At 47.2% G+C, this 143,151-nt stretch overlaps 2 protein-coding genes and 1 non-coding gene across 5 annotated transcripts; 1 reads left to right on the forward strand and 2 right to left on the reverse strand.

Annotated features, from left to right (window-relative positions):
• Window positions 1–63,436: 63,436 nt before the first annotated feature.
• TMEM218 (transmembrane protein 218) lies at window positions 63,437–81,305 on the forward strand. Of its 2 annotated transcripts, XM_040976764.1 has the most exons (6): window positions 63,437–63,477; window positions 63,851–63,968; window positions 75,190–75,354; window positions 75,925–76,123; window positions 76,969–77,071; window positions 80,349–81,305. In XM_040976764.1, exons 4-6 carry the CDS (start codon window positions 76,014–76,016, stop codon window positions 80,475–80,477), a joined length of 342 nt encoding a protein of 113 aa, XP_040832698.1. In that variant the 5' UTR covers window positions 63,437–63,477; window positions 63,851–63,968; window positions 75,190–75,354; window positions 75,925–76,013; the 3' UTR covers window positions 80,478–81,305. The 2 variants fall into 2 exon arrangements, with proteins under 2 accessions (XP_040832698.1, XP_040832696.1); XM_040976762.1 differs by having other exon boundaries at window positions 75,190–76,123.
• Window positions 69,334–69,459, reverse strand: LOC121154359. The gene has a single exon (XR_005883501.1). It is a non-coding gene; the product is annotated as a U6atac minor spliceosomal RNA (small nuclear RNA).
• A 10,131-nt stretch (window positions 81,306–91,436) lies between the features above and the next one.
• SLC37A2 (solute carrier family 37 member 2) lies at window positions 91,437–116,292 on the reverse strand. Of its 2 annotated transcripts, none has more exons than XM_040976766.1 (18): window positions 115,734–116,292; window positions 103,609–103,690; window positions 103,083–103,173; window positions 102,885–102,963; window positions 101,416–101,551; window positions 100,970–101,046; window positions 99,184–99,350; window positions 98,618–98,655; window positions 98,269–98,421; window positions 97,877–97,967; window positions 96,654–96,716; window positions 95,921–96,006; window positions 95,403–95,451; window positions 95,200–95,273; window positions 94,916–94,994; window positions 94,705–94,802; window positions 94,351–94,415; window positions 91,437–92,279 (listed from the first exon to the last, which is right to left on the reverse strand). In XM_040976766.1, the coding sequence occupies exons 1-18, from the start codon at window positions 115,790–115,792 to the stop codon at window positions 92,264–92,266; spliced, it is 1,503 nt and encodes a 500-aa protein (XP_040832700.1). In that variant the 5' UTR covers window positions 115,793–116,292; the 3' UTR covers window positions 91,437–92,263. The 2 variants fall into 2 exon arrangements, with proteins under 2 accessions (XP_040832700.1, XP_040832699.1); XM_040976765.1 differs by having other exon boundaries at window positions 98,612–98,655.
• Window positions 116,293–143,151: the final 26,859 nt, after the last annotated feature.

Raw genomic sequence — 143,151 nt, forward strand, 5'->3', positions numbered from 1 at the left:
GCCCACTGAGACATCCAGGAGGCCACACCCTTCTCTGCTCTCACAGTTGCCTGCATTCCTGCTCCACAGCTCTTATCATGAACTCAGTACTAATCACCCATGCAACTTGAATGTCTTCTTCCCCCACAGGCTGTGAGCTAGGCCAGCAGTCAGCCCGTTTCTCTAGTTCATAGTCATATCCCCAGGACCCCCATAGGCTCTGACACACACAAGTTGCTCAGTAAGAATACGCTGAATGGCTGTTACAGACAGAGGAAGAAGCCAAGGCCCAGTGAGCAGAGGGCAACCTGCCCCTCACCCACTGCTCAAGCAGGCTCCAAAAAGGCCCTGTGCAGGGCTAGACAGGAAAGTGTGAAAGTGAACAACCACCATTGGCACACATGGTAGCACACAGTAGGCTGACTCTGAGCTGTCATCTGCAAAACCACAGAGCCGTCAGGGGTCCCAGACGGAACTGTCCGTGCCCAGCCATGGGGCAGTTGTGGAAATCATCCTGCCTGCTTCTAATCGTTTAAACATGGTTGTCATCACACTGCGAGTGAGGACAAGCTAGACTGTGTGTGTGTGTGTGTGTGGGTGGGTGTGTGTGTGCGCGCCCGCGCGCGCACTCATTCTAAATTAATAAGAAACATAACAGTCTATGCCAACTGATTTTTCTCCCCCACGTATGACATGGGAGGCACAGTGTAGGCACTTTCATTGATGTTTACATGTGTATAACACCATCCACATGTGACCTACTTCACCCCTACCTTAACAGCTGATTGGCAGAAAGATGAGAGCAACTTTTAAGCTCACAGGGAGAGGGCCCGGCATGGTAGCCTAGTGACTGGAGTCCTTGCTTAGCATGCGCTGGGATCCCATATGCTGGTTTGTGTCCCAGATGCTCCACTTCCCATCCAGCTCCATGTCTGTGGCCTGGGAAAGCAGTCGAGGACAGCCCAAAGCCTTGGAACCCTGCACCTGTGTGAGAGATAAGGAAGAAGCTCCTGGCTCCTGGCTTCTGGCTTCGGGTCGGCTCAGCTTCAGTCATTGTGGCCACTTGGGACGTGAACTAGTGGACAGTGGCTCTTTCTTTGTTTCTCCTTCTCTCTGTATATATGTCATTCCAATAAAAATAAATAAATCTTTTTTTAAAATCACAGGGAGAGCACAGGCCTGAATCAAAGCTCAAACCCAGGCCTTGGGCTTCTTCCCCACTTTCCTGCCTCGGTCGTCCTTGTCACCTTCTCCTTAACCCAGAACCCACTCAATCCAGGGTCCTGTACCGTACACTGAACAATATACAAAGAACTGGAAGAGCATGTCATCTCAGAAGGGCAAGACAAGAAACCCAGCAACTTCTCCCAAACCATGGCACTCTCTAGAGCAGCAAATGGGACTGGAAAGACCACTGGAGCCAGAACCACACATAACCTTGACCTTCAGGAAATCCTCCTACCTTCTGTGAGCCTCACTCTCCTTCCTGAGTCTCCAGTGAGGATTCAATAAAATATTGATGCGAGTTACCAGCAAAGGACCCAGTACAGAGCTGGCACCCAAGGATGGGGCCTCCACTTATCTGTGAACATTGTGGAAGGTCACCCAGAAATCACAGAGCTCAGGAAGTAACCTTCTCCTGTCTTTATCCACGTGCTAGCCACAGCAGCCCAGCCTCTGTCTCCCCAGAATGCAATCCCTCCGGAGTTGGGCCAGCGATGCCTACACCAGGACTCTGGGCAGCAAGAATGTTCGGGAAGTTCCCCTGCTTCCTGCCAGCTGGAGAACCACCTGGGAACAGCATTCTTTTCTCATCCTTCTCTTCAAATTGAATAGAAACAATTTTTTAAAGATTTATTTTTTATTATTAAAAAGGAAGATATACAGAGAGGAGAAAAGACAGAGAGGAAGGTCTTCCATTCATTGATTCTTTCCCCAAGTGGCCGCAACAGCTGGAACTGCATTGATCCAAAGCCAGGAGCTTCTTCTGGGTCTCCCATGCAGGTACAGAGTCCCAAGGTTTTGGGTTGTTCTTGACTGCTTTCCCAGGCAATTAGCAGGGAGCTAGATGGAAAGCGGGCCAGTGCAAGACACAAAATCCTCTGGTTACAGGCGTCAAGTGAAGGCGGGAAGGATCCCACTGCACTCTTGGACTTATGTGCAGGATCTGTCTCGCAAGTCAGGAGTGTCCAGGGTAACCTCTGCCCTAGTAAGACAAACTGTCTTCTTCCAGGGCTGGAAGTGGCAGAATAGGGGAGGCCAGGAGGTCCCTATCACACAGGACACAGGACAGCTGCTCTCCTGCCTGATTTTTGTCCTAGGTTCCTCCTGCAAACCGTGAGGGTTCTTCCCAGTCCCTGCATCCAAATCAAGGAGTCCTAGTCACCACCAGAGGCACATGTTGCCATTCCTTAACTGGAGATGGACCGGAACCTACTGCTGATGGAGTAAATGCCTTCTGATTGGCCACCACCTTCTCCAAACTCATGGAGTCATACATTTTAACCTGGACAGCTCCTGGCCTCACAGGATGGTGGAGCTTTAAGAGACCTTACAAATCACCTGGCCCAGCCTCCTTGCTAGTAGGATAAAGAGGCTGAGGTCCAAAGAGGTGAAATGACGTATCAAGGTCACACTGCTTGTTGTCAGTTAACTTGTGTTTGCTCGTCTGCCCAAGAAAAACATGTGGCCTTTTTAACAGATGAGGCTGTGAGGCCACACAGCGCACTAATGGACATTAATTAAACAGCGAGCTCAGGCCACACTTGTTGACTGACGGATGGATCCTTGGGGAGGGTACTGGAGTGAGAACAAGCACCTGTCACCAGGGGCATTGGCATCTACCCCGCTTCCCTGAGCTTCTGTTCCCCTGAGCCTGAGTCAGAGGTCACAAGGCACACAGCAGACTCTCAGCAGACTGAACCACAGGAACAGCTCAGCGGAAGGGCACCCGTAACATCTGGTCATGGAACAGAGCGGTGCACGGCGACAAAAAAAAAAAAAAAGCTGCTGGACCACAAACAAAGGAAGCTCTAGGTTGGAGCTCCCTCCCTCCCTTCGACTCACACACACCTGTTGTGCTACTCTGGAATGAAGGAGACCACCCCTCCTCTGATTTAGTTGGAATTAGACCCTACCAATGGGCTTAATTCCCCATGATGTCTCACAGGCTGGTGAGCTGCTGACCAAGGGATACGGCAGTTCAAGGCTCCAAACACTCTCCACTGCCATTTACCATACTCCCTGCCCTTACATCTACCTCAGCTTCTTGGTGCCAGCCCAGCCCACCTGTGACGAAAGGTTTTGTAGAAGGGAACAATACATAGATCTTCCAGGTTTTGACAGCCAGAAACTTGATCCAGCTTTTGTCTAACAGAGGTATGGAGAATATGAAAGATGAGTTCAGTTAATTCCCAGGAACTCAGGAAAGTAGAGCAAAAACAGCTCTGGGCTCAGTAAGGGTCACCAGATCACCCCTATACAAGACAATACTAGGCAGCCCCCAAGGAGGGTGCTCCCTTTCCTCAAAGGGCAAACACGCCTGCATTCCTTGCTGGACATGCCATGTTCGCTACTTAGTCTCAGTTTCCCTGATCTGTGAAAAGAACTCCAGTACCCATTTTGCTGCTGCAGTCAGGTGGGTTGAAGGCAAACATGAGGATAATTTTATCAGGAACGAAGCTCACATTTACCACAGCTTACCATGTGTCTACCGCATACAGATGCTTTCCTCTGCAGTTTTCGCCACAGTCCTCCGTGGGCTTGCTGTGATTGCATCTTCACTTCAAAGCTAAGGAAACGGGGGTTCCAAGGGGTCACAAGACAGGCCCGAGGACACAGTGTTTAGTAGTCCTCAAACCAGGGTCAGAACCCAGAATCTGTCTCCAGGGCTTCCATTCCTTTCCTTCCCACACTGCTTCACTGTCTCAACAACAAGAAACAGGAGGGGGTAAGATTTGGCTTAGTGGTTAAGGTGCAAGATAAAATATCCACACGCCATATCACAGTGCCTGGTTCATGCACCAGTTCCACTCCTGGTTCCAGCTTCCCGCCAGAGTGTCCCCTGGGCAGCAGCAGGGACAGCTCAAGTGCTTAAATTTTTGCCACCCACGTGTTCTCTGGGTTATTGAGTTCCTGGCTCCCAGCTTTGACTTGGCTCATGCCATTTCAGTGATTGTGAGGGGTGAACCAGTCAATGCTGTCTGCCGCCCTTCCTCCCTCCTTTTCTTTTTTTTTTTTTTTAAAGATTTAGAGAGGAGAGACAGAGAGGAAGATCTTCCGTCCGATGACTCACTCCCCAAGTGAGCGCAACGGCCGATACTATGCCAATCCGAAGCCAGGAGCCTCTTCGGGTCTCCCGCGCGGGTGCAGGGTCCCAAAGCTTTGGGCCGTCCTCGACTGCCTTCCCAGGCCACAGGCAGGGAGCTGGAAGGGAAGCGGGGCTGCCGGGATTAGAACCGGCGCCCATATGGGATCCCGGGCGCGCAAGGCGAGGACCTTAACCACTTGCGCCACCGCGCCGGGCCCCCTCCCTCCTTTTCTATCTCTTTCTCTATCACCTTTTCTCTCTCTCTGCCTTGCAAATAAAAAATAATAATAATAATAAAACACCTTTTTAAGAAAATAAATATTGTGGCTAGCACAATAGCTGAACAGACTAGTCCTCCATCTGCAGCACCAGCATCCTTTTTTGGGGCTGCTTCTAGCCCTGGCTCCTGTACTGTGATCCAGCACCCTGGGAAAGCAGCAGAGGATGGTTCAAGTCCTTGGGCCTCTATGCTCTTGTGGGAGACCCAGAAGAAACTCCTGGCTTCTGGCTTCAAATCAGCTCAGCTCCAGCCATGGCAGCCATTTGGGAAATGAACCAGAGAATGGAAAATCCCTTTCTCTCTCTCCTTCTCCCTGTAAATCTGCCTTTCAAGTAAAATAATTATTATAATAATAAATATTTTAAAAATAAATGGAAATTTGGGCCCGGTGCAATAGCCTAGTGGATAAATCCTTGCCATGAACACGCCAGGATGCCATATGGGCAGCAGTTTGTGTCCTGGCTGTTCCACTTCCCATCAGGCTCCCTGACTATGGCCTGGGAAAGCAGTAGAGGATGGCCCAAAGCCTTGAAACCCTGTACTCGCATGGGAAATCCAGAAAAAGCTCCTGGCTCTGGGCTTCAGATGAGCTGAGTTCCAGCCATTGCAGCCATTTGAAGAGTAAACCAGCAGATGGGAAATCCTTCTCTGTGTCTCTCCTCTCTATAAATATGACTTTCCAATAAAAACAGATAAGTCTTTTAAAAAATAATGAATGAATGAACATTTTTATAAAGAAGGCAGATAGTCTTCAGTCTGAGTACACTGCCTGGCGGAGCCAGTCTCTTTGGCTGGGACACATCCACTTGCCCTGGGGAAGGCCACTGGGAGAGGCAAAATCAGCTTCCTTAGCTCTGAGACAGACCCTCTAACCCGGGAACCATGCCCCAGCAGCCCGACCTTCACAGCTCCCGTAGGAGCCGTGCTTAGGTTTGTCAAAGCAGTGGTTATCTCGAGGAAGAACTGATGACACAATCCAGGCGTGAGGAAACACAGAATCACAGAGCTTTGAGAGCGGGTTCAAACTCCTTCTTAGGTAAGGAGCTCAGATGCAGAAATGAACCGCTTGTTAAAGGTCACACAGCTGCTCAGTGGCCAAGGGAGAACAGAATCCACCATCCTCTGACTCCTCAATTCCATCCTTGCTCTCTTCACCTCCCCAACCACACGGAAGGGGTTGAGTGCCAGGTGTGTGTCTGTGGTCTTCTCTCTCTGCTTAGGACGAGCAAGAAATGACAGCAGTGGTGCAGCCAGGAACGAAGCGAACTTGTTCGCCTCACTTGGGACCTCATGAGCCTAAGCTTGAGATGTCAACAAAAGTCCCTCAGTGTGGTCAAGGAGCTGCCCCCAAGCAAGAGGCCTGTGTGACACGCCTGGATAGTGACAGGCCACTTCTGGCCACCTGGAACAAGCAGAGGGGCCGAGCTCTTCCTTCCAGCTCAGGCTGCCCCAGGAGAGCCCCAGAGCACCGTGACCTGGGAGTCTCACGTTTCAGCTGTCCGTGAACACTCGGTGGAGAATGTGACTCCTCTCAGAGGTCAGCGCTAGGGGAGGCCACTCTGCCTGCCTCACTCCACCATTCCACCACCCTTTTGCCTCATTTGATTAGAAGGTGGCTGGTGCCTTCCGCCATGTCACTTCCGCATATCCCTGCCTCTGTGTTTGCCCTCTCTGTTGTTGTTCCACACCACTCCCGTCTGTCCTCAGTGGCATCTACTTTATAACAGGAGTGAGGCCGGGGTCTGTACATAGCAGGCAACATCAGACCACAACCTTGACTGGCCACTTGCCACCCCCGCCCCCCCATGCTTCCTGAAGGCTCCAGCGACCTGTGAAAGGACCTATGAGAGAACCTATGTAAGGAAGCAAACATAAATGGGAAGGAGGATGCTGGATAATCTGCCAAGTGGATCATCAGTTCCAAAACACGGTTGGGAAGCACAGCTCTGTCAGTGAACCTCTACTCTTGCCAGGCCTTCTCTAGTTGCTTCACTTGCTCTCTGCTATACTGTTCCTTCCCAGGAGAACTGACAGGTGGGGGAAACTGAATCAGAGATGCTGAGAAACTTGCTTAAATTGATACAGTTCGGAAGCAGAAGAGCTGGGCTCTAAACGCAGTTTTGTCTGTAAAGCCAGTATTTCTCTCTCCCCCCACTGTAAGCAAGATCCATTCAGGACAGGGATCCTGGTGATGGCGTCCATTTGACCAGTTTCTGCTGCCAAATCCTCATACTTAGGACTGCACCAGCCACACAGAAGACTTTTACTCAAATATTTGCTAAATGGAAGAACAAAGGAATGAATGAAAACCACGCTACTCCCTCCACCACGGGAAGAGAACACAGGATCATAACGCCAGATTACTGGGCTCTAAAAGTCGCAATATATTAAGATGCCTCCAAAGGCCAGGTGAAAATGACAGGGTTTACTAGATGAGGGATGTGGGTGGAAGCAAAAGTACAGGCTGAACACAAAAGACTAGGTCCTAATGAAGTGAGGAGTTTAAAAGCCTCCTTGGAGACATGCTGACTCTACAGCCACTGTTCTGACCCATCAAGGCCTGGTCCTCTCCCCCACTCTACTTCTTGCATCTCCCATCCCCCACTGTGGACACCCCCTACTTCCCTCTTCCCTCCCCACCACCAACACACACACACACACACATTGTCTTGACTGAGTAGCAATGAAATTGGCCACATTCCTACTAAACACAGAACTAACAGTTACGCCACCCACTCTGGCCCCATCCGAACCCTCAAGAGCCTGCTCTGGGCCCCAGGGCCAGCTGCTTTTCTCCACATTCCAGCCAAAAATAATACAAGAACGAAGCCGTTTGGTGGAGACTTAATCTAATCTTCATTGCTTCAGTTTTAAAATATCCTGCCCGGTTTAGGGTTTCTTATTACACACAGGGATGTGTTTTTAGTGAGATAGGTCTTAGCAGCAACGGCCTTCTTGTAATTAGAAACCCAGGCAGGCAGAGCCCCGTGGCGAGGCTTCCAAGCCCAACAGCCGATTCCCCTGAAGAGACCACATTGGCTGCAAGCTCTTCCGCAGCTCCACTTTCTGGTGTGAGATGAACTAAGCTGGCCCAAGATCTGTTCTCCCTCACTGCTAGGGATTCTTAGAGAATTCTGGTAGGAAGATTGCACCCTGCAACTGTTGCTCCTTCTGTCCCCAGCCTGTCTCCCGGCCTCCTCCCAATCAAACTGAGACTAAGGTGTTGCCTGAGATTGGCTGGAAGACTATGTGGAGGGGGAAAACAAACCACCGCACCTCCTCCACGGCCAAGGAATCCACCGGGATTAGGGAAAGGGAAAGAGAAGCTTGTTTTGGAGCAGCACCTCCAAAATCAGGGATAGCTTTTCAGGCACAGAGAGGAAGGCATCCATTCGCATATATACACTTGAGTGTTAAGTGCAGAGTGTAACATCAGAGGCTTCCAGGTCCAGAATCTGCTTTGATCTGCTAGCACGGAGACAGCCCAGTGAGGTTCAGGCTGTGGCTAGCTGCAGGACAGCCCCAGTCCCCAGCCCCACTAGATGTCCAGTCAGAGCTGCAGCCTGGTGTTTCTCAGGGCATAAAGGCAAAAGCTGTGTTTCAGAGAGGCCGAAGTCTGTGTTCATCTTAGCTATGGAACCCATCCTTCATAAATGTAGCACCACAGGGGAAGAAACAGGCTGGTTCCCCCAGTGCAACCATAGTGCCTCCCTCGGCAAAGTGCAGGTAGTTTCTTGGAATCACAACAGGGTTTTGAAATCCTAAGATGGGAAGACAGGAATTTAGCCCCTTCACCAAAGTCCAAGAACTCCTGAGAACTGAAGACAAAGGAGCCAGGCAAGGGAAGGAAACAACCCCATATTTTGTCATGTAGAGTGCTCTCTCTGCTTGTTACATGCTGTCCTACACTCCTTGCACATGCCTGCCTGCGAGGAGCAGGTGTGAAAGAGGACTCAGTGGGATCATGTGGCCAGGTAGTAATAGAACATGAAGCTGCCAGGCCCCCAATCCTAGCCTAAACACTAGCTCAGCATGCTGACCTGCCAGCCCCTATTATTTCCTGAGCCCTTCCCTCCCCAACCCCCACCCCTTTACCACCAGGTATTAGACTTAATTAAATTAACAGATCCTCATCTCAACAATTCCAACCATGCTGCCCAGATGGACAGAGCCTAGCACGTGCAGCTCCTCCCTTTAAATTCTGCCCCTCCATATAATTCATTCTCCAACAAGTCATGGATCTCATGTGAAGTGTTTGATACAAAGCGTGGTATGCTGGCTAGACTCAAGGCTTACAGGGGCTCACGGCAATTTCATTTCCCTCTAACTTCCTCCGCAGTGTTTGCACCTTCTCCTTGCTGGAATCTGCATTTTGCTGGATCCAGACACTGCTTCACTTGCCGTCACCTCCAGCAATTGCATCACACGTTTATATATATCTCACAGCATCTCAGTCCTTGTGCCACTCAGCACAGGAAAAAGGAAAACTTCTAGCAGCATTTCTCACCCTCCTCGAACTAATTTAGAAAATGTGATCCAGATTAAATAAATCAGGAACAAAATCTGAAATTGGAGACACAGTTTGAGAAAGGTGGTATGAGGGGTGTTTGGCAGTGGTGGTGGTAGTGACTAAATAAATAGCAAGGGAATCTTGCAATACGTTGGGAGCCCATAAATTTTATTGGTTGTTTCTTTAATAAAAACAAATTCGATTGCTGACAACACAGTATTAATAAGCTTCAAACACTTCAAAATCTAATTTTCCCCTGCTGTATTGCTGTGTAGGTCACAGAAGCCAGGTGGACAGTTTGGTTTGGTTCCTAAAACAGGCTGCTAGAGACTCCTTTAAGACCCAGCCTCTTCGCTCCGGAGGCATGCCTTGGCCTCTAATGAGTTCCAGCCCCAGGCTGAAGATGGACATGGTAGAAAGAAATTGAACACACACTCTGGTGCACCCATAAACTTCAAGGCCAAGGGAGAGGAGGTATGTTTCCAGTTAAGCTGGAACTCCATGAATCCAGGATCCTCCACTCACAAGACAGTAATTCTCCTTATTTCATCACTAACTTACTTCAAATGTGTTTATACAATTTATTGCTACTGAACTTCCAGGCAACTGGTGTAGAGTTAATGAAACACAGCTTGGAGAAGCTTTGAGCTTTGAACAACTAACCACAGTTTAAATGGTTATGACATGCGGTCAAAGCCACAGCACAGCCCCACTGCAGTTTTTGTGTTAGGACCTAATTTAAAAACAAAAAACAAACAAAAAAAAAACACCTTGTCATCTCACCTTTTGTGCCAAAGAGATGGAAAAAGGGAAAAGGAAAATGCACTAGAGAATAGCTTACCTTGTTCCTTTTCAGGGTTCCCTGCCACTTAGACACATTTATCTTACTAAAAGCAAGGTGAAGCCCCTCCCCCAGGGCACGAAGTAAATATTTTAGTTGCAGTTTGAATTGGCCACACGGATGAAATCCTGAAATCCAGTCTGAGTTTAATTGAACAGGGTCAAGCCTACCTAAAGCCCTGGGGGAAGGGACTACTGGAGAAGAGGCAACAGGCACCCTTTAAAACCAATCAAAGCCCAAAAGGCAGCACAGTAAGACTGGACGAAACTGGGCTGCCAGCAAAAGCAAGCTGAGCTCTCAGAAGGAGTTAGACTTTTTGGAATCCTCATTGTCACACGGTAGCGTCCGGGCCCCCACCCCCAGCTCTGTCCAAGTGGAACTCCTGCAAGTTCCCTCTTTCCAAACAGGTCCATTTTGGAGGAGCAAAGGGGAGGAGGTACTGGGTTTGCCACTGCGGCACAATAAAAACCCCTTTTGAAAGCAGCACTTTCATTAACTTAAAGCGATCTATAGACTTAAAAGCAGAGAGCAGTAAACTCCCAGAAAGGACCATAAAACAGCCAGTCTCAAGTTGGGTACACTTCAGTGCAATTTGCACGAGGCATTTTACTGTGAGCGGCGGCCGGGCCCATCTCTCCCTGGTAACCCCCTGTCCCTTATTCTGAGCAGTTACTCTTTCTCTCGGCTTTCATGCCTTTTGCGCTCACAAAAGGGAGGCGGGTGACCGGGGAGCCTCTGCGGGGTCACGGCTCCCTCCCCCTCCCCTGCCCGGGGCTCTCGGCGGGAGCTAGCGCGCACAAATTCCAAGCCTGCAAAACAACAGCCTGGGCCTGGGAGCTCCGTTGCTATACTGGTTGCTGCGCCCCCGGCCCTCAGCAGCCACTCGTGTCCCCCAGAAGGGGGTACAAGAACTGGAAGGGTGGGCTTAGGACGGCAGGCAGGAAATTGCAAATCCTCCTCCACCTCAGTGCTAACACGTGCTTTCCCTAGTTGGCCAGAGGAACACCCCCTCTTACTTGGTTGGCACCTATCCCCACCTCTCCACACACCCCCAAGATCGGTCACAACCGTGGGGGATGCAAATCGGTTCAGAGACGGAGAGTCCAGGAGCGAGATGCCCCAGCCCCCTCCATCCTACATTGACTAAGATGCTGGAGCTTGGGAAGGCCAGAATGGAAGGATACACGGGAGGGATAGGGACTTGGGCTTCGTCGTGTTTCGACACCACCGTTTTCTCGATTTCTAGAGACGCAGGAGTCAAAATCTCCCTAAAATGCGAAGCCTCTGGTTTCCGCCAGTTGCGGAGTTTTTAAAACTAGAAAGTCAATTTCCCAGAAACATCTCTAGAAAAGTGGGGTGAGAGCAGAGCATCTGAGCTCCCTCCCTCCCCACCGGAAGAACGCGTCGCGCTCCTGGGTTCCCCGGCTGAGCCAGGGACTCGCAGACACCGCTAGAAGACCAAAAGGCAGAGGCAGGGATTGGGGCTCCCCCGCTCAAGCCCACCTTGCTCAGGGGGGCGGCCCTGTGGCCCAGAGCGGTACCCACACACTGCCAATGCCCCCACCTCCGCCCAACTCAGGCCGCGGTGGCCCTCGCGCTCCTGGGAACCCCAAATGCCTCCGTAGTCAGCCAAACCGCCAGGGTAGGTTCCTCGAATCCACTCCGAACCCTTCGCCCTGTCTTCCGGGACGCCTCTTCAAGCTGTCCCATCTCCCAGGATCTGTCTCCTAAGGACTGGGTCCTGTGCTCATTAAATCCACTCCTCTCCAGATCCGCTTTCGGGAAGATGCAGCAAAAATGCAGGGGTCTCCGACTGTTGCTCGAAACAGCCACTTTTGGCGCCCACCTAAATGCTTTTCCACCAGTGGATCATCAGGACCCCCGCGCGTGACCTTCCCCAAATTCCAGAAACCTCGACCCCGATAAATGGTCATGCTCCCATGGCTGAATTCTAAAACTACCAGCCATTCCTCGACTCCAACCTCGGCTCGAACCCCGGGCTCCCAGAGCCTACCTCTTAACCCCTCTGCTCTGGCCGGCGCGCACACTACTCAGCTGCCCTTCAATCCCGGTTCTGAGGTTCTGAAAAACAGTTTGGATACTTACAAACAAGACTCTACTCTGGCCCTAAAGCTCAGCCCTAATTCAGGGCTGATCTACACTCCTACCAACCACCTCCTTCCCTTCCCAGCCTGGGTCTCCCAGCGAGCGGGAACCCCGGCTCTGCCACAGAGCCCCCAGGAAAGCGCGGCCCGCTTCGCCCGTTTCCTTCCCGGGCCCGGGAGCAGGGAGAGCCGCTTCGCCTAAGCTCAAAGAAACGCAAACTTTGCGCGGCCCGACTCGGACCGTGCCCCACCACCCCTCAGTTCTCAGCTCTCAGGCGCTTTCCGTTCCCCGTTTTACGAACTCATCCTTTGGTTATCGAGCCTGGAGGGCTCTGGATCCCCAAGCCTCGCCACGGACCCCTGCGCCTGCCCCACACTTCTCTAAGGAATTCCCCCCGCCAACGCGCAAACACACAATCGGGGCAAAGCCAGTGACACTATAACCCGCTCCTTCCAGGTTAGGGTCTCTGAGCTTCCCTGACCTCTCCTTCGTATTCTCCGGTCCGCACAGATCAGCCTTGCAAACCCACACTGCTTCCCCAGGCCCGGCCGGACGGGGACGCGGTTCCCAGACTTCAGCCGCCCGCCCCCTGTGTAGCGGCCGCTCCCGCTTCCAGCCGCTCGAAAGCAGCTCCAGGCGGGTGGCACCGAGTGAACGCCGGTCCAAAAGGACTCGCCAAGACGGGAGAAAGGAACCCCGGAGCCGCTCCGCGGTTCCCAACCTCCGGTCGCCGGCACCGAAGCTTTGGCCGGAGCGCAGCTCCCTATTCTCCTGGTCCCCGGGGTCCCCGGGAGCTCGCGGCGCACTGTTCCCCGCCCACCCGCCACGAGACCCGGGGCCCGCCGCGGTCGGCGTCCGCTGCCCCGCTCCTCGCATCCACGGACAATGCGCGCCCGGCACGGGCCCGAGCGCGGCGAGGCGGCGGCGACGGCCGCAGGGCTGCGCGCGGGCCGGGCCGGGACGCGGACGGGCGGGCCCTTGCCGCTCCCGCCGCCTCCTCGCCCGGCCTCGCCGCCCCTGGCTCGGCTTCGCTCCGCGCTCTCCCGGCGCTTCCCCAGCTCCTCTCTGCACGCTCCCGCCGTCCCTCTCTGCTCCCTCCTCCCTGCTACCTCCCTCTCTCTCTCTCTCTCTCTCTCCTCCCTTCTGCCTCCCTCTCTCCCTCTCTCCTCCTTGCCCTGTCGCAATGAATAATACTCTGGCTTGGGGACTGGAATAAAACACACGCGCTCTGAGGCAGCCGCCCGCAGCAGCAGCAGCAGCAAAGCAGCCGCCGCGCCGCCGCCGCGCCGCCGCCGCCGCCTGCAAAAGCGTCTCTGACATGGAAATGAATGACAGCTTACCTGATGCCAATCTTCATCAGACTGACACCGGCGTGACAACACAGCCTATACTTCCCAGCACTGCTCGGGACGTCAGCGGCACAGGGACCCGCCCCCCGGAGCACCCCCCTCACACACCTCCCCTCTCCCACTCCCCCTTCTCCCCACCCCCACCCCACCCACTCCGGGCCGGGCGGCCGCCGAGTGTCTCCCTCTACTGGAGGCTCCTCGGCCACGTCGGGGCGAGCCTGCGCCGGCTGGCGGGGACGCGGAAGGCGCGGGCGAAGCAGCCTCCCAGGGCCGCGAGGTCGCCTGCCTCAGCCGCCCGGCGGGCCCCACGCCCAACCTTCCTCGGCGAGCGAGCCAGGCCGCGCTTTAAAGACATCCGGCGCTGAGGGGACCGAAGCGAGGGGGAAATTTTCTGAGGACCCCAAGAGAACTCCCCAGAAATTATGAAACTCGGAGCTGCCAGAACCCCTCCCCTCTTCCCCATGCCTGCCTGGCTGGCCTCATTTCTATGATTGCATTTGAATAATTCTCATTACCCTGGTCCCAGAAAGGTGTTTAGGTGACACTCGGGTTCGTTATTCCAGCTCTCCAGAGCTTTTGCTGCTGGGGGCTTCCTGGGGCGCTTGGGTTCTTGGGGGTCAGGGTGGTTAGGGGTAGACAACCGTGTAATGGGGTAGGGCGGGGCTCAGGCGTTGTCAGTAGATCACGTCTTCGCAAATGTCAGGCGAAAATGGTCTAAGCCCCTGCTATTTCCGTTCTCCAAAGCCCTTGGTAAACTCTGGGAGTTGTTCAGGGCATGGCAGTGCAGTCACGAGTGGGCTTTTCCACCTGGGCCTGCTCGGCTGGCTTCTCCCGGGGGCCCCCTGACTGATCTGCAAAGGTTACAGCCCTCCTAGGAGCCAGGTATAGGCCATGGCCACCCCCGGAGGAGGCAGCCTCCTGGTTTCTACAACTGAGCTGGCAGCCTCGATGTGAAGGAAGAGGAGAATCCCCTTCTTGCCTTGGAGTTTGCTGATTGTTCCCATCAAAGCAGCCATTGCAGCCAGGCAGGCAGCCATTGATCGCCAGGCCCCGGACCAGGCAGGGGGCCTGGATAAAGCTCAGACAAAGACACTTAGGCCAGCTGGGAGAGCAGGAAGTGAATCCCAGCCAGACAGGCCTGTCCCGAGAGGTCAAGAAAGGTTGGGGAAAGTAGCTCTTCTTTGGGCCTCTAGGCTACTCCTCACCCCTGCCCTTGGGCTTTCAGCATGGCCTGAGGCAATGGAGAGCTTCCTCTGGCACACCCCACTGGCAGTACTGTTGGCTCAGACCCCCCTCTTACCCCAAGATCCCCCTGCAAAGCTACCCCTGGGGAAAAATCATGACAGCCTTGTTACAGACAGAGTTGGATCCACTCACCTGTATGTACATGGATGCTCTGAAGACATGGTTGGATGGATTTATGTCACCCTAGCCTCTGATCTGTGGTCAGAGAATCAGGCTGCTGACAGCATAATCGCCATTATATATTATACATTGTATAATAATATAGTAGTAATGAATGCACTTGCCCTTTTTATGTAGTTCAGAAGCAGTCAGATTCTCCTATCCAGAGGCTGGAGGTCAGGCTGCTGGAAACTCTCAGAGGGAAACCCTCTTGGATGTGGAAGGGGAGGGGCCGGCCATTTGCCTCTGCCCAGGACCTCTGGGGGGGAAGGGAGGTGCTCTCTGTCTCCAGGCTGCGGGGGGGGGGGGGGGTGGCCTGAGAGTCAGAGGGGCGAATAGGCTGACTGTAAATACTTACAGCCCCCTAAGAGGTGTCCCTGGGCTGTGACTAGGACTGCAGGCAACAGTCAGGCTCCATGATACACACTTGCCATTCCTGCATTTTCTAAAATCCAGCTGGGTGCCCAACTTGTTCCAGACATGGCAGATCCATGACCGGAAGCTATTCAATTTTGGAGTCTTTGCAAATCCCATTATTTCCACTAATACCTTTTTGGTGTTTTAAAGCCTACTTTGTCATTTTAAGTAAATGTATTCAGGTTTGATTGTTTTTTGTAATTTGCAAAAGTTAAAAAAAAAAGAATCATCAAAAATGCAGCCATCTTTTTTATAATCATTCCAAGCAAATATTTGCCCCTTACCAGCTGGAAGCTCAACTGTGTGCTGGCTCTGAGAATGCCTAACAGAGCCAAAGACATATGTGTCAAAGTTCCTGCCCTCTGGGAGCTCTTGTTCTGCTTTAAGATAAAGCACCAACAGATAAAACAATAAAGAACAACCATTTAAGAATCCAACACAAGACACAGCTATCAAATAATTCACCAGCAAGTGGGCTGCCCAGATGTCAAATTTCATGAGTTCCACATCTAACGTTGGCCTCTGTCTGAAGGCACAGAGGTGATGGGATAGAAATGAGGTCTGGAGAACTCACTCCAGATATTCTACAAGTCTCTCCCCATGATACTCTGTGGATGAAGAAGCATACACACATCATTGCACTTATCCACATTATGGCCATACAAAAGTTCCTGCATATCCCAGCCATCACACACGCTCACATCAATACTGGACACTCTTTTTACCTTGCCTGCACTTTCTTGTGCTTTAGGATGCATGGTTTACACCTGCCCAGGTTGTAGCTACTAAGCTGTGTGTGTGTGTGTGTGTGTGTGTGTGTGATCAATTATCTAACTGAATCCTGTCTGTGCCTCCCTAGGAATAAAAATTTAAGACCTGTTTGTGTGAGTCTACTTGGGCTGCCATAACGAAACACCACAGACTGGATGCTTTAAACATCACATGTTTATATTCTCACAGTTCTGGAAGAGGGAAGTTGAAAATCATGGTGCCAGCAGGCCTGTTTTCTGGTGAAGCCTCTCTTCCTGGCATGCGTGTGCACCTGCTCCTGGTGTCCTCGCACAGCCCTTCTTCCTGCATGTGATGAGAGTGAGCTCCGGTGTCTCTTCCACCTCTATGGGAATTTCAGTCCTCTTGAATCAAGGCTCCACTATTCAGACTTTATTTAGCTTTAATTATCTCCAAGAAAAAGGCCTTATTTCCAAATATAATCACTAAGTAGGATAGAATCTCTACGTGAGAGTAAGGGAAGGACCATTCAGTCCATAGTAATGTTCAACAGCTAACACCTTTCATTCTCTGAGGAATTACTTTTAATGAATCCTGGTATTACTTTTAATGAGTCATATGAGCTCCTTGAGGAAGGGACCATGTCACATTTCGCCATAGGTCCTCTAAAAGCTGGTACAAAGTCTAGTCCAGAAAACATTAAAACAATGCTTGTTGGATTACATTGAATGGACTTTGTTCCTCCATCACTGCCCAAACATAGTTGGAGGACTTATCATCAATTACCTGGGATACTTTGATGGCTTTCTAACCTAAATGCTGTTAGTTTCTCCAATACCTCTTGTACACTACCGCCATAATGCCCTTCCTAAAACAAAGGTTGAACCACATCACACCTCAGTCTCCTCCCCAAATCTTCAGTGACTTTCTGTTGCCTAGAAGATTTAGCCTAAAAGTTGATTGCCCTTATAAGAGCCTTAAGCAGGGCCCGGCGCAGTGGGGCAAGTGGTTAAGGTCCTCGCCTTGCACACCCAGGATCCCATATGGGCGCCGGTTCTATCCCTGCAGCCCCGCTTCCCTTCCAGCTCACTGCCTGTGGCCCGGGAAAGCAGTTGAGGACAGCCCAAAGCTTTGGGGCCCTGCACCCGCGTGGGAGACCTGGAAGAGGCTCCTGGCTTCGGATTGGCATAGCATCGGCTGTTGCGCTCGCTTGGGAAGTGAATCATCGGACGGAAGATCTTCCTCTCTGTCTCTCCTCTCTGTATATCTGCCTTTCCAATAGAAAAATAATAAAAATAAATCTTTTAAAAAAAAGAGCCTTAAGCAGCACATGCTTCAGCATGACTCCTAAGTTGTCCTCCTTGTCTGCCCTAATCTCCCTTTTAAGGGAATCTCATGTATTCCTGCCTACACCTCTCCAGTTCCACTCACCAGGTGCATGGACTTCCTACATGAGACCCTCCAGGGAAACTTTCTACTTCCAGGTTGTAGGCTGCAACCCCAGGGAAAATCAGTCTGGGGAAGCTCTGAGAATTTGCATTTCAGAAGCTGCTATAATTGAGAACTTTGTGAGCTTCCATTTTAGTCACCTCTTGGTATTCCTGGACCCTGAAACATAGCAAGCCCTCTCTGCCCTTCCCTACACTTGCTGCTCTTCCAGCCTAGCGTTTTCATTCCTCCTTTGCTCACTTTACAAAACCATCAGCTCTTAGAACTTCACTGAAACATCCCTTCTTTGCAAAACAGCCTTGGATCCTACAGCAGAGAGCACCAGCTTTCGAATCACCTGGCTTTCCACCCTGTCACGAGGTAGCCAGCAACGTGGGAAGTACTGATACTCTCTGAGTCTCAGTTTTTTGTGTTCACAAAATGAGGAGAGTAGTAGAAGCCAACTCATGAGACCACAGGGACTAAACAAAATCATGAATGTAAAAAGCTTAGCACAGTCCCTGGCACATGGGAGACTCTTCAATAAGTGGCAGCCATTAGGTTTTAATAGTCTTATACCCAGGGCTGCCACAGCACTTTGTGCCTTTATTATAGTGCTTATTTAATTGGCCTGAGGAAGGGAGATATTGTTTACAGAGAAGGCTGTGACAAGCCCTTCGGGCTGCAGCACAGGAAATAGGAGCAAGAGATAGAAGGCTGGGGGATGCTTACTGTAGGTCCAAGACCTCCTTTCTGACCAGGACCCCTCCAAGCTGGGGGGAGGGGAGCAGATAACAGACAAGCTCCATCCCTGATGAGCTGTGAAAGGACTCACTTGTCAGAGGAAGGGAAGGAGGAGGGGGGAACAATGTGTACAAGGTACAACTTGGATATAAGACTGCTGGATTCTGCCCTGAGTTTGGAGCCAGACTGTCTAAGCCCCTTGTGCAACTTTTCCATCTCTAATTTAATTTTTTGACCCTGCAAATACCTGTCTGATCCTCATCCCACTCCATCCTCTGAGGCAGGAGGATGAAGATTGTCCTCAGGACACACTACAGGAAAATTCATCCATTATGTCTTCAACCAGCTTTTCTCATACAGGAGCAATGTAATCCCCCAAAACTCCGTCTTTCTGTGGTACTGAAGTTTCTTCAAGCTGTCTCCTCCAAGGTCTTACTTCTTCTGGATGCTTCCCCACTGCCAATGATACTTACGCAAGCACACATAGACGCTTCAGTGGGAGCTGCCCCAACCTGGGCTCCAGATGAGAGGTTGCGTGGGAGGCAGGAAAGGAAAGAACTTGTGAGTGACTCTGCAGTTCTTTTTAGATTCTGACTAGGGATGGAAAGTATTGCAGGCAATTTGAAAGAACTGAGGAAGAGATTGGGAGAGACACTACTTAGACTGTATTTAGGGAGAGAAAAGTGCTATAATGATTTCCAAAAAGAGCCCTTTCTGGAAAATGATATCCCAAGAGTTTAGACACATAAACTTGACAAAGGGAGATGGACCCCGGGCTGCGTAATAAAGTAGCTAACAGCCCTGATAGCTACTGAGCACGTGGAGATGTACTGTAAATGTAATATATATACTGGATTTTGAAAACTTAGTATGCAAAAGTAAACAATGTAAAAAAAATTGTTAAAATTAGGTATTGAAATGGTAATAGTTTGGATCCATAGAGTTCAATATAAAGAAGTCATGAAAATGTCTCCAACTGTCTTATGTTTTCAATGTGGCCACTAGAAAACCTAAGATCTCTATATGTGACTTGCATTCTAATTTTTATTGAAGCTTCATTCTAGGCTTCGTTTTTGTCCTGATATGAGCTAAGTCTGGATGCTGAAATCTTTATCACTTATCATGCGCAACTCTGGCTCACTAACTCTTCAATCTCCTCTGCTTCCTGCTAGCTCCACACAGGACCAGCCAAGTGAGGGGAGAGCATTAAGATAGACAGTGCCTCCCTCCACGTCACAGGTCACTAAGTCCTCCGTTAGAGTCTTGAAAACTCTGTTCTCCCCAAAACAAAGACCCATTTTTCTATGTATAATGAAACTTCCCTCAAAAAACTGGAAGGCCCAATTCTATCTCTCTTGTCTTCCATCTCCTTTTCAGCATCCTTATCACCAACCAATCATCAGTTCTGCTGTCACTGCCCTCTTCCCTTCTTGCCATCCTCATAATCACCTTCTCACAAAACCTCTCAGCACCCTTCTGTTCATTCAGTTGTGTCATGTCCTCGCCACCCCTGGGAGTGAATGCTATCAGCCTGTGCTGCCTTTGATGCCTCATCCAACCTCTAAGCCCTCCTGAGCTGAGGATTTTGTATGGCTGGGCTCCCAACTTCATCCTGGCACCAGGATCAACAGTAGCCAGTCTGCAAGGCAAGGCGAGCCAACCAAATGCCCAGGGTCCCCCACAGAAGCTGATCCTATCTTTTCATATTGGAAGGGAAGGGCAAAGAAGAGTGATCAAATCAGGGAGCAAGAAACTCACCATTTACCCAGCATGGGAAACATGCTTTGCTTAGCAAAGAAGAACAAAATAAAGCAACAACAAAAGAGATAGCTGACATGCATTGACTATGAGACTTCATGCTAACTGTCTGACATGCATTGTACACCAGGGCTCTACAGCATGCCTGGGAGGCTCAGAAAAGCAGAGGAATCAGAATGAACTCAAGCAGGTGGCCTCTGGAACCCCCACTTCAAATTGCTCTTCTCCATTGCTTCTTCTAAAGCCTTCAGGTTCACGCTCTTGTCCCACCTACCCATCCATTTGCTGACATTCTCTAAGAAAAGTAACCAGCCCATTGGCTGCCATTCAGCATTTTAGCTGGTTAGGCGTGTGCTAGGCCCTAGGCGTAAGGATGAATAATCACAAAACCTGGTTTTCAAAGTTTTGAGGGACCACGGGAGATGTGGAAAAGCCTCACTGTTTTCAGATACCCTCCTCTCCCCTGATATATACACTTATCAAGAAAACCAAAGTCCTCTAGGAGAAGGAAGGAAAGGATGAACTTCAAACCTTTCCTGTCTTAATGGGAAAGTAAAAGTCAGCTTGGATCCTCACCCTAGATCAGGATTTGCCTTCTAACCCAGCCCATTTCTGCGTCTCTGAGTGGCTGCATGGCTCTCTGAAGACGGTCTCTTTTTCTGCCTTTGGCCCCATTGACTGTCATAATGCACAGTGGAAAACCCATTCACTCTGGAAACTCTGCTTGATTCAGGACACCCATGTTCCAAATTCTTCTGAGATTATGTGCTCACGTTTCTACTCCAGTGGTATGCAGTCATATGTTGCTTTAAATACATTCTTTAAAAATTTCAAATATATATGCATTAGTTCCCCAAACAGCTTTTGAACTTCATATAGGGAAAGACTAAGTATTTCTTTATCTTACCTTCTCTTGCCCAATCTCTCAGCATTTGACAAAATATATTGGCTCATTTAAACAGCGAATAAATGCTAATGACTTGTCCTACCATGCATAGCCTGTTTGTGTGTGTATGTGTATGTGTGTGTGTGTGAGAGAGAGAGAGAGAGAGGCTGAAGAGTAATATCTCCAAGTGTGTAAAGCAGAGGTATTTGTGTGTGTGAATGTCAGTGAAAGCATATGTATATGGATGCATGCGTGAAAATTCTCCAGCTATTACAATGATGGGGAACTTAGACACACATCAGGTCAATCCATCAATTTGCAGCCGGTATCTCTCATGATAATTTCCTGCCAAATCTTTGAGTTGCAATTAAGAAAGTAGATAATGTGAAGCATTTTCCTCTGCATGTTAAGATGGATTATAATCCTAATTTGATAAAGACTCTTAATGACTCATTAGCCACCCTTGGCTTCTCCTCAGGTCAGCCAGCTTCCCAGGCACTGGAGGCAGCTGGCAACAGAAGGCAGGGACGCTTAGGTCATTACATGTTATTGCTTCAGCAGCACTAAAACAAAAAGGCACAACAAAGCCACAACTGTGCCACAGCCCTGGAATCCGCTTTCCTTCAGCTCCTGGGTCTTGGCTTTCTTCTCCTGGCTTTGAACCAAACCTCTAATTTCTTCACACCCACAATGCTTGCCCAAGGTGGGGTCCTGCACCTGCCAGAGTGGCACCCCAGGCATGGCAATCTTTCCTCTGCACAGGTAGAGGAAAGGGGGTTGATATTCTCATGGCTGGGACCCCACCCTCACCACAATGTATTTCCTAGGACAGGCTCCCTAAACCCAAATGGTGGGAACTCCTGAAGGAGATGGCAGTTTCCAGTTGTTTACTAATAACTACAGTGCAGTTCTCTTTCTGAGCAGAGGTCAGGAAGTGCAAGTCGTTGAGTAGTCACTCCATTCGCTTGCTTCCTCTAGAGCAGCACCTCTTCTTGCCCCAGGCTTAGATAATTAAATGCTTCACAGGAATAAAAATCAGAGTTTCCCTTGGGTCACTAACTCAAGAATTTAAGAACACTGACTCTCAGGAAATTTTTACAACTGCATGGACTCCCCCAGACACAGTGAAGCTGACACTACACACAGAAGAGGTGAAATTCATAGACACATGATCACACAGACATAGAATCACAGAACCACAAGACACATGGTAACAGTCAGATGATCACACAGACACAGGGTCACAGAGCCACACAGACACATAGTTACTCATCACAGACACCGGGTGACTGTGATCAGAATTTTCTGAATTGTCTTGACCAGGAGGTTAGATAAGAGAGCAGAAGATTCAGCCAATGAGCAACCGTGGGTCTTTAGTGTGTGCCTACTATGTTCCCGGCAGTGTGCCACATGCTGGGGTACTGTGCTACACAGGTGGTATTGGGAAACTGGGGTGACTCACCACTGGAATCAAGGCTTCCACATTCAGAGTTGTAGCAGATGAGAGGGGTGGCATTTTGAGGCAGCAACAGCCTCTGGACTCAAATTCCCTTTTTACCCCACCCTAGGGTGCTCTGCATTGTGTGCTAGGCATCCTGTGGCATGGGACAGGCTTCGGGTGAGCTATAAAGCTCACCCCAGCCCTCCCCTACCCTGAGCATTCGATCAATATGACAAATGCTCTCTGGGCAGGACCCCTGAGGCTGTCTTCTCTGCCACCCACCCCTCCTCCCTTTCCAATGAGTCCGGAGAGATCTGAGCAGAGGAGTGATAGATAACCCTGTCTGATTGTTCCAGACTCCGAATCCAACAGGGGCCTGGGAAAGCTGTATAAATCAGAGCTGAGGCTGTACTCTCACTCGCACAGCAGCTCAGCAAGAGCAATGGAAGATGAGGGACCATAAAACTGTCGATGGGCCAACTTGTTTCATTTCAAGTTGGGTGCAGGGAGAGAAAACCCTTGGTTCTGGGGAACAGACTCCTTTGAATAGTAGATATGAGAATGGAGATCTGCACATCCAGGAGCTTGGAGAGGGGGCACACAGTGGATGTGTCCTGCTGTCCCCTCATGCCTACCACACAAGGGTGAGAGATGCTCCTGTGCCAGACTTTCAGGACTTATCAGCCCCCAGGGGATGATAAGTCCTGATTGTCCCTTCTCAGAGACAGGAACAGCCAAAGACAATATGGGGTGCACAGCCACAGGCCTCTTGAGAGAAGGAAGAGTACTGATCCACAGGGCATCTGAGAGGTTGAGCCTCTTGGGCCTCTAAACACTCTGTCTTTTGAGGAAGTAGGGGGTCAGTCACATTCCTGGTTGAACAGCAGACACTGGAGGTAAATCTCGTTTTAAAAAAAGATATCCAGTCCCAGCTGCAGACAACTGCCTAGGTTGCCTGGTACCTAGGCAAGCATTACACTGCTGAGAGAAAAGTGGCTAAGGCTGGAGGGCATTTTTGGTCTGGTAAATGCCACCTTTGTGTTAACTATACTAGCATGCCAGTATAGTTGCCTATTCTGTTCTATTCCATTTTTCTCTTTTTAGAGATTTGAGGGGAAAATCAGGAACTCTAGGAAGGACACATCACCCTAGTCCCAGGATGAGGAGCTGCATATTGCCCAGGGAAGGGGCTCTGAGGACGTATTAGAATAGAAGCAGCTGAAGGCATGTTTGACAAGGGAAGAATGACTCCTCAGGTCTTCCACAGACGCAGCCATTGCACTCACAGGTAGGTAAGGGAGCTGAGACAGAGTGGTTTAGAGGAGGAAAACTGGAGGGCAAGTCTGGGTCAGGCCAAGATACCCACCCATGTGAGAGATTTGGCCTAGGCTTTTTAACACCACCTGCTACCCACTGACACACATAAAAGCTGGGCCTGAGAGACATGCCTGGTTGGTCTACGCTGCAGTATCTGTCCAAGAGTGTCAGTGGGCCATGACAGGCAGGGTCATCATTCTTCCATCTGGGAGTAAATTCTGTGGAGGACTTATGGGCTCACTTCTGTGGGACTGAAGCACCCACGGTTTGCATGAAGAGTTGGAGGTGGTGATGGGCCGAGCCAGGACGGACTGTGGAATTTGACATTCACAGGAATCAGGGCTGGGAGGCCAGGCTGCACCAAGTTGCAGCACCCACCAGGACGTGCAAAGGCCAGAACTGAGGGTGGACTATGCCAAGCAGGGCATGTGAGGTCCTGAACCTGGAAGGGGAACTTGTGAACTCTTTGCCAGGCCACAGTTCTTGCTGGTGAGTGCAAAAGCCAGGATGGGGCATAGGCCAGGCCAGCTTGGACCATAACACCTGGCAGTTCACATGAGGAAAGGGGTGGACCAGGCCAGGCTAGGCTACTGTACCCACCAACAAGAACTGGGACTGAGAGCGAGCTGGGTTTGAGCCAGACTATAGCACCTGCTGACAAATGGTGAGACTGGGGTCAGGCCAACTCAGACTCAGCCACAGCACCCACTGGAACACACCAAGACCCAGACCTGGCAGGTGGACTTCAGGGACTCCCTTGCTGGGCTACCACTTTTACTGGTGAACAGGAAGGTGGCAGCACCCATGGGTGTGCATGTGAGGTAAACCAGGCTGGACTGCAGTACATGCTGACACACTCAAGGAATTTATTGACTTATACACAGTCCAACTCAATTCTTTAAGACATGGGGTCAGATGATGGCTTGGGCCAAAGCTGTGACCAAAATAATGTCTTTTTCTGAATGTGTACAGATGCCCCTTGGGGGACCTGACTTGGCTGGCAGCCAACAGGGTTTGAAGATTAAGAAACCTGACCCTGGACTACAGCTGCGGACATTCCAGGACATTCTTGATTGTGCCATGGTGCTTCATATGTGCCCGTGCCAGCCCCTTTGATTAGGACGCCTCAATAAACAAGGTTAACATGGTGAAATTCTCTCTAATCTAGCAGCCATTGTCTTTACAGAGTCCCTACTCCCTCCTCTGGTCGACATCTGAGTCTTCTGAGAGAGAGACGCTGTTGCCCGGGGCTGCAGTTGTAAATAAGCCAGCCCCTCCAGCTCGTTTGTGATCCTCTCTGTATCCATCAGCTTTGCTGGTTAGGCCGCAGGATAAACAACCACACAGGGCTGGTTCTCCTTGGGTGATACCTCAGCTGTGGTTGTGGCTCCTCGGCACGTTTTCCCTTCACTTTGGGATCCGGCTAGAGGCCCAGCCCTATGCTGGACATGCTCCTCTCCTGGAAGACAGAAAGTGGAAACGGGAGTGGGACCACAATATGCCCCTAAAAGTCTCTTTCAGTAGCAACATGTACTGTTTCTGCCCAGACTTCATTGGCCAAGGCAAGGCAAGCCACAGCACAAAGTAGGCAGAGGCAGAGGTAGTAGTGCACTAGCGCGACCCATAGGCTGCTTGGTGGGCTCCAACGTGTCTTATTGTTAGCCCTTGGCCCTAACACAATGCTGGGCATTGAATAGGAACTCAGTTCATCTTCTGTGAATCAAGCTGAATTGTCAAATAACCGCCTTGCCTGAAACTCAGGCCTGGGAACAGGAGACCACAGAGAGGGGAAAGGGCCTGCCTAAAAGATGGACCATTGGCACGACATGTGGAACGGCATCAGGCAGAGTCAAGCTGCCCAGGCTCCAGTGCTGATGCTGAGGCCCTTCCCCCGTCCCAAGCTCAGCTGCAAGGTGAAGGGGATAACCGCAAGGGTCACTATTTTTTTTTTAAAAAAAGGATTTATTATTGATTTACTTATTTTTATTGGAAAGTCAGATTTATAGAGAGGAGGAAACAGAAAGATCTTCTGTCTGCTGGTTCACTCCCCAAGTAGCCACAACGGCTGGTCAGAGCTGCACAATCTAAAGCCAGGAGCTCCTTTCAGGTCTCCCAAGCAGGTCCAGGGTCCCAAGGCTTTGGGCCATCTTCGACTGCTTTCCCAGGCAATAAGTAAGGAGCTGGAAGGGAAGTGGAATAGCCAGGACACCAACTAGCACCCATATGGTATCCTGGCACACACAAGGTGAGGAGTTTAGCACTAGGCTACCGTGCTGGGCCCACAGTGGTCTCTTGCAGCACTAACCTCTCCAGGATCCATCACGGATCCCCTCACCAAGGTTCCTCAGGCCCTGCGCACCAATCGGCCAGCCCATCAGTCATCAGATCTGTAAGCAGGTGGAAAAAAAAAGCCCCCAGACAACAGTGTGCTACAGTGAGCTTCTGGACCCTGAAGAGTCAGTCAGTCACCCATGGTCATGAAAGAAAATGAAACCGTACTTCAAACATGAATTACATTTACAACAACAGCAAAAAAAGGTAAATGTCCAGTGCTGACCTCAACAGATTATTTCCTGTTTTGAGCTCGTTGTCCTAACAGAAGTTTCATAGAGATGCTTGTCATGACGGTGCAGAGGTGAGCTCACATCTGACTTTCGCTGGTAAGCTAAGATTCACAAGCGGAATCATCCCCAACTGAAGCTGCCTTGCACTTAGTAGAAATTGCTGTTTGTTAAGTGACTCTTCATCTCTGTTGGATTTCTTGGGCACCCGAGGCATCATTCCTTCCTAATGTAGCGTATCCCTCTCCCACTGAATCTGACCTGGTCTTCATAGAGATTGAGAGGTCCTGTAGCTAATGGGCTGACGTACTAAGAGAATTTCTTAACAGATGCTGGGTCATGAGCTGTGTGTTCTCATCACCAGAAGGCAAACACCGGATGACCTTGTCTGATTAGAGAAACTTGCACCTTTACGTTTCTGCTCATAAATCATGGATAGCAGTGCAGGTGTCCACCAGCACCAGGCAATAGCAACACGCACGTAGTATTTCTAACATGCCAAGTCTTTGCCTACATTAACTCTCAACCCTGGGGAATAGGTACTGTCGTCATCTCCACTGTACTGATGGGGGAATCAATGTGTAGAAAGGTTAATTAACCTGCTCAAGGTCACACTGTGAGTGTGGCAGGGCTGGGCTTGGAACTCAGGCCAGAGAGTTCAAAGTCTGTCCTGAGGTCACCTCTGCATTATGCTGCCTGGGCAACAGAATGCTGCTGAGTAAGTTGGACTCATTCCTTGGCAGAGATGTAGCCTGGAACCCATGAGCATTTCATCACTCACTCACCTTCAAACACCCTTCCCACCGTGTCTCCACACCAGCCCAACAGACTGTGGTCCCCACCCTCTCATAGTGGGTGCAATGAGAAAGGCTGAATGTGAATTTGGCTTCCTTAAGCATCAAAAAGAACAATCTAACATTTTGGGAGGGTGTTGTTTTATCCTTACCCATTCCCAGGGCTCTGGACCCTGTGCCCCTTGTCTAGTGAGGGGTGCAAGGAGAGGTGATCTCTCCCCAAGACAGCAGGGTCTTGTTTCCAGTGACCATAGAACTGCAGCTACCAGGCAAGGCTCTTTCCTATAAAAATGGATCAATACTGCCCCCATCCCACATCCCCACCCTTTCCTGCTCCTTGGCCTGTAACTGCTATCGATTACAGCAGAACGGGGAAGCAAATGCCAAAATATATCAATCAATCACCAAGGTGGCAATGAGACTTTATTAAAACCATTACACCTTCTTTTTCCTGCCCACCCCAGCTTCCTCAGCCCAGTGGCCATTTCTTTTGGAAAGTTTCCAAGAACTTTGCAGACATGATCTGATGGTTAGTGGAATTTCCTCTATTTGGAGAAAAATTTAGACCCAGCGAAGGAGCAAGAACAAGTCCCACAGTGAGAAGATGGAAACCAGGTGTGTGAAAATATGTGCCTGTGTCTGTGCCATGTGCAAATGAAAATGTGCAAGTCCCTGTGTTTGTTTAAAGAAAAACGTAGAACTTAGTCCCATTTCAGAAACATTTGGTAATTATCGCTGAATTTTTACAAATCAATTCCTTCTGGTAGCTTAATGTCCTTCACTAAATGGTTTAATTGTGAAATTTCACTTTATAATTGGTTTCATTTTAATGCAGAAAGCGGTAGATTTGCATAAGCAAATGACAAATAGTTAACAAAACCCATTATTCAGAGAAGCAGGAATCCAAAGTGCCACACACCTGAGCAGTCAGTCTGGCATCAAAACCTGGCTTGAGGATGTCCCTGCCCAAACTGGACCAGCTTGGCTGTTCTTACCCAGAGCACGGTAGGCAGTAGAGCAGTGCCAGCTCGGCCCAGTTCCTGAGCAACAACGTGAGAAAGGGCCTCTGTTTGTAAGGAGAAAATCAGACCCCTTTCCTCTAGGCAAGCATCAAAAAAGAATCATTGGTGATGGACAGCTGACAGCGCTCTTTCAATGAACAGAGCACTGAAAGCTAACCAGGAGTGTGGGCTACCAACTTCCAAGCCTCACTTGCCACTCCACCAAGGGTCTTCCCACCTCAGTGTCCTTGTCTGTGAAGTGAGGAACCTAGGGTAGACCATATGAGAAGACCTATGTCTCTAAAACTCCCCCTATCAAGACAAGGAATTCATTCATTCCTTCACTCACCAAACAAGTATTTACTGAGCCCTTGCTATGAGCAGGTAAGTCAACTTTTGGTACCCAAGGGGATTAGTTCCAGGGTCTTCACACAGACATCAAAATCCGTGAATGCTCAAGCTTCTTAGAGAAAAGGACACAGCATTTGCAGGTACCTGCACATTCTCGTATGCACTTAAAACCATCTGTAGCTTATTTATAATCCCTAACACAGTGTCAATATCCCATGAAAACTTGTTATGTTACACGGGGGCACTCTAAAGAGTTCATGGAATGAAAAGAAAAGTTTATTTTGGTGCAAAGAAATCTTAAAATCCATGCATAAGAAGGATCTGCAAAAAGTTCATGGAAAGTGCTAATTATGAAAAAAAAAACCACAATGCATGAATTTCAAAATTCTTTTGCACCAAATTCAACTCAGCTTTTACTTTTTTTCCGCCGCCATGGACATTTTCCAGTGCCCTCATATTGTTTAGGGAATGGCATGAGAAAAACGTCCACACGTGTTCAGTCAGATGTAATCCTTTCCCCCCATGTTTTCTTATCTGAGAGTGACTGCATCAGTGGATGATACGAAGAGCCGACCATACTGCAGAAATTAGAGGATCACCAGGAGATGAAGTGAGGGCTCAGCACTGGGGAGCACATGGATAAGCAATAGACAAGACCCTCACTTTCTGGAATTTATCACCTAGAGGCTGTTAAGGCCCAAACTGCATTCCCCCACCAAATTCATACGCCAGAAACCCACCCCTCAGTGTGACTGTGTTAGAGTTTGGGTCTTAAGGAAAAGATTAAAAGTGAATGAGGTCACAAGAGTGAGCCCTAATCCGTTAAAGCTGGTGTCCTTGTAAGAGGAAGGAACACTAGATCAGATCTCTCTTTACACAGAGTCCACATGAGGACACAACAAGAAAGCAGCCTCCTGCCAGACTGAGAGAAAAACTTCACCACACACCAATGTTGCTGGCATTCTGATCTTGAATTTCTATCTTCCAGAACTGCTGCAAGACAAATGTCTATTGTTGCAACCACCAGTCTGCGGTATTCTATCATGGCAGCCTGACTGCATAATGCATGGGGTGATAGGACATGGTCCTACAGAAGAAGCACAGGTCGGTGGCACCCCCACTCAGTCCATGGAGGAGGCAGATTTCCCAGGGGACCTGACATCTGACTGCAGACCCCCAAGGAGCAGCAGGAAGGGCCTCAGGTAAGACAGAGGAGCAGTCTTTGAGGCAGAACACCTGCAGGTGAGAAGACCCCAGGTAGCAGGAGGAACAAGCTCTGAAGGAAGAACTAAGCACAGCTCTAGGGATGGGGCTTGGAGGCCCAGGGGCAGAGGGGCGGGGGCGAAGGGCGGTACAGTAATTAGGGAGGGCAGGTTGTTCATAAACCATCATGTCCCCAAGAGCTGGAAGACCAACAAGCTGCTGTAACTTCTGACACTTGGGACTAACCCCGTTGATGCTTCAGTCTTCGCAAAACAAGCAACAAAACAAAAACCCTTCCTGCTCAGCTTCTGCAGGTAGAGAGAAGATTGGCCAGCTTCAGTAGCCCCCTAGCCAGATGCGCCTCTCTGGGCGTGTCTGTGTACATTCCTGTAAAAGCACCTTGCACCTTGCTTGTTCATCCGTAAGCTTTTTTCTCCCCTTTCAAGCATCTGCTGGGATAGCCTCTTCTTCTGGTGTTTGCCTTTAGATCTACAGAATTCCTTGTTACATGCTAATACTTGTTAATGTTTGTTGTGTTAGCTAATGCCACCCATGTACCAGGCATTGTTTTCAGAGCTTTATGTGGATTAGTTCTTTTAATCCTCACAGCCCCTATGAAGTGGATTCTATTAACTCTGGTTTATGGATGAGGAAACTCAAGCACAGAGAGATTAAGTCACTTGCCCAGGGCTGCTCAGCTCACCAGTGGGGAAGGCAGAATTAAAACCCGGGCAGTCTAGCTTGGGTGTCATCACTGCTAACTGCTATACTATCCTGTCTTAAGTGGAGGGACTGGCAGCAGGTTAAGCTACTACTTAGAACATCCCATCCCATATCAGAGTGCCAATCTGAGCCCCAGACACTCTGCATCACATAAAGTCTTCTGCTTTCATGCCTTGGAAGACAACAGAAAATGACCTAAGTCAGACTCAATTCCTGATTCCTGGTTTCAGCGGGAGCCAGCTCTGGCTGGTGAAGTATCTGAAGAATAAATCAATAGCTGGAAACCATCTCCCTTTCCCTCTTCCTTATGTCATTCTCTCCCCACCTCCACCCCTTTCTCCCTGTGTTTCTCTGCCTTTCAAGTACATAAATAAATCTTTTTAAAAAGGACCAAGAAGAGGAAGAAGAAAGACAAATGGGGGATTGGGTAGGTTTCCCCAGCCAGTTTAAGTTGGGGCCAGCCACTTCAGACCCACTTCTTTCTAATTCCAACACCGGTGTTGCTTTTTTTTTTTTTTAAAAAAAAAGAAAAGATTTATCTTATTTTTATTGGAAAGTCAGATATACAGAGAGGAGGGGAGACAGAGAGGAAGATCTTTTGTCTGTTGATTCACTGCCCAAGTGTCCTCAATGGCAGGAGATACCGGAGCCTCTTCCAGATTTCCCATGCAGGTGCAGGGTCCCAAGGCTTTGGGCCATCTTGACTTCTTTCCCAGGCCACAAGCAGGGAGCTGGATGTGAAGCAGGGCTACTGGGATTAGAACCAGTGCCTATACAGGATCCCAGAGCATGCAAGGTAAGGACTTAAGCTACTAGGCTACCATGCCGAACCCATCTGTATTGCTTTGAGACATTCAGAGGAACTGCATCAGTGGGAATGGAGGAGAAGCAGTTGACTTGAGAGCTACCCAAGAGGTAGGTGACAAAAGTCCTGGGGTAGTGGAAGAAGAAAAGATAAAATCAGAAGTCAAGAGAGACATACAGTTTTCCAGATGAATTGTATTGGCCAAACCTCATCATTTAGCCATTTAACATGTGTGTATTGAAAACCTCCCATGGTTCACTTGCTGGGCTGCTAAGGACAATGAGGAAAAGGCAGGAAAATCCTAAAAATGACTAGAACACTCACCAGGCTCTGCCCCTTCACCTTCATCCAAGGAGCTGCTGGAGTTTGCTTTCTGGCAAATGCAGTTGGTAAATGCATTAAAAAAAAAAAAAAAAAAAAAAGAACTGTCACTGTCACAGTACAGTTACATATCTATCAAACCACCTACCTCTAAAGTATTGTGAAGATAGTCCCATCCTGTCCAGGTAAGACATCATTCTCAAGAGGATGATGGGAGTATCCTGGGATATTCACCCAGAAAGGAAGAGATTCCTCATCTCTCAGGCCACTGAGTTGCAGTTAGAGTATCTGCTCTGAAAGCAGCTTTACAGGTCAACTCTATCCACTGAGCAGGGCGTGAAGCAGCCCCCTCCGTGGACCAGCCCAGCAGGCACAAGCCCAGCAACCAGCTCTGAAATTAGAGGTGCACTTCTACTGCAGGTTGTCTAGCTAGGCCCTAGCAGGTGCTCAACAGCCAACAGCACTGAGCTAGACTCCAAGCTGTCTTCTGGGTTCTGTGGTTTAGGGTAGTAGAGAGCAAGGGAGAGGGGAGGATAAAAAGAGGGAGAGGACGTAAGAAATTCACCACAGCCTCTGGTGTGTGCAACTGAAAAGAAATAAAAATAACTCACTCACTCCCCTTCTGTACCTGCCTCGAGGGGGCCAGGTCCTGACTTCCAGTTCCCAAGTCTTACGTTGGGAAAACAGAATCTTTTCTCCACAGCACCCATCCTTGTGGCCTCTACCTGACTGTCCACAGTGTGTCAACGTTCATTTCCGCAGCTCTGTTTTCTTCAGCTGGTCGGGAGGCCTTAGCACTCACTTAGCACTCACTTTCGAGGTCGAGGGGTTGCAGTTCTAGAACCTACCAGCAGGAGGCAGGCCCGCTACAAGTCTCCATCCTGCCCCGTTCCTCCCAGCCCCCAGCCCAGTCACAACTCCTTAGAGATGCAAATTGAGAGGCAGCCTTCCTAACCCGAGAAGCCTGCTAATTCTCTGACGAGTATGCAGATTTCCATCCTGCCTTTGCCTGGGTTTATTTGTTTTACTTTGCAATAAATTTAATACAGACTCCCCGAAGCAGAGAGGCAGATGGACTATAAACTCTGCATTTTGAACAGCCTCAGTTACTAGGTTAGAGTGGGTTTTGATCCCTGCTTACATTATATCTATGAAATTTGACATGGATTTGGGTCTGGGGTTTGCTGGCTCCTCGGTGCTCTGGAGCTGCTTCCAGGGAATTTACAAGCGTTGATTTGATTATTGGGACTTTAATTTCTCACTGAGGCTAACGAGGAGGCTGGGAAGCCCGTAACAGGAAGAGGGAAAAGCCAGGCAGTAAGTTGGGTTTATACACGGCTCAGCGTCCACGGGACCAGCACTGCTTGCCCTGTTCATTTGGCTGGAGGAACCTGAGTCAGAATTGTCACTGGTCAGGAGCAAGAGGCCGAGTGGGGCTCCCAGAGGAAACTGTGTGATGGAAAGTGTCCACAAGGAACTCTGCATCTAAGGGGAGAAAAACCGCAGAAGCGTAGGTGGGGCAGATATGGCTAAAGCATCTATAAATAAACATTAACAAGAATGGACCAATTAGCAACCCATCATGATGTACAGTGGATGGAAGGGAACATGGCAAAAGGCAACCAGCGGCCTCCTCCCTCGGTGGACACCTTGGCCTCGCCCTTGAGTGAGCCTGTGGCTTGGCTCTCCCCCTGCTCCTTCCATGGGCCACTGAAAGAAAGAGACTGAAGGAGTTAGGCGTGTGGTAAGCTGGTTCCCGTACCAGCTTCACCAGCTTCTTTGCTCAAATATTTGAGCCATATGTTTAACTTCTCTGCGCTTCATTGTCCCTATGTGCTCCATCAGACTCCTGTGACTGCTGCGTGGATTGGGGACGGTGACTGTGGGAGTCAGCACTCTGCTGCTGTGCTCTGAAGGACAGGAGCATAACACATGTGTCATGTCGTGGGCACAGGCCACTCCGCAGCTGTGAAATGATTCGCCACTAGAATAAGAAGGCCTTTAGCCACAGGGAGCTATGAGCCGTGCTTCCCAAAGCCACCTACAACAAGGTTGGCTCAGGTGGAATGAGCCAGGTGCCACAGTCTAGGCTGGGCAAGTGAAACCTGATTCCCGGGCACCTGGGAAAACTCCAGTAGCACTGGATTCTGAGTGCTGCCACACAGTACTCTGACAGCTGAGAGGGCGTGTGGCTGATGGCCTTGGGCTCCAATGAAGAGTATCAGTCTTATCTTCCACCAGGAGGAAATCTCCCAGAAACCAAGCAGAGCCTAGACAGGGCGGAGGAGTGGGTTGGAAAGGGGGCCCCTGGCTTCTGCCTCGAGGCACGAAAGGTGCTCAAGGGGCACTAAGAAGAATGTGTCTGAATAGCAGAGAGAAGCCAGTCACCAGAGAAAAGGGGCCTAGAGAAGCATGAGGGCGGATGAGGTAGGTAGGAAGGCAGGGACGATGACTTTCACTCCCCGAACTCTGGAGAGAATCATGCACGCGGCTGGGGGTGGGCAGGGAAGGGGGCTGGAGAAGGGAAGTCAGGGAAAAGGGAAAAGACAAGCTGTGCAGGAAGGACAGGGCGGGGGAGGGGTCTGCAGGGAAGGTGGAGGCTGGGATTAAATGGAAATGAGGGGCTTGGTCACCATGGCGAGGGAAGCTGGAGGCTTTGGCGGCAATTTGTGCGTGCGGAGGAAAGACGGCGATCAAAGAAGCCGTGGTGTGTCTACGTGGCCACAACCGGATTGGTAGATAACCAGCTGCGTTCAGCTTCGAGCAAGAGGGGTGGGTGGAGGCAGCGAAAATAACTGGCTAAATGCTCTCCGAGACAATACTCTCCCCAGGCTCCCTCCATGCCACCCCGTCTGGGCCTCGGTGCCCCAAGAATGCACTCATCCAAAATCTGCTGGGAAGATTGCTTCAAATATGGTGACTCTCTCCCGCGCCTCCCCTCCAAATCACCCACATCTCAGTGGTGGGAGTATGTGGGGACATTAGGGACCAAAGTCCTAAACCCATCAAGCACAGGAAGGCATGAGGTGGGGAAGGAGAGGGAGAGGATGAATACAGCAACAGCGAGAGCTTCAGAGAATTCACAGGGAGGAGGAAGAAGCACAGCCACCAGAGTGACCACACGAGGACTCCAGAACTGCAGTGTGGGGGTCCTGGCACCCTGAGCCCCCTCCAGCAGGTATATGTCTCACCCTGCTCACCTTGGCTCCTCTGGGGGCAGCCCTCTAAGGTCAAGGGAAAGACCCCTGCTTCCCCTCCAAGAGATCAATGTTTGGAGAGAGCAGAGTAGAGCAACGTTGGAGGGGTCTGCTGTCCCCAGAAGGTACAGAAACATCCGGGTGGAGGACCACAGGGTTGCTCAAAGGGCAGACCTGGGGTGTGATGTCCTGGGCAGAACAGCCTGCACTTGCATGCTTGCCCTGGCTGCTTGTGTCCGGAGGTACCCGGAGCAGTGGACAACCTGCTTCCCAGGTGCAGGGGAGCAGCCTGGAATACTGTAGTTAGGATGGAGACAGCTGCAGGCAGGAAGCTTCAAGGGCAGAAGGGATAGGAGGGATGGTTGTAGCCCTTGCAACAGATGTGTGAATGGCAGCTGAGAAGGTAAAGCAGCAAGCCCACGAGTCCACCGCCTGCAATATTCAGGACACATTCCCAACAAACTTCTATGCACATCTGACTGACTCTCCTGGATTTCATTTAGCACCTCTATCCCTGGAGAAAGAATCTGGATGGTGCCCAGCTGGGTGAGGCCAGGGAGCCTGCACAGAGTCCTGAGAGGCCAGAGTCTTCTGCAGAACAATAGAATCTGGCCAGTTTGTACCCACTGTGGATGGGCAAAGCAGCCCTCATTTCCCAAGGCTCTGGGCCACGTGCAGCGTGCAGCCAAGACTTCAACTCTGCTGACCACTTGAAGAAGCAACCAGATCAAGGGCAGGACCCAGTAACTGCCCCGCAGACAAGCATCCACTGGAATTCCAGAGGCCGGTGTGGCCTAAGGCGAGAAGAAAGAACTTGGTGTCTCAGTCTTACCTGTTGCATCAGGACCTGTCAGCCACAGGTGGAGAACCAGGTCTCTTTAGTACTGCCCTCAGTCCTCAGCCACTCTTCTAACCCAGACACCACCCGCTGCCACCAAGACCCTTGAAGATCCTCTTTAGAATCCAACTTCTACAATACTGTATTCCAGGAGGAAAATAAATAATGAATAAATACTGTTTCTGCCAGGACCGGAGGTAGACTAAGTAGAGCTGGACCATAGACCCACAGGTATGTGCAAGATCTGACAGTGGGAGGTTCTGATGGAGGAGATTGGGAAACTCCTCTGTTGGGACACAGTCCCTGCAGGTGAGCTTGAGAACCATGATAGGGAGCAGCTGAGCCCAGACCAGGGAATGGTACCCGCTGGCATATATTTGGAACAGGTGGACCAGGCTGAATCAGTTCACATCACCTGCTGGCGAAGCCGACCATCAGAAAAGAGTGTTGCTCAGGCCAGGTTCGGTCACAACACAAACCAGTACACATACATTACAACTTGGGTAATGTATGGATTGGGTAACTGCTGGGCTGGGCTAGACCGTAACTCCCACCAGTCTGAGCTGGAATTTGGGATGGGCTGGGACAGGCCAGGCTACAGCATCCACTGGCAAATGCCGAGACAAGGTAGGCCATGCCAGACTGGGCCATAGCACCCAACTAGTGCACATCAGAACCAGCGGGGGAGGGGAAAAAGTTGGTAGGGGAAATGTGGAAGGTACCCCTGCTGGACCGCCACTCTCACTGGAAAGCATGAGTTGGAAAGGGGGCAGACCAGACCCGGCAGGGCTACAACACCTGTGGGCCTCCTGTGAGCTAGATCAGGGAAAAGCCAGACTGGGCTGCTTGTTCCTACTAGTGTAAGCATACATCAGAGTGAGTGAAGGTTGGGCTCGGCCATAATATCAGCTGGCAGATGCTGGCCCTTGGGGCTAATTCTGTCAAGTTAAACTGCAGAATCACCTGGAGAGTGCATGATCTGGGAGTGGGAGTGGGCCCAGTAGTGAAACAGTGAGCACTTCCCTCTTGGGTTACCACTCCTACTGGTGAGCATGAAAACCAGGACTGTGGTAGGCATAGATAAACAGAATGGTACCCACCAGCATGTGTGTGGGCTGAATAGTGGGGCTGGTTGGGTTGAACTAGGCTTTAATGCCCATTGACCTGTATGGGATGTGGGACAGACTGGACAAGTCTGCAGTATGTACTGGCAAGCACAGGAACCAGGGCAGGGGGGCAGGCCTGGTTGGGGTAATGGGGAGTTGCCTCAACTAGGCTGCAGCTCCCACTGGTTTGACTGAAGGCCAAGTGTGAGGTGGTCAGAATCAGGCTGGACTACAACACTCATCGGTTCCTGTGGAAGACAGGGCTGGAAACAGAACTGACCCAGCAATTGCAACTACCAGCATGGGCATAAGCTGATTGGGGTGATGGACTGTGTTGAACCCTGTACTGGCATTCATGCACAAGAATCAGGTCTGGGATCACCTCAGATGAAGTTTATTTGGGGATTCCCTCCAACTGATCACTCCAACTTGCTGATCTCAGAACCCCAATCATGAAGAGAAGTGCAGGTTCCATGGTCTGACCATGGAGTGCATGTGTCAAAGCTGAGCCTCCTCAGAGGCTCAATGGAACAGCAGACAGTATATCCAAGTGCACATGGAGGAAATGGCGGCCCATCAGAGCCTGCAGAGGACACCTGGTACCACAACAGAGGACAGAGGACAGAGCAAATGGATCATCTGCCCCAGCCACGTGTTGGCAGTGAAGATCTGGGCAAACAGAGACCCTAAGGTGGACTATGTCTGCCAGTGGATTCTGGAGAGATTTCATCGTGCTTGGGATGGCAAGATTGTCAGCACTTCAGGACTTTTGAACTATCGAAACCACTTGAGCAGTGCCCTCGGAGCATGCCCCACATCCGGGACCCTGGGATGGGTGGGAGGTTGGATGGGGCTTCTCCTTTTATCTCCCCACAATCCCCAGATACAGGAAAAAAACGTGGAAACAATAATATTACCCACTTTCCTGTAACCCTTGACCCTTTGTGCCCTAGTCAATTATGTAAGGATTATCAAAATAAAATAATCAACATAATAAAATAATGAATAAATACATGTATCAATACTAATCCTACATTAATTTCAGATGCACTTGTAAACACAGAAACAAACAAACAAACAAATCAGTGGTTGCTCAGTGAAAAAGGATAGAAAGATTTTTTTTTAAATAAAATTCAGAAAACTTCTGCAATGGTAGGACAAACAAAAGAGAATAAAATAAAATTAAAACAAGAAAAAAAGTCTACCCAGCAGTGTCCTGCTAAATAATTGGATGAAATTCATCAGAGTAGCAACTGACGCTGAGCGTTCTTTAATTTTCTCCCCACAGGACAGTCTCTTCTCATAGTATCAACAAATAGATTAACTACTTGTCAGAGATGAGGCCGTCACACAACAAAATTAAATTCAGCAGTATTTATTTTCCGCTCTACACCTCCTCCCCAAAGAGGAACATCCGATCATTTTTTTAAGGTCCAAAATGTGGAGATGATTCATCGTGTGCACAAGGAGCAGTAAATTCTATCATGTGAAGGTCTCATTCCCCTAGGGCTCATGCTGGAAAGCTCAAGTTCCACACGAATTCCTCACGGCCTTTTCCTTACACAGGGATGAACTTTGCAAGGGAAAGAGGCTAAGACAGATCCAACATTTGAAGCCCGACGCATTTGTTGCAAGTGAAGGCCAAAGGTTTTGCCGAAGTTCAAATCCAAGTGGAATGACAGCGACTCGTGTGAAGGCCATGTGCTTACGCAGGGCAGCAATTTGGTCTCAAGATGTGGAATGTAGTTACCAGATGTGGACTAACTGTTCCTAAGAAAGAATGTTCAGGGGTACGTGTTTGGCACAGCGGTTGACACTGCTGGAACTTCCAACATCCCGTGTTGGAGTGCTTGGGTCCAGGTCCTTGCTCTTATTTCCGTTTCAGCTTCCTGCTAATAGGTAAGTCTAGGAGGCAGCAGGTAACAGCTCAGATAATCAGGTCCTTGCAGCCCATAGAGGAGACCCAAGTTGAGTTCGAGGCTCCTGGCTTTGGCCCAGTCCTTGCCGCTGTGGGCATTTGAGGCCACGAACCAGAGGGTAGAAGAGTTCTCTTTGTCTCTATATTTCAAGTAAAATAGAAGTAAATAAACTATTTAAATAATTTTAAAATGTTCAAACCACTAACAAGAGTGTGTTTTCACAACGTCACAATTACAGGTAAGCATCTAAGCTGAGGTACATTGTCCTTGCGGTTGCACATTTGAACTTCGTGAGATTAGAGATTTGTCACTTTCATCATCACAAATTTAGGGAAACCTGATGGAGGGGAAAGAAGCAAGTGTAAGAGGGAGTATGAGCACAGCCCTTGGCACCTGGCTTGGCTGACACAGCTGGGCTCCACAGACACCCACGCTCCTGAGGGACTCTCCAAAAGTTCATGGAAAGTGTAATTAAATGGTCAGTTTAATTTGGAATAGAAAACTGCAATACATGTCTAGTTTTTTCCCCACCAACTTTCTGAATTCCCCTTGTGTGCTCTGCAGCCCTGCTCAGGCCCAGCTCTGTATTCTTCATTCCCCGGCCTCCCACGATCCCTGTCTGAGTCAGTCTGGGAAATGAGACAGAAATGATATTACTTAACGGTGTCTGGGGGAGACAGTTGTCAGTTTTTCCTGCTCTGGCCGCAGCCCAACTTTTCAATCAGCAGAATTGCACTCAAGGTTGGAATCACCTATGTAAAGCTTAGCGGGGTCTAGCTCTATCAGACATTCCCAGGCTGAGCTCCCTGAAGCAGAAGTAAGGAGGATTAGGCTACATGGTAGTGCCAAAAAGCTTTATTTTTGGGGGGGGGGATGGGCATGCAAATATAAATTGACGACATTTTAGTAGAAAATCTAGACACTTTATTTCCAGACTGCAGCAGCAATTTCAGAAGGGTTGTTTGGTTCCAGAAGGCAAAAGGTGAGGTTTCATCACAGTTGTTACATCACTGCTTGAGATGTCCGCATTCCACGTCGGAGTGCCTGGCTCAAGTCTCAACTACTCCAATCCAGCATCCTTCTTAAGCACACCCTGGGAAACAGCAGATGATATTTCAAGCACTTGGGTATTTGGGTGCCCCCTACACACATGAGAGATCTAGTTTCAGGTTCCTGGTTTTATCCTGGCCCAGCCCTGACTGTTCATTCAAATAAAATGAAAATACACAAGTAAATTTTTTTAAAGATTTATTTTATTTTTATTGGAAAGGCAGATATACAGAGAGGACAGACAGAGAGGAAGATCTTCCGTCCAATGATTCACTCCCCAAGTGAGTGCAACGGTCAACGGTCAATGGTCAATGCTATGCCGATTCGAAGCCAGGAGCCTCTTCCTGGTCTCCCACACGGGTGCAGGGTCTCAAAGCTTTGGGCTGTCCTCGACTGCTTTCCCAGGCCACAAGCGGGGAGCTGGATGGGAAGAGGGGCCGCCGGGATTAGAACCGTTGCCCATATGGGATCCCGGTCGTGCAAGGCGAGGACCTTAACCACTGCGCCACAGCACTGGGCCCAAGTAAATTTTTTTATATATATAAAACTGAAAGATGGGGCTAGAGCCATGGCATAATAGGCTAAGCTCCAGCCTTCGGTACTAGCATCTCATAAGGATGCCACTTCGTATCCTAGTTGCTCCACTTCTGATCTAGATTCCTGCTTGTGGCCTAGGAAAGCAATGGAGAATGGCCCAAAGCCTTCGAACCCTACACCCACATGGGAGACCTGGAACAAGCTCCTGGCTCCTGGCTTCAAATTGGCTCAGCTCCAGCCATTGCAGTCAACTGGGGAGAGGGCTAGTGAATTAGTGAATGGAAAGTCCTCTCTGAAACTCTGACTTTCAAAAAAAAAACCACCCAAAAGGTAAGTGGTTACTCAAATAATGAATTCTTTTGGTAGTTTACCCCCCAGTGCATGAAAAACTGTGCATGCATACTAAAAGAGAATAAAATACAATTCCTTTTTATAAGTAAGAAAACAAATTAAAAATTCAGTGTAAAATAGAATACCATTTATAATAGCAACAAAATTCTAAAGCATCTGGGAGTTGGTAGTTAGTCTAACAAATTACATGTAAAACTTTTATGGAGAAATAGTTTAAATCCTATGAAAGAACACACACTGAGGCCTGAATAAATGGAAGAATCCGTGATGCAATGGAAGGGATGACTAACTCTCTACAGGATCAATTCTTCCCAAATTAACCTGCAAATTTAATTTATTTCAGCCAAAATCCCAGCAGATTTGACTCAGGGACAACGGATGGACATCTGATAAGCGTTCTAAAAGTTAAGAGGAAGAATAAAGGTCAACTGGTCTTAAAATGTTTTTGTTTTTATAAAAGAGCAAAAGCAGGGGCTGATGTTGTATTAGAACAGATAAACTGCCACCTGTTACACTAGAATCCCTTATGGGCACCGACTCCTGTCCTGGCTGCTCCACTTCTGATCCAGCTCCCTGCTAATGACCTGGGGAAAGCAACGGAGAATGTCAAGTGCTTAAGCCCCTGCTACCCTTGTGGGAGACCCAAACGAAGCTTCTGACTTCAGTCTGAACCAGTCCTGGCCATTGTGACCATTTGGGGGGTGAATCAGTGAATGGAAGTCTTTCTCTCTCTCTCTCTGAAACTCAGCCTTTCAAATAAATAAATGAATATTTTTAAAAGAGCAAAAATAACGAGCATACTGTATTATACATTGAGAAATATTACAAAGTTATACCATACAAAGAAATATTACAGGTGTATAAAATAATATGATCTAGCTCAAAAATAGATAAATAGACCAGTAGAAGGGAACAGAAAGTCCAAAAGAAAATTTATAGATTCATGGAAACCTGGCAGATGAAAAATGTGCCAACATAAGTCAAAGCAGAAAGAGACGAATTCTTTTATAAAGAATAAAATCATTTGAGCTTCTATCTCTTTACTGAAAATAAAACCAAATTCTATGTGGATGCAATGCCTAAATGTGAAACTTAGAATCATAAATTAATGAAAAATATATAACAGCATGTTACGATGTTGGCATAGGAAAAGATTTTTAAAACCAAATTCAAAAGTAAAACCATGGAGGAAGCAAATTGGACTTTACATCCACATTAAGGGCTCCTGTTAGATGATGGACACCTTGGACAGTTACCACCTGAGTAATGCCTGGAAGAAGACATTGGCAACTAACAATTGCTCAGGAAACCCCAGCAAAGCCATGAGACACAGGGGCCAGGGCAGTGGTGGAGCACACTAATTCTTCACCTGTGGTGCCAGCATCTCAGGGGTGCCAGTTCATGTCCCACCCATTCTACCTCCAGTCCAGTTCCCTGCTGATGACCTAGGAAAGCAACGGAGGATGGTCCAAGTCCTCGGGTCCTTTTATCCATGTGGAAGACCCTAAAGGAGCTCCCAGATAATGGGTTTGAATCAGCTCAGCTCTAGCCATTGTGGCCATTTGGGGAGTGAGCCAGAGGATGGAAGATCTCTCTCTATCTCTCTCTCTCCCACTCTGTGTGTGTCCATCTCTCTGTGTTAAATCTGTTTCACAGACAGGGGCTTCCAAAATGAGTAAGGCATAGCTGTTGGTCCCTAGGAGCTTGCAGTCGGCTAGAAAAATTAGTGACAGAAGTGTGACTTGGTAAGAGAACCAAAAAGCTATTCTCTAGCGGGTGACTGGTTTGGTAATTGAGATGCTGGCTCACACACACACGTGCCAAGTTGGAATGCCTGGGTTAAGCGCCCACTTTTACTCTTAGCTCCAGCTTCCTATTCATGTGGTGATGGCTCAGGTAATTGGATTTCTGCCAACCATGTGGCAGACCTATCTCCCAGCTTTGGCCTGACACAGCCTTGGCTATTTTAGGCATACTGGGAATAAAACAGCGGATTGGATATCTCTCTATCTCATACATCTATATCTATATAGATATGGGTATATACATGTAAATATAAAAGGCTCTGAGTATATACATTTAAAAAGCTTACTTCATAGAATCAGCACATGTGGCAAAGCCACTGCCCATGATATCCATATTCAAGTATATCCATATCCGTATCCATATCCATATCCATAATGCACCCAAGAAAGCAGCAGAGGATGGACCATGTACCTGGGATCCTGACACCTACAGGAGATAATTGGGTGACATTCCAGGTTCCTGGCTTAGGCCTGAGTCAGCCCTAGCCACTGCATCTACTTTTGAATCAGCAGGTAGAAAATCTCTCTCTCTCTCTCCTTCCTTCTCTGTAGTTCTGTCAAATAAACAAAACTTTAAGACAAAAAGAAAGCTATAAGGACTCCTGGTTCAATGTGAAAGGTTGGAGACATCACTGTGTCTTGTAAAATTAAAGCAAAATAACGCTGAACTAACATAAAGCATATAAACCTGCAAAGACAATGGTTCTCAGAGAGGAAAAAAGGAGTAGGTGGGAAATGTTGATCAAATCTGATCTGGAATGGCCCATGCCTTCAAAGACCTCGGCAGGACAGCAAATGGGCAGCCAGGGAGTGGCCTTTCACTGGCTCCACTCCAGGGAGGGACAGGACTGCCCAGTAGAGACTGAACTAGAAGGGGTCCACACAGAGGACAAAGTCATTACTGGAAGTGGCAATGAGTTGTTCTTCTGGGGATTAAGGGAACAATTTCATACGAATCATTCACATGAATGGTGAGATCCATAATCTCTTTCTCTGGGTTTTCAAGGTGCCAGCAGGCAGGCTGGTGCCCACCCCGTTGGGCAGAAGATGAGAAATTCCTTTACTGTGACACTTACCACCTCCAGAGAAAAGATTAACCGACAGTGACATTTGGGGACCCCACAGCCTTAAGGCTAGATCCTTATTTAATGACTGCTCTAAGGTTCATTAATCATCAAGACCAAGCCCTATACATGCACATACAATTACTCTCTGCTCTTAAGGGCATCATTTGAGATTTATTTAAATTTGTCTCATTTAATTTAAAAGGCAGAAAGGCAGAGATTTTTCCATCTGCTGATTCACTTACTAAATATCCACAACAGCCAGGACTAGTCCTGACCAGAGCCAAGAGCCCAGGACTTAACTCGGGTCTCCCAGGAGGGTTGAATGAATGGAACCATCCCCTGTAGCCTCTCAGTGTGTGCATTAACAAGCCAGAGGCTGGAATCCAAAGCCAAAACGTGAGCTCCAACCCAGGCACACTGATCCGGGATGCAGGAGTACCACTGTGCCAAATATCTGTCCTTGGTGGGGGATGTCACCCAAGGGTTCCAATATCCTAACAAATTATGAATCAGCTACCAAGTCAAACAAAAATATTTCCAAAATACAAGCATTAAAAAAAGTATCTCGCGTCCGGTGGCGTGGCCTAGCGGCTAAAGGTCTCACTTTGAACGCCTGGAATCCCATATGGGCATCGGTTCTAATCCCGGCAGCTCCACTTCCCATCCAGCTCCCTGCTTGTGGCCTGGGAAAGCAGTCGAGGATGGCCTAAAGCTTTGGGACCCAGCACCCGTGTGGGATACCCAGAAGATCCTGGCTTCGGATCGGCATAGCATCGGCCATTGCGCTCACTTGGGGTATGAATCATCGGACAGAAGATCTTCCTCTCTGTCTCTCCTCCTCTCTGTATCTCTAACTTTGCAATAAAAATAAAAATAAATCTTTATTTAAAAAGTATCTCCTGAGACTTCTCTCTATGAAGACTTCTAGAAATTGGAGAGTACAGTAAGAAAGTGAAGGCATACGAGCCAGGACATACAAGGCTCTTTTAGGAGAAGCATAAAAAGAAATACCAAAACTTTAAGGCAAAGATGTGTCCTAGGTCTAAAGAGGAGTCCAGATGGGAGTAGGAAAAGATGGCCTAGGTGGCACAGCCTCAGGACATACAAGATGCAATGGACTGATGGGAAACTAATGTATTAGTTGCTGTCCATGGTCCAAACTGGAGGGAACCTACAGTCCTACAAGCTTGGCATGCACTTGGTGGTACAGGCACATTTAAAATTATTCATATTTTAAAAGGATAGCCATTAGGGCCAGTATTGTGGCACAAGGTTAAGATACTGCCTGTGTCACCAGCATCCTTTCTCAGAGTTGTGGTTAGAGTCCCATCTTCCTTTCAATGCACCTAGGAAGGCATTGGCCCAAGTTCCTGGGCCCCTGACACTCATGAGAAATCCCAGATGAAACTCCTGGCTCCTTCCTGACCCAGCCTGGGCTATTGCAGTCATCTGGAAAAAAAAAATAATAGTTGGAAGACCTCTCTGTTTCTTTCTGTCACTCTGCCTTTCAAATAAAATTAATAAATAAATCCTCACAAAATAAATAAAATATGAAATCATTCCCTTAATCCCTAGGATGACTCCTCACTGCCACTTTCAGTGGTGACCTTGTCTCTGTGTGTGGACCCCTCCCCTTGCTCAGTCTCTCTAGGGAAGTCCTGTACCAATATTAACTTAAAACTAAAACATACAGGGAAAGAAATATGATCATGGTACATTACATGATTTAGTTACAAGCAATTTCTCCATAGTCATAATACTATGAATACCAAATACAGAACAACAACAACCAAAAAAAAAAAAAAACAGCTACATGGTCACCAATTAGGTGGGTTGAGAGGGAGAAGTATGCACAAATGTGTGGAATATGTGTTAATTTAGTTATTATATGCCAGAGAAACAAGGCAATGATGATGTCGAAGCTGAGGGGCAATTGGGTGGGAAATAGCAACAGCGGCCCGAGTCAAAGCTGTGGCTGGTACGGATGGAAAGATGCATCAGGTGCAACTGGACTTGGCAGTTAAGCGATCACCGAGAAAGCAGGCATGCTGGAGCAAAGCAGAAGAAAGGAGTGGGGAACACAACAGTTGCAACCACTTGACAGCTCCTTGCTCATAGTACGTAAAAACAGTGCTTGTCATTGATTTCTGGTTTCCAGAGAAACACGATAATTAAATCACAAACAGAAAAAAACAGCAAGTTAGTTGGGATAACTAAGTTGCTCCAGGGTATGTGAAGGAAAGAGCTTCTGGCACAACTGCTTAAAAATGCCTGGGATGTCCAAATCCCACGTCAGAGTGCCCAGGTTCATGTTCCCACTTCGCTGACGGCTCCAGCTCCTCTGTAATGCACGTTGTAGGAGGTGATGGTTCGTGTCACTCACTTGGGGTCCTTGTCATGCCCTGGAGGGATCCAGCTTCAGCCTCATCCAGCCCTGGGGCTTGCAGGAATTTGAGGAATGAAGCAGAAGATGGAACCCGTGTCTGTCTTCCTGTCTCTTTCAAATAAAATTAAAATCAATATATATATATATATATATATATATTTAATAGCAGAGATAGCATCTAAGGAGCAGGGAAATCTGGTAATGATGGCAGTGAGGTCCAGGGTGGCTGGGGTGGGCCTGAATAAAAAACATGCTTCAGTAATTAGTCTGGAAAAGGAAGAAGAAAGGATAAATACCTGGACAGACTGTGAAGGGGCAAAAGGGGGCATTCACAAGCCTAGATCTTCTTTGAAGGGGAACAGGAGCCATAATTATCAACTGGAAGTGGGGATCTGGAGCTAGGGTGGCGAGCAATGATTTTCAGCCAGAAGTAATATTGACCCATACTCCAGAAAGTTTCGTAATGTTGTCCCGGTGAATTTGGGGACACTATTGGCACCTAGTGGGGAGAGCCAAGGATCCTATCAGACATCCCACAACACTTTGAGAAACCACAGTCTCGGATCTCTTTAAGGGATTTTACTAAGAAGTTTGCAGAAAGCGAAATAGGCAGCCCAGGAACTGCAAGACTCACCTACACTTAAGTGGCATAACTGCACAGTGAATCCAATTGGTGTTATTTTAAGTTAAAAATTAAAAATTTGTTTTTATTTATTTGAAAGGCATAGTGACAGAGATCCAGAGAAAGAAAAGGTAAAAGAGAGATACAGAGAGAGAGAGAGAGAGAGATCTTGCATCTGTTGGTTTACTCTCAAAATGGCAACAAGAGCCAGGAAACTGGAACTCCCCTTGGGAATCCAACATGGTTGCTAGGGGTTCAAGAATTTGGGCCAACATGGCTGTTTTGCCAGATGCATTAGTAGGGAGCTAGATCAAACTTGGAGCAATGTAGACTACAACTGGTACCCATACGTGATGCCAGTGTCCCAGACAGTGACTTCACTCACATGCAACACTAGCCCCAAGTGTCTGTATTTTTACTAGGATATTATGCAGCGTGTTGGAGACCTCTAAAAGTTGCTTCTTTCCTTGTTTTGATTCCATTCTGGAATATGGCTGTCCTAACAGAAATATTTCTTTTGCCAGTCCTGCTCTGTATACACACCCTCCCCTTAACATGCAGAAGCCAGTCTTGATGGGAAAGTTCCATATCCCTGATACTAAGAGCTAGCGATGAAATTAAAATTTCCTTGGAGAGAGCCTGGCATGGTGGCCTAACGGTTAAAGGTCTCACCTTGAATGTGCCCCATATGGATCCCATATGGGTGCCGGTTCTAATCCCAGCAGCCCCGCTTCCCATCCAGCTCCATGCTTGTGGCCTGGGAAAGCAGTCGAGGAAGGCCCAAAGCCTTGGGACCCAGCACCCACACGGAAGACCTGGAGGAGGTTCCTGGCTCCCGGCTTCAGATCGGCACAGCACCAGCCATTGCAGTTTTGGGGGAGTGAATCATCAGATGGAAGATCTTTCTCTCTGTATCTCATCCTCTCTGTATTTCTGACTTTGCAATAAAAAAATAAATAACTAAATCTTTAAAAAATTTTTCCTTAGAGAAAAATCAACTGCTTGATTGATAACTTCTGAGAAAACTAATCATACTGATCAATAACTTAGAAAATTCTGCATGGCCTGCCCGTTCTACAAGCCAGTGTTCCTACTGCTGATATTGCAGGTTTAAGGCCTCTGAACATCGTTCATTTTGACTATCGGTCCCCGAGGGCATGCTCTGCTCAGCCTTGGGTTGGCATTGCCAGCCTGCTGGGGTTGTGTCCATCAGGACCTTTGCACAGTGCTACCAAAGGCCTAAGTGCATGCACATCACCTCCAGAGGAACTCTGGAAAAATGCAGTGTCTGATCCATGATTAATACTGTTATGACAAATGTCTGAGAGACAGATGGTGATTAGACACTTCAGAGGCGTGATTCATGCATTCTTGGAACCTGCTCAACTTTTGACCCAGCTTTGGCACTGGGTGGCAAGAGGGCTCTCGGTTTGAGCCATTTTGCCTGCTGCTGGTGGTGGAGGCAATGCTACTGGAATAAAGAGAGAAACAAACAGTTGACCACAAGGATGCTGAGATAAAAAACAGCCAGGAGGATCCCAGGGACCTGGATGCCCTGCAGACAGCTGGACCCTTATTAGACCTTAACCGCTGCCAACATTGCTGCAAGGGTCAGCAGCTCAGGAGGGTATTGAGGCTTCCCTTCTTTCTCCTTGAGTCTTCTCTTAGCTCCCTTATCTGGTTCTTTATATTCCCTGCTTTCCCAGTGGCCTGTGCCATCCTCCACCCCTTAGCAACATGAGATCCACATCCTTCAAGTCACCTGCTTTGCTTAGACTCTCACTCCCCAAAATTTCACCTTGATTATATGTGGGCTGGTGATAAACACAGGACCAAAACTAGATAATATTTTTATTTCTTTTTTTTTAAAAAAGTATTTATTTATATTGGAAATTCAAATTTGTAGAGAAAAAAAGATCTCTGTCTGCTGGTTCACTCCCCAGGTGGCCATAATGGCTGGAGCTGAGCCGATCTGACCTGGAGCTTCTTCCAGGTCTCCCATGTAGGTACAGGGTCCCTAGGCTTTGGGCCGTCCTCTACTGCTTTCCCAGGACACAAGCATGGAGCTGGACAGGAAGTGGAGCAGCCAGGGCATGAATAGGTACCCATATGGGATCCCAGCACATGTAAGGTGAGGATTTAGCCACTAGGCCATCATGCCTGGCCTAAACATTTTTATTTCTATTTTAGTGGTTAACTTATTTTTTTTATGATTTTGATTCTAACTCTGCTTAAGTATTTAATTGATAAAGTTTATTCTTCAAATAACTTTTTCTATTTCCCCAGAAATTCCTATTTGGTGATTCCCATCTACATTAGAATAGCAAGGTCTCAAACAGAAGAAACATTAGTACCTCTTCCATGAATAACAAACATTTGGAATTTTGAGACAATGGGAGGAGTTATATATCATATAGAGCAAGTGGTCTATAGCGTCTGAGAACCCTGCCAGTCTCTTGTCTAACTTAGACACACAGAGGGGCTTCTCCCATTCCTGAGTTTCCTTGCTGGTCTCTTGGCCACTGCCAAGTGTCATTTCCTTTCACCAGTTTACCCCTCCCAGTACTCCCATTAGTGAAGTTAGTATTAGGTAGCTTGTTCAGTTTGAATCTTCGTTTCTAATCCTCTATCAGCACTGTCCAGGCCTCTCTCTTGACCAAGAGACTCATTCAGTATCTCATCGTGGCTGATCTCTGAGAATAGAGTCGCTTATATTTGAAGCTGCCTTGCATTCTGATTTCCCATCAGCATGATCAAACTTGATTTCTGTCAGGAGCTGAAGAAACATGTTCCAGCCAGGGTTCCTCCAGGGCAGGAGGCAGCATCCACAGAGGGCTACTGCCTGAGGGCCTCCCACCAGCTAAGGGATGAGAGCTAGAATGCCTGGTGTTCTTTCCTTCTGTGAGTTCCTGAAAGGAAAGACAAATGTGTGAGAGTCTCTGCGACTCAGTGTTCCAGCAAACTGGCCAAGAAGTATCATCTCCCAGGGTGGCTGCTCACTTGACTATCACATCAGACTTCTATCTTCTAGACTTCTAAGAACTCTTATGACACAAAAGAGAATGCAAAACAATAAAATGCACATGGTGGGAAGCCAATCAATATTGGTTGTATTAGTGAAAAAGAAGTTGTGTCCTCCAGCATCTGCAGTATTTAGAGAACTCTGGCTCTGAAACAGACAGCTGAAAGAAGCAGGAAAGCAATTAATATGATTCTGGCACTGTGACAGAGCAAAGCTCTCTCTAAACATGAGAGAGAAATCATTTCTCCTCTTAGCATCCCAGATTTTCCACATCTGCCAGCAGAGCAGCTGATGTTGGGAGACAAAAGAGAATGGAAAGTTATTTCCAAACCCCAAATTGAAAGTGCTCCATCTCTACCATGTAAGAAACATTTAGGCTCTCTTCCTTCTTTAAAAAAAAAAATCTATTTAAAAGAAAGAGTGGCACACAAGAAGAGATGGACAGAGATCCTCCATCTGCTGGTTTACTCCCCGATGGCCACAAGCACCAGGGCCATCCACGTCTCTCACATGGGTGGCTGGTGTCCCCCACCCCCATTGAGTCATCTTCTGCTGCTTTCCCAAGCATGTTATATGGGAGCTGGATTGGAAGAGCAGCCGGGACTCAATTCAGCACTCAGCTATATGATGCAGATACTTCGAGTGGTGGCTTAGCTGGCTGAACCACAACGCTGGTACTGTCCTGAGCCTATTTCTAATCAAAAGAAAAAGGAAAGAAAAATTCCTTCTCAGAAAACTCAAATTTTTGCAGAGTCGAAGAGCTTGTTGTTTCACAGCATTAGCTAAACAGCTCTAGTTTGATTATCAAATATTAGAGTTGGGAGAAACAAGCGTTGATGCAAGTAAAGGAATATTCTGCTACTGATTTAAAGACAAGTGAATCGCTAAATATTTTTATTAGCAGCAAATTTGCTGCTTGCTGGAACTAATTTCACGCCCTGTAGATATGGTGCTTAAGTTGGAAATGGCGTTAAATTGCTCTCTCCTTGAGGCGAGTAAGTAAGGTTTCTGGTGGCAACATCCACTAGATGGTACAGACAAGTAGCTCCTCTAAGACAGGCAGCTTTGGAGCCAATGAAAGCAAAGTCCAGAGGAAGTTCCACCCTACATTTCCTTTCCTTCTTCCAAAGAAATGTCTGTGTCCTAAACAGCCAAACCTTTCTGGAAAGGACTTGCCTAGAAAAGAATATTCCTTCTAAGGTTAATGGATTTCGCAGTTCAATCCTTCCTTGAAATTCAAGCATTTTGTAAGCACATCGAATTTGCCAATTAATTGTTAGAAGTTACTATATAAATTGTGTGTGTGTGTGTGTGTGTGTGTGTGCACGTGTGTGTGTGTGTGCTAGTCCTATGTATCCAAACTACATCATCACTTCTAGAAAGGAGAAATTGCATTCATTATGTGGCCAGAGTTGGAACCAAAGTGAGTAAACAGGTATAACTTGCAGTTCAGGAAATTAGAACAGAAGAACAACTCATTGCCACTTCCAGTAATGACAGAAGAACTACGCCAAAGACAATAACACAAAGAATGAATCTCATGGAAGGACAGAAAACAGAGGGTATAGAGAGTGAAACGACTGAAATTAGGCGGGGAACCCACGGTGGAGCTGAGTCTAAGACCAAGACTTTGGAACTGCTGTGGCTCAGAATCAGGGAAGCAAACCAGTCAGAACACACATTAAATGGTAAAGGTCAGAGCAAGCTGTGGCTGAACAAGTCAGACAACAGAACACAGAAAACAAATGCCTTAGGAAGAAAAGGGCGCCAGGTCAGAGTGCCCAGGCATCTGCCGGAAATGCGCAGAAGCTGGAGAAGTCAAGTTTACCACACACACAGGATGCTTAGCGGCTGTCATTACTAGAACCAGCATGAGCTCAATGAGAATAAGCCTTGTCTAATTGAGTTTACGTCTTGTGTAATAGGATTATGAAGTTGATCAATCCAGTTACATTACTCTCTTGCCTAAAGACTTCTGATGTAGCCAAACTCTTCACCTGCAAGCTAAAAGTCTAAATTTCTTAACATGGTATTCAAGACCCTTCACGTGTTCTCTTTCTCTCTCTTATTGTTATTTTATTTTGTTCGGGAGGCAAAGACACAAGAAATAGACTCATTTTCCATCTGCTGGTTCACTCCCCAAATACCTGCCAGAACTAGGCCAGGTTAAAACAAGGAACTCTGGGGACTTGACACAGTAGCCTATTGGCTAAAGTCCTCACCTTTCACGTGCCAGGATCCCACATGGGCGCCGATTTGTGTCCTGACAACTCTGTTTCCCATCCAGTTCGCTGCTTGTGGCCTAGAAGGCAGTCAAGGACAGCCCAAAGTCTTGGAACCCTGTACCCTCATGGGAGACCCGGAAGAAGCTCCAGGCTCCTAGCTTCAGATCAGTGCAGCTCTGGCCAGCCATTGTAGCAGCTCCAGGAGTGAATCAACCTACAAAAGATCTTCCTTTTTGTCTCTCCTCCTCTCTATAAATCTAAATTTCTAATAGAAAGAAATAAATCTTAAAAAAAAAAAAAGGAACTGTGATCTCAGATTCTCCCAAGTGTGGGGCAGGAATCCAGTCATTTAAACCGTCATCCGCTATTTCCCAGGGCACATATTTGCAGGTCTTCCAACATAGCATAGAAGTCTCTTGGCCAACTGTGCCACGTGCCCAATCCTCTGCCTTATCTCTTAACTTGCAGTTCCCTGAACCAGGCACTCCACCCACACTACCTGCACTACAACATTTGCTGTTCCCTGTACCTCCCCAAAATAGTCACCATCTCTTAGATGGTTTATCCTTAGATGGCTTATCCTGCTTCCTTGCTCTGGAATTTCTGCTTCACTCTATTCTTCTAGCAGAAACAACATATCTTCCTAGGCACAGTGCAAATGTCATTTCCTTTGTGAAGTGCACCTCCCCCCACCCCCCACTCATTAAGGATTTCCCTTAGAGCAAGAATTTGACTCAGTAGGTAAGCCACCGGTAGGATGCTCACTGCCCACACTGACGTGCCTGAGTTTGACATGTCATTCTGGCTTGTGACTTCAACTTCCTTACTAATGGGGACTGGGGAAGCAGCAGTTATTGCTAAACTGTTTGCGTTCCTGTTACTCATGTGAGGGACCTGGATTATGATCCTGGCTCTCAGCTTTGGTCCTCGCCTAGACTTGGTCCATGTGAGAATTTAAGAAATTAACCAATAACAGGAGCTATCTCTTTGTCTCTTAAAAAAAGATCTTCCTTATTGTCAAGATTCTTTTTTAATTTTAATTTTATTTTTTAATAATGATTACACATGGCTGATCAGGGTGGGAAGGATCAAGATTTAGGGAAAATTGGGTGAACCCATTGCTTCCAAATTTGCTATTTCTTCTTGTTGTTCCTGGAGAAAGGAGAGAGACACAGTAGGAAGCTACTCAAGACTTTCCACACGTCTCAGTATCCAGGGTTGAGGAACTGCCACCTGACACCAACTCAGAGTCTCAATGTATACATATTCCCAGGGTTCTGTCCAAAGTTTGGATAGTTCTGAAATGCTGCCATTTTCACCAATCTGAGGATGATATTACCCTCCCAATGTCCATCAGTTCCATTCACCGAGATTTTTTGTTGTCATCGTTTGTTTGGGGTAGTTGTCTAGTTTGTTGTGTTCTGTTCGGCTACAGCACCAAATGTGTTGCCATAGTCTCCTTTTACAACAGGGCCTGTGTCCATTGTTCCACCTTTTTTACTAAGTAAGATATGTTCTTGCAGGCCAGTCCAAGGATCCGGGCCAGGCATCCCTAGCATTGGCGGATCCCCCTTCCCTGAGGCTCCCAATCCTGACACCTACCTAGCAGGTGGGCCCCAAGACCCAGGCCAGGTGACCCAAGCCCTGCTGGATCCCCACTCCTGGGCCTCATGAACCCGACATCCACCTAGTAAGCGAGCCCCAGTACCCGGGACAGGAGACCCAAGCCCCGCTGAACCCCTACACCTGGGCCTCATCAGCTGGCAAGCCCCATACCCCAGGTCAGGCGACCTGAGCCGTGCCAAATCCCCCACCTCTGGGGCTCATGAACCTGACACCCACCTAGAAGGTGGGCCTCTCGACCTGGGTCAGGTGACCTGAGCCCTGCTGAATCCTGTACCCTTGGGGCTCACGAACTCAGCTCCCACCTAATAGGTGGGCCCCGGGTCCCAGGCCAGGAGACCCAAGCCCCTCCGTATCCCCCACCCCGAGGGTTCACAAAACCAAAACCCACCTAGAAGGCAGGCCCAGGATCTGGGCCAAGCAACCCAAACCCCACCAGTTCCCCTGTCTCCAGGGCTCAGCAACCCAGCCCCCACCACACACCCAAGATGTGAGCCAAGCCCAAGATCTGAGCCAAGCTTCCCGAGCCCTGTTAGATCCTCTATCCCTGAAACTCACGTACCCGGCCCTCGCTGGGCCCAGGATGGCATGACTCACGTTCCCTCAGCAACCACAATCTTATTGCACAACCTGGCCTGGTTAGTCTGCCCCCTAACCTCTAGGATGGGCTGGTCCTGGAGGTCCGCTGAGCTTCCCTCCCCCCAGGGACCTACTGTGCTCAGCTGTACGTACTTTTGCTAGGTTCAAAGAGCCTCCAAGCAGTGGGTCTTCACGAGTGCCTGTTGTCCAGGACAGCCACGCGGCCCGGCTACAGGCACCCATGAGGGTCAAAAAACCTTGTCAAGATTGTTGATTTACTGCATTTATATTGCTAATGTATAATGACATTATATATGTAAGACAGTATAGTAGTTATTATATTTTATCTATCTATTCCTCTAATATGAGTCAGAGGAAATATACACTTTAACTGTTATGTAAATTGATTTGGAACTGGTTTACATGTGTCTATCAGCCTTTCTGAATGTGAATTCATTAAGACAAGACCAATATGTTGGTCAATTTTATAGCCTCAGCACCTAATATGAAATTGAGCAGATGGGAAATCAATTATATGTTTATCTGATTTAAATGGTAGGAAATACCAAATACAGTGTATCTTCATTTAAACAGAATATTTTAATAAATCTTAAGTGATTTCAGCAGAATATTTAATAACTCTTCAACATTTTAAATAACCTTGTAAAACATCATGAGGCAAAACTGAAGCTGTCTGAATACATACCCAAATGGGGCTGTCTGCATAAATACCCAAATGTGGAGGCGGTCTCCAATACCACTGAGTTCTATCCTTGACAATATTTTTATTGGTGGCTTGAATTAAAATATGCAAAGAACGTTCATCAAATGTGAAAGGAGCCCCAATAACATCACGCACAAGGGGACCAAGACTAAAAACGAGTCCAATGGGTTGCAATGTTGGGCTCAAGCTAACAAGGTAAAATTTAAAGAAGTGTCAAGTCCTATCTTAAGATTTCAAAAATAAATTACATACCTGACTCATGGTAGGGATTTGACTTGGCAGCGATTAATGTGCGGAGTTAGCAACTTCAGTTAATCAAAGGCTTTAAAAGCTCACAATGAGATGTGACCAGTATCAAACCAAGCACACTGCAATTGCTGATGGACAGTCATGTAGCGTCCAGCTCAAAATAAATATTAAGGGCATCATATGCCAGGGCTCTTAGAGCTTATTTAAACAGGCTTGAACAGTTCTAGTAGCACAGTCTGAAAGATGCATTGATAAGTCACGTTCATCCAGATAGCCATGCTGAGGGGGTAAAGGAATCTACAGGTAACAAAATAGACAAAGAAGAGAAAGCTCTGCGAATATTTGGAAATTTGGGAAACAGGGGAAGATTCAATTAAGCATTCTCACATATTTTGAAACAGCCTTATGTGTTGTTATAAATGGGAAAACTAGACACTAGATAGGAATTGTGATGAGACAATTTGGATTTGCGGGGAAAAAACACTTTGGCTTTACAGGCCAATCCTCTGCCTGCAGTGCCAGCATCCTATAAGGGCATTGACTGATGCCCCAGCTGCTCCACTTCTGATTCAACTCCTTGCTTATAGCCTGGGAAATCAGAAGAGGCCTCAAGACACTGGGCCCCTGCCTCCACACAGCAGACCCAGAAGAAGCTCCTGGCTTCAGGGTGGCCCCGCTCTGGCCATTGTAGCCATTTAGGGAGTGAACCAGAGGATCTCTTTGTTCTCTCAGTCTCACCCTCTCTGTCTCGCTCTCTCTGTAACTCTTTCAAGTAAAATAAATAAATCTTCAAAAGAAAAAAGAAGACAGACCTTTTGTGGAAAGTCTTTCTGTTTGAGCAGTTGAGAGCACAGCTAAATCCTTCAGTTCTGAGTCTGGCTGTCTGCTCTCATCTAGACCTCAGGAACAGTGACTGTACCACATATGGCTTGAGCTTGATCCCATTATCCAGTTTCACTGGAACCGACAGAAAGTGCTCATTGCTCAGAACTCAGCTGCTCACCCAGAAACCCCATGGTTCTAATACACTCACATTTTCCCATCATATATCTTGAGTTTTCTTCTCCCTACCCACCAAATGTTTTTTGTATAGGCTCTGCCAGCTAGATCCTCCTTTTAGCTGCCTGGGAGTGTGCCTCTTGGGCCTCTAGAAAAGTTTAGCAAATCACAACCCACAGAATGCTCCTCTGGCCAGCGCCTTGATATCAGCTCCCCAGAACGGACACCTGACCTGCAAACACAGTGGCTGGGCAGCGCCATGGGAGGGAGATTTCCTCTCTTGCTGTTTTTTTTTTTTTTTAATTTTTCAAAAAAGCCTAGAGTATTGTATTTATTTCTTTGAAAAAAAAAGGACTTATTTTTATTTGTAATGCAGAGTTACAGAGAGAAAGAGGAAGAGAGAAAGAAGAAAGGAGGGAGGGGGGGAGAAGGGGAGAGAGAGAGAGAGAGAGATTTCATCTGCTGGTTCTCACTCCCCTAATGGTTGTAATGGCCGGAACTGAGACAGGCTGAAGCCAGGAGCCAGGAGCTTTATCTGGTACCCATATGGGATGCCAGCGCTGCGGGCAGAGACTTAACTTGCTACATCATGGCGCCAGCCCAATGTCTTCCTATCCTCCTCCTTATCTGTAGGAAAACAAAGGGACCTCGAAACCCAGCTGTATCTTACCCTGGCATTGCCCTGGCCAGGATGCCATTTCACACATGCCAGAGGAATCCCAGCTACCCTAGAGATGAGAACACATGAAGTAAGCCTTCTTACTCTGTGTCCTGGGTCAGAATCACAAAATGCTAGTGGGTGGTTTGGGATCATGTGCACATCAAGCCCGCTCTGGTACTTGCCATACTCATCATGTTTGGGGTTTTTGGTAGGTCAGATCATGTTGCTCCTCTGCTCAAAACTCCTTTAGCTCTTATCCAGAAGAACAATCAAGTGCCTTTGCTGCCCTGCAGGCCTTTTGGGGGATCCTCCCCCACCTTGGAATCCACTGGGCACCCTCCCCTGTCAGGGTGTCTTTGCTTGATGCTCAGCTCTTCCCCGTCCAGCTACTGGGCTCACTCCACCTTTCAAGTCACTGCCAGGTGTTCCTGCACCACTGAGCTCTGCAGCCCCTTTCTGTGAAGCAGTTCACCCCCGCCCCCAAAGAAGAGCTCGTTTTCTCTGCTCTTCACTTCAGTTTTGCAGAGCAGTAGAAGGCATGCAGGAACACTCAACAAAAGGTCATGGAATGAGTGGACTGTTGTCTTCATCCCCTTGGCATCCAAACACATAACTACTACATGTCAGTGAGGGATGTTCAACTAAGAGATATATTCTTCTACTCCCCTATTTTGCTGTCCAGAAAAGAGGGGCAAAAACTGGATCTACAAGTCCCTGCTACTTCATTTACCAGAATTGAAGCTTTTCAGATGAATACAAGCAGAACCAGAGTTTAGCTCCCTCTCTGGCCACTGGCCTTTGCCTATTCTTTAGCTTAAGAAATAAAACTTAAGGACCCGGTGCAATAGCCTAGTGGTTAAAGTCCTCGCCTTCAATGCCCCCAGGGTTCTATATGGGCACCAGTTCTAATACCGGCTGCCCCGCTTCCCATCCCGCTCCCTGCCTGTGGCCTGGGAAAGCAGTCAAGGATGGCTCAAATCCTTGGGACCCTGCACCCACGTGGGAGACCCGGAAGAGCTCCTGGCTTCGGATTGGCTCAGCTCTGGCCATTGCCGCCGCTTGTGGGTAAACCATTGGACCGAAGATCTTCCTCTCTGTCTCTCCTCCTCTGTATATCTGCCTTTCCAATAAAAAGAAATAAATCTTAAAAAAAGAAAGAAACCTTAGAATTCCTTCCCAGTGTGAAGGTCGTCCCAGCTAGCAGATAAGCCAAGGAAACCCAATCTGCTAGCGGGATCTCCTAACACATTGGATTTGGTATTTCATAGTGTTAAGGCAGACCAGGCTTTTGCTTTTCTGAGCAAAACAGTCCTTTCAGAAAACAGACAGAAATTCTACCACCAAGTTGTTGAGCCAATGGGTTGAATTTTGATTTGTGAGTACTGGCCAACCATTCGGAAATCAGGAGCCTATTTGTTGTCCTGTTTCTGAATTTCACCCAAGACAGAATCCTTCCCAGACCCCAACATCAGAGGGTGGCGAAGGCTTTTCACAAAATACAATACCGTGATGTTACTGAAGGAAGCTGTCCAGGTTAGCTTTCCGTTCTATTGTCTTATTCTGTCAGCTCCCACATCTCCCTAAATCCAGGCTTAATAATTTTTACAGCAGAAAGACGTTTAATAAATAAGCAGGAAGATTGGAGCTGTCAGCTCTGCACAATGGGATTGTTTGCATCTTCCTGCTTGGCGTCAGCCAGTTCTCCCAGCTGCCTCAACTGAAACAATCCCATTTGCTGTTTTCATAAAATTAGTTTCTCTGCAGTTTCTATTAATCAGAACGCTCTTCGGGGAGAATTATCCTGGGATTTCATCACCATCAGAGTTCGGCTATTCTGTGAATCTGATGAATTTTTATCATCTCTGGGTGGCCAACAGGCTAAATCCTGGGTGGGCCAATGTGAGTAGGGAGAGAGCTCTGCCCTCCCATCAGGTATGGCCCCACATCCCAGGGAGTCCACAACAGTTCCCACCAATCATCTGGGAGCTGTCTGCCCAAAACATATCTTTACATCCATAATTCCAAAATGTTTTGGGGTCAGGGACTCTTTCACAAATCTTGGGAAAGCTGTGGCTTCCCTCCCCAGAAAAGCCCATGTGTGCACTAACATAGGGAACCTAATCATTTCCTGCACTATCCCCTCCCCAACCAGCACACAGGGCTGACCTGTCCTTAGCCTCCAGGGTGAAATTGTGCTCTCTGCTTTTCTAACCACCCTCACCTCCCTCAAGGAGTTTACACTGGAACAGAAGCTCTTCCACCTTTGGATTCCTTTGTTGAAGCAAAAGAGAGGAGAGAGATTGTTACTAAGAGAGAAAGAGCATTAAAAGGGATAAAGTATTCCATGATGGTGTGCACCTTTTGATAAGTGAGCAAAACAGAAAACAGAAGGGAACTCAATTAGCTGAACTCAATCATCAGAAGTCCAGGAATTCATAAGTTCAGATACCTGGCACCGTATTTGTGGGACTGGGACTTGAGATCACAATTAGGAAACTTTCTGATGAATTCTCCTTGCCCCCAGACTATATAATGCCTATCCCGTCCTAAGTAAGATAAGCTCCACATGAAAACAGACAATGCACATAAAAGATGTCTTGGCCCAATGGAACCTGATTCCTAGAACCAGTTCTGTCTACTGGCTATGATTTTAGGCAAGAAGTAGCTTATCCATGTCAACAGGAGACTTTTTACATAATTTATAAAGTTTTTAAATGTATTTATTTACTTGTTTATTTGAATTTATCGGAGAGAGGCAAGGAGATACAAGGAGAGAGAGAAACAGAAAAAGACTTTCTGAAAGCCAGGATCCCGGGCAATAGGGCTTGAGTACATGGGCCATCTTCCATTGCTGTGCTAGGTGCATTAGCAGGAAGCTGGATCAAAGCAGAACAAGTCAGGACTCAAAATTGCTCTCCTATGAAGTGAGATTTAACCCACTGTGTCACAATCCTGACCCCAGTAAAGCCTTTTTCATTCCCAACAGCCCATCAGGTCTGATTCTTGAGAAACCTCCAATATAGTAAGAATTTAAACTTTTTCTTAAGGGACTGAAAAGTAAATATTTTAGGCTGTGGGCCACCCAACCTCCATGATAACTACTCAGCTTGGCTGTAAAAAACAAAGCAGCTATAGACAACATGAAAACAAATGAACATGCCTCCAGTAACACTTCACTTAGGGACACTGACATTTGAATTTCATACAGTTTTCACATGTCATAAAGTATTTTTTCTTTTGGTTTTCCCCCAACCATTTAAACAGCTCAATGTCAGCCTACAAGCCATTCTTTTCTCTCAAAATAAATAAATACAGATAATGGGCTGGCTGGTCCGATGGTAGTGGGTTATCAGAACTTATTAACAGATAATAGGCTATATTAGACTCACAGGTCAACCCTAGTCTACAACATCAAGTACATATTGTGATCTGGAAAGATGGTGACTCTTGTGGGTGGCCTTGGAAGGCTAGTAACTTGGTTTTCACTTACCAGCAAGAGTACTGGAGAGGACTTTTGTTTGCGAGGTTTCCCTGCTGGCAGAATGGAGCAGTGACAGCTTCTGAGCCTCAGCAACAACCACTTCAGTTTCTGAAACATTTTTATACATAACGAACAACAAAACTTTTTTGCTTTTCATGAACTTATTTTGTCTACTCCATAACTTTCATGGCCTCTTCTTTACTCCCTTACCTTTTTCAGTCACCATAACATCTGACACATTGGAGAAGGAAAGGAAGCTGATTTGTGGTTGTTTCTTTGACTTTATTTAGGAGAAAATTAAATTTAACAAAATGACACACACAGATACAAATGGCACTTACTCGCTCTTCAAGGACAATATGAGTAGTACAAGCTCGTTAAATATGGAATTAAGGTAACTTTATTTTGGTGTGAAATAACTTGAATTCTATGAATGGTTTTTTCACTAATATGCATTTTTCATAAACTTTTTGAATACCTGTTTTCTGCATGGATTTTAGAAAATTATGCAACAAAACAAATTTTACCTTTTAATTTCATTTCTCACTAATTTTTGAGAGTACCCTTGTGGCGCATAAACGTGAAGTAATGTGGATAGGTACTATATAATATTTGGCATACAGAAAACAATTTTCATTTTAAAAATTTTAAAAGAGATTTGTTTATTTTTATTGGAAAGGCTGATTTACAGAGAAAAGGAGACATAGAAAGAAGGCTCTTCCATCTACTGGTTCATTCCCTAAGTGTTCCAAAAATAGTTGGAGCTGAGCCAATAAGCCAGGAGCTTCTTTTGGGTCTTCTATGTGGGGACAGAGTCCCAAGGCTCTGGGCCATTCTCTACTGCCAAAAGCAGGACGCTGGATGGGAAGTGGAGCAGCTGGAACATGAACTGGCACTCATAGGGGATCCTGGCACTTACAAGGTGAGGATTTAGCCATGTAGGACCAAGAAAATAATTTTTTAAATATCAACTGTTTGAAGGGTCAAGTAATCAGTCTTCTCTAGAATGGGAAACACATTTTTGATGCAGAACTAGCAAAAGATGAAGCTTTATGGTGACAATACTTCTCTCATTTCTGTTGAGAGCGTACACCATAAGTTCATCAGAATACTAATTACTCCTAGCAAGGCTTGGTGGAGGGTTTGGAAGGAATACCACTTCTTATAAGAAAAAAAATCTAAAAATGTTACATTCATCCAGGAAGATTTTTATAGTGTCACCTCATTCATGCCTATTCCTAATCTGCAACAAAACTATTTTGATCATTAGAAGCGTAAGGAGGTTGAGGCAAATGTTGTAGCCAAGAAGTTACACTGGCACTTCCAACGCCAGCATCCCATCTCATCTCCTAAGAGTACCAGTTCCAGTGCGGTTACTCTGCTTCTGACAAATGTGCCTGAGAAAAGCAGTGGAAGATAGCCCAAGTCCTTCAGATCCTGTCACCCACATCAGATACCAGAATGGAGGTACTGGCTTCTGACATCAGCCTGGGACATTGACCATCTGTCTCTTCATCTCTTTCTGCTGCTCTGCCTCTCAAATAAATAAATAAATAGATCTTTTGACAAAAAAAGTAAGGAAGTTAATTTGTATTATATGAAACTTTTGACCACTTAGGGAGAAATGTTCATTTTGGCTCATGTTTTAGAGGTACGTGCTCCAAGATCGGGCAGCCTCTGTAGTTCAGTGTCATCTTTAGGGTAGTGAAGGCAGAAGGGGTGTCAAGGGAGGGCCGGGAAGCAAGAGAGAAAGAATACCCTCACACTGGTGTCTTCTTATAAAGCCATCACGATGTGAACAAGCGGCTCCACTGGAGCAACCTATACTACTGATCCAGTCACTTCTCAAAGACCCTAAGTTCATTTACTGTAACTGAATTAAGTTCCCATCCTCTGCTCAATTTACCTAAACCTTTAGAGTTTTGACATCTGCATGAATTGGGAAACCAAATCATGTTCATATGATAGCAACTATGAAGACACCCCCCTTTATGCTAGCCCAAAGTGTCCCCCAAAAATACAAGTGAGGAAGCACTCTAATGGTTATGAATTGTTTTGCAATTATAAACATTGCCATCCTTAAAGCAACATATAATTCAGGTTTGGCTCATCGTTATAAAAGGGTACTTGAAAACTTCATGGAAAATGGAATTGAAAGAGAAGTTTGTCTCGGTGCCCTCCAAAAAACCCCTTGAAGTCTAGGCACAGTCTTTTCATATATTTTTTTTTCCCATAAACTCTTATAAAACTCCTTGTTTGCAATGGGTTTTGAAAGTTTTTTGTCCCAGAATAAGCATCTTTTAATTCCACTTCCGTAAGCTTCCTGAAGTATCCTCATATCTTGCCTTGAAGTGTTTCCTGGTTGCTTCGGGTGTTGTTGACCTAACATTGCAAAGCCTCATACAAGCTATCAAGGCAGCAATGTGCAATTTCTTACGGTTCCCCACAATCTCCAACACCGCATAGCTACAGTTAACACTCCATTCTAAGGGAATGAATTAATCAGAAGAATGGCTTTCTAAACCGCAGAACTCTTTGCTGGGCCAAGAAAAGTTGCTAAGCATAAAAGAAAGTGTTGTTTATGTGACAGTCAGTGAGGCCTGGAATGTAGAACAAATTTGAGATACGCAGTCTATGACAGTCAACGACCTCCGGTTTCACTCAGAGAACTGTCACTCAGTTCTCAAACCAAAGCCCCAATCCTCCAGGATTGTATCGCTTGCTTCCCACGTATCCCAAGTTTGTATAAGGTAAAAAGCATGGAGACTGCGGCTCTCAGATTTAGCACTCAGGCCTTGATTCCACAGTGGGGCACGAGAACCTGCTTTGGTTGGCTTCATTGATGGAATCTTCTCTCGGTCTTACAGGTCATGGCTTTGGAACATAATGATTGCAAGTTGCTGCAAGCCGTTCCGTCAAGCCAGAGCCTGAATGCTAGTTTCAGTTCTGCCTGCTTGGGGCTGTGACTGACCCAGTCTGTCCGCTGGGGGTTGCCTCAGTCCACTTAATGCTAAAGTGGAAGCATAACGTCGATAAAACCATTGCGAGGTAAGGATGATAATATTGTAACTAGCGCTTTGGGCACGGTTTTCTTCAGGAAGGTTATTACGGACCGGTTAAGACTTGTCCCGCAAAGCCGGGCCTATCTACCCCAACCCCAGGCCAGTGGGTCGAGGATCGAGATGTTTGTCAGACACCAGAACTCGCACTGATGTCTTCTTGATTTTGAGGTGGAGGCACTTCACCGCCAAGCTGCAACATCTCCATGGTGACAGGCAGGGAGGCCCGCGGACACACGGCCTTCGCGTTACGCTGATCGAATGGTGTGATTGACAGGGTGGGGGGGCGTGTAAGAGAGCCGGATCGCCGCCATCCAATCGAACCTGAGGGCGGTCCCAGGATCTGCCGGCATGGGCCAATCGGAGGGCGCGTCGCGGGGCGGCGTGCCCACCCACCACGCTGGGCGTCCTCTGGAGCCCCGGCAAACGTAAGCTAATGAGAGGGAAGCTGGGCGTTGAAAGAGCGGTGAGAATTGGTGAGTTCGTAATCGCCCAAATGAAAGCCCACTTGTGATTCGCTCTAAGTAGCCCGGCGCTCCAGGGGCCGAAAGCTGCGGGATGGTGAGGTTTTGGGGGCGGATGTGAGGAGACGGGTGCTGACTTTGGGGAGGTGGAGCAGACCGCGGAGGCTGGGAGAAGGCGTGCGCCGTCCTGGACCCAGGCAAGGCGCCTCACACAGTCAGGAAGACTCCCACATGAGTCAGATGCCTCCTGTGCCTGGTGAGGGAAAGCGGGGAGAGGGGCGCAGGTGCGGCCGGTCGCGGAGCCGGGACGCTGGTGGGCGCCATGGGCCCCGCTGGCCAGAGCAGCCCACCCACCCGGCCATGTCGCACCAGGCCTGGGCCAGGTCCATGGGTTTGCTCTTCCTGACATTCTTGTTACATGACAAAGGTTAGACACGTTACCATCACTTTTTTCCCCCCTTAAGTTCAGCGAAGTTCCACTTAAGTTCATTCTTAAAGTGGAAGGATGAGAAGTATGAAAATCTATCTCGGCCTCCGTTAGTTTTGGAAAGTTTGGGGTAGCTGCAAAGGAAGGGGAGAAGGATTCCTTTAGAAGGTATAGTAACCCACTGGTTTCTGTTACTTTCAAGGGCTTGCGAGAGTGTGACAGGGAGTGGGAGATATCTCTCCCACCAGCAGCAGTGCTTGGGCGGCTGAACCACACAACCACAGAACCACAGAACCACAGAACCACGCTTCTCCTGTGCAGTAAGTCTTTTTATAATAGCCCTTAGCGTTCAGCCCGGTGATGAGCCTGTATTGTTAATTGTACAGGCAATGTGCGCAGGGGTCAGATCCCCCAGTGCAGGTTTGGAGAGCCAATCATTGGGGCAACAAAGAACGCACCGCACATACATTTAAAAGATTTGAACAGGGTCCGGCACAGTAGCTTAGAGGCTGAAGTCCTTGCCTTGCACGCGCCAGGATCCTATATGGGTGCCGGTCCAACAGCTCCACTTCCCATCCAGCTCCCTACTTGTGGCCTGGGAAAGCAGTTGAGGACGGCCCAAAGCCTTGGAATCCTGCACCCGTGTGGGAGACCTGGAAGAAGCTCCTGGCTTCGGATCAGCTCAGCTCTGGCCATTGTAGCCACTTGGGGAGTGAATCATCGGATGGAAGATCTTCCTCTCTGGCTCTCCTCTGTACATCTGAGTTTCCAATTTAAAAAAATCTTGAAAAAAAAAAAAAGGTTTAAACAAACTCCAAACACCTGGTTGGGGTGAATGACCCCAAAACAAAAGCTGGTCCTATGATGGCCATGTTGTCAACTACTAAACCAGGTCTTCATGGTTGTACGTTCTTACTCAGGGTTACCTGTTTTAAATACCATAGATCCTAATGGACCTTCTCTTGCAGTCTAGCTTCATAGTTGGAAGAAAGACTGAACTTGAAATAAAAATTAAGCTGCTATTTTTTGATTTTGATTGCTTTTGTCACTAATAACGTATCTGTAATCAAACAGGACATAATCCCAAATGGTATTCACACACTAAGTTAACAAGACAAAAATGACTCAGTGGTTACTTCTTCCTGCAGAAGCAGTCTGTGCTGTGCCCAGTCTTTGTTTTCCACACTTAGTAAGAAAATGTGGCTTGGTAAGAAAGTGAGAAACCCTTTTCGCGGAAGCCCTTGGGGCTATTTGTCTCATCATTTTGAAGCCGTGTGGTAAATGGAGCCCAGTGTCTTGTCAGCTCTGCCGTTGATCCTGTGTGTTGGTAATAGAGGTTCTCTGAGCAATAGCCAAAACAGCACCAATTGAATAGTCTTTTCTTCAGAGCTCCCCCTCTTTACAGGCCTTCATTTCCATAGCTGTGTGCAGACCTGCATTAGTCCTTAGCTGGACAACCACGATTGGTCACTCATCTCTGGCCTTCAATCCAGCATGTACCCAGTTGCCATTACCTTTATAAAAAGCAAGGATTATCTCAAAGAATTTGAAAATAGGGGCTGTATCATTGGGTAGGATAAAACATACATATACTCCTGCATCCAGATAAATAATTGACATAGCACATCTGCCTAAATGTTTTCTTTTTTTAAGATTTCTTTATTTTTGTTGGAAAAGTGGTTATACAGAGAGAAGAAGACAAAGAAAGATCTTCCATCCACTGATTCACTGCCTAAATGGTTGCAAAAGTCAGAGCTGAGCCAATCCGAATCTAGGAGCCAGGAGCTCTTCTGTGTCTCCCATGTGGGGTGCAGGGTCCCAAGGCTTTGGGCCACCCTCTACTGCTTTCCCAGGCCACAGGCAGGGAGTGGGATGGAAAGTGGAGCAGTTGGGACATGAACCGGCACCCATATGGAATGCCAACGCATAGGGGTGGAAGATTAGCTAGTTGAGCCTTTGCACTGGCCTAAAATGTCTTCTTTTAAAGAAATAAAATATCACGCAGATGTAGTTCAGAGCCCTTCTGCTCCCTTGCTTGGCCCCATTCCTTCTCCCTTCTTCCCTCTGCAGAGGTAAACACTGCTAAAATTGTTGTGCATCATTCATGTGTACATGTTGATAGTTTTCCTGTATATATGTACCTCATAAATAACACATACTGCCCTTTGCTTTCTAATTTGATTTAATCACGCAACTAGTATGATGCTGTGGGTGTCATCTTGTACCTTTTGTCATTCGGTATTGTTTTGGAAATACATTCTTAGGCATGTGTGTAGATGAAGAATGTTCACTTGAAGCATTCCTGATGATGGTTTTATATTGAATCCACTCACTTCTAATGGAGATTTGTTTTTTTTCCTACTGTTTTGCTATAATGAAGGAAGCTGCAGTGAACATCTCTGCATGTCTCCTTATGTGAAGTTTTCTTGGGTAGTGGTTTTCTGAGGAGGCAGCACTGTGCCTGTGGAATATTTTGGGGCTTGTGAGGACATAGTTATTATTATTTTTTAAATTCATCTAGAAAAGCAGATATACAGAGAGAAGGAGGGACAGAAAGAATCTTCCATCCACTGGTTCTCTCCCCAAATGGCCACAACAACTGTAGCTTAACAGATCCAAAGGCCGGAGCCAGGAGCACCGTCCAGTCTCCCACATGGGTACAGGGTCCCAAGGCTGTGGACCATCTTCTGCTTTCCCAGGCCACAAACAAGGAGCTGGATGGCAATTGGAGCAGCCAGGACATAGACTAGGGTCCATATAGGATGCTAGAACTTGCAGGTGGAGAATTAGCCAATTGAGTCGTTGTGCCAGCCCCAACATTCAGTCATTTTTATGACTGGAATTTGCTACTGGGGTTTACAGAGCAAGCCTGGGGATGCTAGGTGTTTTGTAATTCATGGGGTAGTCCTCCCTTGTGTCCTGTACAATTTTAGAGTGCTCCACCGGATATTGGTTTTTATTATCTTGGGCTAGATCTTAACTCCATCTATCATATAAGCATTATTTGTTTTAGTAAAGTGTAATATAGTAAAATTTCCAGGAATGTAACCCTAAAATACATCAAGGGAGAATTTTCCTTATCTGTGGATTGGAACTTTTAGCAAGAGTAGTTCTTTACTCAAAATCGCACAACTGAAGGCAGCACAGCTCGTGATATTTGAGTTGCCAGCACAACACACCTGCACAGTCTGTGTTTGTGGCTTCTGCACTCCTGGTGATTCTAAGTTTAGGTGCAGGCATCTGACTACTGTACTTCATTATGTATTCTAGCGTAGTCAGCCTGAACATTTGTATATTCAGACATATGCTATTTTATTATGCATCACTTCCCACTTAAAATTGGCTTCCATGTATGACACAGAGATCTAACGTCAGAATGTTGCGTTGGATAGTTGTTCACACCACACCATCTATGAATCTTTCCCCCTCTGAATTGTCGAGCCAGTGTGGTCCTGGACAGAATTCTTGCAAATGCATGGATCTGTTTCTGGTTTCTCAACTTCATACTATTGGCCCATATGTCTTTGTGCCACTATCACACTGTTTTAATTACCTTGATTATGTAATGTATTTTGTACCCGTTAGCAACAAGAAAGACAAATTTCCATCCTATTTCTCAAAATTGCTTCAGTTGTTTTGGTGGCCTTTTTTTCCCCCTTCAACATAAATTTAGGATTTTTTTTCAAATTCCATTAAAAATTTATTTTTCTATTTTGACTTGAATTGCACTGAATGTACAGATTAAGGAAAATTGAGGTCTTTTAATTGAACCCTCTCATTTAGGAACATGAGTTAGTTCTCTATAGAGATTTTTTAAAAAATATATCGTTGAATAAAGTTTTATAATTTCAGTTATAAAATTGTATAGATCTTTTGTGTTTCTTATTTATACCTATCCATCCACAAACATCTTTTAATTGTGAAAGTTTCAAATGTATTCAAAAGTATAGAAATTAACACAGGAAACATTTCCTAGCTTTTACAGCTAGCTTCTGACCTGCTTGCTTTCATTTCTGCCCTTTTACCGCCTCTCTCCCAGACATTGGGCCTTTCAGACACCATTTTCTGTTCTCTGTAATCTATTGCATTTGTTGTGGCTATATGTGTATCATAAAGAATTTTTAGGGCCCGGCGCGGTGGCGCAAGTGGTTAAGGTCCTCACCTTGCACGCCCGGGATCCCATATGGGCGCCGGTTCTAATCCCGGCAGCCCCGCTTCCCTTCCAGCTCCCTGCCTGTGGCCTGGGAAAGCAGTCGAGGACGGCCCAAAGCTTTGGGAACCTGCACCCGCGTGGGAGACCCGGAAGAGGCTCCTGGCTTCGGATCGGCATAGCATCGACCGTTGCGCTCACTTGGGGAGTGAATCATCGGACGGAAGATCTTCCTCTCTGTCTCTCCTCTCTGTATATCCGCCTTTCCAATGAGAAAATAATAAAAATAAATCTTAAAAAAAAAAAAAAAAGAATTTTTAAAAGTATAACATTATTTTTTAAAATCAGTGTTAAAAAAGTAAATGGTAACTATTATTGTCCAGTATCCAAATTTTTGGATTTCCCAGTCATGTCAGAGAAAGTTTTTATATTTGCTTTGTTTGCTTTGGAACCCATGTCAGTGGGGTCCATAGGTTAGATTTGGCTAGTGTTTCTTTTTTATTATTTATTATTATAATTTTATGATATGGTTACATAGGTCCAGGAATTTCCCTTATGCCCATCCCAAGTCTTTCTCCCTCCCCCACTGAGTTCCCCTGTATTATTACTATAGTATAGTTCTTCATACAGTCATATGTCCATCATTGTGGGCATGGACAATGGCATAGTCCAGCCTCCTACTGTCAAGATATAGTTAGCACTTTTATTGGGCATCCGTCTTTGATCTGGAAGTAGAGGTGCATACTGCATTGTATCTTCACATCTGGATATGACAGTCTCCGTTACGCAGTGACTATACATCCCCTTAAATGAAAAGCCACAATACAAAATCAACAACAGGAAGAAAAATAGAAGTTTACAACACCATGAAGTTAAATAATACGCTACTGCATATGATAGTCTGCATTACGCAGCTACTGCATATCCCCTTAAATGAAAACCACAAAATAAAGTCAACAACAGGAAAAAAAGAAGAAATTAAAAATGCCAAGAAGTGAAATAACATGCTACTGAATGACTAATGTGTCACTGAAGAAATGGAAAAAAAATCAAGAACCTTCTTGAAGAAAATGATGCTACTATATGATTTATGAGTCAGTGAAGAATTTAATCAGAAGAAACTGTTTTGAAGAGATTAAACTAAACACAAAAAGCATAAAAATAAATGAGATACAGTTTCTGCTGCTCTTTGTTTTTCATAATTTTTTTTTTAGGATTGATTTTATTTTTATTGGAAAGTCAGATATACAGAGAGGAGGAGAGACGGAGAGAAAGATCTTGCATCTGATGATTCACTCCCCAAGTGAGCGCAGCGGCTGGGGCTATACCGATCCGAAGCCAGGATCCAGGAACTTCTTCAAGGTCTCCTACACGGGTGCAGAGTCCCAAGTCTTTGGGCCGTCCTCAACAACTTTCCCAGGCCACAAGCAGGGAGCTGAATGGGAAGTGGAGCTGCTGGGATTAGAACCGGTTCCCATATGGGATCCCGGGCATTCAAGGCGAGGACTTTAGCCGCTAGGCCACGCCATCGGGCCCAAAAACAGTGGTTAGATGCCACGAAGTAGGTGGCAGTGCCTTAACCGTATGCATGTTGTCAGGCCCGAGGGCCTCTTCCATCCTTGTCAAGGGGAGTGCTGACCTTCTCTCCTTTCATAGGACACTCTGTTGATCTTTTTGTTGGTAAGATATGTCTCCTGTAGGCAACAAATAGATGGGTTTTGTTTCTTTTCAACCCAGTCTACTAATCTATGAGGTTTGATTGAAGAGTTTAAGCCATTTACATTCAGGGTTAATCTGAATGGGTAGTAATTTGGTCCTGTCATTTTAGCAATGAGTTGTTGGTTGATTTAGTCTTATGTTATTTTACTGGGATGCTCTTCACATTTGCCTTTGGTTTTTGTGGCTGCTATTCCTCTTCTCTGTCAAGAGAACATCTTGAAGTATCCTTTGTAGGGCAGGTTTGAAAGGGGCAAATTCTTTTAACTTTTCTTTACTGTGGAAGAATTTAATTCATTTTCAAAGACAAAGGAAAACTCTGCTGGTCATGTTATCCTGGGCTGACAATTGTTTTCTTTTACAATCTGGAATAAGTCACTCCATTCTCTTCTGGCCTGTAGAATTTCCTGTGAGAGGACTCCTGTGAATTTAGTTGGCATTCCTTTATGTCAGTTGATATTTTTAATGTGCACATTTAAGAATCTTTTCCTTCTGTTCAATTGAATAGAGCTTGATGATCATGTGTCATGGTGAAGATAGCTTTTGGTCAGCCCTGTTGGGAGTTCTGTGTCCCTCCTGGATGTTGCTTCCCAATTCTTTCTCTGGATTAGGGGAAATTTCCCTTATTATTTCATTAAATACATTTGCAAACTCAGCTTCTCTTTCTGTACCTTCTAATAGTGTCTTTCAGTTCTTGAATACCTTTTTTTAGTTTGACCCAGCTCTGCTTCCAGCTTTTTATTGTTTCTTCCTGGTGACAGGAAATATCTTCCAATTTTGAGATTCTTTCTTCTGCCTCCTTCATTCTATTTTGGATGAATTCATTTAATTTGTTCCACTGTATTCTTCATTTCTGATATGTCAACTTTCATTTGATTCATTTCCAGTGTGAAATATTCCTTAAATTCCTTGCACTTCTATATTATGTGCTTCTTGTTGTTGATAAGAAGCTTTATAACAAGTGTTTTGAATTCTGTTTCCCGTTTTCTTGATGTCTTCCTCTGTTATCTCTGAGGTTGGCAAAGGGTTTTGCTCCTTTGCAGATATTCTTCAGTAATATTCATTGTGCCTTTGTCTCCTCTTTTGCTCTTGGTCATTGTACTTCTGGTTAGTAGATTCTTTTCCTTGGGACAGGTTTATAAGCTCTGTTGCCCACAGGTCTACAGTTCAATTTTACTTATTGCAGTGGGTACATGGTTCTTTGTTTGAAGTCACTTGTGCCACAACGTCCAGCGAGTTCCAGGTCTGGGTTCTTATACTGGATTTCCACCATGGTCTCCATACCCTTAGCTCCTGGCTCACCACTCTCCATCTCCTGTGATTCTGTGCTGAGGCTGTCCTGTTGTCTGTTCAACCTTTTCCCCTCTTCCTGTTAGAGCAGTTTTCGGGATTTGGGAGACACCAGGTGTCCTATATAGTTAGACTGTTATTTTGGTGGTGATCTTGTCAGAACCTGTTGGCCGTTAGGTCTGAGAGCCACAGGGATCTATTTTGACCTGTATGATGCTAAAGTTAGTACTATTTTTCCTGTGGGACCAGTGCAATTCACTGAGCTCAGGGAGTTCTTGCCGAGCTCAGTGCATTGCACAGCTCACTGTTGTCCCCTGAAGTCTTAAAGCCTTTGCCACAGTGTATGAAATGGCACCTGATTTGCCACCACCAGAGTTCTTGTTCTGCTGGCCATCAGTTCTGAGGACTACCTGGACCTGTTTTGGGTGGAACCTGTAGGATGCTACGTTGTTGCAGTTCACTGAGCCAGAAATGAGTTCACTCCCAGCTCAGTGCATGCTCAATCCTGCCCTTTGGCCTTTGCCTTCTTAAACAAAATGGTGCCCGATATGGCTTTAGGGGGTGGACTGGGTTGTGAAATCCACTCTGTTCCCGCATTGCCCATCTGGGATCTGATTCTCTGTCTATGCTCCTGGTCAAATCAAACAGACCAGCAGAATGAGCAATTCTTTGTATGAGTTCTCCTCCTGAGCTCCTGGTGAAAGTCCTTTCCCACCTGCTAATGGTGGAGTTCCAGTTGCTGGTGCAGTTCAGATCAGCACTGGCTGAATGCCACTGGGTATCAGTCACTGCAACACCACACTGTTGTGTTGCTGCTTTCCTGTGTCAGTCTCCAGGTAAGCCTCTGCTGTCCTTTTGTCCTCTCTTATTTCGTGGAATGTGCCCTCTCTGCTTCACACTGGCTAATGTTTCTCCATCTGTTTAATCGTATTCTTACCCTGTTCTGTCATCTTGAGTCCCCTGGCTAGTGTTTCTTAAGGTTAACATTTTATTGACTTGTAACACACATACTGAAGAATGTATAGTGTGTAGCTAGATACAATTTAATAAAATGAGCAAAGCCAGGTCATCAGCATGCAAATCAAGAAACAATTGTATTTATGACCCCCATCAGTCATTACACTCCACTAAGGTAAAAATTGCCTTCTGCCCCCAAGGCAGTTTGACTTGTTTTCCCCAGTAGATAAGTGGAATAATACAATGTAAAGTCTCTTAATGGAAAAAAAGCCCCTGATTTCTTCCACTTGGTAACATGAGATACAGTTACTTCGTTGACTCTGGGTTTGGGTTATGCATTTCCCTTGCTTTATACTGTTCTACTGTTCTACTGTAGAGAGGAAGCGATCATGCATGTAATTCTACATATTCTGTTGGTGGATATTTGAGAGGTTTTTTTTTTTTTTTTCAACTATTTTATATAGGGCTGCAGTGAACTTGTTGAAGATGTCTTGGTGACCCTCGGTGTTTATTTCTGTTGGGGATACGCCTAGGTATAAGAGTGGAATTTGGGGCACATGGATATTTAGTTATTCAGCTGAAGCTGGTAGGCTCCAAAGCAATTGTAACAGTTTACACCCTAACTACCATCATATGAGGCTCTAGTTACTTGGTTTCTTTGCCAGCACTTAGTGCTCTTTCATTTAGTTTTAACCACTCTGTGGGTGCATGCAGATATTAAAATTTTGTTTTCACTTGCAGTTTCCTGCTGGCTAATGAATAGAACTCCTTTTTACATATTGATCATTCAGATATTCCCTTAGTGAACTATTTTAATGTTTTTACCCGATGTCAGTTTTTTGAGACAGGAATGTTAAAATATTTCATTAGGTTTATTAGGTGCTTCTGTCAGTTTTGGATTTATAAACTCATATTTCAAGTTGTAGCTTTTTGCTAAATTATTTCTTTGGGTGTTTGTTCTTAGTAATATTTTCAAAAGTGTTACAACGTTTTTTCTTGATAATAATGGTGTTTACCCAGCTTATATTTTATTTTGTTTCATTTATTTTTTAATTGTATTTTAAAAAACCCAAAATGTCACCATCTTAGCTGTTATCAAGTGTATAGTTCAATAATGTTAAATATGTTAACGTTGTTGTGAACACACCCGTAAACTGTTTTTATCTTACAAGATAAAAACTAAACTTCTGTATCCATGGATATTTCCCCATTACCTTCTTCTCCTGGTTTTTTTTTTTTTTTTATGTATCTTTCTCAGTCTGTTTATTTTTAACTTCTTGTTATACTTTCAGTGTGGTGTTTTCAAAGAGCTTTTTTTTAAAAAAAAATTATTATGAGAATCTTGTGGTTTTTGTTTGTTTGTTTTTTTAATTGGAAAGCCAGATTTGCTGAGAGGAGATACAGAGAAAGATCTTCTGTCCGCTGAATCACCCCCCAAGTCGCTGCAACAGCTGGAACAGAGCTGATCCAAAGCCAGGAGCTAGGAGCTTCTTCCAGATCTTCCAGGCAGTTGCAGCGTCCCAAGGCTTTGGGCTGTCTTCTGCTGCTTTCCCAGGACACAAGCAGGGAGCTAGAAGGGAAGTGGAACAGCTGGGAAATGAACCGGCACCTATCTGGGATCCTGGCACATGCAAGGCAAGGACTCTAACTACTGGGCTACTGCGCTGGGCCCTAGGAGAATCTCTTAATCAAGTGCAGTCTGTGTGCATTTACTATGATTATTGCTGTATTTGGGTTTGTTTTTGCAGTCTTATTTTATATTTTCTTTCCTTTTGCTTCTTGTTTTTTTTTTTTTTCTGCTTTTTCAGCTTGTATTAATCCTGTTTCTGTTACTGATGTTTATCTTATGCTTTGTGTAGCATTCATTCTTAGCTTAACTCTTACCTGCAGAGAGAGTTTGTGGCACTTCCCTGTGTTAGCCCTGGTCAGCATGTTTACCAAAAGCCGTAGTCAGCTTTCTCACATGATCCTGTGGTGGACTTGTTAGTGCTGTTTCTTTCATTCATCCAGCAGCTATTTACTGCTCATATCCTCTTCTAGGGTCGAGGGTTAATTCCAGTCAGTGGAAAGAGCAGTTTCAAAGGCCAAGAGCTGGGCAAGAACTTGACACCTGGGGGTTACTGAGAGCATGCCCTTGTGGTCCTCCTCACACCCTCAGTGCCAGCTGCACTTGCCTTTCACTGCTTACCTGGATGCAGTGGGGATGCAGAGGGTTGACTAGGTGACCATGCTCTCTAGTACACCTTAAGCTTCTAGCCAAAGACCTGGCCTGTTCACTTCTGTCACATGTTGATTGAACAAATCTTTTTAAAAATTTGTTTAAATGCATCCTCTTTGTAATGAACTCATAGGTAGGCTTTTTTTTTATGGTGTTTAAACCCAGAATAAGAAAGCCCAGCAGCCTAACAAAGAAATTGTTGGTTTCAGGAAGGCTTGTCTCTGAAGTTTAAAAATTAAGCCATGGTGGGCCTGGTGCGATGGTGCAGTGGTTAAGGTCCTCGCCTTGCACACCCGGGATCCCATATGGGCACCGGTTCTAATCCTGGCAGCCCCACTTCCCTTCCAGCTCCCTGCCTGTGGCCCGGGAAAGCAGTCGAGGACGGCCCAAAGCTTTGGGACCCAGCACCCGCGTGGGAGACCTGGAAGAGGATTCTGGCTTTGGATCGGCATAGCATCGGCCATTGCGGTCACTTGGGGAGTGAATCATCAGACGGAAGATCTTCCTCTCTGTGTCTCCTCCTCTCTGTATATCCGCCTTTCCAATAAAAAAATAATAAAAATAAATCTTTAAAAAAAAATTAAGCCATGGAGATTCTAGGGTATTATATACCCAGGAGGAGGTAGAATGGTGCCCCTATACCCACCAAAAAATATGTGCACGTCCTAACCTTTGCAGAACCTGAATATGACCTTATTTGGCCAAAAAAAAAAAAAAAAGAAAGAAAGAAAAGAAAGGAAAGGAAGTCCTTGAAGGTGAATTAAGGTTCATCTTCATATTGTACTAGGCTCTGTGGGTGGATCTTAAACCCAGTGGAAAAGTGTCCTTATGACACATGAAGAGAAACACACACACAGGCACACAAGGAAGGGTGTGTGGAGATGGCAGCGGAGCTGGGAGCTGGAAGGCAAAGCCGAGGAGAGCTTGGAGCCCCTGGTAAGCGGGAGAGGCAAACGGGCTTCTCCTCCTGGGCACTCAGAGGCAGTGAACCTCCTGACACCTTTATTTTGAACCCCAGGCCTCTAGAACCATGAGAGAGTGGCTTTCTGTTGTCATGAGGAAACAAACACAGTTAGCGCTCACCTCTCCCACGGCCGGGGTCCCGTGGTGTCTCCCTGGAACCTTCCACCGGGAGGAGGTGAGGGTGCTGGAAGTCCTTAGCACACAATGATGTTCACACTGAATGATGGCTGTTCTCCATCTTCTTTAGGACTGTGACTTTCCATTTTGTGAATGAGCACTTCGACCATGGAGTGGGAAGTTTGTCCCTGGACGGCCTGCTGAGTCAAAGCCATTACCACAGATTTCATTAGAGGCTTCTACTTTGCTCTGACAGCAGGGCTTGCGGGCACTGAGGCCTCCCAGCCATCCTCAGGTAGGGTTTTGGATCAGGGGAGACTCGAGCCTTCTGATGTGGGCCAGGGCAAGAAGTTGAACTGGAACCCAAGTCCCAACTTCAGGATGATACTACTCCCAGTTTCTGCAAGAATTTCTTTCTTTAGGTTCGAAATCTCTAGTTCTGTGAGGCAGGTGTTTGTGTGGTGGTTAAGCCCCTATGTGGGATGCCCACATCTCACATTTGAGTGCCTGGGTTCAGGTCCTGGCAACTCTACCCTGGGAGGCAGTAGGTGCTGGCTCGAGCACTTGGCTCCTGTTACCCATGTGGGAACTTGGATGGAGTCCCATGCTCCTCCTTTGACCTGGTCTAGCCCTGACTGTTGTAGGCATTTAGGGAAGAACTTCTGTGTGTCTCTATCTGCCTTTCAAGTGATTATGAGATACATAAAAAGTAAAAGAAATTTCTAGTTTCCTTTAAAAGACACCTGGATTTTTGGAAATTAAAAAACCTTTATTGAGGTTTGCTCACCAAAAATAATACCTGAATGAGTGTGTGCTTTCTGTAGTTGTCTAAATGGCTTCATGAACACTGGTGACATGTTGGCAGGAAGGCAGCGGCCGGAGCAGAGGACACATCGTGGTGTGTGCTGGGCAGTGGTTCTGCGAGTTGAGTCCCAGGCCGCCTTCCCGCACAGCATGGCCGGCACTGTGCTAGGAGTGGGTGCAGGGGTGTTCATCCTGGCCCTGCTCTGGGTGTTGGTCCTGCTGCTGTGTGTGCTGTTGTCCAGAGCCTCAGGGGTCGCCAGGTAAGGCATTCTTTCCAACTGGGAATCCTAGGTGAGAGCAATTAGAGGCAAAATCGCTGACGTTCATTAAACATTTAGAATTCCGAAGATCATTTTTGTAATTACTGGCATTCTGAATGAGTTGCATCTTTACTGCTTACCATAAGCACTAACTGTACTATTTATGCTCCAAGACAGAGGTGGGAGGAGAAGGGAAGTGGTAGTTGGCAGTTGTCATTGTAGAAGACATGAGGAGGGGGCAGGCACAAGAAATGATAAAAAGATCTGCCCCCACTACCTCTTTCACATCTTGGGGATTTGTACCTGCATATGTTTCGTAATTGTTCAGGTTTATAGCAGGGATTTCATCCAGACCCTGAGGCTCGAGACATGGGCCCAGGAAAGTAAGGAAGCATTGAGTGAGCTGGGCTGACTGCACTGCGGGTTGATGTCAGCACGTGGTTCAGGCCACACATGGACTCACTACGCTCTGGTGACACAGTGTCAGTGTGTGAAAGAAACTTAACAGAGTCCACTGAGGTGTTGTGACCTAAAGCAAGAGAAGCAGAGGGTCGGGAGGGCAGCTTTGGTTTTTCTCAATTATTACTTTGGACAGCAACAGAAGTGAAAACTGCAAATTCTCATTCACAAGAATTTGAAATTTTCAAGAGTAAGTGGACATGTACCCAGCTGGTGGCCATTTAGGATGAAAGATTTAGAATGAAAGGGGTGTGGACAGCAAGCCTTTAGATACTGATAAGACACTAGAACATAAAATAGTGGTCCCAGGGGGCAGCCAGCCCAGGTTCTTTCCCATAGAAAAGAAACCTTAGCAGTGCTTTAATATTCTGTCTTTGTGGTCCCAGGTTCTCTGTCATTTTTGTGTTCCTCGGTGCCCTGATCATCACGGCAGTCCTGTTGCTATTCCCCCGAGCCAGTGAATTTCCAGCCCCGGAGGCAGAGATTAAGGTAAAGCTTTGGGTCCATGTTGCCTCCTATGCTATAGCTTTGCTTCCTCCTGCTCTCAACCTCTGTCCTGTGGTCTCCTGACACAGGCCAGGGAACTGCGAGGTCCACATGGTGACAGCAAAAGCTCAGAGGGTGTTTGAAGTTCCTCCTGACCCTTCAGCCAGGAGAAGGATCTTCGGAAGCCTGTTGGCAACCCCACCTGTGTGCTGTTTGCCGGATTAGGCCTCATCAGTTTGCAGCAAGCAACATGACAAAATGTCTGAAAGCCACCCCCTACTAAGGGGAGAGGGAAAGAGGAAATGAGTTAGCTGTCTGCATGGGCCTAATCCTGAAGGGGTCACAGTCCCATTTCTGATAGCCTTTGCTCAGAACCTCAAGTCCTCAGGCAAGATTTGTGCAGGGTCTTCAGGGTGCCGAATGGCATGTTTTTGCCTCTCCCTGAGATTCAAAGCATGTAATTCTCATAGAGAAAAGCAGTGAGGAAAGAGGACCTGGATAGCAGAAACTCGACAAATTCAGTACCCAACAATCTTCTGGGATCCCTCAGTCCTCCCTCCTGGGAGCACATCTGCCCAGCACTCACTGTTCTAAGTGGACTTTTAACATTTCCCATAGTCCTTTGCTGGAGACTCCCATCAATCTGGTTGATTCCTGATTTGGGGCTGTGGCCTTACCAGACATGGCTGGTCTCAGAATCTAAGGATCTTTGTAATAGTATCGCCTTTTTTCCTGTTGTTCCTTATAGTTTCTTTCCTTTCAACCTGCATTTTGATTCTGAAAGTAGTTATCATGATAATAGCAATTTTTAAAGGATTACTGTGCGCCAGATCCACTGCTAAGTGTGTTGTTTGCATATTCTCATTTAAAGCTCAAGAGACCCCTAGGGAGCATAAAGTAGGTACTATTATTATCCCCTTCTTATAGGCTAGGACACTTCTGGCTGAATGAAGTTGAGGCAGTTTGACCAAGGTCATTCATCTATAGAAGAAGGCAGAGTGGGGATTCCAGCACGTTTCCATCTTCAAGATCTTTGTTCTCAGGGACTCAACAGTCAGATAGGAGTTATCCCAGATAGGTGGCAGGTTACCATTCTGACACTGGACAACAGCACACAAAATTATCTAACTTTTGAACCAAAACTTGACACATAGTTCCAACTCCATCTAGACCACCCACAGCAAAAAGAAAGAAATTGGTTCTGAAAACTGCAAAGGATACCATAGCACACAAATTCAAAGAAATATTTCCATAGTTGCCAGGTTTTTTGTTGTTTTTTTTGTTTCTTTTTTATCAGCATTTGGGACCCACTTTGAAGGTGTCAGCACCGTGTGTGTGAGCTCGGGGTAAATTCCCTGTTTCCTTTTGAACCAGCAGAGTGGTGAAGGCAGCTGTCCATCTGGATTGATGCAGATGTGAATATTGGAAGAAGCGCTCAGAGCAAACGCTGTTTTGAGATCAATCCATCTCTTCTCTGTCATATGAGCGTCAGACCCAGAGGAAGGAGAATTGGGTTTGAGCAAAATATGTTCGTCAGCATGACCAGCAGAAACTGAGTTCTCATCGTCAGGCTTCGAGGGCTGACTCCTGCAGCAGCCTGGCTCAATACTGTATCAATAATACATGGCCTGGGCCTTCTGCACCCAGAGCCTGCTAATTGGCTAATTAAAAAGTGAAACATGTCGAACGAGCAAACGTGTAGCCCGCCAGAGACTTTTTCTGTATGGGGGCCAAGGTCAAAATTATGTTAACGCTGTTTAATCTGACTGACCTTTGCTAGAAGTTGACTGCAGGGGGAAGCTCTGGGGCAGCTGGGGTGTCTGTGGTCCTTTTCTTCTTGGTGTCTTTGGTTCTGAGTGATCACAGCTTTGCTCTGACAGTAGCTCTCCTGTATTAGTTTTCTGTGGCTGCTGTAACAAGTTACTGCAAACTTAGTGGCTCACAGCACAGAGATGTCTTACCATTCAGCAGAAATCCAAAGTCGGCCTCAGAGGGCTAACTCGGGGTGGACATGGTCGCATTTCTGTCTGGAGCCTCCCAGGAAGAATCTACGTCCTCACTGTTTTCAGCTCCTAAAACAGTGCTCCTGCTCCTTGACGTACATCTCCACTCATCTTCAGAGTCAGCAGTGTAACACCTGTCTGGCCTGCTTCATCCTTCATCTCTCTCTCCCTTCTCTTCTGCTTCCCTCTTCCACTTGCATGTAAATAGATTAATTTGTTTATTTGAGAGACAGAAATGTTTAAGTACGCCTGTGACTAGATTGCAACTCATCTGGGTTGAGAGATCCAGACCCATCTCCCTACTTTGATTTCAGCTGATTAATGACCTTGGTTCTGTCATCTAATCTGACACATTGACAGTGTCAGAGGATTAGGATATGGACATCTTTGGGCCATTATTCTGTCTCCCACACTCACCTTCCAGGTGTTTTGGGTTCTTTTCTAGGTAATGGTTTTCAAAGGGTCTCTGAAGTCACTTGGTCATTTGCCTTGTGTTGCTGTCCCATCAAATCTGTAGATCAAGTGGCTTTCTGCTGCGGTATAAGCGCCAGCATTTGGATCTAGGGAGAATGGAACTCTGATAGGGGGCAATAGACAAGTGGATAAAACCAACATCAGTCTTAGGTTGTTGCAACTAAGACCAACAACTTTCATCCATTGGATGTAGCAGATTGCCAGGCCCCCAACTGTGATTTGGGGCAAGCTGCTTTTCTTAGTGCTTTAGTATCTCAGGTAAATGGCCATTTCCCAGTCCCTCGGTACGATAGGTAATGAGTGTTGTGGTTTGTGACTCTTCCCCCTTGACAGCCTCAAAGAGACCCCTTTTCATGTTTAAAATGGTTATCACTGAAATGGCATTGGGTCACTGGTTTTTAGGGTTGAATCCTAGATACGTGTGGGTATTATGCTGTTTGTATGTTAAAATTATTTATAATAAGTGCTTAATCAACAGCAAAAAATGAGTCTTTCTATTACCAGGCAAGCTTCTCCTTAACTCTTTGAAATTATTGGTTTCAGAACACAGACAAACTCATTCGGGGATTTTGAAGTGTTTGTGAATCTCCTAAATTGAACCATTTGTTTCCTGTACCTCATTAATCCTTTTCTTTACCCAGTGTCCTCTGCCAAGGGAGTTGAGAAAAATATTCGTTCTCATCCATTTACAAGGAAGACTCCAGGCAGGGTGGTACTGGAAGTCACAGATATGAACAGATTCTTGGTCCAGAGCCAGAGTGCTGAAGTGATGGTAATTTCACTGTAATGATTTCTTTGTCCAGATTGTGGATGCCTTTTTCATTGGCCGCTACGCCCTGCTGGCATTCATCAGTGCTGTCTTCCTTGGAGGCCTCTTCCTGGTTCTAACTCATGTCCTGGAGCCCATCTATGCCAAGCCACTGCGGGCCTAGTGAGAGTTCTTTGGAGAAACCAGGACCCTGTCCTCCATTTCATTTTGGTGTCATTGATGAGCAGAGACACTCTGCAGAGCCTTGTTTCAACAGTCCTCAGACCATGGAGATCAGAGGCATATGCGCTCATCACTAAGACACGTCTCTGGAGTCCTCGCTGCTGGAATCAGGGTTGCCAGACCGCCCCTGCAACAGTAGATTCTCACCACTGTCAGAGGGATACTGCTGTCTTCTTGGTGTCTGTACCTCGGGATTTCCATCTGTTTTGAAAGGGAAATAGCAAAAGGAGTCTGTAGAACACATTATCAGTTGTTAGTACATTTGGGGGAAAGGAGAACGTTGACTTGGTTGTCCAATCCAAGAACCTCGTCATTTTGGTAACAGGAGAAATTCTTGGTTTTGAGGTTGGACTCATGTGGAAAGGAAGAGCACACCAGTTCAGAAGATTACACTACTGTGTCGAAATAAACTTCTGATTGGGAAGACTCGGGTGCCTTTCATTCCAGAGCGCCGCGAAGGCAGCGGGTGTCAATTCCCTCTGCTCTAGTAAGGCAATAAGCAGCAACCACATGACTGATTTTCAGTCCCAACTCTTGGCCATTGTTTTCTAGTTTCAGCAGTTTTATATAAGTTTGCTTGGAGATGAGAGGAAAAGCATAGAAAGGCTGTATTTTTGTCACCCTGCCATGTTTCTCTGTGTCTTTTCTCCCAGGATATCGCGCCCCTGTGTGTCTTTATTTGAGTTCCATAAGCATCCATTTGAGATAACTGTCTTTTCCCACCTTATCAGGCCTTTCTTCAAACCTAGTAAAGAACCCACATTCTTGGCCTTAGACGTAACTTTGTACTTGTGTGGTCTCCTGGGCCAGGTGAAATTTGTCATTGAATTGAGGGGCTCCATTCTGCATCCACCTTGTAAGACTCAAAAAGACTCCCTAAGTTATCTTGTGTCTTTTTTTTTTTTTAAGATTTATTTATTTATTGGAAAGTCAGATATACTGTGAGGAGGAGAGACAGAGAGGAAGATCTTCTGTCCGATGATTCACTCCCCAAGTGAGCGCAACGGCTGATGCTATGCTGATCTGAAGCCAGGATCCAGGAACTTCTTCTGGGTATCCTACATGGGTGCAGGGTCCCAAAGCCTTGGGCTGTCCTCGACTGCTTTCCCAGGCCACAGGCAGGGAGCTGGATGGGAAGTGGAGCTGTTGGGATATGAACCGGCACCCATATGGGATCCTGGGCGCATTCAAGGCGAGGACTTTAGCTGCTAGGCCACGCTGCTGGGCCCCCTTGTGTCTTTTTTTTTTAAAGATTTGTTTATTTTTATTGGATAGGCAGATGTACAAAGAGGAGGAGAGACAGAGATGAAGATCTTCAGTCCGTTGGTTCACTCCCCAAGGGGCTGCAATGGCTGGAGCTGAGCCAATCCAAAGCCAGGAGCCTCTTTTGGGTTTCCCACGTGGGTGCAGGGTCCCAAGGCTTTGGGCCATCCTTGACTGCTTTCTCAGGCCCCAGTCAGGGAGCTGAATGGGAAGTGGGGCTGCTGTGATTAGAACCGGCGCCCATATGGGATCACAGCACATTGAAGGCGAGGACTTTTATCTGTTATGCTATTAACTGGGCCTGACTCTCCTTTCTTAAGAACCAAAAAAATAAGTTAGGTTGAACACATGCAATCTGCCAGTAATGTACTAATTCCTTTGGAGTTTAATTAATTTTTAACTGTTTTTCTCATTTTAAAATAGAAAAAAAAAGATGAGGCTTAAAGACAGACACTTGCTCAAGCTTCACTTAAGAGCCAGTGTGCAAATCCAGGTGTGGGAGGCTGTGTGGCCTTGGAGAGCTTGAAGAAGCTCAGCTGTTGGCCTGCCCTCCTGATTCGTGTTGTTAGGGAAGAGAAGAAACTCATCTGGCACCCTGCCTCCGTCGAGGGTGCAAAGCTCCTGATTGCAAGAGAAATGATGGTGGTTGAGACCCAGGGGCTGCTGAGGGCCAGCCACAGTTCCCTCAGCACTCGAGCTGTCTGCTTTGTGTCCTTTGCAGACAAGATTTTCTTAGAAGCGGAGGGCTCACAGCTAAGAGAAGAAATATCCCTCCAAGCAGATGAGAGGAGAGCAAGGAAAACGCTAGAATTTGAGGCAGGTAGGGCTGGGTAGAGGTCCAAGCTACTCTGTTTCTCTCAGGACACGCCTCTGAGCCCCACAGGTGCCTCTCTCCATGGCTAGTCATACTGAGCCAGCCTGAGAGGAATGGTGACTAACAAGCACAGGCTGCCATTTGTCACCCTCTCCTGAGAGATTTGCTGAAAAAGCAACTCTGCGGAAACCATTAGAGGTTCCTGACCACGAATTCATCTTTTTTATTCCTCCAGAAGGTGTCCAACTTTAGATCAATGGATAATAGCTGGGACGTTTGGGGTGACTATTTACATAGAGAACCCCGCTGCTGTCTGATGTGGTTTATTTGTGTATTTTTACTACCTCATGTAAGTGATAGGCCTATGTGTTAAGCATCTTTTAGGCAAAACATTTATTTTGTGCAGAGTGTATTTCAGCTTACCTACCTTGTATAGATCCCAGGTCTGTAGTTCAGCCGTGCTGAAATGAATGATAGATTGCTGTTTGCCTGTGTACTCAATGTAGTGTCCAGTAGTCCCTCTCCTGCCCCTCTCGCCGCCGAAGCCATGGGGGTGGGCCAAACTGAAGGCAAAGCGAGCACACAGTGTCACTGAGATTCTCAGTGTGTGACGTGGCATCCATCCGCTGTGCTCAGGGCATGCATGGAGACGGGGCTCAGAGGGCAACCCTGAACAGATACCACCCTTGGGATCCCTTAACCACTCTGATCGGAAGCCTGAGAGCAGACCATGTTGTGCTTCCACCTCCCCAGGTGGGATCATGTGTCCGGCTGCGATGGGGCCCACTGGCTAGTAGGTGAGGGCATGTGAGTACAAAAACTTGCTATTTCATAGTATCTAAAAATTCTGACAAAAGCTAAGTGAACAGGACACCACACTACCCTACAATAGAGCTGCTTGTCCAATCCATTAGGTGGCGCTGTGTGCCTTATCTTAGAAGTTGCTTAACCCATGTAAACACACTTAAGGAGTGATTTTTTTTTAATAAGCTCTTCATACTTTACGCTTATAAAAATAGAAGTGAACATTCTTTATTGTTGATGTGCTGTATCAGATATTTAGTCTAAAACTGCCTCAGAGTTAGAATACCACAGACCAGACCCAGGGATGGCACAGGCTTTAACCCACACTTTCAGCAAGTGTCATATGTAGGAGAACACTGGTCCTGGTGGAATAAGCCCATTGAAGCACCAATATGAGGTGTGTAAGCTGCCCTTTCACTCCATCCCAGGGTGAAGGCATCCAAAATATTTTAAATGTTTTGGTTCTTGGGCCTGGGGCTGTGGTTCAATGGCTAAATCCTCATCTTGCATGTGTCAGAATCCATTTTGGGAAACTGTTCATGTCTTGGCTGCTCCATCTCCCATCCAGCTCCCCACTTGTAGCCTGGGAAAGCAGCAGAGAATGGCCCAAAGCCTTGGGACCGTGTACCTGCATGGGAAATCACAGAAGAAACTCCTGGCTTCTGGCTTCAACTCAGTTGCAGCTGTTGCAGCCTGAACAAGCAGATGGAAGATCTTTATCTCTGTCTCTCCTTCTCTCATAAATCTGATCTACCATTCCAATAAGAAGTAAATCCTAAAAAAGAAAATTGATTGTTGCAGAAAGCACACAATTTCTTGTTCTGCTCTAAGACACAAAACTTCCCTGTGGACCACATTTCATTGGGGCTACTGTGGAAGCAATTGCTGTTGTTCAATGTGTCCAGAACTCGGCTGCCATTGTTCTACAAAAGAAACAGAAGGATGGGTTGGAAGGTTCATGTCTAGTGAGTTGTGGCGTCAACGTGATGTCATGGTTTCTGACCTCTCTCTCCTCAGATAGTTTAAAGGGCTTTTTTGGCTTTCAGAAAAACTCCTTATCTTTACATTGGCTCATGTTGTTTCTTAGTTATATGTATCCATCATCTTCCTAGCTCTTACCCAAAATGTGAAAATTTCCTTAAAAGAATTCTAATTGACAGAGTACAAAGACCAAACATTTTGTCATAACTCCTTGGCTCCAAGCTTTAAGCATTTGGCTGCTGTTACTTAGAAAAAAATTTCCAGATGTGAGAATCAGAAATGTATGGAAACAGATCTGGAAAAGTGTTGATTATCCTGCTAGGAGGATAAAAGCTCACATTGGAAGAGATTTTCTAGTCCAAGGAGTTCAACCTTTTTTTTTTAAAAGATTTATTTTTATTATTTTTTTATTGGAAAGGAGGATATACAGAGAGGAGAGACAGAGAGGAAGATCTTCAGTCTGATGATTCACTCCCTAAGTGAGCGCAACGGCTGTGCCGATCTGAAGCCAGGAGACTCTAAGCTTTGGGCTGTCCTCGACTGCTTTCCCAAGCCACAGGCAGGGAGCTGGAAGGGAAGCGGGGCTGCCGGGATTAGAACCGGCGCCCATATGGGATCCCGGGCATGCAAGGCGAGGACCTTAACCACTTGCGTCACCGCGCCGGGCCCAAGGAGTTCAACCTTTAGTCTCTATTTCCATCCCAATACTTGGAAAGAAGTCTGCTTTTCACATGCTGAAATCACCATTTTTATCACATTTGCTAGACATATTTTCCTCAGTGCCTTGTAAGAATCACCTCTGTCATCCTGTCAGCCCTATGCAGCTGGTATTCTTACCTATCTACCTATTTACTTATTTTAAGATTTATTTATTTGTACTCCAAAGACAAATTTCACGGAGGAGAGACACAGAGAAAGGATCTTCCATCTCCTGGCTCACTCCCCAAATGGCCACAACAACCAGAGCTGAGATGATCTGAGACCAGGAACTTCTTTCGGGTCTCCTCTGCAGGTGCAGGGTCCCAAGACTTGGGGCCATCCTTGACCGCTTTCTCAGGCCACAAGCAGGGAGCTGGATGGGAAGTGAAGTAGCTGGAACACAAACAGGCGTCCATATGGGATGCCAGCATTTGCAGAGAGGATTAGCGAATTGAGCTGTCACGCCAGCCCCAGAGATGGTGCACTTTTTTGAAAAAATATTTTGTTTGGAAAAGCAGATACATAAAGAGAAGGAAATACAGAGATAAAGACGTTCTGTCTGCTTTGTAGTTGCCGTAGCTGGAGCGTAATCAATCCGAAGCCAGGAGCCTCTTCTGTGTCTCCCATGTGGGGCAGGATCCCAAACCTTTGGGCCGTCCTCGACTGCTTTCCCAGGCCACAACAGGGAACCGGATGGGAAGTGGAGCAGCTGGGAAATGAACCAGTGCCCATTTGGGATCCTGGCACATGCAAGGCAATGATTTATCCACTAGGCTATCACGCTGGGTCTGAGATGATACTCTCAACGTTCTCATTTCACAGAGAAGAGCAGGCATAGACGGGAAAGTGAGTGACTGGGGTCACTTGCTGGGGTAAATAGAAATGAGGCAGGTGGGCCTGGCACAGTGGCCTAGCAACTAAAGTCCTCAACTTTCACACACCGGAATCCCATATGGGTACCAGTTCTAATCTCAGCTCTGTGCAGCCATCACTGTCTTAAGCACTGCCCACCCAGACTGTTGGCTCTTGGATTGTTTTATTAAAGTACCCATGGGAGAATAAAGGCTACAGGTCAGAGGCAGGCCTCTGGCCTGGAGGGTAGGAATGCCATTCCCAGCTGCTTGGCAGTGGGTACCTTGGTAGACAGAAGTGATGGTTCAAGTCGTTGGGATCCCTGCTACTCAGGAGAGCTGGATTGAGCTCCTGTCCCCTGGCCTGTGTCTGGCCAGGCTTGGATTGTGGGTGTTTATGGAGTGAAGCAGCAGAAGGCAACTCTTTCTTTCAAATAGAAAAAATACATAATTAAAAACTTAAGAAAACACCATGTGCTCACTCGCTCGCTCTTTTTCTCCCCCTCCCTTTCTCCTTCCTCCCTCACACCAAGCCACGCATGTTTTGTTTTGTTAATCCCTGTCTCTAGCAAATTATTGATAGTCGCTGTTTACATGGGGAAAAAAAGTTTCACATCCCCTATACCTCATCTCCTACCCTCAACACACACACTCATTTCCTGAGACTCAAGGAATGACAGCCAGGACCCAAGAAACAGACAAAATGACAAAGTTCCTTCTGGTTGTATCACACTGTGTGGCAAATGGCAAAGGGTGTACAGTTATCGCAGTGCCAGCCTTCGGAGAACTAAGGGACAGTTACACACGGAGCATGTGCTGTACCGGGATGCCACATGGCATGCCCTGCATTTGGCTTAAGTCTCGGCAGTGTCTTGTTCATGTGTGTGTACGTGCACACATGCCCCGATGTGTTTTCCTGCCTCTAATTTGGTCATGACCCAATTTTGCACTGGGTGTATATGTGTTAGTTTGTAAGTGCTACTGTAACAAGTTCTTGCAAATTGTGGTTTAGAAAAATCACAAATGCATTGTTTTACAGCACTGAGTTATGGGACTCCCCAGAGGAGAACCCATGTCCCTGCCTCTTCAGCTGCTAGAGGCTGTCACCTTCCCTGGCAGGTGGGTCCTTCCTCTAGCTTCAAAGCCACCAGTATGGCATCTTCCAATCTCATCCTCCTGGCCAGTGGTGATTTGTGAGGAATCTACTGATTACATTGGACCCACTGTGATGAACCAGGATTGTCTCTGCACCACACAATCCTTAATCGCACCTGCAGAGCCCATGTGCATGTGTGGGAGCATTCTCGCTGGCTCTGAGATCTGGAGTGGGGGTGCCTCTGGGAGTCAGCGGGCACTTTGCCTTCTACTGAATACATGGCCTATCTTCCACCTCTAAGATGACTTCTTTCTACACTTCCTACCCCCAACTCCTTTATGTGCCGCTTCATCCACTTCTTGGGGTTTCCAGCAGCAACTGTGTCCCTGCCTCTCCACCACAGATGGCATGTGAGGCAGTCCTTCCTCCAGCTTCAGCCTTAGACATAGTGCAGGCAGCATGAGGCTCTTTGAAGAGCATCTTTCCTCTCCTCCTCCCCCAGTCCCTCTACTACTACTGCACACACACAGCTTCCCAGTGGATCTCTAAAGGAGAAACGCAAAGAGTTATTGCTTTTTAATTACAAGTGCTATTGTAGCATCTATAAGGAAGAACATTTTAAGCTTAATTGAGACCAAATGTGAAGTTAAATTAAATGAATAACTAATTAACGTAATGCTCCTGCATTAGCCCCGTGTGAGTGCTGGGACCCAGAGAGAAGGCAGGTACTGGGCTCTGGTGCGCAGCCAGTGCCAGCACTGGGATGAGATGGGGACCTAGGGCTGGGCGCCAAGTGTCCAGGGGCAGACCTCAGGACATGGGGTCCCCCAGTCTCTGCCATTTTACCCAAACCCTGAGCTATAGCCCAACTCCCCATTTTTAAAAAAAGATTTATTTTTATTTGAAAGGCAGATTTATAGAGAGAAGGAGAGATAGTAGGAAGGTCTTCCATCCACTGGTTGATTTCTCAAAATGGCTGCAATGGCCAGAGCTGAGCAGAATCAAGGCTGGGAACCAGAAGCTTCCTCTAGGTCTTCCGTATGGGTACAGAGTCCTAAAGACTTGGGCCATCCTCCACTGCTTTCCCAGGCCATATGCAGGAAGCCAGATTGAAAGTGGAGCATCTTGGTGTATGCTTGCAATGAAGGAATCTCAACTAAACCTGAACTGTGGTTGTGCAACGGTGGGAAGGAGCCCACCATGGGGGGAGGGTTGAAAGAGGGGTGGGGGGTGGAATCCCAGTGCCTATATAGAACTGTGTCACATAATACAATATAATTAAAATATATATATAATAAGAAAAAAAAAAGATTGTGTTCCCAACTCCTGGCTGTGACCCTGGCCCAACCCTGCCACTGCAGGCATTTGGGTAACGAACCAGTAGGTAACACTTTTTTCTCACAAACAAAAGTAAATAAATCATTTTCAAAATCTAAAAAAAAAAAAAAAAAAAAAGAAAGTGGAGCATCCAAAATGCACCGAACCGGGCCAGACCCCAACACTCTCTGGTGTCCTGGAGGACCGGGATAGATGTGTGATGGACTAGGCAAGGTCTCAAACCCCTACTGAGCCATGTGTGAGCCATATGTGGGTATGGACAAACCATGGCTGGGCTGAAACATCCAGCAGCAAGAACCAGTTTGGGTTGAAGGCCACTCAGGAAAAGCCACTGTTCCTGTTATGACAGGAGTTGGACTGAGTAGGGCTAGCTGATGGACACACTTGTAAGCATGAAACCTGGCATTGGGAGAGGTTCTGATGGAGGAGCCTGGACAGCTCCTCTGGCAGGACACAAACCCACCAGGTAAGCGCAAGAAACATGATAGGAAACAGCCCAGAACAGGCCATGGAAAGTTACCCACTGGCATATAATTGGCAGGGGTCGGGGGAAGACCAGGCTGAATCTGTCCACGTCATCCACTGGCAAATCCAAGCACCAGAACAGTGTGGGTCAAGCCAGGTTCGTGCACAACAAAAACTAATGCACAATATAGAATACCAAGGTGAGGTTGCCTGTACCGGAAGGGACCACAGTGCCCAACCAACAAGCGTAAGAACAAGGAAGGGAGGGGGCAGAGCCAGCAGGGGAATAAGGGAGGGTTCCTTTGCTGGACAGCTACTCCTGCAGGAGAGCCTGGGCTGGGCTGGGGGCAGACCAGACTAGGCAGGGCTACAACACCTGTGCGCCTCATGTGGACTAGATCAGGGAAAAGCCGGGCTGGGCTGATTATTCCTACTGGTGCAAACAAAATTAGAGTGGGTGAGGGTTGTTTGGGCTTAGCCACAGCATTAGCTGGCAGAAGCTGGCACTGGGGGGTAATCCTGTCAAGTCAAACCACAGAACCATCTGGAGAGTGCAAAATCTGGGAGTGGGAGAGGCCTGGGAGGGAAATAGTGGGCTCCTCCCTCTTGGGTTACCACTTCCACGGGAGGGCATAAAAACTAGGACAGCGGCTGGGGTGGAATGGGGTGTGGGACAGACTGGATTACTGCTACACATACTAGCAAACCAGGGTAGGGGGCAGGCCTGGTGGGGGTTATTGCGGGTCGCTCCAACTAGGCTGCAGCTCCCACTGGTTTATGCGAGGGCCAAGTATGTGCCGGGCAGAACCAGGCTGGACTGCAACACCCATTGGTTCCAGTGGAAGTCGGGAGTGAAAACAGAACCAACCCAGCAATTGCAACCACCAGCTGATCGGGGTGATGGACTGTGCCGGGCCCTGTACTTGCTAGCACATACAAGAATCTGGTTGGACAAAGTTTTTTTGGAGATCTCCCCAATCAAAATGCTGGAACCAAGAAAAAAGAGAGGACAGAACAGGTCTCAGCTATGATGGACTATGTCAATCAGTGGATTCTTCAAGGACCTCATAGTGCTTGGAGTGGCAAGATTGACAGCAATTCATAACTGTTAAAATATCAAAACCACTTGAGCAAGAACCTCAGAGCAAACCCTACATCTGGGACCTGGGGAGGGTGGGAAATTGGGTGGGCCTTCTCCCTTAATACCCCCCTTTAAACATGAAGGAAACAATATGGAAAAAATACTAGTCTTATAGCCCTTGAACCTTTTTACCCTAAAAAAAAAAAAGAAAGTGGAGCATCCGAGACACAAACAAGCACTGATACAGAATGCTGGCACCACAGGATGGAGGATTAGCCTGTTGGGCCATGGCATTGCCTGTGCCTCGCTCCCACCCTTGTCCTCACCTCCGAGGCCAGGCTCTGAGTTCCCACAATGCCTCCCTCATGTCTCAAGTGCCCACACCCAGGGCTTGTTGTCGGTGGTAACTTCTTCCCTTTCCCACTCCCTATCTTACCAAAGGGACCACCCAAGTCCTACAGATGCTAGCCTCACCAGCTCAGCCCATCCCTAGGGCTAGGCTGATGAGGGCACTGCCTCAGCCCTCCTTGGTCTCCTGGGCACTTTTATGTATTGCCGACAGGTGTTTTTATAATTCTAGTTTATTCCCTAACTAGTCGAGTCCCTCAAAGTCTGGAAGTGTGTTTAATGCGTGTCCCCTTTCCCACCAGTCCTAGCAGGTAGGTATGTCATTTCCCAGATGTGGAGGCAAGCTTTGCCTAGTCCGACTGTGGACAAGAAGGCCTCAGAAAAGCCCTTCGTGCCACCTGACTTCTGTCTGCAGCAGAAAGACGCTGAACGGCCAGCTCAGAAACCTGACCCAGCCCTGCACCTGGTTCTACCGTGGGATTGTGTCACCATCTAGTGGCTCGTGTGAGTAACACAGATAAAGCCCGAGAGCAGCATAGACCACAGTTCCTGCCCTGGGGGGCTCTGAGGATGGACTGACTGCTGTTTTCTGAGCCCAGGAGAGGATCCAGCAGGGCAAGATGTACCAAATTGTTGCAGCTGGGGTGCACCTATTTCGGTGTAGCAGATCCAGTTCCAGTGCCGGCTGATGTACCACCAGCCCACCCAGTGTTCAGTGAAAGGCAGTAGTGGTGCCTTGTGTGGGGCTCCTGGTTTGTTCACACTTCACCAGCAGCACAAACACCCACTCCAGGAACACCACTTGTCACCTGGTGGCCCAGGACTCCACCTGCTGCCCTGCCAAGGCCCTTCCAAGGAGGAACACAGAAGTCTGTATTGTTGCTGATGGGCAGTTGTACAGGTCAGGTGGCAATACCAAGAGCCAGGACCGCCTGTAGCAATGCAGGACCCCCATGAGCTGGGGTGGTGGGCCCGAACATGCAGTGGAACACTTGGTGGAGAGTGACTGTGCCACTGCACACAGAGCAGTCACAGAAATGAGCCTGTGGTTCATGCATTTCTTGCTTGTTTAGGTCACCATGGTGGCTGTGCTCAGGGCAAAAGTCATTTGCCTGTGGCCACTGTCAGCTTTGTCCCCAGAGAAGAGCTGGCACGTACAGTAATCATCAACATTTCATTCTGAAAATTCTCAGTACACACATTGTTTAGTCTTGTCCCTCTGCCCCCTCCTCCATCAATGCTGGCGCAGAAGTCATTCTCCACTGTGACAGCCAGCCTGGGACCAGCATGAGGCAGGAATCAGAGCTGCACCAGTTCAACAGTGAACTTGCTCGTGTCTGGTACCCGAGGCCGCTCTTTGCAGCTTGGGTCCTGACAGAATTGCAACAACGCTTTCCTCAAGGTGTACAATGAAGCCATCAACAGGATGAAATGGGGGATGGAAGAAAAAGATCCCACTTTGGGACGGAGAGAGAAACCTGGTCCATGGATGGAGGGGTAAAGAGAGGCGGGCATCTTTGAAATGGGATGAGATGCCCACCAGATTGGTTAGCTTAGATTTGAGCCTGGGGGAGACAGACTTTGACCTCGCTGAGCAGAGCTTTGCCTTTTGTCTTGGCAACTGAACGAGCAACATTTGGTGCATCACCTTTGCTTGTCAGCGTGGAGGCAGCTCTCAAGGACACAGCCCTCAGCCCAGGGCTGCATCCTTCTGCACACAGCTTCCAAAACTCAGGCCCTTGGATCCCCCATTTGCTCATGCTTGACAGTCCCCTTCCCACAGAGTCACTTATTCTCTTAGCGGTCCTAAGAGCTTGAACTGTTAGCAGTCCTAAGAGCTGAACTTGGGTTTAGCTGGGCTGGGCTGGGCTGAGCTGAGCTGGTGTTGGATCAAGAGGCTTTGCCAAACCGATTCATGGATGTTCCAATTGTCTTTCCCTTTGAGGACCCAGCAGGGACCCTCCTTGCTTCTCTTTTGATCAGGGCCTCATATTTCTTTATACCTACAGGGAAAGAAGAGAGGTGATAGAAGAGAAATGAGATCGTTAATGAGTTCCTGCCTGAGCAAGGGGACCAGGGAGCAAGCTTCCAGGGCCCCTTGAGAATTGCAGTCATCTCTGCTGCCTATAATTTGAACCACTCTTGCTTCCTGGGTATGCAGAGCAAGGCAAGAATATGTATATATAAACACTTGTGAGTGACAAGTTTAAAATGCACTTGTGTGAAACATCTTACAGTGTTAGGCCACGTTGGACAGCTTTACAATGCACTGCCTTAGGGGGCCAGTGCTGTGGCATAGCACATTAGGTCACCACCTGCAGCACTGACATCCTGTAAGGTTTGAGTCCTGACTGCTCTACTTCCTGTCCAGCTCCCTGCTAAGATACCAAGGTACCAAGGTACCAAGTGTTTGGGCTCCTGCCACCTATGTGGGAGGCCCTGGCTTCAGTCTGGCCCAGCCCCGACTGTTGCAGCCATTTAGGGAGTAAACCAGCTGATGAAAGATCTCTTTTTCTCTCTGTAACTGCTTTTCAAATAACTAAAAAAATCTTAGAAGACAAAAACACCTTCTCATATCCCATCTCACTGCAGCCTCAGGTCAGCCCTGCCAGATGGCCGGGGATGAGCACACAGGCACGCCTACATTAGTATCTGTGGATGCAGTGGCCCAGAGTATTGGAGCTGGGGTGCCAGGACACGCCCAAGGTCTCAGGGCTGTCCAGAGGCTTTGGATTCCAGGCCCCTGCTCCATCACATCACCCCTCTGCCTCCGAGAGGGGCCAGCAAGGGCAGCAGCAGTGCAGAGGAAGGCACACAACCCACAGACGTGGGCCCAGCATTAGGCAGCACAGAAGGCTGGCACTTAACTCCTCAGCTTTGCAACTCTGTTCCCTGGCCTCTGAGTGAGACAGCGCCCTCTCAAGGCTGCTAGGAGAGATGCACTAACACCTGAGATTGAACCTTATTCTATGCCTCTCCCTTTCTGCTGCTTCTCCATGCACCCCACCCCCAGCCCAGCAAGCCTGCCCTGGGCACTGTCCCAGAGGAGCACAGTGTCCCAGTGACCAGCGCAGGACCTGGCAGGATGGACTCTCTGAGAGCAACTTGCTGTTTTCCTGGCTGTTTCCTGCTCAGTTTTATTTCCTTCTTTAAGGGAAGTGCTAGCCCATGCACTGTTCTGGTCTCCATGGCCTCTGAGTGTATATCTATGGGAGCATTCTTCCATCCAACCCAGCTCCAGACAGCTCCTTAGCAAGAGACCCTCTGCTCAGAAGGCAAGCCAGAAAGGGAACAGGGATAGGGGTACCTAGCCACCAGCACCAGCGGGCAGTCCCTGCCTCAGCACCAGTCGATGCATACCTCCTCCATACCCGCCACCAGGGGCTGCCAGGCAGACAGAGCACCACCATAGCCCCCAACACTTGATTTGAACATTGTTTCAGAGGCCCTGATTGGCCTTGGTTAACAGCATGCCCTGGACAGAGGGGCCAGATGACCTGTGTTTCTGAACTTCATGTGACACTTGTAGCTCAGTAAGCACAGACACCATCTTTGCCCCCTCTGTCTCGGGTGTGCAGTGCAGACCCTAACACCCTCCCCCAGGGGAGAGGTGCCTCAGCCCCTGGGGAAGCATGTCCCAAATACTGAGGGGGTGAGGGTGCCCACAGTCTCTGCGACTTGACAGGCTCCCTAAGAAAAGGGAAAGGTGGGGAATCAACATTGCAGGAGAGAGAGGTTGCATGCAGCCCGCATCCTCATGGCACGTTTAGCTATAGCCTTGTAGAAAATACTCACAAAAATCATGGGGCTGGAGGAAAATATTACCGCGGTTGGGTTAGGGCCAGACTAGAGCTATGGAGACACATGGGGACAACAGAGGACAGGTTAGTGGGGTGGAGATGGGTGGGCCCAGGGCAGGAGTGACTCCAGCAGGTTGTCCAGGGGCTGGCTCAGCATTACCAACGTCTGAGCTGGACCGACCTTGGCCTGGGTTTAGAGAAACTGAGTACTGAGTGGATCCCTGTATAAGGAGTGAGACTGGGAGAGGGGTCTGCAGCTCCCAGGAGGACTCACCCTCTGGCCCTGCTCAGCATTGCCTTCCAAACCCGGATTTCTTTGTACACCAACCGGCAGAGAAGCTGTGGGGAGAACCAGGCACAGGGGGACAGGCAGGGTACTGTTAGCGAGGGGAACCATGAATGCCCAGTGTCGAGTGAGGGGTGTACTGGCCAGAGAACAATGGGCAGGCATGTGGCTACATGTGACAAGGGCACCCAGGAGGGAAGGTGGCTGTGAGCACAGAACAGCCGCACTCATTGTCCCAAAGTCCCAGTAACGCAAGTTGTGGGTACCCAGGGTTCCGGCCTGACAAGGACAAAACTCCCCCTGCACTCCCATAGTCCCTGCTCCCACCCCGGGAACTCTTACCAAACAGGCAAGGACGTCGGCAGAGATGAGCATGTAGAAGACATTATTCCAGCCTGTGGGTGATATGAGCCCAGCCAGCAGAGGTCCCAGAGCCGCACCTGCTCAGAGCGTACCACATGAGAAGGGGACCCCACACCTCCCCAGCCAGAATGACAAGAGCATACTCAGGAATCGACCCACCAGCCAGAAGGCAAGGGCTACAGTTACATACCTACAGAGCCGGTGCCATCAATGATGGCTGTGACAGTGGAAAGGGCCTTGGCATTGCCCTTCAGGCTCTTGTGAGTACCCTGGGGGGAGAGGGCAGGGTGGGGAGGTCTGCGATGAGCAGCAGTACTGGGCAATGCCAAAAGTAGTACAGGGATGATGGTGACCAGGAGGGAAGGGAAACTGGTGGGTTCTGAGGGACTTGGAGGGTCTCACCTCTTCAGGATGTGGGGGAAAAGGAGCTGGGACAAAGCCCCTGCCCATGGCCCAGGGAGGGGCCCTACTCACCAGGTCAGCAGAGACAGCAGTGGTGATAAGGGAGTAAGGGCCGTTGACCAGGGCCCCACAGATGATCAGCATCACTGAGGCAGAAGCAAGGGACACCACTGTTAGAAGGGCCCCTGCTTCCACATCCCAGGCCAACCTCCTGGGGGCCCCAGGACAGTGCCCCCCACCCAATGTCCTGGCAGGTCTTGCAACCACCTCCTCACCTATGGAGCTGGTGATCCCATTCTGGCCGATGTAGTTGTATAAGAACATCTGAGCGAAGATAAGTGGAGGACCAAGTAATTGCCAGGCTCCCTGGAAGTGGGGAACAACCCCCTCCCACCCTGGAACCCCAGAGGTCATTTTCCTGTTTCTTCTTCTCATGGCAATCTGCTCAGATCTTTCAGGTGTTCCAGGGATGAAGAGTCTAATTTATGGTCATTGATTGCTTCATCTTTCCCCCCAGAGTCCTCTCCTATCCAACTTTGACTTCCTACTTCCTTGGCCCAGGTGAGAAACTATCCTCCTCTAACACAGCCAAACCATCATCAATCCCTTTCCCAAATTCCCCACCTGGGTGTGTTCCCAAGGTGTGTACTCCGACCCTTGCTTCCCCTGCCCCACCCTCCATACCCAGTACATGCTCAGGGTTGCACACATGTGAGATATAGCTGTGTGTGCAAGTTCAGGATGCACAGAGAGCCCCACAGCACTGGGTCTTTGCCCTGGAGGTCATGCATACCATGGGGGCAGCCAAGAGCAGCATGATGCAGCAGGTGGTGGCCCTGCCATTGGTGTAGTCAGAGATGATTCCTGCCAAGATACCACCTGAAAGACAAACCCACTCACACACTGCCACCTGGGCAGGCCCATGCCATCCCTCTCAGGGTTCCAGCATTGTCCCCTTGTCCTGGCCAACACTGGCCTGGGCCTGACATCAACAATCAGCAGAAGGGCTGGCACTGCAGTAGAGCAGGTTAAAGCTCCTCCTTGTGGTCCCGCTTCCCAGTATGGGCACTGGTTCCAGTCCCAGTTGCTCCACTTTTGATCCAGCTTCTTTTTGAAAGCAGTAGAGGATAGCCCAGATGCTTAGGCTCCTGTCTCCATATAGGAGACCCTGATGAAGTTCCTGACTCCTAATTTTAGCTTGATAGCTTGGCTCAGCCCCAGCCATTGCAATCGTTTGAGGAAATGAACCAGTGCATAGAAGATTTGTCTCCCTCATTCCACCCCAGAACTCTACCTTTCAAATAAATAAATTTGAAAATCTCAGCAGAGTTTCTCCCTCCATAGCCCTTCCTTCGACCCACCACTTTGGGAGACGGAACCCAAGACCATCTTTCTTAGGCCCATCCAGCTGCAGCAGGAATGACAATAGACCCAAGTGACCTTTCCACTGGGCCTGCCCCTTCTTCTGGGACCCCAACAAGAGGAACAGGGAAGGCAGCCCACTGGGAGGGCAGGGCAGGCCTCACCTATGATGCCACCAACATCGAAGAGTGTAGATAGGTCCCCCGCCTCCTTGGCACTGAAGTGGGCTGCAGGGTACATAAGCATGTAGTCAGACCAGACCAAAAACTTCGGTCATACACCCCGGAGGGTCACGGCCAGCAGCACCAGTGCCTTCATGGCAGAGAATGGAGCAGAGTGCCTGTGTAACTGTATTGCCCAGGACCCCAGAGCGAGTGTGCTGCAGTTTGGGATGGATGCCCAGGCCTGCACTCCCGCCACCTTCCCCAGCAGGACAACCTTGGCCTCTATCTAGCAAGTCTGGGGGTCTGAGCCTTGAGATCACTGCCCCCAGGCAGTCCTCCTGGAGCACAGCTCTGACTGACGAAGCCTACATGCCCAGCACAGTCGACTGGCAGATCCCATCCGGAGCTTCCTGCTGCCACCCCAGGTCTCGGCTGATAAACAGTGCCAGAAGAGAGCTTGCAGGAAAGTGGGGCTCATGAGCCCCACCCCCGGGATTGACTCATACTCTGAAGTCAGCACCAAGGCCACAAACAAAGAGGTGCAGTGTCGGGGAAACCCGCCCAGCATTCTGCTCCTATCACAGACAAGCTCCTCAGGCAGGCAGACGGCAAGCCTCGGCCTGAGGTTGGGCCCCGTGACTAAACCCAGTGGCCTGTTTGGAGATAGCACATGTGCTGCGGGGTAGCACTGGCCTTTCCAGGGTTGGGAGGGAGTGGAGCAGCCCTGGGTGGGAGATGTACCTGGTAACAGGTGTGGCTGCACGACTCCTGAGCCAAGTGGTCCCACCCAGGCCAGGAGGACGGTAAGCATCCTTTTGCAACCTCAAAAGCCCTTATGTCTCATCTGGTGCTGGGGCAGCAAGGGGCAGGGAAGCGGAGTGTGCAAGGTGCTAGCGGCACTCCCAGCTCAGCCCGGGAGAGGGTAAGCAAAGGGCAGCCCCACAGTCCCACCCGCCTAGAATCCAAGCAACCTGGAGAAGGGTTTGCCTTTACACCAGGCTGGGGAAGGAGACCTGGAGGCTTGCAGGCTGTCCAGCTCAAGGCCCAGGGCGGGAGGTTGAGAGGGAAGGTGCCTCAACCCAATGCATGACTTAACTTCCTACCATACAAGCTAAATTCCATTCAGCTCTGGGGCTGGCACACACAGGCTTCCTCTCCTGCCAGCCACAGCCCTGACCTCCCCCAAGCCTACTTCCCTCCACTCTTCTTCCCTTCAAGCTCACCCACATTGAAGATGTAGAGGGGCAGCCAGTAGAGGAAGGTGTAGCTGACCAGCTTGGCAAAGAGCAGGCACAGGGAGAACTCAATCACGCCCTGGGTGGGGGGAAGAAGAGAGGGTGCAATGCAGAGGGGCTTCCTGAGGGATCCTGCCCCGCCCCCCCCCCCCGGACTGTCCATCAGCCATGCTCAGAGCAGCCTTCAGCACATGTCCCAACTTAGTCCAGCAGCAGACCTGTTCTTCCAGCCCGCCCTCCCCAAGCATGTGACCCAGCCCGCACATCTCTGAAGACATCCGCAGGGACCACAGGTCACCTTGAGTACCCTGTCTCCTGTAAGCCAAGGTAACAGTATGGATGGAAAGGCCCCACCTTGCTCTGACCCACAGGCTCCTCACCGGGATCCGCAGCGCCCCCAGGAAACTGATGGCGGCAGGTTCCTCGCAAGGCTCCTTGGAGCAGCTGGCCCCCGTCTCCAGGTTGTTCTCCCGGTGTCCATAAGGACCATTTGCAGGGTCCTCAGGGTTGTCCTGGTCCTCATCCGGCCCGCCCTGCACAGAAGGGGAGAACCCATGTGGTGAGCTGCAGCTCGGCACAGCCCTCTCCTGGCCCGGGCTCACTGCAGGGTGGGCCGCTCCCTCTCCCACTCCCCTTGCTCCCACACCCCAGGGAAAGGCCCTTCTGGAAGGAGCCAGGCTGGGGGCAGAGCAAGGGCTCCTCCTTTTGCTCTGGCTCACTCACACTCACATGGTGCTGAGGAGGGCTGCAGTCCACATCCTCTGGATCTGAAATGAAGTAGCTTTCTCAGGGGCCTTCCCATGGCCAGGCCCACCCCTTGCTCTGAGTCTAAGCTGATGCAGAAAGCAGACCCCATGCCACCCCTAGTGAGGGGCAGGAACCCAGGTCAGGCCTGGCCCTCTTCCCAACCAGCAGTATCACCCCTGCCTCTTGGAGGAGGCGGTAGGGCTGTTAACATCTGGCCTTGCTAACCTAGGATGCTGTCAGAGACAGGGCCACCTGCACCAGATGTGGGAGATCTGTTCCTCCTTCCACTTCCACTTCCCCTCTCACACCTCTGCTGGGGCCTCCCTTAAATCTGCAGGCTCCCTCCACACTCTTACTGTGCTGTGAATGAGAGCCTGGTCTCCAGAGGTCACCTGCTGGGCCTCCAGCTCTCTCCTCTCCCCCCCCCCCCCCCCCGGACCCCCTTGGCTTGCCACTTTCCCAGCACAGCCACAGCCTCCTGGAAGGAGAGCACTCCAAGGGGCTGATGGGAACATGGCAGGAGGGTATGGGGAGGGAGAGGCACTCACACTCAATGAGGAAGAGGAAGGTGAGGACCCCCACGGCTGCGGTGATGATGCCTGGCACCACAAACGACAGCCCCCAGTGATTGTTCACCCAGATGCCGGCAATCAGGGAGCCGAGGATGTTGCCCACAGAGGTGTGGGAGTTCCAGACACCCATGATGAGCCCCCGCCTGGAGCAAGGAAAGATGGGAAGAGCAGTCAAGGGGATTCAGGGTCACGGCCAGGCTCCAGGGACTCCAGAAGGAGGCCCTCAACGCCCACAGACTGTCAGGGAGCTGGGAGGCCTTGGCTGTGGTCAAACGGGCAGCATGAGGTCTGCCGCCATGCTGCCCTAGGCCAGCTCCCTCAGTCAGCACCCAGCACCCACAGGACTTCCAGATGGGTGCTCTGGTCCACTCAGGGCATGCTCCCTCCCCACCTTCGCTCTCTTCTGCCACCTCAGACCTCGCTCTAAGGCAGCAGGCTTCAAACAGGGCTTTCTGAGCCCCCAGGGGACATCTGGACATGGCTATAGAGGCTTCTGCTTGTCATAGCCTGGGTTGGGGGTGCTCCCAACATCAAGTGGGCACCTGCCAGGGACCAGGGGTCCTGCCGAGTCCCTGCAATGATCTGTAGGCTGGCTGCTCTTTGCCTTCAGAAGGGAAAGTCAGGAGCAGGCGGGTAGCCTTGCGATGAAGACCTTAGTTAAGAAGCTTGCATCCACGTCAGAGTACCCGGGTTTAGGACCCAGCTCTGGCTCCTCTGCTTCCTGCCAGCGCAGACCCAGGAGGAGGAGGTGAAGTCTACAGTAACTGTCTCCCCACTCCAGTCTTATGAGGGATCTGGTGCATCACTGGCTCTGTATATATGTCTTTCTCTGCTCCTCAAATAAATATATGTATTTTTGAAGTCCTGCAACTTTTTAAAAGAAGTGGAAGCAACAGGGAGAAGCAGTAGAAAGGAAAGGGAGGAAGTCCTATACCCATGAAACTGTAAAGTGGAAAATAAAAACAAAAATAGGGGTTAATAATAAGCTTGAAACTTTTAATATTACAAAAAAAGAAATGGAAACGGATTATTAGAATAAAGTACAAAAGTACTTGAAAAACATCTTGGAAAGATTGGAGTGCGAGAAAATTAAAATTCACGCATGAAAAATGTGTTTTCAGGGGAAAAAAAGTATGCAGGGAAGGGCTGGTGTTGCAGTGTTAAGACACTGCCTGGGACATCAACATGCCCTGTTAGCACCAGTTCATGTGCCAGCTGTAGCACTTCTAATCTAGCTCCCTGCTACTGGCCTGTGAAAAGCAGTGCAAGATGGCCTAGGGTTCTGGACCCCTGCTGCCTGTGTGGGAGACCCAGAGAAAGCTCCTTGCTTCTGCCTTCATCTGGGCCTAGCCCTGGTAGTTGCAGTCAACTGGGTGGTAAATCAGCAGATAGAAGATCTCCCTGCTCTGTGTCTCCCTCTCTTTGTCACTCCAACACTCAAATAAATAAACCTTAAAAAAATAGGTATGTGTGGATTTCAAAACTGTACTACAGTAAACTTGCTTTTCACCTGTTTCCATGGACTGTATGAAGTCCCGCAGTATAACTAAGGGTGCTTGTTCTGTGGGCTAAAGCCTCATCAATAAGAAGAGCAGTGTGGTGCTTTGGTCACAGGAGTGTGTGAATCTCAGCAGCGGGAACATGAGGAAAGAGGGAGGAAGTTTTCTAATCTTTCCTCCTGAGATTGCATCAGAGGACCTTGAGTGACCACAGGAGTGCCCACCCTCCCCAGCCCTTCCCCGTCCTCTTCCTTGTCACTCACTTCCCCTTCCCGAACCAGTTGCCAACGCAGGTCACCACAGAGGGCCAGCCTGTGGTCTGGACCAGTCCATTGCAGATCTATAAAGAGAATGACAGAGGGTGGGAACTGCCTGCCCCATGCTCCCAGCTTGGCTGCCTTGGGGGTGGGGTGGGGGGCAGAAGGTTCAATGTCATGGCCAAGGAGCCCTCCACACCTGCCACCATACACCCGGCCTTTCCCTCACAAACACATCCACATCTGCCCCGCTGTCATGAGCTGCTTGCTCCCTGACAGCTGAGGCAAGAGCCCAGTGAGGTGCCCCAGGCCGACCCATGGAGCACCCCCGGTGCCTGACATCGGGCTGGGGAACAAGGAGCCCAGGGCCCATCTGCCATGACCAGCTTGGGGATCCCGGGGTCCTTTCTGAAAAGGGGACAAAGAAGCGGGTGCAAGAGGAGGACTTGTACCTGGATGACCACAAAGTACCAGAGCATGTGGATGTTCCAGAAGTACCCCAGGCCAAAGAGTGAAGTGAAAAGGCCACTGAGCAGCATTCCAGCAGACAGGTAATAACGAAGCGGGAGCCGCTCCCCAAAAATTCCACTGGAATAGAGAGGTGGGGCTGAGGTTGGTCTCCCGGGTCCACTCCTCCCCTCTCCACAGCTGCAGCTGGGAGCCTCCAGCCCATCTCAACATCCTCCCCTGCTACATGCACACACACACACTGCACCAATGCTCCACCTGACACTGCTGGCCGGGCCGGGGCCGTTACTGCAGCCCTCTTCCTCCCACCTGGCTACTGTGTGTCCCACGGCTGCCTCCCAGGGTGGTCCCTTTAATACCTCTATGGCCTTTCTGTCCAGCAGCCCCACTACGTATCTTTAGTCCCCATCTTTCCCATAGAGCTGCAGGATCATGTAGGATGCCTCCAGGCATTTTGACAAGGATGTCCTCGCAGCCTGAGTTCCTCTTCCTCCTTCCGCCACCCAGCCTCTGCCCAGAGTCCCTTATCTGAGTGAAGGACACCACCTTCCACCTCAACACTCAGACCAGACCGGGAAGCCACCTCTGCCCTCAGCCCCGCCTCCCAGCTCTCATTCCAGCTCCCAGAGCTGCAATCTCTGTCCTGTCTGCCCCTGCCCCCCATCTCTGCAGCCTGTGCCATCGTCAGATTGGCCCCTCAGGACACCAGTCTGGCCCCTTCCACCCAGATCTGCCTCAGCACAGCCCTGGGAATTACCTATGTGAACATGACTCCCTAAGAAGCCCACCAGGCCCTTTCCATAACCTTATCCTTCACCTCATCTCCAGCTTCATGATCCCACACATCACGCTGTTTCTTCCCCTGAATCCTTCTTTCTGCCAACATTGGGTCAAATGTCCTCTCCTCCAAGGAGCCCTCCCTGGACCCTCTTCTCTAATGCTAGCTTGGACTAAGGGACTATATCTGAGCTCCCAGCGGTGGCCCTTGTATCACATAGCCATCTCGCTGTTCTGCCATTAGCTGCAGGGTTTGCACACCACCAACCACTGCGAGCTCTTAGAAGGCAGCGTGCTGCGGTACTCCGCTTTCATGACAAGGCAGTACATGCCACACCTGCTAATGCTGTGCCTGTGGAGACACAGCACAGGATGGGGACTGTCCTGGCTCTTTGTGCATCTGAGGAAAGCCCAAGAGGACCCAGTCCACACCTACCAGCACAGCTCTCTGAGTAGCACCCAGACAAGCCTGGCCAGCAACAGGAGTCACCAGCAGAGGAAGCCGCAGGTGAAGGAGCAGACTCAGAGCCCACAGTAAAAGGGAGGTGAGGTGCGAGCTGATTGCAGAAGGGGAAGACTTAGTCTCATTCCCCCCTCAGCCCAGCTGCTCCCAGGTGGGGAGTGCTGGCCAGGGGAGGGACAGAGGCTCCTCCCTGTCCAACTCAGCTCTCCTTACCTGATGAACATGCCGATGGCATAGGCCACGAGGAAGGCATTGTCCACAGCCCCCAGCAACTCCGAGTAGTTGTCCTGGTCTGAAAGCAGATGGGAGAGGCATAAAGCTGGCTGTTTGGCTGTCTCTGCAGGAAGCCTTTCCAGGCTCAGACCACACCTCCTTGAAGAAGAGGGAATGGGGCACGCACCCCGCTCTTACCGAACGGAGCCCAGCTGCACCACGAGTCGTCACTGGCATTGACGGTGTAGTTGATAGGTTCCAGCGCTGAGCAGTTCTGGTGCAGGCGGCTCTGCAGAGGCAACAATGCACCCAGGGCAGGGGTCACCTCGTCACCCCAGTGCCAGTGTGGCCCGGGAGTCAGGGGGAACCACACTTGGGTCTCTGCCTCGCTGTCACATCCTTCATCCCCTCCTGCAGACACCATGGCCTGCAAGGAGGGACTTCAAGCAAAGTGGTCCCCTCAGAGCCACCTAGCCCAGAGCTCCTGCTCCCTATCCCATCCATACCCACCAGCACTGCTACCCTGATGAACACATGCAAAAGGATCGTCTATGGCGAAATCCCTGGGGAAAAGAGCCCCTAATGGGGCGTCTGCCAAGAGGTAGGGGCAGCCCACAACAAGGGCTGACAAGGGTTCTGGACTAGAGTCCAGACCATTCTGCCCCAGGGCATTTCTGCTGCTGGACCAGCATCTCTGGCGTTTTCCCTTCCCACCCAGTCTCACCTTGACAATGCTGATTGGCTTCCTGGACATGTGGTAACAGGTGTAAATGAGGAAGGTGAGCAGCAGGATGAAGCCACGGTACCTGCCGGAGAAGGGCCATGCATTGGCTCTGTAGAAGGGCGAGCCTCGCTGGGAGCCCTGGGCCAAGGCTGTGCCCACACGGGCGGCCCCAGGCCTGGATTTGCCCCTCAGACCCCACTTTGAGACACAAGTTCTCCAGATGTTGCAGCCAAGGGGAAGGCAAAAAACAAAAATGCCCAGGGTCCAGGGAACTGGCCTTTCTGATGCTGCCTGACTCCTGAGGTTCCAGCGGAGCGGGCTCAGCACCCTGAATGCCCTCAGGAAGCCCCTCCTCCTGTTGCAGCCCCCCACCTGTGCCCTTTGCTTCTCTCCAGTCTCATCAAGGCAAGGGAGCCCTGTCTACACGGGAGGGATGGAGACTGGGGCAGAGAAACATAACCGCTTGTGAAATGTCAGAAATGACACAGGTTGTGGGGAGTTGAAACAGGGAATTGTCCTTCAAGTCAGGTCTTCATAGGCTTAGAGCTCATCAGACATGGCAGCTGCTTCAGCTCCATTACAGGACAGTCTGGACCATAGCAGTGGGACGGCTGCCCCTACAACTGGTCTGTCTCCCTGTTCCTCATCTGACAGGCCGATCACTCTTTCCAGCCATGGCTCACATATCCCATGTGCCATCTGCTGTTGTCCCCTTCCTCTCCCATCCCCCATCCCCCACTTCTCATCCCTTGTGCTGGTCTGAGGTGGAAAGTTTGGTCCAATCGGGCTGCAGTCAATGTTTCCACTGCAACTGTGGCCCCTTTCCCCACGCAGGAGAAGGCCTGAGTCACCACCAGGGCATCAGCTGAGCCGAGTCAGCAGCACGCGGTCAGCAAGTACAGGAAGAAAGGCGTGCAGCCCCAGGCTAGCAAGAAGCACCAGGCAGCAGGAAAGACCCTGAGTTGCTCACAAGAAGGGTGGGAGGCCCCGGGCCCCTTTCTTTCCTGCCAGCTCCACAGACCTGATGGCAGACATGGGGTGCTCCTCTGCCCTCTCTGGGAACCTGTTCCAAACCCACACCTCCTTTCTCCGCACTGCGTCATGAAGCAATGTAGTAGTCTGCTACTTGTGAAATAAGGAGTGCTCACAAAAGTTGAACCACCTCGCTCCACCCTTGAACTTGAGCTTCCTACATGGGCCTCTGTCTCCATCCTTTGCATTGCCTGCAGTCTGTCTTCTTCAGGGAATGAAGTTATGCAGCACCCCTTCCAGCATGATCCTGAAACACAGCCAGTGTCCTGGCATGCCGTCAGGACCCAGCTCTAACTGTGCTAGTGGATCACTAGGCTACTCCAAAGGTCTTTCACAGGGACTGGCACTGGCAAACTTGGTGACAGCAGTGTTTGCTGAGCCCCACTGTTGGTCATGTGGTTCAGGGCCTTCTAGCATCGAGGAGGGAGAGACTGTCTGCATTTGGAGAGAGCACCCCAGTGCAAAGAACCACAGAAGGGGGAAAATAGAAGCTCCACAGACAACCCCAAATTAGGGCCCTACCTGAGATGCTGCCTGGGACAGAGCAAATGTGGCAAGACTATGGGCCAGCCTCCCAGTAATGCCCTTGGTGACCTGTGTTTGTCTCCAAGATGGTGCCTCTGGTACACCCAGGCTGCTCTCCATCTCCACCCAGGTCCCCAGGCGGGACCACTGCCCTCTTGCACACAACACCAGGACCTGATGTTATGGAAAAGGGTGACCCGGAAGCACAGAGGAGGGACACCGAATACAGTGGCATGGCAGTCTCTGGAGGTGAGGGTTCAGTTGCATTCTTAAAAACAAGCAGGAGATGGCCAGGTCAGTGGCGCTGGGGCGGGGATGATGTGTCGGGGAAAGGAAGCAGTGTGTGCAAAAGCACAAAGGCGTGAAATAACACTACCTGTTTGGGGAACTGCCATCAATCAGGACATCTGGAAGATGGAACTGAGCCAGGCGCAGGAGGACAGGTGGCTGGAGAGGAGGCAGGACTCAGGCTAACTCCTGAGGCTGCTGGGAAACACTGCTAGGATGGGGACCTCTAAGGCCCTGGGTACTCTGCACACGACCGAGGCTAAGCCAAGTGAAGACCCAGGCCTCTGGCCTGTTGACTCTGGACAGGAGTCCCAGACAGGCCTCGTCATTGCGGAGCCGGCTGGCTGCTCCCAGGCACGTGGCAGCAGCAGAGGGTTCCAAAGGGTGCCTGCCAAAGAGCTGATGAAAGAACATGAGGACTTTGAAGGCAGCCCAAAGCTGGCTTCATCACTCAAGCCTGTTTGCTCACCTGAAAAGCAGGGAGTTTGTAGCCTTACATGACTGACAGGTTAATGAAGCAATGGCCACATAGGGCCCCCAGAGAGTACTTTGAAATGGCCAGAGCTGTTGCATAGTACGTAAAGCTTCTGTCTGTGGTGCTGGCATCCCTTATGGGCACCTTAGCTGCTACACTTTTGATCTAACTCCCTCCTAATGTGCCAGGAAACGTGGCAGAAGATACACTTCCATGGGAGTCCTAGAAGAAGCTCTTGGCTCCTGGCTTCTGATGGACCCAGCTGTGGCTATCACAGTCATTTGGGGTATGAGCCAGCAGAAGGAAGAGCTCTTTCTTTCTCTCTCTATATATAATTTTGCCTTTCAAGTAAATAAATCCCTTTTTAAAGAGAACAGCAGCTGGCCTGGGTTCAGATGAGCACCGGGAGCTAGCAGGGCCGAGGCAGCACAGGCGATTTTGTTGTAGAAGTCAAGTAGGGCTGGAGGCTGGCACCAAGTCCTCAGATAGTGGGAGTCCCAGGCCCTGGCTTCACCTAGGGGGCAGAGATCAGGGGCTGTGCCAGCCCTGAGTTTGGAGAAACACAAGAAATCTGCTCAAGTTGCATGTGATGCCCACCCTGCCTGGGGTGAGCCAAGCACCTGCAGGAGAATGTGCAGGGGCCATCCCACGGCTTTGCCGGGCCAGCAGCAGGCACACTGGCATCCAGGCCCGAGAGATGCCCGCCTCTCCTCCAGTACTGACCGCACTCCACTATAGGAAACCTGACACCCAAGCCAGCAGGAGAGTCATGTGCCAGGGAACAGGGGATGGTCAGCTGTGGCACTTGGCCTGGCACTGGCCTCTCCCAGGATGACCCGCAAGGACTGCTCCCCGAACAGTGTTCTGCCCACTCCCATTTGCAAGGCATGCTGAGAAATGGCCAAAAGGTCCCAGCTCACAGAAGCCTGGGGACAGGGGTCAGAACGAAGAGCTAGGCTTGGCTGAGGCCACAGTCAGGCTCAGCCCCAGAAGGACAGCTGACGCTCTGTCTTCTGAACCCACAGGTTTCACTTCTCTTCTTACAAGTCCTTCCTTCATAAATCGAGAGGCCCCAGAAAGGGAGCAGAGGCCAAAACATGCACAGCTGGGCCTTGCCTAGCCCCGGGGTGACTGTGAGGGCCTGGAGCCCAGGGCTGAGCTGGGCTGGGCCAGGCTGAGCCAAGAGGGTAAGGGACAAGGCCCCTAGGCTGTTCCACGTGGGGCTGGTTGCCCCATGACCCTCCATGTCTCTGTTAGCAAGAGATGTCACCTGTGAGAGTCCTACCTCCCCCACCAAACATTGGTTACTGAATAACCAGGGCTGATGGAGGAAATAGCTATCCTTTAGTTATTAGCTGACAGTCCACCTTCATTCTTCTAGAGGAGCATAATAGCTTTATCGATCTTGCAAAGACTTTGCACTAAGAAAGCTTGTGGGATAGGAGCAAGGAACAGTCTGTCCCAAAGTAACAAGGGATTAAAAAAAAATAAACAAAGTCCTCCCCCACCCCGGAAGAACCTTTTCCCACCACCACAAGCACAGCAGGCAGACAGGAGAGCAGCACAGCACGGCAGAGGGCTCCTGATCTCAGAGACAGTGAAGCATCTCTGTCTGCTTAGGGCTGCCCAGTCAGCCCACTGGGAGATGTCTAGGGCTGTCCCCCTCCCACCCCCCGGGACTGGGCTGGCTATGGCTATAGGTGACCTTGGCCCTGGTTCTGAAGAAATTGACTAAATGGGTTGTTCGTGGATGTGCTGTTCTGGGGTGAGCAGATCTGAAAAGGACAGAGGGTTGGGCACAGTCAGACCAAGGTCAGGGTTGATTGTAACAAGGCCACCAACCCATCCCCTGCCAAGTCCTCCATTGTCATGATGAGATATCCTGGTGGGGAAACACCAGTCCACAGCAGTTACTGTAGGGCCAGAGTCCCTGAGCCTGGCCTGCAGCCTACAAGATGGAGCAGGGCAGGCCAGACCTGAGGGACCCAAAGCTCGCCTGGGCCAGGAAATCAGGATCCAAGTACTTGTCATCAAGTTAACTTAGGGTTTGACCACAAGAAACTCCATAGGCAAGAGAACCATTAGTGCCCAGGAACCCAGGAATCCCCAAAATAAATTCCTGGCCTGGAGGGTGATCTTTTGTTGGGGGAGAGAGGAACATACAGGGTAGACTGTTTTTGCTTCTAGGAGAAAGCTGAGCAGGGAACTTGATGCTCCAAGAAACAGAATCTTTGGCTGTTACCAGCAGGCTGCATGCAGGCAACGGGAACAACACTGGGAGAGGGGGAGGGCCAAGGGATCCCGGGAAGAGGCTTGGGGGAGGCACAGGTGGGAGAGAGACTGTGTCCTGCCTGGGGAGGGGCCACGCGCTCCTCTCACCCCACACCATGCCCACTCCTCCTATAGGGACAAGGTATAAGCCAGGATAGGAGGATAGGAGAGCAGGAATCCAGGTTACCCAGCCCCTTTTCTTACACACACACACACACACACACACACACACACACACACACACACACACACACTACCACTATGGCGAGGATCAACTAGGGAGTCCTGGCCTTTGGGGACCTCCCTCCTGTTGTTTCTCCTCATTCAGTTGGTATTTGGAGTTTGCCCAACTCCAACCTCAGCTCTAGGTTGGTACAGCCTGAGCACAAGAAATCCAGGCGTTGGCCAGCCACTTGAGACTCTCCCAAAACTTTGTTGTCTTCCTGAGGATCCTCCGTGAGTCTGAGTCAGACGGCCCCACCCACACACAGCAGCGAGGTGCATGAGGGTGGGGGAAAGAGGAAACAAGGGAAGAAGAGGAAACACAGCGAAGGCTGGGGGCAGAGGCAGTCACAAGGCGTGGGGGATGGATCCCAGCTCAGCCTGGGGCCCAGGGAGAGTGGGCCCAGCCTCCCAGTCTCCAGGCTCCTGCCTCCCTTGGCCCAGCAGCCTCTTCCCACTGCAGCTCACCCCATGTTGCTCTCTTATGGTCCTGATCAAGCAGCTCCTTGCAATGATCAGGAAAAGACAAGGCAAGGGAACTGGGGTGGCATGTGGGGAGGGTGCTAACATGATCCGGGACCGTCACAGAGCTGGACAAAGACATCAGGCAGAGGCTAAAGGGGCTGGGTCTTAATGCCTGCTTCTTCTCCTTCCTGTGTCCTTGGGCAAGCTGTTTAACCTCTCCGAGCCTCCATTTGATCTCATTTTAAATAAGATAATAAACTCCTGTAGTTCAGTGTTGTTGCAAGTATTAAATGAAATAGACAGGGTGTGACGGTCTCTGGCATGCACCCTGTCTTTCTCCCAGGTCTTCCCGGTATGCCAGGATCTGGTGGTGGAAGCACTGGTCTGAGCAGCTGCTACCAGGACAGCCATGGCCAGGGCCTGCTCCTATGCAAAGATCAGGGTGTGGGGAAAACAGCCACAATGTGGGAGCTCGCTGTGCCTGCTCCTCCTGCCAGCCTGCTTTGCCCCCACCCACCCACCTGTTCCTGCTCGTCCAGTGCTGCTGCATCACCCAGTCCTTCCTCCCACAGGCTTTTCTTCCCCACCTCTTGAGCTGGGCCCCCTCACAGGGCCCCAGAACACAGGCCCTGCCCCACAAGCACCAGCTGCCATCATCTCTCTGGAAGGATGTCCATGCTGCCAGCTGCCCCCAGACATGCCCACATGGACACTGGAACTGAAGCAGGGAGGCAGCCAGGTCCCCCGCTCCGGCCACCTCGGGGTGATCAGGGGCTCTAAAATGCCAGGAACAACCTGTGCTCCTCCCTGCAGAGAGGGTCTGCCAGGGTGAAAGGGAGCTGTCATGTCTGTCGGAGAGACAGCTGCTCCTGTATACCAGGTGCACCTGCCACATCTCCGGAAACAGCTCCCTCGGCCCTGACGCTCCTGCCAGCTGTCTGGGGGCAGACCATGTTTTCTCTTCCAGTCCTTGCTGGCTCTGTGGCCTCTGCTCAGAATCCCTCCAGATGCACCTTGTGGGAGCCCACCTACACAGGGCACGTATCCCTCCTCTGCAGATACTGACAAGAACTCAGCGTGCATCAGAGACTCTAGGTACTGGGGTAAGGGCTTTCAAAAGCTTTTCATGGGATTCCACCAGATCTGTGAGATGTAGGCACACTGCAATGTCTATAAGGAAATGAGCTTTCCTAACTTAAAATGATTTACCTAGGCCAAGGGGCCACGTGACACCATCAGGAGGCCGGCAGAGAGCCCAAGAGCTTAGGAATCCCACACAGCTGGGTCCAGCTCCAGCTGTGTCACTGGCTCGGGATGGGATACTGCTGGACTGGCTACTTCACTCCTCTGTGCCTTACTTTACCCATATGCTCCACATGGAAACTTTACACATCTCTAAGAATTATATGTTAATACCTGGCACAAAATAATAGGAAGAGTGAAGGGCCAATAATTAATGCGTATTCAGAACTTACCGAGTCCAGTATTGATCTGAATACCTTACACACAGTACCTCATTCAAGCCTCACAACATTCTTACAAAGTACATTATTATCATTATTACTATTTATTAGAAAGGAGGCATTACAAAGAAAGAAGAAGAGACAGTGAGGATCTAAACCAGCACCCAAGTGGGGTGCTGGTGTTACAGGAAGAAGCGTAACTTGCTACTCCACTGTTATCCCCATTTAATAGAAAAGCAATCCAAAGCCTGCATTCAATCCACCCTTTGGCTTCCTAATTCATGTTCCTCCTTCCCCAAGCGGCTCCGCCGGGATGTGTGAAAGCAGCAGGTTTGACAAAGTTCATTTCTAGTTTCACTCTCCGGTTTCATGCTGTCTGGCCTGTTTTCCGGTTAGTGAAGGAAAAGTGAATTGGGCTAGCTTCTTTCTGCTATAACCATGTCATCACGAACAGTGGCAGCAGGTGCTACCACTCACTGCATGCTTCCAGTGTGCTAGGTGGTTCACACATAGAATCTCTGACTCCTTAAGTGTTAGACTCAAAGACGCAGCTCTCTTCCAACGACTGCCAGTGGCTCAGAAGGGCATGGTATGGGCAACCTCAACAGGTGACACCCAGCTCCTAGAACAGGGCCTTCTTATAGTACCAACTTGGCATACACATGCCCTGTCTGGTTTAAATCCTGGCCCCATGGCAGCAGGCCCATGTGGCATTGTCTTTGGCAGGCTTCCAGCATCTTTACCCACCCATGGTAGATCTGTGTCCCATACAGTGTTGGACAAGAATTTAAACTTTTCCTACAGTTGCAGAGAGGTATAACTTGGCACTCATGTCCCTGAAACTGGCTTTTGTTCGTTGGGGGAGGAAAAAGGGTAGTTTTGCTCTCAAGCAGAATAAAAGATAGTGCAGAACAAAGCCTGGTGGGATAAATTTGTAAGTTTGTGGGAAGGGAATTCGATTAGGCTTGGCTTATGGAGTCTGAAGAGCAATGAAATGTGTTACAAATTTGCTGAAGTCAGCTCAGTTTTGATCAGTTTATTCACTTTACTTCCAGAATGAAGGTTCCTGGGAAACAACAGATTGGTTTTTTTTTTTCACCTCTAAAAAGGAAGGTGCTATAGGCTTTGGGCCAGTGTCGTGGCACAATTGGTAAAACTACTGCCTGCAATGCCAGCATCCCATATGGATGCTAGTTCATGTTGCAGCTGCTTCACTTCTGAAAGAACTCCCTGCTAACGTGCCTGGGAAAGCTGAGGAAGGTGGCCAAGGTGCTCAGGCCCCTGCACCCACATGGGAGACCTGCATGGCATTCTGAGCATCTCATTTTGACCTGGACAGCCCAGTTTTTGCAGTCAACTGGAGAATGAAACTACATATGGAAGCACTCTCTATCGCTTACTCTCACTGTACTGCTACCTTTCAAATAAATAAATAAACCTCAGAAATACAAATATAATTAGCTTATTTGGTACCTCATTGGTGATAATAATCAAATCAGAAAAGATAAGCAGCCTTTTCCTGAGTTTAGTCTTTATGGGTAAAAATGTGATTATCTACATAAATATGCCACAAGCGATAGGCAGTAAGGGAAATGCCAGATTTCTATGTCTAATGACGTCGGTGGACTGCAACTTTACATCTTTTGTTTGAATCTAGCAAGATCCAGGCCAACAGTCTTCCATTGGAATGTGTGTGTCTGCCTTTCTCACGGAGTGTATCAGAACACAGATGTTCAGGACTGACGCCAGATTTCCTGAACCTCGTTAGTGAGGCGTGCTCTGTAACTCTCTGGGTTTGCTTATATGCCACATCTTGAGATATTTTTAAATGCAACATCTTAAGATGTTTTCCCCTGTAAAAATGATTAAACGTCATTTTTATACATGGATATAATAGTTTCCATCTTCGTGGAAATGAGCCCAATTCTGTGTGTAGATATCATCCCACCTGTTGTTGCCTGGAACAGTTTCTTCTCTTTTGTTTTTGTTTTTTTACAGGCTTCGGAGCAAACTTCCTTGCGGGCTGCATTACTTTTTGTCCTGAGACAGTGTCAGATCATTCACTTTTGGGAAATATGAGTAATAAGTTAGCCAGAGCTTTTTGGTCTTTGTCACCCACAGGTGGTTTTTGTTAGACTTGATGCTTCGCAAAGGCTCTACAACCAGTTACAGGCCAGAATTGCGTCTCTTTCCCCAGGACTGCCTGCAAAAGCACCGCACTGAGTCTCTGCTGGCAGCACTTGGATGACTGTCGGAAAGTACATACTGGTGGACTGAGTCAGGTGCCCCAGCGGACACGAGTTATGAGCTTGCTAACCTAAGTCAGTGGAATGCAATTAATCACAGACGAAGGGTTCATGGAAAAATACATATTATGGAAAAAACAATGGATGGATTTCAAAAAAAATTTTTAGACTAAAATAAACTTCTCTCAATTCTATTTTTTCATAAGCTGTTTGAACTCAGTGAACCAACAAGCTATGATCACCACCACAAATGTCTGCCTTGCGGCCATCGTGTTCAATTTTCCGGATACAAACATCATGAGGGTCTTGGCCTTCCTTTCTTCCTACGCTCTCGAACACTTCAGTAGATCCTGCTTTTGCACACAGAAATGAAACATTTCTAATCATCTAATTTTCCCTACCTGACTTCTCAGAACTGATGAACCCACTGAGTTTCTCAAGGCAGTGGGGTTCCTTGTACAGGGGTGAGAACTTGGCCTCCTTTTGTAGCCAGAGCGTAATTAGAAAAACGAGTGATGCAATCAAGGACTCGCCTGGAAAGTTGTCTGCAGCAAGGATGCTCACCGCCGTCGGATACAACCAGCCTCCTTTCGAGCGGAGTGTCATTGTACAGATGCCATGTTAGCACAACCTTCTCAAGAAAGCTGCTGGCTTCCCAGCCTGACCAAACCCACAAGAACCTTAGAGTTAACCCCATTTCTGAAGGCACAGCAAGTGAAACCTTGTGTGGACAGTTTCTTGGCATGACTTCCTAATTCAAGACAACAAGTACTAAAAGGATTTGAAAAGTTCAAGCTAGGATCCCTAATGAGCATTTCTGGCAGAGCAAACTTAACAGACCCAACTGGTAAATAAACACTCCTGCTGGAGTTACGTAAATAATGAGAAAACATCTAACCCAACCTGCTCCCTGATCGAAATAATCTTTCTTGGAGATTAATTTTTATCAAAACTGGGGAGACTAGAAATTTAAAAAAAAAAAGTGTGTGCTTTCCTGTATATAGAAAACTGCACATTATCTAGGGAAATCCCTGCAGTTTATCTGGCTCTGACCTTTAACTTATCTGACTCCAGCTTTTCACTGACCTTGAGCTGTGCTATCATTCTCCGAAGGGAGGGACAGGTGGCAAGTCTGTGGACCAGAGTTCCCATAAGTCTTCCTGTCCAACCTCCTTTGGCTTCAACCTTCCTCATCTATAAATGGATAGGCTCCTTGGACTCCATTTTTCTGAATTGTAGTTAAACAAACACAAAATGTGCAGCCAGGTTTGCCTGAACAGCCAGTGGCATGCAGCCCATTCCCATTGCCCTGGAACCATCACCACCACCTTCCTCCCGGAGTCCTCCTCTTCTCCAGGGATATCCCACAGAGAGCCAAACTCCTTTTTCTGCCTATCTCAAGTGGAACAAATTATAAACTCTCTGACTCCTCATTATAAGTAAAATAAAATCTTTAACACATGTTCCTGTCCATATCATCATAGGAGTCAACACTTTATCTCTTCCTGATCCATTTTTTCCTCATTTGCAAACTCAAGGAGGAGCAGATCATTGGTCCGAATGAGTGAAGAAGCTTGGAAGACACGTAGCTCGGCCCCAGTGGGACATTCCTAACCAGCTGTTGTGATTTCCCTGGGGTCTAGAAGGATTTGGGATGAGAAACTGTTAGCTTTAAACCAGACAAGGGCCCTGCATGGTAGCCTAGTGGCTAAAGTCCGCGCCTTGCATGTGCTGGGATCCCATATGGGTGCCGGTTCTAGTCCCGGAAGCTCCACTTCCCATCCAGCTCCCTGCTTGTGGCCTGGGAAAGCAGTGGAGGATGGCCCAGCAGCGTGGCCTAGCGGTTAAAGGCCTCTCCTTGAATGCCTTGGGATCCCAAATGGGAGCCAGTTCTAATCCCAGAAGCTCCACTTCCCATCCAGCTCCCTGCTTGTGGCCTGGGAAAGCAGTCGAGGACGGCCTGAAGCTTTGGGACCCTGCACCCATGTGTGGATACCAGGAAGAAGTTCCTGGACCCTGGCTTTGCATCGGCATAGCATCGGCCATTGGGCTCACTTGGGGAGTGCATCATCGGATGGAAGATCTTCCTCTCTGTCTCTCCTCCTCTCAGTATATCTGACTTTCCAATAAATAAATAAATCTTAAAAAAAAAGAAAGCAGTGGAGGATGGTCCAAAGCCTTGGGATCCTGCACTTAAGTTGGAGACTTAGAAGAAGCTCCTGGCTCCTGGCTTTGGATCAGCTGAGCTGCAGTTGTTGCAACCATTTGGAGAGTAAACCAGTGGATGGAAGATCTTTGTCTCCTTCTCTCTGTAAATCTGACTTTCCAATAAAAATAATAATAAAAAATCTTTTTTTTAAGTACCTGCTGTTGTCTAGAGGAAATCCCCATGACTATGACTCTCATTGGGAACCCAGGCCACCTACTGCTCTATCACCTGCTTCTCCAGACAGGCCAGGAATCTGGCTGTTTTTGCAAAATTCAGCGAAGGTCACTAACACATTACTTTAAAATTGCTGCGTAGACCAAACTGCTGCAGGTTTCGAGATTACCTGACCAAGAATCACTGAGCCTTTTTCACCCACCGCCCAGCAAGGACACATGGCTTCCTTGGGTCTCCTCCGACCTTCTGTGGTCAGCCGGGAAGCTGTTGCAGAAGCCACTGAAGGAGCTTGGTGACTACCCAGCTGTCAGCCAGCTGTTGTGCAGCTGGAGAGAAAAGCCCCTTCCAGAGACGTCCCTCAGAGCTGAAACCTTTCAGGATAGGCTACCAGGGCCACTGAGTTCTGATCTCTGTGTTACCCAAGGGCTAAAAGAGACCTCTCTTCCCTCCACCTCCCCCCGGGCCTCCTCGGCTCCCCCAACCAATGAAGGCCAATGCCCCGGTGCTCCGTGAAGAGAAAGTGGGGGTGCCCCAAAGGAACGCGGTGCGAGTGGAGGTGAGGACCACATACAGGACACCACGGCATCCGCCGGCAGTCTGTTCATTTCGGACGCCCAAGAAGCTGGGGACGCAGGCTGGCGCCGCCGACGGAACCCACGCCACATCCTACCGGACACCCCCGAGCTGATGGGCTCCGGTGGTCCAAGGAGGGGAGCAGCTCCAGCCCGGAGTCCTCCCAGCCCAGTCCTGCTCACCAGCTGTCCCTGGAGAAGGCGCGGAGGACCCAGATTCCCGGAGCCAAGGAGGACCGCATCTTGCTCGGCCGGTACCCCAAGATGAGTCGACGGAGGACGGCGCAGGCCTGTTGCGTGTGTCACACCGGCTGTCAGCTGGGTTTAAATGCCCCGCCGACCGGCCCGCCCCGGCCCGGCGGCCGGAGCACACGAGCCTCCGCCCCCTTGCACTCGAATGCTCTCCGGACCGGGCCGCGTGCAAAGCCGCTGGCCATTCCCGCCGATGCAAGTCAGCAACACCCTGGCCTTCTAGCGCTTGGTCTCTGCACCAGCGCTGACAGCTGGCGATTTCCTGGGCTCCTCTTTCGAACCGGCGCTCTCCGCTTCCCTCCCTAGACGTTATCGGCTCTTTGCTACGCCCCTCTGGCCGCTGCAGTCCCTGCAGCGCGGAGTTCTACCCCGAGGGGAACAGAAACCAGAGCTCGCTGGAGCCTGGGCGCCCCGCTGCCAGCGCAGAAGGGGGTCTCAGGGAGGGACGGTGGCGTGTTGGAACCGAATCTATCTCTCAATCTCTGGCCTCAAGCCAAGATTTGAGGCTGCCAGGGTTCTCCCACGCCCCCTTCAGACACTGCCCTTTCTTAGTATCTCTGCTAGTCACAGGCTCTGTGGCGGAAGGCCAAAGACAAGGAAGGGATATATCATGCTCGTAAAAGTGACTGCCTCTAGGGTGAAGATCCCAGGTGTTTGCTTATAAAGAGATGATAGTGTGAGAACCCTGAGTATGATTCCTAGGGAGAACTACAGAGTTCTCTGGAAAGGGAAGTCTTTGTCTGAAATAAAAAAAACACAAAGTTGTTAATAGAACTTAAAATAGAAGTGTGCCTGGGCAAATGGGTTTTCAGCCCGGACTCCACCCTGCTCCTATCTCCTAGGAGTGTTCAAGGCTAACAAGGTCAGGGAAACGCAGCGAAGACTCCAAGCAAGCAGGTGAGCACCAGAATAATGGGCCTGGCAGGAAACAGCCCTGTTAATGCCACATAGCCACCTGCAGGGGTCTGGGAGGAGAGGAGCAGAGTAGAACAAAGGGGATGGCAGGGAAGAAGAACTATCAGGTGATCCGGGGCACAGAGTTGAGCAAGGGCACGCCTCATAGCTGCTCACTTAATCAAATCCCAAATTGCACCGCTGCTGTGCCGAGGTGGAGTTTACTTCATATTTACAAGTCAGTTAAGGTGGGTGTTATCATCTGGACCAAGTGACTTTCTGTCCTAGCTTACCTGAGAAATCCCTGGAGACATCTGATGTGCCAGAACAGATGATGGACCAATGTGGCGTAAGCAGTCCCAGACACCTCAGGTTAATGTTATGCTGGTAAAGATGTAGAAAATAAACCAGAAACTACTGGTCTCCAAGGAACAACAGCGAAGGGATGAGTTGGGATGCAAATGAGTCAGGGAAGTTGTGGGTTCTAGAGGCTGTCCTGGAGACCATCACTGGGGCGATGGGACAGACTGTGTCTGAACTGCTGAGGTGTCTTTTAGACTTGGCTTACGTCTTACCATTTCAGAACGAGGAAAGCCAAGGAATAAGTCTTGCTACTGCTCATTTTCCTTGCCCCTGAGAAGACAGGCTTGTGCCTCTTGGGGGACCATGCTTGTCTGGTGCTAGAACCAGAGGTATTAGGAGTATGCCCTATGGGGATGGCTGCCAAGGTGGAGCAGGTGAAATTTCTATCTGAAGTGCCAGCATTCCGTCGGGGCACTGGTTCCCGTCCTAACTCCTTCACTTCCCATCCAGCTCCCTGCTTGTGGCCTGGGAAAGCAATCAAGGATGGCCCAAAGCTTGGGACCCTGCACCTGCATGGGAGACCCAGAAGAAGTTCCTGGCTCCTGGTTTCAGGTCTTTGTAGTCTGAAGTGAATCAGCAGATAGATCTCTCTCTTATTCTCTCTCTCTCTCTCTCTCTCTCTCTCTCTCTCTCTCTCTCTGTCTTCTACCTCTCCTTGTAATTCTGCCTTTCAAATAAGAAGGAATACATCTTTTTTAAAAATCCAAAGAATATACCCTTGGCCAGGCATTTAGCTTGGGGCCCTGGGTTCAGTACCCAGCTCGTGATTCTGTCTCCAGCTTTCTTCTGATGCAGACCTGGGAGGAGGCGGTGATGGCTCCGGGAACTGGGCCTCTTCCGTTTATGTGGGAGTCCTGGGTTGACTTCTTAGTTCTTGACTTGAGCCCAGCCCAATGCCAGCTGTTGGGACTGGGGAGGGAACCAGCAGCTGGGAGTGTCCTTTCTGTTTCTCTCTGCCTCTCAAATAAATAAATAAAAGAAAGAAAAGGAAAACACCTTGGTGGTAATTTGCCGTTGGTCATGATGTGCCAACAAGCAGCTGGGAGCAAGGCCAGTCCCCAAACAGTCTGTGCCTTGTCCCAGGTACTTCTGAATTCTCGCCATGTGCCCTTGTTCAGGAACCAGGATGGCAACTGGGACATGCTGCCAACACGGGAAGTCTTCCACCCCCACTCCTGCAGTGGGTAGGACCAGTTCTTTTCTCCCTGCTGGGCTCTCCTGTCACTCACCTCCCTAAGCTTTCCACTCCCAGCTCACCTCCCCCGTGTCATCTAGACTCCATCACATACCATCTTCTTCAGTCCCACAGGATATGGGCACTGTCTGAAGGAAATAAAGAGGGAAGGGAGGAGCTGCCAGATTACACTGAAGGACAAGATCCTCATTTCTTGCATGTGCAGGTCTTATGAGAAGGAGACACTTGTGAGAAACACTGGCAGTTAATGGACCATCTTTTTACTCTTCAGGTACTAATCCCTACTGCCACAAGTGGTTGTGGACTACCCACAGGACTTTCTGAGTAGCAGTTAGCTATTCTAATCACTGCCACGATGTGCCAGCAACTGTCCCCCTGGATTCTTTCAAAGGACTACAAAGAGCTGAGTGCAAAAAGTCAGAACACATGCCATGAGCAGGAGCTTCTGGGCCACAGAACCCCTGGATTTAACTATATTCTCTCTCTGAATAGGTTTCCTTTCTTCTATCTAATGAAATAGAACAGCACCATTTTGTGTGTGCAGGTGTGCTACAATGAGACCAAAGCCCTGATAGAGGGGCGGGGGCTGGGGTATTTGGGGAAATTGATTTTTCAGTCTTGTATTAGATTTCTCCATTGAGATGAAGTGACCTAGTGGAAAGAGCGTGGCCTTGTTTGGCACCAGAGCTGACCCAGAGCCTCAGTTCCCAGTCTGTGAAATGTGGCCAGAATGACCTGGCAGGGTGGGCTGTAAGGATTTTTAGAAAGTCTATAATATGTGTGATACCACTTTTTAAGAGGTACATTTAGTAAGTGGAGCAGTTCTTACACTGTGCATGGGTCTATCTACAGAATCAGGTTAGAGTTACTACACTGGGAAAAGCCAGTGGCTATAACATACGGGAACACAATTCAGAGTCCTGAAAAATGATTTTGATAGAATAGGTTTGACCTATGAAATCTTTGACATCATGTGCTGGTTATGTATTGCCAGGGCTGGGGAGGGGGTATTGTTTCTCTGTGTGGACTGAAAACTCATTGAGTTGTTATTAGCATTATCATACATATGTTCAATATTTTTTAAAGATTCATTTTATTTTTATTGGAAAGTTTGATATATAGAGAGGAGAAGAGACAGAGAGAAAGATCTTTTGTCCAATTATTTACTCCCCAAGTGGTCACAACAGCCAGAGCTGAGCTCTGATCTGAATCCAGGAGTCCCAAGTCTCTTCTGGGTCTCCCATGTGGGGGTGAAGGGTCCCAAGGCTTTGGGCCGTCCTTGACTGCCTTCCCAGGCCACAAGCAGGGAGCTGCATGAGAAGTGGGGCTGCTGGGACACAAACTGGCACCCACATGGGATCTTGGTGCATACAAGACGAGGACCTTAGGCTACTGCAACGGGCCCATGTTCAATAATTTGAAGTTGAAAAGAATATCTGTATGAACTGAGTTTCATAAAAATGAAAGAAGTTTTTATTGGCCTAAATATGTTAAATACTGAAATCTCAAAAAAAAAATTATGGCTCAATTCCTATGCACCAACTTAGTCAAAAGACAGACAAGGTGACCATGTGTCGCTGTCCTGCAGCGACAGACTTGGTGCATGGAGCCAATAATAACACGCGTGCACCCTGACTGATGGTCAAAGCCGAAGTTTATTAGGGGCATCAGACTTTATACACTGAAAGTCCGTACTGGGTAGGGGAGGAAGTATCGAGCTCATAAACAAAACCATCAACTGTTTTCGCACTCTAGATTGGAATTCCTTTTGTCTTGTATTTCGCGCTAGGTGTTCTCATTCACATGCTGTTTACTCGACCCGTGGGAACTATCTCCCAACAGGTATACAAAAGGTAGCCATTTGGTTGTTTCCATGCAAATACTGCCCAATGAACTGCAAACCTGTGCTCGCTGACCTTCCAGGCTCACAATGTCCTCCTACAACCATGTATCCAAAACAATATTTTCTCAATAAAAGCCCCAACTCTTGAGAGTGCTTGGCAAAGAAATTCAGAGCTTCATATCAGTAGTCAAGAATGGGGGTTTCAGCCTACTGAAGACTGGATGGAAAACGGGCTGTACACATCAGCCAAGCTTCAGGCAGTTACTCTCAAATTTCAACCTCTGTAGGTTACCCGTGGTTGCAGCACGCACATACAAGGACAACCTGGAAGCAGGCAAGCCTTAGGAGTGATTAAGTTACTCCAATTTTCCAAAGTCACTTCATTTGCGGAAACAGAGGATAATCATGAAGGTGGTGTAGCCTCAGGCCGCTTAGTCACACAAGCTAGGGACAACTTTTTGTTGTTCTAGTGTGTGAAAGTAGTAAACTCATTCACTTAATCCTTTCATAAACTGCTGTTGAGCACCAGTTTTGTTCCAGATGCGGTGCTATGCATTGAGGATACACATGCAGGCACAGACCGCAATCTGAAAGATTTACGTTGTACAGGACCAGGATGGAGAGACCCAATCCTCCCTCAAAGAGCAAGGGAGGAGAGATCAGCTCAGACAAGCAACAGGCTTAGGAGGTGATGTTTCTACCACCACAGTGTACCATGCGCCCTGGGTGCATCACGTAACCCCAGGAGGGTCTTAGAAGCCTTCACTGTCAGGACTACAGGAACAATGTTTGAGGAATAGTGTTGCAGGCTGAGTAGATAAGAGGAGGGTTAGGCTCAGCAGAGCTCGTAGGCACCAGTGGATGCAAGAGAGCAACTCTTGAAAAGGCACAGTACGCTGAGGGAAGGGTGCATGAGAAATCCCCTGTAGCCGACAAATCCATGCTCATGGTGAGGAGTCAGGGAAGACACGGCCATCATTATTTGTGGTGAGCTAATGAGAGCTTTCAATGTCTGTTAATGGTTTGGAATTTTATCTTTTGGACAGTTGAGTATGGTGACAACAATGCTTCTAATGGGGGTGAAAGCTGGACACAATCATAATACTGTTTATTAAGTGAATAAACACATTGTGGTACCTTCATACCATGGCATATAACTCACCAGTAAAAAGGAATGACTAACTGATCAACACAAAGCCAGTTTGAATGGGTCTCCATGGCATTAGACTGAGTGAAGCAAACCTCAAAAGCCACATAATGTATGGTTTCATGGCACACCATTCTGGAAGTGACACTTACAGAAATGGAAAAGAGGCAGTGATAGGAAGGGGTGATGTGGGGGCGGTACACGTGTTCCTTCACAAAGGTGATAGGAGAGAGAACTGCATGGTGACAGAACAGTTCCATATCTTTTCTTTAAGAATTATTTATTTAGTTAGTTGAAAGGAAGAAAGGCAGAGGGAGAAAGAGACAGAAAAAGATCTTCCATCTGCTAACTCTCTCTCCAGATGGCCACAAAAACAAGGACTAGGGCAAGAATATAGGAACTCCACATGCTCTCTCATGTAAGACTCAGGGACCCAAACACTTGGGCCATCCACCACTGTCCTCCCACATGTAACAACAGGATAGCTGATTGGAACTGGAACAGATGAGACTCAAACTGGCTCTCTCCAGTACCAGATGCCTGTATGAGGTGGCTCAAGCCACCTTATTGTATCAGCCTCAGCTCTGTTCCTTGATTGTAGTAGTGTTTACTACATGATAAAATGCCATACACAGAACTACATACACATGTTGTGCAATGTCACCTTTTAGGATATGATACTTCGTTAGGACTTTCTCAAATGCAACTGCTGGGGGAAACTGGTGAAGGGCATCTGGATCTCTCAAAAGTATTTTTCTAATTCTCCATGGATTTTTTTTAATATTTTATAAAATAGAAAAGAGCAGCTGCTGCTCAACTTTAAAGTTCCTTCTGGTAGTTCTCAGTTTGCTAATTATAGAAATGAGATGATAGAGATTTGATGATCAAATTTTACTTCATAAAGCGCGTATGGCATTCTGTAACTTTTTAAAGATTTTTAAAAATTTTATTTGAAGGGGAGGGCAACAGAGAATGGGGTGTGGTAGGGGGAGAGAGTGAGAGAAAGAGAGAGCGAGAGATATCTTCTATCTACTGGTCCATTCTAGCTAGGGCTGGATCCAAATGAGTGTCAGGATCTGGGAGCTCCACTGGAGCTCCCATGTGGATGGTAGGGTCCTCAATACCTGAGCCAACTTCTGATGCTTCCTCAGATACACATCGGGAAGCTGGACTGCAAGTGGAACAGCTGATACTCAAATCAGTGCTCTGCTATGAGATGCTGGCATTGTGGGTGGTAGTTTAACTCCCTGTGCCACAAGCTGGCCACAGAACTTTACCTTTTAAATACAAATCTTAGTAGCTATACTGTGGAGCAGGATGGTCTGCTGTATGCACTACAGCTCGCATCTAACTTGCCCTCATCAATGCAGAACCCAGTATTGTACCTTAGATTTTGACTGAACACCTGGCTCATTCTTTGGATAAAGGAATTTCACTCAGAGAAGAGAACAGGCGTGTCTGAATCTCACAGTGCTAGGTGGTAGAAAGATGAGACATCAGCTGTCCCCAGTGGCCACACTCTTTGTAAAACCAGATGCCTTCTCAGCATCTTGAATCTGGCTCAGTCAACTGTGGTCAAGCAGAGATTGTGAGAATGTCTCCCTGCTTACATTGCCCTTTCCATTGATGGCAGGTGGGAATACACTCCTTCCTACAGCAACATGGTGCAACAAAAGGAATGGAGCAGGGAGAACAGGTGGAGCAGACGAAAAATGGAAATTGGGTTTTGAAATCAAAAGAATGTGACTAAAAAAAAAAAAAACCTCAGATACTTTTCACAGACAAAGATTGGAAGGTCTCTAAGGACAGAGTTTTACTAGCGAGATAAAGGCCTGAATAAACAGGCTTGTACACATCATAAAAGTTGAACTCACTCCCGTGTGCCTGGTTCTCTGTGGCTGTTAAGGAAGGCTACGGATCTGCAGAAACAGACTCTTCCATGTTCTTCCAGTAAACCTTCATCCTGGAATTTCTCTGCAATACTTCTCAGCACTGGCCCAAGATGCCTAGCTCGCCAGTAAACTGGTGGCATTTCTTATAAAATGTGAAAAGGACAGGTTACAAGACTGAGGAATCAAAGCCCAGGACTGAAATTTCTAAGAGATTCTTAACCCTAGGCTTGCCTTCCTAGAAACTCCTGTTCTCAGGCCCAGGTCTTCCCCTGCTTCAGCATACAACACCAGCTGGATGTTCACTGTGTGCCAGTGTGTCCCTGTCACGACTCTCTCTTATGAATCCCTCCCCTGCCCCAGTAATGACCTCAAGTAGGTTCTACCCCATTTAGCACAGAGCTGCAGCCACAGGAAAATGTAGATACATGGGCATCTCTAGCAAAATCAGAAAATGTCTGTTTCCCTGAAGAGCTTTCTCATTAAGTCCTTGTCTATTGGACAGAGAGTTGAGATACTCTATACACTTCAACATTTAAAAAACCAATCAAGTTGAAAACAGATAAGTTATGAATGAATACACAAGTTAATTAGTATTTTAAATGTCAAACCATGGGCCCAGTATGGTAGCCTAGAGTGGCTGAAGTCCTTGCCTTGCACATGTCAGGGATCCCATATGGGTGCTGGTTCATGTCCCAACTGTCCTGCTTCCCATCCAGCTCCCTGCTTGTGGCCTGGGAGAGCAGTTGAGGACAGCCCAAAGCCTTGGGACCCTGCACCCTTGTGGGAGACCTGGAAGAGGCTTGGGGCTCCTGGCTTCAGATTGGCTCAGCTCTGGCCATTGTGGCTGCTTGGGAAGTGAATCAACAGACGGAAGATCTTCCTCTCTGTCTTTCCTCCTCTCTGTATATCTGACTTTCCAAACAAAATAATAAAAAATAAATTTTTATTAAAAAAAGTCAAACCATAGTCCTTACGAAAATTTCCAGGAAAGCCTAATTAATAAGGCCTATGTGATAGGTTAACAGTCTTACTATGCCTACAGAGATGACCAAATCTGAAATAGTGAGATCAGCCTAAAATATTTTGTGATAAACCAAATTATTTATTGGGGAATATTTTCAAACAAAAGAGAGGAGACTGGGGAACGTTTATGCTTCAGTAAAGGATTATGCACTGTCTGGAGGAGCCCTTTCCAAAGTTGTTTTATTTCGGCCTATACTTGTAGTTGAACTGTTTCACAATTCCACGAGAGGCCCGCGTGCCTCCCTCTGTGCGCTCCACTCAACACGCCTGCATCCCTGCACACTGCTGTACCTGCCCTTCTCCTGCCTCTTAAAATCAGTCACGGTATGTACTTATTTCCCTCATTAATTAAATAAAAATCTTTAGCACATGTTTAGTTTTATACCTGCATGAGTCATGGTTTTTACCTTTTATGAGAATTATGCTTTAACGTACATAAAAAATATCACGTAAAGCAGAAAATGTATGCGCTGCTCCAAGATACTAGTGCAATGCTATGGCTGAGCAGCAATAATTGTTTCTGTTAGGGAAAAATCAGACAACTTCTACCAGACTGGTTGGTAGTAGTTCTTTGCATTAAGGGCCAACAGTATTTTAAGACTCTGAATTTCAAGCACATTTCAGGCAAACAAAGGGCCTGTTATTTCTCAGGGACTCTCCTGCCAACTGACCTAAACACTGTTAGCCAGCACCTAGCTTCCTGCAGTCCCAAGGGGCAGTCTGACTCAAGCCCGTGAGATTCAAACAGGAGCAGTACTCAACCTCGAAGGAATCATGGTGAATTTCCCTATAATCTCGGATTATCCACCTTGGCTAGGCTTCCAGTCCTTCAGCTGAGGAAGGGATCCTAGCAAACACAGAAAGATAAGACACCGAGAGTTACTGGGAAATGTGCTCCTAAATTCAACCCAGTGTGTCCTAGAAGAAACATCACAACCCATGTCCTACAACCACATAGCAGAACTATGTCACATACTACACCACAGTCTAAGAGATTCCTCATTCTCCATTGCTCAGTGGTCCAGGAATATAGTGATATGGATCCAACTGCATCACATCTCTGCAATCAAACTACATTTCCTTAATAAATATGCACATTTTCATTTTGCCAGTGGTTATGAGGAAGAGGTAAGTGAGGTCCAAAAAATGGAATATCTAGAAAAATACATATTTCCAGCACATTAACTGAGTCTTCTGCCATCATTGTTCACTTACATCAGAGCACATTCCCCATCTACTGTCCCTGACTCAAGTTATTTGTAAGAATATAGACTTACACTGCCTGAACACAAAAGACACAGTTAGCTATCGCATAGTTGAGTTTGATGTACAGGACCCAAATTCCTAATAAGTGATAGAAGATGTATTGGTCATTTGCATGACAAATACTTTGAACTCATTAGAGAAAACACTATGTCTACTGGGGAGAACAGGCTAGGTAAGCTCTTCTCTGGCTCAAAGCTGCTCAGTCTTGGCACTGTGATGAAGTGGGTCGATCTTGTCAGATGAAGATACTTACAGCTTTGAACCAGGAAAGCTTTAAATGTAGAGATCACCTAATCCTCAGGCTGAGCAATAAAAAAGCATGCTAATTTGCATTTCCCTTAACATATCCATTCATTTGGTACCACTCTTCCCTGAGCTTCTATCTTCAAAAAACTGTAGCTTCAATGGACGGAAGATCTTTGTCTCTGTCTCTCTTCCTCTCTGTATATCTGACTTTCCAACAAAGATTTAAAAAATAAATCTTACCAAAACTGTAACTTCAATAATAAGTAGGTTCAGTGTAGGAAAGATGAATGAACACAATCTAAAATAGCCAAGTGAGAATCAAATATTGATGTCATCATAACATAGGAACACAGCCAACTCCTTTCAGGCAGTAAAGCAAAACAACAAGCTGGATGTTTCTGTGTTTCTATGCCCATCTCACTCATTGTCAACTAAAACACCTGCAACATGAAGAATCCTTGATATGCAATCAACATAAGGAAAGAAGGCCTTGCCTCTTTAACTATTAACAACACGAATGAGTAAGAACAATCAGATACATGGGACAGATGACACAAAATGGTAATGATGATTATGCCAGGTGCTATGCTAGCCACAGTATGTGCTTGTAAGTTTTCAAATAATGTGATTAAGTGCTATTAGTATTCCCATTTTGAAGATGATGTACTTGAAGCTTAGAGAACCTCAGTAACTGTTTTAAGAGTCATATTAATACAGATAGAGTATTGATGTGTATATCCTTGAACTTATATAAAAGTTGCAGAGGTATGACGATCTTTCTGTGCTGCTATCATTCATAATGTTACCGGTTATGTTGATGAAAAGGAGGCCAGAGGCCTAAAAGCCACAGACATTTGTAAAACCCTTCAGCTGCTTCCTAAAGCTCTGTGTGGATGACACTCAGTGATGACACTCAGTGACTCTCCTGTCCATGTCCAAGTTTCAGCATTGGAACTGTGCTTACTGAAAGTTGTTTGTCATCTACAGTTTTGCGTTCTCCAAAAGCACTTGCAAACAGGTTGAGAAGGCTAACAGATGTTTCTAAATACAGGTTTCTGAATGCTTTACATAAGAAATTCCAGAACTTAGAGGAAAAAAAATTCACTAAACAAGAATTAGTTACATTAGACCAGACGAATTAATAAGATTTGTGGGTTTCTACAACCTTAACTTAAAATATTATTGATTCTATATTTGAGTGAAACACTTTTATAGACTCAGGAAGACTTTCCACTATTATTTCTACTGTTTACAGAGTTTTAGTATAATCTTGTAAACGAATGGAAATGTTTACACCTTTTCTCCTAGTTCATTCCTGTAAAATGCAAAAGCTTCTCCGAGGATGTTTGGTTTCTTGTGGCAACGTGATTGTTGGCACAAGTTCAGCAGGAATCTTCTCTTGTTTTAAAATGACATTGTTGGAAATACTGGCATACCTAAAATTATGCACAGAATGCATAGCTTCAAGCAGTAAGTTAATGGCATTGCCACTTTTTACTTTGGCCCAAAACTTCAATAGGTTTGCACCATTGTAACTGTCCCCAACCCCCAAAAAGATAAAACTAAATCTGCCTTGGACTTTTGTTTTTAACTCTGAGTCTCTGAATCTGAGATTATTATAGGCACTTAGTACAAACAGTCAATCAACAAATGACATTACACCTTGTTTTAGATTGTGTTCATTGTTTTCAGTCTTGTAACCGTCAGAATTTTCTGGGTCTGATTACTCTATGGTTAGTCAACCTTCCCTGCTGAGCTTACATGAATGGCCCATGATAATATGTCTGCTATTAGATCGTAGCCCTGTACATTGTTTTTAAAACACCAACTTGATTTGTAAGGTTCTAGTTGACTTTGTTATGTATTTTTCCTTTTTGAGTTTTGTGCCTATTGCTTGTCAGAATTCTACAGAAGCACAATTGCCAGCAACATGATGCAGGACCTGACACTTTGAGCAGATGACTCATGTCTATAGAACATACAGATCTAGGTTTCACAATGGACTTCAGGTACAGTTAGCATAAATACTACTCCTAAAGCCTGTCTGTTGCTCAAATGTGGCTAAAAGGCTTTCTGACACTGACTGCTGGACTGCTGGTTGCCAAACACTTCTCTCCCGGCGTGAAACTGGATCAAAAATCAGCTTAACTCCAACCCAGCAACAAGCAACAAATGGAATATGATTGATCAGCTGCACTTTTGGAGACAGACCTCGATCAAAAGGTAAGAATAAAAAATCAAGTTGGAGTCACTGATGTCAACTCCACAGCAAATGAGAGAAAGCTGAGAGTTTATAACGGAAGGCATGATCCTAACTCTTATGGGAGACTACTAGCACTGTACCCTCTGGAGAAGGCCCCATTTCAAAAGAGAATCGCTCACTTGATATGCCTGCTAGCTTTAGATGATGATGCCTAAAGCCAGAACCTGTGTACGGCACCCACAGTGGACTGCTGAGGATGCCCTCTCACCTCTTCATATGTGGGATGCAAAGATCAGGACTGGGAGCCATGACTGCAAGTTTGGAAAAGACAAAATGATGGACAGTGTAAAACCTGATTTGGGACTAAAAGTTGACTGTAGAAAAATTACTAATTTCTCTGGCAGTCATTATAAGGAATAGAAATAATATTAGTATGTTGTTGCTGTTATTGCTGCTGAAGAATGGTGATAAAAACACCTACAAGGTTAAGCTGTAAAAACTGACAATGCCAAACTCTCAAGATGCAGAGGATCTCCAAAGCTGGACCCAGGACCAGCAAGTTCTTGAAACCAATGCCAACAACTTATTGAATCATAAGAAGAAGAAAAAAAAAACACAACACAAACCACTTGACTCCATAAACAGCAGGAGGCCCTTGGAGCAATCATCATCTCCAGTCCTCATTACTGAGGAGTAATAAGACCAAACTCCTGTATGAAATGTAAAGGCAGGATCCACGTCTTGTCTACCTCTCTTTGCCCAAGGAATCCCTGCCTGTTCTTTATCAAAAGGAATTCACTGGCCTGCAATGTTCTAATCACCAGAATCAAGAAGTAGTTTGCTTCCCCAGTAGTTGGCCAGTACTGTCCAGAGGGGCTCATTTAGGGGAATTCTACATCCAGACAGGGAAATTTCAGGCCTGGGGCAGAAAGTGACTACCACTTCCATGCCATCCCCCTGACCAATTTAAGCTCAAATGGTTATCATAAAAATTCCCTAAACAGCATGGCACCACTGGCCAATTAAAGGAAGGTCATGAGTAGTACTGATCAATCATAAACTTGGGTATGAGATGAACATCCATTTCTCAGCCCCCAATTTCAATGTACAAGGACCTTCACCCATGACTCTTTGGTGAGTCTGGAAATTAAGCAATAGTTGTCCAACTCCTTGCTCTACACTTTACAAGAAATCCCTACTGTCTTCCACCATTCTAATGCCAGGGGTTGACTTTGTGTGTGTTAGGTGAGCAAATCCAGTTTGGGAGTTGTTCTAAAACAAGTTCACACAACTGGTATATGGTAGAAGTGAGATGTAAACTATGATGAAAATCTTTTCTTTTTTTCCTAAGAAGCTTTTATTGTATAAGAATCCAAAAAATACAAGAATCAACTATCAAAATAGAGAAATACAATTTTGTCAAACTAAGACACTTCTCTATAGCAAAGAATTGGCCATGTGTGGAGATGTAAATTTCTAGAGCTAAGAATAGGAAATGACATAGGCAACAATGTCTTTGGATAAGACTACAAAAGCACAAACAACAAAAGAAAAGAGGAAAATGTAATTATGTAAAAATCTCTGCACAGCAAATATATCAACTATGTGTGTGAACAGAGAGCCAAAAGGTACAAGAAAACATTTTCATATTACATGAATTTGAAAATATTTAAAATCTGAAATATTTATGATGCCAAAAAGTTGAACAGCAGTGAAAAAAGTGCTCACATGTGTGTGTGAATAAACACACACACACACACACACACACACAAGCAAAACAAAACATTTAGGAAATAGAAAATGCAGCTGGTAAGGTGGCAGAGGGGCATCAAGGGCTATATCCCAACTGCCAAGGAGACCATGGGGAATTGGAGTGCCCTTGTAGGCCAAGAACTCTGAGGTCATCCACTCCTTTTTGGATCTCCCACATGGGATGGAACAAGCCCAGATCCTTCTTCACAGGATCTAATGTTATTGGAACAACAGCCAGGAGCCCTGAGCAGACCTCAGAAACAGAAGAATAGTAAACTTCCCTCGGGACTCGGGAGAGGAGCTTTCTCTGGTCCTTACTTAGTAGTTCCAACTTTGGATCCCCAGCCTCTCTTGCAATGACCATCAGGGTCGCTCCGGATGCCCACCCCTACCCCACCCCCCTGCAAAAAAAATTAGATTAGATAGACAGAGAACAATAAAGAAAGCTTAGAACAGACAGGAAACAGTCAGCTTGGACTCACATATACCTTACTATGTAGGACACAAAGAATAGTTACTCCTCACTAGGGTATTGAAGATTTCTCTGCACATGCCTCCTAAAATTGTTCTGCGCCTCAATTGTTAACATATGCCTTGTTAGAGTTATAAGCCTGCTTGGACTATCCTAAAATTCGCCAAGTTCAGTAAAAATCATGCTTCAATACTATAAGCTGCTAAATACTAAAATGAAACAGCTGAACAGTATCCTATAACCATTTTAAGGTATATAGAAGCTGGTTGTGTATAAACTAAAATCGACATGTCAATGAACTAGTCACAGGATGTGGTTAAAAACTTGCATTTTCTAACATATTGGTCACTCAATATCATGTCAACTAACTCCATGATGTTGTAAATTGTTGTTGATGTTATGTTGGGGCTTTTATTTGAAGGGGATGATTTTCTGCCAGCTCTACTTTCAGACCAGGGATGGTCTCCCAAGAAAACTGTTGAATTGATCTGGAGAATAAGATGCTAGGCTCTAGGAACAGTACATGCTCGCAATGAAGGAATAATGAGTGGATATGAACTGTACTAGTGTAACAATGTGGAGGAATCCAACATGGGGGAGGGGCTTTTTGGAGAGGTTGGGGGAATCCAAGAACCTATGAAACTGTGTCATAAAACAAAGTTAAAAAATAAATAAATAAAGAGCCGTTTCAGCTTCAAAAAAAAAAAAAGAAAGAAATAGAGTGCTATATTAGATAATGAAAAAAAAAAGGCATGATGAAAATCTTCACCACTGTACAGACTATCACAGAGAAGCAAGGTGTTCGAAGATAGAGTAAGGAGCTTGGACAATGAAGTTTTTCAACTCCAGATGTCCTGCTGAGAAGGAAAACAGGGACTGTCTTGGCTTTGACCACCCTTGAATTGAACTGCAGAAATATTCGCTTATCCTTATTTCACTCAGATTTCAAAACTGCTTTTAATTTGTTCTTCTAGTCATTTTTACCTTAATCTTCTTCAGTCTTTCGTCTCTGATTTTTCAACTTCTTTAGGTCTGGGAATTCACTACACTACAAACACTCCATAAAACCAGATGACAAGGTTCCTATCTGATTACTCAGGGTGTGAGCTATGTCAGGGAGCTTCCGCGCTGACCTGGTCTCTGCAATGAACCCGATCACCTTTTTATTAGTCTTTCTTATAGATGGGCCACAAAACGCTATGGCCTGTAGGCTCGTCATTGCCTGATAATAACCGTGTCAGAAGTCCCACAGTGAAGGGCTACTGCTTTCCTATTCCAACCTTGGATGATTTGGAGGAATGGAGAAAACAACAGTTACAATGTCAACCAAGTCCTTACAAAATCAAATCAAGTTGAAGCAAGTTGCTTAAAAAACAATTCCAACATGTACAAGAGCGAATAACAGAACGAAACCCCAGAAACCTGCTACCCAGGTTCCCTATCATCAAGCTTTCATCACATTTACTTCATCTACCTTTGATGTTCAATGTAATTGATTTAAACACAAGTTTTACTTCATCTCTATATACTTCAGTAGCCCCCTATTTATCTATATAGTATGTCATTCATTTATAAGTATATATGCATATATACATCTTATATCAAACCAGAGCATCATCGTCATTCCTAACAAAGTAAATGAGATTTTAAATTCCTCTGATTGCCTTGAAAGCACCTTGTTCTGACTGCTTGTTCACATCAGTCTCCAAGTAAGGTCCACACAATCTTTTTAGTGGTTGTTACCTCTATAAACACAAGAACTATATTGAGTGCCTGTCATCTCTGCAAATCTGTCTGAATCTAGAATCACCTTTTTTTTTTCTTTTTGGATATATGCTATCACGTCACTAAAGAAGTTGGATCACTTTTTCCATGGGAATGGCCAATATTCTGGATTTCTGCTTTTGCCTGGTAGAATTTAACTTGTTTCCTCCTGCTTCTTACAAATGGAATCTTCAGGGCTCTTCTCTTCACATACTGTCCTTATTTAAAGTACAGAATGACCAAGTAACTCTTCTCAATCCCCTCAAAGATAGGTCTGACTAGTGCCATTCTAGACGAAGAGAAGTTAACTGAATGAATACAATGGGTTCTCTAGGGAACTAGGGCTCAATGTTCTCCTGGAACATAGAGGAGAAAGGCTGAGCGACTTGATCACACTGTTTCAACCTCTTGTTGGCAAAGTACTGGATAGGAGGCACTGTATGTGTCCTCCTGCATCTTACCATGGTGTCTGCTTCTCTCTTTTTTTGGTGATGCTGAGCCAGGTTAGTGGGTTCAGATGCTGGCTGTGTCTTATGGGTTCATCTGGGAATAATCACTGCAGATGCTTGAGCTTCGAGGCACCTGTGGCAAGAATTGAGTGAAAACATCTCCAAGACCGGGACCATCTTGGGGCCTGAAAGAGATGACTCATGGGTACAAAACTGCCTTTTTCCCCTTAGCATACCCCTGCGATAGTGGTCTGTAATATCAAAACTAAGACCAAAGAGGAGGCATATGTTTCCACCCTAACAGCACATCAAAAATGTAAATCAAAATATAGAAAGTCTACCACCTGATAACCAACATAACTAGAGGATATTTGCTTTTGTCTTCTACTCTATTTTTAATCTCCAAGAGTGTTTTTTTTTTTTTTTGTGAAGCATGAAGAATTGTCCAAGATGGGATACAAAGTGAATTATGTTCACTACACTTGGAAATGGGAAGAAAAATTTGCTTCCTAAAATAATCTAACAGAAAAAGAATGCCTACTACCTGCTTTATCACACTTTACATGACAGAGGATGTAAAAGGAGCAGTTTGTAGCCTCTGCACTTAATGGTGGCCAATAAGGTTGTTGATACTCTTATTCCTGCCCATTATAAAAAGGCTAAATAGGTAAGGGTGAGGCCTGGATAATTAAGTCATAACTATGACAATGCAAAGGAGAGAACACAGTAGTTTGCTAAATCGAAGCAACAGGAACAGGTTGGATTGCCTAGGAAATGTGCTGTGCATGCTTCAGATGGCAGCCATCACTGAAGCACTAGTACTGGATCATCCTCTACTGATGCCATAGTCCTGGAATGGCTTCCATTACATACATGGCTCCGTCTCTCGGTGTGAATCCTGGACATTGACTCCTTCTGGCTGGGAGCCATTGTGAAGCCTCCCCAGAGCTGAGACGCCCTACTCTCCCGTATCTTTCCTTTGTGTCCTCCTGTTCCACTGTGACCTGTAGGACTTGCGTCTTCGATGACAGCATGATCAGTCTTGGAGTCTTGGCAGAGAAAGAGCTTGTGTTACTCTCATCTCACTAGTGGCAAAACTCACTACTAGTCCATAGCTCAGCAAGAAGAGAAAATAAACAGAAAAACTACAGAGTTAGGTTAAAATAAAACCTAATCAACAAATTCATAGAATGGAGAGCTACAGGTCACTTGGTACGATCCTTCATTTTACAGAAGAGACCACTACCAGAGAAAGTGCTTGCCCCATATCACCATGGCAAGCAGGGAATACATACACCAAAAAAAAACCAAACAAACAAACAAAAAAAACAACCAAAATTCCTAATGGTCCTTTTGAGTAATGATGGAAACATTAGGAAAAGCTATAATAAGGTAGAAATACTTAGAATGCTTTAAAGACAAATTCGGTAATTCATTTAAAAATATTTGCTGAGAGCCTATAAACAGCTAGGAATAGTTCTAAGATCAAGGAAAGAAAAATCAGAAAAAAAAGATATTGTTTCTTTGGAATATACAGTCTAATTGTGAGAGAAAGAAAATGAACATCAAGGAAAATATATACTATTTTCATACAGCTAAGTAATATGAAGAAAAAGCCAGATGAAGGCAATTTGAGTCGGGTTCGGTAGGAAGATCGTGTTTTCTTTTTCAAATCAGAATGAGAGGGTAATGACAGAGAGAGTGAGTGAGATTTTCTATCCCTTGGTTAACTCCTGAAATGCCCACAATGGGGGCTGGTATTTTGGCATAGCAGGTAAAACTGCCACATGCAAAATACCAGCATTCCATACTGTTGCCGGTACATGTCTCGGCTGATCCATTTGCAATCCAGCTCCCTGCTAATGGTCCAATTATTTGAATTCCTGCCACCACTCCTGGTTCCTGGTTCGACCTGGCTCATTCCTGGCTGTTATAGCCATTTGGGAAATGAAATAAAAAATGGAGAATCATTCTCTTTCTCTATTTTTCTAAATCCATGTGACTTCATTTTTTTTTTAAGATTTGTTTATTTTTATTGGAAAGTCAAAATTACAGAGAAAAGGAGACAGAGTGAAATATCTTCCATCCATTGGTTCACTCCCCAAGAGGTCACAGAGGCCACAACTGAGCTGATCCAAAGCTAGGAGCCAGGAGCTTCCTCTGGGTCTCCCACAGGGGTGCAGGGTCCCAAGGTTTTGGGCTGTCCTTCACTGCCTTCCTAGGCTACAAGCTGGGTAGGTAGTGGAGCAGCTGGGATGTGGACCAGCACCCTTTAGAGAAATCAGCACATGCAGAGCAAGGACTTTAGCCACTAGGCTACCACTCCAGGCCTGATCTTTCTTTTTCGGTCTTCCCCGCCAACTTCCTCTCTGTAACTCTTTCAAGCAAATTAATCAGTAACTCTTTAAGAATGCCTACAATGGCAACAGGGGTAAAGGCAGGTTGCTGAAACCTAGAACTCAATCTTCAACTACCTAAGCTATCATTGTTGCCTTGTAGGTGTGCACTGGCAGGAAGCTGGAAACAGGAGCCAGAGAAGAGTGTGATCCAGTTACTGCAATGTAGAATGCCTGCCTCCTGACCACTAGCCCAAAGACCTGAACCATCACTCTAGCTCTCTGTGAGCAAAACAGTCAAAGGATGCTCTGAGCATCAGAGTGGCAAGATCTTATTCTGAAAGGATGGCTCTGCATGTTGGGCTGAAAACAATCTTTAGGTGGCAAGGAGGGAAGCAAGAAGATCAGCGAGGAGGCTACCCTGCAGCAATATAACTCAGGTGACACATGATGACCTGGAGCACAGTGGTAATACAGAGTACTGAAAAATGGTTATATGTTGAGTATATATTCAAAGTGCAGCCAAGAAGGTTTGGAGAGCAGGAGTGAAGGCCAACTTCATGCTTTTTCTGTCACAAGAAATGGAGGGTGGAGATGTCAATTACTGTGATGGGAAGGTCATAGTAACCAACAAGGATTATTGATTGCTAGCATTGGTGTTTGTGTGTGTAGGGGGTGACCAATAAGCTGGGCTAGTGTATGTTAAGTTTGGCTATTACATTGAGAAGCGACACGGGTACAAGCTGGAAGGCCATGGAAACATAACAATCAGGAAACACCAACCATTCATAAAAGAGATGATGGTGGTTTGGAATGGGTCTGGCAGAGGAAGCAACGTGAGCTGCAGATCCATACTGAAGTTAGAGCTGATTCTACTTGCTGACGGAATTCTGCAAGATGACAGAGAAAGAGCTCTACAAAGGTACTGGCTTCAATAAGCGCAAAGACAAAACTGTTATTAAATGATATAGGGAAGACTGTGGGAAGAGCAGATCTCAGGAAACATAAATATGAAAATACCAAGAATGCAGTCAGAGCTAAGGCAGTCTTGGGTTTAGGAGAAAAGTCTGAACTAAATAAATAGGCATGTTTGAGTTATCAGTATGTGGATCATGTTTTAAGCTAGGTAACTAGGGTTGGGTTCTTGGCGCACTGAGTTTTTAGCGCATCCTTGTTTTGTGTGTGGAGCTCAACATGCTTGATTTCATTATACTGGCTCAAAGGGCATTGGACGAGTAGTGACAAACATGGTTTCTGGGAACGTTGTAACTAAAGCTGATGGTATGTGAAGTGAATGGCACAAATGGAGTAGTTTTGGCACTGGAAGACCTGTGCTGCTCCTTCAGTACAATGCCAAGATGGGTAAAGCCACCACTTCAGATGCCCACATCCCAGAATGCCGGTTGAGCCTTAGATAATCTGATTCCAAACCAGCTTCCTGCTAATATGCCTGGGAAGGAGCCCTGTCCTTGGGCTCCCCTCCTCCCACATAAGAGGCCTGAAAGGAGTTATTGGCTCCTTGCTATAGGTTGGTCTAGCTTTGAGCATTTTAAGTCCTCTCTATGACTCCCTCCCTGCCACTATGCCTTTTAAACAAATAAACACACAGGTTATTTTAAAAGCAATGCCATTAGAAGAGATTAGGGAAGACACACAAGCACTGAGCTGTGAGTAACTCCAATATTAAGAGAATGGAGTTGGGGTATATAACAGCAGAGGAAACTAAGAATAAGTGATCAGCTAAAGTTGAAAGACAAATGAAAACCTCCAGTATGGTGGAAATCAGGTGATTGGGGACTTAAAAAAAAAAAAAGACTGATCAGTTGTATTTAATTCTATTCATAACTCAAGTAAGATGAAGTTTGAGAATAACCACTGGATTTGGCAATGTGGAAGTCACGGGTGATTTTGTAAAGGACACCTTCACTAGAGAGGGAAAGACAAATTGTCCTACTAAAATGCATTAAGTAGAGAATGAAGACAGCAGAAATAACAGACAAATCAAGAAGCTTTTGTTATAAATGGAAACAGATGCATTTATTAGTAGCTAAATAAAAATATGAGGTAAAGAAAAGTGATACTTTTGTATGCTGGTTGATTGGTTGGTTGGTTAGTTTACAACAGATTTATATAGTGACAGGAATGATCAGGGGAAACTGATGATGCACAAGAGAGAGGGAAGAGATGGTGAGGCCCCATCCATGAGTAGGTGGGAGGAAACTGGATCTTACAACAATTTATTCGTATTAACGAAAATTAGAAGATACAAGTAAATAGAATTCATTCCTGAGGTTTAGTGATATGGGAAGCACCCGCACCAGCTGAGAGTGAACAAGAGGAAACTTGAGGACAGAAAAAAAAATGAAATAGTCAACAAATTCATCAAGAGATTTCATGCAGTCCCAGCTGGCTGTTTTACAGACAAGTTAAAATTCATGAAAATGTAATGGACTCAGAACAGGAAAACAAACTTGGAAAAGAATAAAGGGGGAGTACTCACACTTCCTAATTCCAAAACTTACGGCTGAACTATAGCAATCATGACAGATTGTACTGACATATATATATATATATATATATATATATATATATATATCCTATATATGTATTTATATGTCAATGGGATGGAACTAAGAGTTTGGAAATGAATTCTTACACTTGTGGCCAATTCAGTGGAGGGCACAGAAGAGTCTTTTCAACCAATGATCCAAGGAAACTGTTTACCACACAGAAAACAATGAAGGAGGACCCCTACCTAATCTATACAAAACTTTATTTGAAATACATCTGACAAAAGAATTATATGCAGAATAAATTGGGGACTCCTGCAAATTAATAATAAAAAGACAAATAACTCGATTCTAAATTGGACAAAGAATATGTAGACACATTTTTAAAAAAATTACATTTGGCAAATAAGCACATAAAAAGATGTTGAACATAATCAGCTACCAGGAAAACATAAATTAAGATCACAATGAGATACTATTTCCTGTCTATTAGGATAATAAGGGAGAATTAAGAACAGGCTTGGTGAAGATATGAAGACACAGGCCCATTTTTTACAGTTTGTGGAACTGTAAAAGGGTGTATCCACTTGGGAAAACAGTTTACAGTTTCTTAACATGTTAAACAGAGAGCCATCATAGGACCCAACACTCTTAGGTACATACTTAAGAGAAATGAAAACATACATGTACAACAAAAACTTGCAAAAACACACGTTCAAGCAGTATTCATAACTGACAACAGCAGAATCAATCCAAATGTCCATCAACTGATGAATGGATAATAATTACAAAAAGGAGTACTAAAGAAGCAGTGAAGCGTTGATACATACTACAAATGGCATGAGTCTTGAAAGACCTCTACCAAAAAACCTGTAAAACATTTTTTATAAAGGGGCTGGTGCCACGGCATGGTGAGTAAAGCTACCACCTACAGTGCTGGCATCCTAGTTGCTCCACTGCCAATCCAGCTCCCTGCTAATGTGCCTGAGACAGCAGTGGAGGATGGTCCAAGTGCTTGGGACCCTGCCTCTATGTGAGAGACTCAGAGGGAGCTCCTGCTCCTGGCTTAAGAATGTCCCAGTTCTGTTAGCTGGTGCTTTTGTGGAGTAAACCACTGGCTGCAAGATTCATCTCTCTCTCTCTTTCCCTCTGTGTATCTTTATCTCTGTAACCCCGCTTTCAAATGAAAAATAAATCTTAAAAAAATTTTTAAAAGCAGAAGTCACAAAAAAATGGAAAAACCTTCCATGTTCATGAACTGGAAGAATTAAAATCATCAAATATCCATATTAGCCAAAGAAATTTACAATGTGATCCCAATCAAAATATCAAGGACATTCTCAGGTCTATCTATTAAAAAATGCTAAAATTTATATGGAAATACAAAAGACCCTGAATAACTAAAGCAATATTACACAACACAAACAAAGCTGGAAGCATCACGATACCCAATTTCAAGGCATACTACAGGGCTGTTATAATCCAAACAGCCTGGTATGTGGTCAAAAATAGACATGTGTGCCAATGGAACAAAATAGAAACCCCAGAAAGTAATCCACACATCTACAATCAACTAATCTTTGACAAATGAACCAAAATCAATCCCTAGGGAAATTGAATTTGTGTATGCAGCAGTATGAAATAACATCTCTACCTTATATGTCACACAAAATTCAACTCAAATTGGATCAAGTGTCTACATTTAAGATCTGATACGATCGAATTACTAGAAGAAAACATCAGGGAAACTTTGCCAAGATACTTGCATAGGCAAATACTTCTTGGAAAAGACCTCAGAAGTACATGCAATAAAAGCTATACTAGGCAAATAGGATTCCTGGAAGCTAAGAAGCAAAGCAAATACTCAGCAAAGTGAAGAGGCAATTGACAAAATGCAAGAGAATATTTGTGAACTATGCAGGATCTATTAAGAGTTCAAGAAGCCCAACAGCAAAGAAACAGACAAAAGGACATGAACAGGTTTTTTTAAAAGGATGAAATTCAAATGGCTGACACATGAAAATATGCTCAGGATGGCTGTCCATTATGGAAATGCAAATGGAGGCCACAGTGAGGTTTTACCTCGCTCCAGTAAGAATGGCTAATGTTCCCCCATCCCCCCCAAAAATAAAGGCTGGTGAAAATGAGCAAAAAAAAAAAAAGTATCCTAACACACTGTTGGTTGGAATGTAAACTAATACAACCATTATGAAAGACAGTATAGAGATTCTTCATAAATCTAAAAATAGATTTGTTAAATGACCTAGCCATCCACTTACAGAAATTTACTCAAGTGAAATAAAACCAGCAAACTAAAATCTGTATCCCCATGTTTATTGCAGCTCAATTCACAATAGCTAAGATATGAAAACAACCAGGAAGTCCATCAACGGATGACTGGATAAAGAAAATGTGGCTATACACACTGTGAAATACTACTAGTCATAAAAGAATGAAATCTTGTCTTTTACAACAAAATGGATATAACTGGAAACCATTGTGCTTAGTGATAATAATCCAAACACAACAAAAACAAATATCATGTTCCTTTGATATGCAGCAATTAGTATAGAATGCAGAAAAAGCATAGCAATGACATGGACATCTTGAGATATTTTTGTCAATTTTAATGTTTATGTATACTACTGTAGGACTATCTTCTTTCTACTTTTTATCTGTTGAATATTGCGGTTAGTGCTGAATTAAACCTGTGCTTTCACAGTGGCTTAAGCTTCTGTCTGCAATTAATGAAAAGGAAAGGATTAGCAGACAGAAAGAACCATAATTATCTTCTTAGAACTGTGCCTATGAAATACACAAAATCTGTTCTCTTTATATGAATGAAAATGAAGAATTCAAATGTAAATATACCATATGCATTCCATTTATATGTAAAGTCCAGAATAGGTTAATTATTTATAAAGTTTAGTGGCTGCCTAAAGCTAGAAGAAAGCTTCCTTCTTCACTTGATTTTAGCCAAAAGGCCGAGAAGCGATGAAAGATTCCTTCTTAAACTTTAAGATTTTTCACTGTGCTAAAAAAAATCATGTAACCACATTTTATTTACTTGAAATGCAGAATCACACACACACACACACACACACACACACACTCTCTCTCTCTCTCTCTCTCTCTCTCTCTCCCTCTCCCTCTCTCATCTGCTGCAAGAGCCAGCAACGGGCTCACATGTGTATTGGGGACTCAATCACTTGAGCCATTTACCTGCTGTCTCCCAGCAAGTAGTTGAACTGGAAACATAGTAGCTAAGACTTCAACCAGTAACTCCAATATGTAATTCAGGCATCCTTTGCAATGGCTTAACCCACTGTAACACAGCTCTCACCTATGTAATCATTTAAGAAAAATTTTTTTATTATTATTTTTAAGATTTATTTATTTTTATTACAAAGTCAGATGTACAGAGAGGAGGAGAGAGAGAGGAAGATCTTCCGTCCGGTGATTCATTCCTTAAGTGAGTGCAACGCCAGTACTGCGCCAATCCGAAGCCAGGATCCAGGAACTTCTTCTGGGTATCCCACATGGGTGCAGGGTCCCAAAGCCTCGGGCCTTCCTTGACTGCTTTCCCAGGCCACAGGCAGGGAGCTGGATGGGAACTGAAGCTGCTAGGATTAGAACCGGCGCCCACATGGGATCCTGGCACATTCAAGGCGAGGACTTTAGCCGCTAGGCCATGCTGCCGGGTCCATGCAATCATTTTTTTTTAAAGACTTATTTTTTGAATAGCAGAATGACAGAAACCAGGATCCCATAAGGATACCAGTTTGTATCTCAGCTGTTGTACTTCTGTTCCAGTTCCTTGCTTGTGGCCTAGGAAAGCAGTAGAGGACAGCCCGAAGTCTTAGGACCCTGCACCTGTGTGGGAGACCTAGAAACATGAGAGACCCAGAAGCTCCTGGCTCCTGGCTCCTGGCTCCTGGCTTCAGCTCAACTTGGCTCTCACTGTTGTGGCCACTTGGGGAGTGAACCAGTGGGTGGAGAACTTTCTCTGTCCCTCCTTCTCTCTGTAAATGTGATTTTTCAGTGAAAATAAATAAACCCTTATTAAAAAAAATCAGTGACTCAAAGTGTGTCTAGTGAGGCAGATGCTGAGCAACTTAGTGCAAAGAAGAAATGAGATAATGCTTTATTTTCATGGAATGTAGTACAATCTAAGCATAAGCATTTTGAACAGTGCTTTTTAAAATTATTTTTGCTTCTTATGAACCATAAGTTGTGTATACTGTATCTTTATAATATAATAAAATAGTGCAATGAAAATGTATTTAATGAAATTATAAGGGAAAATTTCCCTAATCTAGAGAAAGAATTGGAAAGCAACATCCAGGAGGGGCACAGAACTCCCAACAAGATTGACCCAAAGCAATCTTCATCATGACACATGATAATCAAGCTCTCTTCAATCGAACATAAGGAAAAGATCCTTAAGTGTGCTCATGAACTTGTGAAAAAAATCAACTGAAATATAGAAGAACGCCACAGGAGACCTCTCACAGGAAACTCTACAGTCGAGAATGGAGTGACATATTTCAGATTCTAAAAGAAAAAAATTGTCGGCCCAGGATAATGTATCCAGCAAAGCTTTCCTTTGTCTTTGAAAATGAAATAAAACTCTTCCACAGTAAAGAAAAGGTAAAAGAATATGCCTCTTCCAAACCTGCCCTACAAATGATACTTACAGATGTTGTTGTCTTGATAGCAAAAAAAAAAAAAATAGTGCCCATCAAAACCAAAGGCAAATGCAAAGAACATCCCAGTAAAATAACAAAAGAAGATAAATCAATGAACAACCCATTGTTAAAATGACCAAGACCAAAGTACCACCCATTCAGATTAACCCTGAATGTAAACGGCTTAAACTCTTCAGTCAAACCTCACAGATTAGTAGAGTGGGTTGAAAAGAAACAAAACCCATCTATTTGTCGCTTACAGGAGACATATCTCACCAACAAAGACCGGGGGAAACCATATCTCATGGATTTTGATTTTTTTAAAAGATTTATTTTATTGGAAAGGCGGATATACAGAGAGGAGAGACAGAGAGGAAGATCTTCCGTCCGATGATTCACTCCCCAAGTGAGTGCAACGGCCGATGCTATGCCGATCCGAAGCCAGGAGCCTCTTCCGGGTCTCCCACGCGGTGCAGGGTCCCAAAGCTTTGGGCCGTCCTCAACTGCCCTCCCAGGCCACAGGCAGGGAGCTGGATGGGAAGCGGGGTTGCCGGGATTAGAACCGGCGCCCATATGGGATCCCAGGCGTGCAAGGCGAGGACCTTAACCACTGTGCCACCGCGCCGGGCCCTGATTTTTTTTTTTTTTTGTTTCATCTCTTCAAAATACTCTTTCGTATTAAATTCTTTACTGACTCATAGATCATACAGCAGCATCATTTTCTTCAAGAAGATCCTCGACTTTCTTTTTTATTTCTTCAGCAACACATTAGTCATTCAATAGCATATTATTTCACTTCATGGCATTGTAAATTTCTATTTTTCTTCCTGCTGTTGAGTTTGTATTGTGGCTTTTCATTTAAGGGATGTATAGTAACTGTGTAATGGAGACTATCAAATCCAGATATGAGGATATAATGCAGTATGCATCTCTACTTCCAGACCAAAGATGGACTCCCAATAAAACTGTTAAATATACCTTGACAATAGCATGCTGGACTCTCTGCCATTGTCCATGCCCACAATGATGGACATATAACTGTTTATGAAGAACTATACTATAGTAATAATACAGGGGAGCTCTGTGGAGGGGAGGAAACTTGTAGAGGGGGTAAGGGAAATCCTAGGGCCTATGGAACTGTGTCATACAATGATAATAATAAAAGAAGTTAAAAAAAAAATGACATAAACAGAAAGAGACAGATCTTCTACCTGCCTTAATACCCAAACGATTACAATGGTTGGGGGTGGGCCAGATCAAAACCAGGAGCCTAGTGCTGCTTCTGGGTCTCCCACATAAGTATCAG

The sequence above is a fragment of the Ochotona curzoniae genome, unplaced genomic scaffold (assembly GCF_017591425.1).
Source record: "Ochotona curzoniae isolate NIBS_2020 unplaced genomic scaffold, NIBS_Ocur_1.0 contig_2723, whole genome shotgun sequence".
Lineage (NCBI taxonomy): Eukaryota > Metazoa > Chordata > Mammalia > Lagomorpha > Ochotonidae > Ochotona > Ochotona curzoniae.

Coding starts and splice junctions, on each gene's coding strand:
- TMEM218 (XM_040976762.1), top strand. CDS start 75,900: ATGAACACTGGTGACATGTTGGCAGGAAGGCAGCGGCCGGAGCAGAGG. Junction 76,124..76,968: donor AGAGCCTCAGGGGTCGCCAG/GTAAGGCATTCT, acceptor TTGTGGTCCCAG/GTTCTCTGTCATTTTTGTGT. Junction 77,072..80,348: donor CCCCGGAGGCAGAGATTAAG/GTAAAGCTTTGG, acceptor TTCTTTGTCCAG/ATTGTGGATGCCTTTTTCAT.
- SLC37A2 (XM_040976765.1), bottom strand. CDS start 115,792: ATGCGGTCCTCCTTGGCTCCGGGAATCTGGGTCCTCCGCGCCTTCTCC. Junction 103,691..115,733: donor GCCTTCTCCAGGGACAGCTG/GTGAGCAGGACT, acceptor CTTCTCCGGCAG/GTACCGTGGCTTCATCCTGC. Junction 94,995..95,199: donor CTGCTGTCTCTGCTGACCTG/GTGAGTAGGGCC, acceptor CTCTCCCCCCAG/GGTACTCACAAGAGCCTGAA.